This window comes from Acartia tonsa, chromosome 5 (assembly GCF_053477335.1).
Source record: "Acartia tonsa isolate MP-2025a chromosome 5, ASM5347733v1, whole genome shotgun sequence".
NCBI lineage: Eukaryota > Metazoa > Arthropoda > Copepoda > Calanoida > Acartiidae > Acartia > Acartia tonsa.
In genome coordinates, this window is record NC_137264.1 from 51240063 (window position 1) to 51349440 (window position 109378).

A 109378-nucleotide genomic window follows, 5' to 3' on the forward strand; every position below is an offset into this window, starting at 1 on the left:
GTAGCTGACTTCATGGCAGTCCTGGAATACACAGTTGAGAACCAACAATTGACTTGACAAGACCTTCCTCACTCGTTCCCCCATTTGTTCCAACAGCATCTCAAAATAGTTTAAAATGCCTAATTAGTATATTTAAAATGTCTTAGTAAAAATAAAAGGAAATTTAGCTAAAAATAGCTCTTTAACATATTTTTTTATGGTAATTTTTATTTTGCGTCTTAGTTGTTGATGAGTAGGTAGTAGGATGTTTGATTAGTAGCTAAAGATTTCTCTCAAAAATAATATCAATATGCCTTGGGTTTCAAAGATTTGTAAGTAACAGGATGTTTGACTAGTAACTAAAGATCTCTATCAAAAATAACATCAATATGCCTTGGATGTCAAAGATTTTCCACAACAAGAAATTAAGGTTTATTCATTCTGGTGAGAGATACACTAACCAGTGTATAGGATGAATAATAACCCAGAAATAGCCGTAGGATCTTAGGTGAGAGTGTCTGGAGGTAGCAGACAAGGATCTTATGAAGCAACTCCTCTCCTCCATTCATCCAACGGGGCTGGCCTCCCACAGGCGGTGATGGTCGTCACCCTTCTCACCTGGCAGGCTGGTGCCCTGGTGGTGACGGGCGTCACCCCTTGCTTCTGGGCTGTTGGCCTCTCCTTGGTGATGGTGGTCACCCTCTCCCTTGGCTCATCCGGCAAGTTGGGTCTCTCTGCGTCGGTGACGGGTGTCGTCTCTTTCCTCAGCATAGCTGGGGGGTCCGGCAGTTCTCGAATGGTGACGGATGTCACCTCTTCTCTCTCGCTGGCAGTGACAGATGTCACCTCTCCCACCTCCCCTTGGCACATCCGGCTGGGCTGGCAGGTTGGAGACCATCATGTTCAACCTGGAGGCTTGTAGGGATAGAGGTTCCTGGAGACACACTCAGTGCAGCTGTTGGGGTGCCATCTGATTCAGACCAAACCCAAACCAAGTGGCAAGCTCCTGGGCGCCACTCATCATGCTAATCTGGGCTGGGATGGTTCTAAACTGCGGCATGGAGTCAGCTGTGGGCGCAGCACCGAGGGAAGCAGTTGACTGGGTTAGTTGTTGGACCCCTCCTTCAAGGTAGGCGTAGCTGGCCCAAACCTTAACTCCTACAGATGCTTCTCCACATGGGGGATCCTGCCTCCACTCAATCCAGATAGTTGGCTGCGTAGGTCGTTGGTGGTGCCAGCTTAGTGGCTGGCCATGGTTGGCATGTAGTCTGGGTACTTTCTGTGCTTCTGGATGGTGCTCCCAAGGGTAGACTACAGTCCTCCTGATAGCCAGAATCTGGTGGTGTTGGCTGATGCTGGTCCTTTGGTTACAACTGGCCAGGGCATGTTGTGGCGGTACAGTGGCTGGCAGCTGCTCAGGGCTGGTCTGGTGGTCTGGTGGCCTCTGGACGGTCTTGGGGGTCTGGTACCTCTGCCATAGGCCACCCAATCTCTGGTACGGGGTTGAACCCCCTGAGCCTTAGTCAGAGGATTCTTCATGTTTCTGGGGTGAAGTCGGATATGGCACTGGGCTTGATGCACACACTATGCCGCTTTGCCATGTACGGTATCCAGTCGCTTAGGGTGCTGAATTTCTGATCCTAGTGAACACTCCCAAGACTGCTGGGCAGTGTAGGGGTGAGAGACTGGTACAGTTACTCAATATTAATGAGATGATGACCGGTAGCCAGGCAGTTGTCATTGGTGCCAGGTTGTTGAAGGTTCCAAACTTGCTGTCCCTAGAATCCTGCTGCACAGTGAGCAGTCTCCCTTGTTCAGGGTTGGTGGTAAGCCAGGCCAGGTGACCAGGCGGTTGTGACTGATCCTCTTGGGACAACCCCATGGTACTGGGTTGATGGCTCATAGAGCTCCCCAGCCGGGCCAAAATGAGGGTTGAGAGTGGCTTCCTCCCCAGGCCTTGATCCTGTGGGGGCCTGGACTCTCCTCAGGGGGACCGGTTCCCCCTTTCTCCAGGTTCGTGGTGGTGGCTCATCCTTGCAGCCATGGACTGTATCTTGCTGGAGCTTCCATCCTCCCGGGTTGAAGGGGTAGCTGTAGTCCTGGTGTTGCCCTGGAGTGCCCAGTTGCTGTTCTGTAGGCGCCTGAATGCTTGACTGGAAGGGGTGTCCTGGTGACACCCTTCTGGTGTCCCTGGAATCCGCTGTGGCTCCTGGTGCTTGTTGTCTGGGGTCACTAACTGTCTAATCTTCCCAGTCCTCCCCAGGGGGAGGTTTACCTCCATGGGGTGGAGGTATGGGCTATCCACGGAGCCCTTGGTGCTGAGAGCTTTGAAGGAGACTTCAGGGATGTATGCGGGCTCTCCCGTACAGGACGTTCACAAGCGATATTCCTGACTGGGTGGCACGCTGCGCAGGGGAATAAACTCCCCTTGCACCACCAGGCAGGGCGCCTGCATGTAGGAACACAGATGGGTGCCAAATTTAAGCAGACAGGTTGCACGCCACCGTGATATGATGGAGGTGAAGAATGAGGGTATCGCTTACAGCCATGTAGAGATGGCGCAGCTTGCTGATAACCTGGAGTGGCTAGCCTTCCTTGTTGGTGGTCACTTTGTGTGTGCTGGTGGGGATCAGTAGGTCCTGCATGCCCAAAGCCACCAGAAGGGATTCAGAAATGACTGCAGACCCGGGCACACCATTGCCTGAGTCCACCAGAGCATCTACTTCAAGATGCTCTTCAGGGTTGCGGGTGGGGAACCTTACCCGCATGTGACAGGGAAAGTGGAGATCCTGTCCAGCGGACAGGGGCGGATCCCGTTCTGCTTGCGTTTGGCGGAATTGTGGCAGCAGACGGGTCACAGCTAGCGTGCCTTCACAGACCATGGTGGCAGCAGCTAGCAGTTCCCAGGTAGTATGGACGTCTGGGAGGGGATTCAAGCAGGGAACAGCGTCCTGCGGAATGCTAAAGTGGACTCCCGGCAAAGAGCGGCATTCCGCGGGAGGTACGGCGGTTTTCCGGCAGCGGTGGAAAGAACAGGCAGTTCATCTGGCAGGGAAAATGCGTCCTGCGGATACTCAGGTACTACTAGCGTGGCTACTCGGTATAAAGTTGGTCCGTCAGGATACCACACATACATTCAGTCAGAACAACTATGGTTTCCACTACTAACAAATAAGAATTAATAATGTTTAATTGATGGGTAAAAAAGTATTGGAAACATTAACCCTAAACGGCATGGTGCCCCCAAGATTTGATGGCAAATCCCCCCCAACCCCCTCCTTCCTTTATAGAAACGTTATTAAGAAGAGTAGAGCCAAATCTTTAGCTTTAGATGGACAGACAGACAGATAGACGGACAGACATACATCGTTCTACTTTGTATTTTTTATAGATGACACAACTTAATTTTCAAAGAAGGTGTATCAACTTTTTTTTTATGGCTAGCCGGTTCTTTTAGTAAGTAGTAGAATATAATATACAATCTGTACTTTCAAACTAATCACCATTAGACACAAGGGACACACACTAGGTTTGGAGTAGCTTCGCACTATTTTACAGTAAGCTGAATTTATAATTTGGTCTGATTAGATATCTAGTCCCCAAAGTCATTTAATAGATTTTGATTGGTTTGTTTATTAAGTTGAGTGCTCAAGCGTTTCAACTACTAATTGCAATCTACAGAATGGGTAATTTTGTGTATTAACATTGGGAATGTGCATCAATTTATCGGCCATTGTGTTATCCCTTTAGATCCCTGGTTTTATCTCGTATTATTGGATACGTGTAAAGCAGTAGTAACCATTTATTATAAGAGTATTATAAAAAGAAAATTGTATACTATGTTCGATTTTCTAACTTAAATTTGTAGATTCAATTATTATATTCGGATAGGCAAAGGCTTATGATTAATAGTATTTTTATAAAGTTTGGACACTGCGTGTTTTAACCAATCAGGTATAGTCCCTTTCATGGCAACGCTCCTTAAGGGGCTTTTCTTCGTTTTTTTTCACAGTAGCTTTTCTCCTATTTCTAGCCCCTGCGGAGAGCTCTAACCCTGCGGGGCCAATTGCCTAACCCTGTGGGGCAATCACCTAACCCAATATAAACTAACCAAACCTTAAAATAACCTATCAAAAGCGATTTTAAACATACGACGAATCACCCCTTAAGGGGCGTTGCCACGAAAGGGATTGTTCCCAACCAATCTAATAAAAGTACCCAAAGTTTTAAAACCAACAATTGGGAATAAGTATTTTACTAATAAGATTATTTTTATAATATCTGCAATAATTAGATCCCATAAAAATTTGTTGTTAAAAAAGTAAAAAAATCAAAATTCATTAGCTTTGAGATTAAAACGCATTTGCAGTGATAATTTAGATTTTGTAAAACAATTAGATACTTTAAAAGAATTACTTTTGACCCGTGGATACAAACCAAATTACATTTTAAAAGCTTTTGAACGTGTTTCTGTAATTGATAGGTCAACTGCTTTGAAAAAAGTAGAGAAAAAAATTGTAAACCGCCCAATTCTTAGTTTACAATATGATCCACGGTTGCCACATATTTCAAATATTTTGTTTAAATTCTGGAAGGTCATGACACAAAATCCTTTATTAAAAAAGATTTTTCCAGATCCACCGATGGTGTGCTGGACAAAACCAAAAAATTTGAGAGAATTTCTCATAAGAGCAAAGTTGCCAAAAAGTTTAGTTCCTAAAAGACCTTCCAGAAATAAGATAGGTTTTAAACATTGTGGTAATGATTGTATGTTATGTAAATTTTCACCTAAATTTGTTAACAACATTGTATCTTCTGTAACAAAAGAAACTATTCCCATTTTATCTAATTTGACTTGTAATTCGGAAAATATTATATATTGTATAACTTGTACTAAAGATAATGGAACTTGTAAATCTCATCCACAATATATTGGACAAACAGGACGTAAAGCAGTGGATAGATTCAGAGAACACAAAAATTCAATTGAACCAAATTCTGTAAAAACTGTAGGACAACATTTTTCACAAAATGGCCACAACCCTTGTCATTTACAATTTGTTCCTTTTGAGCAACTTAAAAGTAATAATCCTTGGATAAGATTAGCCCGTGAAAAATTTTATATTAGAAAATTTGAACCATTGTTAAATCGTAGAACTTGATTCAAAATGCAGTTGCAATTGTTTTTAAAAAAATATTTTTTTCAAACTATATACCCTTCCCTTTCTCTCTCTTATTACACAGCCAGTTTGACCGCTTCTCCTTCATTTGTTATTTGGTTGTGTTATAGTAAAGATCTAAACAGTAGCTGTGAATTTAAAATTTTATTTTTTATGATATATTTTAACATTTTGACTATTTTTGTATAATTCTTAATGCTTTTTTTTTCATTTATTTATGTTGTTGTTTTCTATTACAGATGCGATTGATAATGAAGATTTTTTTCTTTGAAATATATTTCGTTATGAAGCAGCAGTAGTTACTAATTTATAAATGTTATGGTTGAGATAGATTTATAACTGTTAAAGTAAAAAAATCAACATGTTTAAAATGGACTTACGGACATTCTGGAAACCATTATAGAGTTGCTACGCTTTCTAAATCGTACCTAACTACTACAGGAATCATCATGCAAAGTTTGAAATAAATAGGACATTCCTAACGTGCCTAAATTAACGAAAAAAAGCTATCCGTTCCGGACGGACTGACCGACCCTAATTATAGAAAAGCTTCGCTTTTAAAAATAGGGTTCAGATCCAAGTCATAGAGCATAATTTGAATTACATAGGTTAAATGTGAATATTTTTATAGGGGGAGGGGGGGAGTTATGACACTTTTGTGTAAACAGTGATTGATTTTCTTTGGAGTGAGAGGATAGATTATTATACAAAAAAAGTTTCCTTTTGGGATGTAGTTTTCCTATTTAAAAAATTTGGGATTTGGGCTCCAGGTTCAGGTACTGCAGGCCTCCAAGTGGATTCTGGACAGGTAAAAAAAATTCAAGTCAGAACAAAACTTATTCAACAATATAATAGCAACCAGAAAATCCGCAGAAACCAAATTCACGAGATCCAAAAAAGTTTTATTTAAAACAACCTTACACCAAAAATAACAAACAATAATTATAACGACGATTTAGTTTCTTTTTCCTGTTTAATACGAATATTGAAACTAATTTTCAGGCATGCATGTTTGTTGGTATATTACTTTTTTTAGAAACCAAAATACAGACATATTTAAAACTACGAAATTGTATATTAGTTACTAGAAAGATTATATTTTTTTTTCTTGCTTTAAAACAACTTTTTGTATATAAAAACGCGTAATGTCTTCATTATTGACACAAACATGCATGCTGTATAGTTTTAAAAAATGTAGTCAAATAAAATACCTGATTAGAATACAAAGCAAGAAATAAAGGTTATCAACTCCCTATGAGCTTTTTGTGTTAAATAGAATTATTAATAAGAATAAAAGAGTTTCAAAAAATAGTAAAATAACAAAATATTAGGTGAATTGTTAATATTAAATCAATCAAAAAATGTTTTACATTCTTATAATCAATTTCAATAAAACATATATATGCTCAATAAAGGTTATTTATAATTATGAATTCTACCAGACTGAAATATAAAAGGGGAAATAGTTTATGAAGACGACACAAAATGATTTTAAAAATTACTTATTTTTATCTTTTTTTTAATCTTTAACAATTTTAATGTTTTTATTATGTAAATATATAAAGTATTATTCAAACTTACAGGATTTAATTTTTTTCTTTGTAATTTATATGTCTAAACAGTGTAAACATGAAGTTCTTAATTACGAATTTTCAAATCATTAGATTTTAATACAGTTTATTATAGAAATAAAGAACAATTTCAACAAAAAAAAATGCTACAAATAGGCTTACTGTATTATTAAACTGACTTAATTGTATAATTACAATAATTTTGTTTATTTACCTTGAAAAATGAGTGTTTAAGTGCTGCATTGGTTAAAATCAAACCTAAAAGTGCTCTTTATATAGTGACAGAGTGAAAAAAAATATATACCTTGTTTTATAGTTTTTGATCTCTTTTTTTATATATTTTTATCTGATATGTATATCAAAATTTAAAAGTATCTATTTCATTAGATTTTCATACTTTGCTAAAACGTCTTGGTTACTTTTTGCACTATATTTGCTCTAAAAAGGATTCTTTATCTGACTTTCACATTTAAAATGAAAGATTTTATGCCAATTATTGTGTTGACTGTAGAAAAAAATAATTATTTTGTTTATATGCAATTTTCTATAATAAAATGTGAGAAATGCCTTTTTTCACATGTAGGGCGAAAAAAGTAACACTGAAAATATTTTTTACGTCTTAAGCATGTCCTAAACTCATAGATAATAAACTTTCATAAAAGATTTATTTCAGAATATGTCATTTAGGGCATAAAATTGATTTTGCAAATTAACATTGCAAATGTTTGCCAATAACTTTTAAAAATGATTTCTGCGGATTTTCTAATTTACATGGATGTTTTCTACACATTTTCCCCTTTCTAAAAATACCTTCCTCATAAAGATTGGCATCCGGAAAGTATATACTTTCCGAACATGAAATGTGCATCTATTCAATATTTATCTACATATTGATGTTTATGAGTATCCATCCATACTTGCAGAGAGAGAGGGGACAATGGGCTGGTATTACACTTGTCCCCTAAGTTTTATAATCACGTTTTCTTATTCGTTGGCTTAATAACTTTGGGGACTTTATTGAATTTTGATTGGTTGGATTATTAAGTTGATTGTCCAAACATTTCAACTAATTTTAATCTACATAAAAGGTAATCTATGTATCATCATTGGGGATGTATATCAATTTATCGGTCATTGTCTTATCACTTTATATCACTGCCTACATGTATATTTATCTTCACAGATTCTTTTTTCTAATCTTTTTATGTATACGGCTACAACAGATAAATAAGAAATTCATGAGTAGCAGCGTTGTTGAGTCGGCGCCGGGAGCCATGGAGTCGCCATATTTTGCTGGAGCCGGAGAGCCGTTATTTTCATTAAAAGACGGCTCCGGCTCTGGGTTAGCTAAAATAAGAAATTTTTAAAATGATTATAATTTTGTAACTCTGTTCTGTCGTGTGTAAATGCCCCTTTTAAGTTTTTAAAGAACATTTTTATCAAAAATTTAACTTTTAAAACCTTCAAAAGTCAAAAATTGACTTGGCAAAAAAAATATTACGAGTTTTTCTTGATTTAGGTCGGAGCCGCACCAAAATCAAACGGCTTCGCAACTCTGCTAAGTAGTATTCTTCTTAAAATTATATATGATTAAATTCATTTCGCATAAAAATCCATGTTTTTTTCTAGTCTCACTCAAATCATAAAGTTAATACCAATTGATGACTATATACATGTATACTATATACATCATACTATGTATTGATGATGATGGTGAACCAAATGTTATCTAAATACATGACCATTACAACAACTTGTCTATCAACCTATGTACCATTTTTTGTAGTCATAGAAATCTCCAATGAGCCTCCAGAAAAAAATCTTCTAAAAAATTGGACTATAGTTCAATATATAAGAAGTTGTCATCATGGTCATGCACTTTGATAACATATGGCTCACCATCACTACCCGTAGGAGCATCTGTAAGGTCATCATCCTCAAAATCAAGATTTTAAAATGTTTTTTTTAAAGCATTTTTGTATACTTTTGGGAGTAATTTTTATCTTTATCATGTATTTAGCTTCATCCATAGGACTGGGGGAAAGCAGCTGTCCTCTAAAGTGATAGATTTGCCTATTTTTTTGGTTCGCAGTTTACATATGAAAAGACAGACAGAATGATGGACGAACTGGCATACAAATGAACAGACATAACGAGGACTGGGTGCAGATGTGGATAGTGTCCTATATTTTTATTAAACTTTGTTAGACGATCTAAAAACTTCTAGCTATACTTTTGTCTAAGTTAGAGTTAGTTTGATACACAGACAAACATAAAGGGTGTGCAAAAAAAATTCGGACTTTTTTAAAATTAAAATTGCGCGGCTTGTGTTAATAGTAGAAAAATGTTATGCATATCGTTAGAACCGCTATGAACTCTATTTTTTGGAAATATAAGAACGGATTCTGTGCTACGTATAGTTAGGGAGCTACGTGTTAAAATGTCCCAACTGATGTAAAACTTGACTTGCGAATAAATTCTAAAATATAACTAAAAATTAGAGAAGATATTTTGCAAAAAGAGATGTCTACATTTTTAATTTCAAATTGCGCGGCTTGCGTTAATAGTAGAAAAATGTTACGCATACCGTTAGAACCGCTATGGACTGTATTTTTTGGAAATATAAGAACGGTTCCTGTGCTACAAATAACCTAGGAGCCAGATGGTAAAATGTCCCAAAATTTACTCGCAAGTCAAGTTTTAAGTCAGTTGAGACATTTTAACACGTAGCTCCTAAACTATGCGTAGCACAGAAATTGTTTTTTTATATTTCCTAAAGATAGACTTCTTAGCGGTTATAACGCTATGCGTAGTATTTTTCTACTATGAACACAATCCGCGCAATTTTAATTTTAAAAAAGTCCGCATTTTTTTTTGCACACCCTTTATAAACAAACTTTTTTGAGACTTGTGTTTTGGAGGTCCCAAGGGGTATACAAGTGATGAGAAAGTATTAAAAAATTTCATTTGATGGAAGAAATAAAAAAAAATTATTTAAGGACATTAAAAGCAGAAATTTTTCAGGTGTGTATTTCTATCAGGAGCCAATTTAAATGTTTCTTTAAAGAAAAACAAATTACAAACAAAGGATGTTAAATTAAAGTGAGAAGGAAGAACTTTCCTCATCTACCCCTTTCTCTATTGTAAAAGGTCTGGAAAAATCTTTAAAATTACAATATTGCTGCGCTACTAATGGATTCAAATATCATGGTTAAAATTAGTGCAGTAATATGTTATTGCACTACTAAAGGCTTTACTTATCCTTGTTAAAATCAGTATAGTATGATTATTGTTGCGCTCTTTATGGATATTACTCTCCTTGTTAGAATACCTGTAGTATAATGTTTCTGCGCTACTAAATGATATACTGGTTCTTCTTCAACTTACTAAATTATTACTAAACTTAACAAAATATTTTGTGTGACAATAATGGAATATATGTGGAAATTTTGACAGGGGAAAGTTTTTCGTCAATTTAGGTTGCTATTTTCCCTGTCATTTATTGGTTAGTTCATTCACACATAGGAGGGAAGGGGATGGTGTAATTGTGGGAAATAGGAAATTGTTGTTTTAGCCAACTGCGTGTTTCACTTTAAAAGAGAACATGAACATCTGATGTAATATCGAAGTAATAATATATCCAGTGTAGTTAAACAATCAATCCAGCAGTAACAGAGATTATAAAATATTTGTCAATTTTTAATAGAATGTGTGGTATCACTTCTGGAATTTTTTTTTCAGAATCGAAGATCATCGCCATGACACAAACTGACTCTTCCCCTTTTATCATTCAAAAGCCCCTCAAGTATATTTGATATTGTGCTATTTAGTGAATATGATACAGTTTATATACATATATGACAATATGCGGAGAAGAAAGCCCACCATAACTGATACTTAATGCAACTAATTAAACTTATAAAAAGCTAAATTTTAATATTTTATCCAATCATACACAAGTTTCGTTCAAACTTAACTTTGATGTCAAAAAAATACTATTAATGTAAATTGTGATGAGTTGAGTAAGGCAAGGAAAAGACAATGAACAAAATAAATTTCACGCAAAAGTTTTAAGAACCAAAAATTGTCTTTTGTAGATTATAAATATTTGTTGAAATATTTAAGTGCTTTCATACAAAGTGCTAGTTGAGCACTGATAAATCCCCCACCCCCTTAGTTTTGTATTCAAATATTAAATAATGCCAAATGTTTATTAACCCTGCGGGGCATATACCTACACTAACAGTATGGCTACTAGACCTTTTCATGAAAATACCCTTTTTCGAATTTCATTCTTCAGCTAACATAAAAAGTTACTGTAGGGGCCTAGAAATACATGTTCAAAATTTCAGCTCTTTATCTCTACTGGCGACCTAGCGCCAGGCATGAAAATAATCAACAGATAATGGTAGCACGGCGGTTTTAACAACATCTCAGTAATGTGCAGGTTTTAAGCTCTTCTGCATATTTCAATTTAAACACATAAGGCCAAAGATATTATATCCAAAAAATCTTTTGTTAAAGTCTACTCTACACCTAGCGCCAGTCAGTTTTCTAAAATCATGCATTTTATACCTGAAAAATGAAATCGCCAGCGCTAGGTGTAGAGTAGACTTTGACAAAAGATTTTTGGGATATCATATCTTAGGCCTTTTAAGTTGAAATATGCAGAACACCTAAATTCACCTTCCAAGGCATTCTCTAAGCATTTTAAATTATTTTTTATGAAATAACGGGATTTCAAAACTGCCTTTTGATAAGGCATAAAAAAATATCTTTTTTTGTCCCTTTTTTCACTGTTTATAGTTACAACTTATAAAGATATTATTCTCAGTTAAAAAAAAAATGGCGCTTACAGCACCAAAACAGGCAAAAACCGGCAGTTAAACTGCTGTACTCCTACTTAACCTCCTAACAGACCCCCCCTCTATCTCGGCTCCTGTTACAGATAGAGTCTAGAGACGTAAAACCGAACAATTTTTAAGCTAAGAAAACTAAATTTTAAGACGAACTATTATTTTTCATAACAAAAAAAAATACTTTTTCTGACCATCGCCAAAAAAACGATAAATAACGGCGGTAAAACAGTTGGCGGCGCTACACCAATCCCAGTAAGGGAGGGAGGGTTTCAGTGTTAAACAAGGTACTCCGAGTGAAAGCGCCAATAGTACTTATAATTATAATTTTGTGCCTTGGTTTTATCGATTGTATTATCCCAGTTTTTACTTCAGACTACATTTTCGACTTTTGTAGGAATTTTAAGGAATAAGCCAATGGACAATAAATTAATGAAATTCCCCAATAACGATAAAATATTAAAAACATAATTATGTCTATATATGTATGTGTATGTAAAAGATAAGAAAAGGATAGAATTAATATCAGAGAAAACATTGATAATCCATTGTCCAATCCCTGGAATTATAATTTCTAGAATCTTTTTAAAATTGGAACTCTTTTATAATTATTAAAAGCCAAGCTTTTCTATAATTAGGTCTGTAGGTCCGTCCGTACCTAATTATTAAAATAGGCATGTTAGAATTGTCCTATAAATTTCAAACTTCGGGTGATGATTCCTGTAACAACAAGATAAGACTTAGAAAGCGTAGCAACTCCTAAATATCCTATTTGTCTGATTTTTGGAACAATAAACAGTATTTAAGGCAAAGCATCTCTACAATCAAGTACTAAAAATGAACAAAATCATGAATTTACTCAATTTTTTAACAAGTTAATTAAAAATTTTATTGTACTTTAACATTAATATTCTGCTTATTAAGTTTTGACACTTTACAAGAGATGGGTTTAATTTCAGTGGTACCCAAAGTTTTAAAAACATTGGTTTGCATAAAAAATATTGTAAATTATCTTATATCCTTCAGATCATGAGCAAAATAAAAATGCATTTTAACGACCAATGAACAAGGAATATGCTGTTTCACATTTGAACCTCATTGGTATAGGAAACTTTTACAAAAACAAATTAGCCATCTATCCATAATAGCAGCTAAGAAAATCAAATTAAATTACAGGCTGAATGCCGGACAGGCAGATAAATTGTAGATGAGCTTTGTTACTAAAAAGGGGAAACGAACTCTCTTCAGTGGTTTAGTGTTTATATTTATTGGCTTTGCTTTTGTGGATTGTTTTATCCCTGATTTTTTTTTCAATACAACATAATTTTTTGTTCTTACAAAGATTAATCTATGTGCTATACAAACACATTATATAGGCTAAGCTAACGTGAACTTTAACTGGATGGTGAGAACAATGGAAGATTAATTATTATACCTTTTTCTATAAAAATTATGACACTTTTGATTGGATAGTTGTTTTAAAGGTTAATTAATAAAGGATTTTAAAACATTGCAATATAACACAATTATATCCAAATCACAAATGAATAAATTTAAAAATGTTGATAGATTATTTAGAAAAAAATGCTGTTTTAGCTTTGAAATATGATTTACCTATACATTTTTTTTCTCACTATTTCACAAAGATGCTATAACTCTCGCTAATACCTCGGATAGGTAAACGTTAACTGACCAAGTCTAAACCCAGGTGGTCCTTTGTATACGTGGATCCTTTTTTTAGTATACATTTTTGTTTACAATAGTATACATGGCCTTACTTTAAAATTGTATCAATTTTGTTATACTATAGTATAGAAAATTTGTGGGATCTACGATAGCATACCATCGTTATGCAAGAATTCTTACGAGGGTACGAGAAATTTTGTTAGTACGAGAGACATATATTATATACTAAAACCATTTTTCGGCCGTGATTCTGTAGGTTAGAAAATTAGTATGAGTCATTAAAAATTAATACCAATTAAAATTAGTACGAGAAGCAAAAAATGTATACTACAAATTTTAAAAATTCCCAGGTAATACATAGTAAAAGTAGAATTTTTTTTTGTATTATGAAAATCATACAAAAGTACAAATGTGGTTCTTTAAGGGTTAGAAAACTTATATTTTCTCAAAAAAATATTAAGAGTTAAGGGAGATATTTCCATGATTTAAACTATTCATGATGATAAGAGTACATGAGATATTCTCATTTTTTACTTCTATAATGGAAGCTCAGTGAAGAGATTCTCATGTTTTAACTCTTATCATGGCTAGGCTATGATCTTTTCCATGCTATACTGAAGTTGATTAGGTTTGGTATACTGGTGTCTATAGTTTAGATTTTGTAATTATTTAAAATGAAATATTTTAAAATACTGAAAAAAAACAATGAAATGAGAAACCAATTTGAATAAGATTTACTTATTTGATTTTTAAACAACCATATATATATTGGAAACCCCAAAAAAAAACAAAGTTTTTCTAACAAGTGAGAGACACCTAGCAGCAAAAATTTGAACTATATCAGGTAGAATTATTTTTGTATTATGAAAATTATACAAAAGTACTATTGTATTATTTTTTTGTAATTTTGTACAGTCCCTTATTTTTTTCTTGTACATGTTGTATCATTTTTGTCTACAATAGTACTTTTATGGTTTTTTTCATTAAGTAACATATTAAGTCCCAAAATTTTTTACTTAAAAAAAGATTTTGTACTTATAAATAAAATCAAAATTGTAGAATTAGACAATTTTTTTGTCAAATTCTAAAATTTCTTTTTGATATTCAAAAAATGTTTTTCAAAATATTTCCTACGTCCTCAGTTTTGGAACTCATCTAAATTTATGTTATGGTATATTTTTCATTGTTTGATTGTATACATTCTTAAGATTTTGTTAGAGTCTACAAAATTGGAACTTTAAAAACATTTTTGAAATGAATAATATTACACAAAAAAAATATACAATAAATGCTATGTTCATTTTTAAGCAAAGTCCAAAAATTTGAAATGAATACTATCACACAAAAAAAAGTGTACTATAAATACTATGTTCATTTTTAGGCAAAGTTCTAAAATTTGGACTTAACCAAATTTCCTAAACTTTGTACTATTGTATATAAAAAGAAATACAATAAGCATGAAACAAAAAACTCTTTTAAATCCACAAATATTGAAATATTCAGTAAAGTAAAAAATGTTTGGACTCTGCCAAATTTTTGAAATTAATACTATTGTACAAAATAATAATACAAGATATACAATCAGGAAAATGGTATTAGTACAAAAATAAAAAAAAAGTGTACAACATATACAAAAAAAATATACTAATAAATAAAAAAAACACAAAAGTACTATTGTATACAAAATTGATACAACATGTATGAGGGGACTTTGCCAAAAAAAATTTACTGTACAAAATTTTTAAAAAAATTATACAATAGTACTTTTGTATGTTTTGTATAATTTTTACAATACAAAAAAAAAATTCTACCTATACTAGGAACAACCTGGGAATGACCGGAATTTATCGTCAAACACACAAACACTCGACGTATGACAAATTATTTCAATATAAAACTGCTTGCCAGATATTGGAATCCAAAGGTTCGATTTGAAATCTGACGAATCCGATCATAAATACATAAATGGGATATATCATAAAATCAAAATATTAATCAATTTTATTTCATTTAAGTTTAATTTAATTGAAATTTAATCGTGCCTAAATTTAATGATGATTTGATACAAATGTATCTTCTTAAAAGACAGTTCATTGAACGTGGACATTTAAAACAAAATTAAAAGAAAACGAGGACACATTTGTTTTCCAAGTTTAAATTCATTCATTCCATCATTCATTCATTGGAATTTATCATGCATAAATTTAATTATGATTTTCTAATGTTTCTTAAGATATTTTATTCAACGTGGACTTTTAATAAAAAATTTTAAAAAACGAATGAACATTTCAGACAGCGGCGTGCATAAGGGATGGTTTCCACTCCTTGACATAATAAAAGGTGTTGGAGGGTTTCATCTTGCATGATAATTTCCGTATTGGTAATCACAATGGATCTCTTAATGAAGCGTAAAAATAAAGGGTTTTAGCTTTACTTTAGCAAAGGGAGTATAGGTTAGCCTTAAATTTATCAATCTCAAGCTTAAGTAAATATTTCGATTGGCATACTTTAGCCTTACATAACATGTCATATTAATAAAAGGCTAGCATTAACTTATCTTTGTCAAGATTAAGCAATAAGTATGCAGAATAAGCCTATTTATACAAAACCTTTCTTATTAAATCAGCCTACAAGAAAAAGAATAGGAATATTTGAAAATCTTTTTTAGCTTATTTTTTATTTATATTTATTTGTAAAATGACGTGGATTTAATGAATAGTATTTCATAAAATAATATTTGTATAATACATAAGAATAGTTATTAAACGCATTGTATTAATTAATGTACACCTTTCCGCGGATCTTAAAATTAAAAATTATAAGATTAAACCCAAGCTCATGGGCGAACAAAACTAGTATTTTTTTATTCGAAGTAAATTGTTTATAAAATGACAAATGATTTTTCAGTATGACCTGTTCTTATCCAGCAGATATGAATCAGTTCCAAACTAACAACTAACAAATGCCCTTATAAAATCGGTCGACCTAAAGCTTCTTTAGACCAACCTAAAATTTCCAGAGGTTGACCTATGTCTTTTGTGAACTAGGCTAAGGTGTCAAATTAAAAATCTTACTATTTTTGTTTATGATGTCAATTTTCTTCTTTTTTGTTGCGTTTTAGTACCTTAAAACAAAGGTATTTTTTTAAAACCTAAATTACTTAAAAAATAAGAGATCTACAAAAAAAAACAATTGCATATCTAATTCTATGGATCATTTTACATCTACTTCTTACTAAAATCTCAGACTAGCTATTTGAAGAAGAAAAAATCACAAAAAAATAGCACACATTCTTTGCATTGTTTTACCTAGCAATATAGCTTGGTAAGCATCTAATTAACTATGACAAAGATTGGATGCCGCTAATGTTTATAAAAAAAACTGATTACATAATTGTGAAACGTGGCAGTGTGAATTTATCTTATAGAAAAAAACACTTGTGTTACCTTTAAAAGCATATCAAAATTTTGTGTTGAGTTAAGTCTCTGGCTGCCTTTAGTTCATCATGGCACTCAAGCCAATTCTTATGGTAAGTTTTCGTTTATTTGTAGAATAGACTATTAAGTTAAACATCTAGACCAGAGACGTGCTGAAGGTGGTGCCAGGTGGAAACATCCTCAGAAGTGTCCGCCCCCCTAATACAGACAAGGGGAGTGGCAAGGCAAAAAATTTTAATAAAATTGCTCGCTTTTGAGTGGGTGTATCCAACCCCTTACAACTAAAAATTACACCCCTCTGCTGTCTGTTATATACGCACTAAAGCTCAAAACCCTTCGATTTGGTTTCAGGAGGTGTAAAAATATTTGATACAGTTTGCGCACCCTCCTAGTAAAACCGTTGATCCAGTAGAGACAGGATAAGTTTTTTTCTCAGTTGATTTATGATTTTAAAAATTGTATGTACAATACTTAAGGTTTGTGTAATGATATTTTTCACAACTTTTAATAATACAAATGCAAGTGTCAGTGAGGATGACTGTAGTAAAAAAAATACCAGATTTAGCAGGTAATTTCTTTTTTGTCTCTCATAATGACATAAATTATCAATAATAAGAAAATAATAGTTTTATGTTCTAAAAGTGACAGTTTATGATAGGTAAATACATAATATTAATTTTTTAATAAATGATTTTTTTAAGGAAAAAATATTTTTAGTACGTAAATTATTAGATTGCTGCAATCAAAAGATGGGGACATTTTAAAGCAAATTGAGGAAACATTAGAAATAATGCAACTTGATATTGAGCAAAATCAACATCTGATATCCACACTCAAAACGTTATCTGATGAACAAAAGGTATCATTTATAAGCTATAATTTAATCAGCCTTGGCTTATCTTTTATCAATAAATTGTAAAAAGAAGGTGTATCAACTATTTTTTTTATAGCTAGCCGGTTCTTTTAGTAAGTAGTAGATGTAAAATTTTTCATAGAATTCAGATATGCAATCGGTTTTTTTGTAGACCTCTTATTTTTTAAGTAATTTAAGTTTAAAAAAAAAAAAATTAAGTCGATTTTAAGGTACTAAAATGCAACAAAAAAAAGAAAGAAAATGGTCATTATGAACAAAAATAGTAAGATCTTTAATTTGACACCTTACTTTTTCAATTCTGTCAGGTAATTATTGAAAAAATCGATTTTTTTAAACCCACAAGAATAAAAACTTTGAACTTAATTTTATTATTTCACAAATAAAAAAATATGGGTTCATATATACCATTAGAATCAGAAAAATATTACGAATCCATTGTAAGCAAAATTGAAAAAAAAAGTTTACAATATAGTATATAAACTACAATAAAAGGAATTATATGAAAATATCATATTATGTTGTACAGGCAACGTCTTAATTCTTCAATTGAGTATAAAAATGGGAAGGGGGTAAAGAGGGGGTAAAGAGGGGGTAAAAAAGGGAAAACAATAGTGTTGTCTGAACAAAAAAAATAATTGGCCATTTCTGTAATTTTTTAATTTTTTAATTTTTTTCAATTTTGCTTACAATGGATTCGTAATATTTTTCTGATTCTAATGGTATATATGAACCCATGTTTTTTATGTCTGTTTGAGAAAATATTTAGGTCTAAAGTTTTTATTATACCGAGGTTAAAAAAATAGATTTTTTCAATAATTACTCAACAGAATTTTAAAAGTAAGGTGTCAAATTAAAGATCTTACTATTTTTGTTCTTACTGACCATTTTCTTCTTTTATTTTGTTGCGTTTTAGTACCTTAAAACCGACTTAATTATTTTTTTAAAAAACTTAAATTACTTAAAAAATAAGAGGTCTACAAAAAAACCGATTGCATATTTGAATTCTATGAAAAATTTTACATCTACTACTTACTAAAAGAACCGGCTAGCTATAAAAAAAAAAAGTTGATACAACTTCTTTTCAATAAAAGAATTTATATGTTAATTCACTATCATTTTTTTACTGCTTCTTTGATAGAATTGCATGTGAAAAAATTGTAAGTGTGTTATTGTTTTAGACACTGAATGCAGAATATGTTGCCCGACTTGACGATCAAACTGCTACATTAAGTTCCCATGAGACTTCTTTAACACAAGCAACCATTAAAATATCACAAGCTGAGAGTAATATTAGAGCCATAGATATATCTATGACACCCATTGGAGGTAAATCATATATACATGTGTATTTTGTATAATTCAAATATTTTAACAAAGGCATATATTATATTTATAGACAATTAATTATATTTTAAGGTATTGTTGCTTGGAGTGGATATAACATTTCTGGCGGTTCTCTTCCTGAAGTATTATACTTAAAAACTATAAATGATAAAACTTTATAAATTAAAATTAGATTAATGTACTATACTTTATAGGCAATACACAATAAAAAGTTGTCATACTTGACAACCTCACTGCATATCAAATTGGTAAATTTTTTTTGATGCTATGATATTTATTAATTTGTCAAGGGCTGGCAGTTGTGTGATGGATCACGGATCGATTCAGGGCCTATGGTGAACAAGTATACACCAAATCTGAATGGCGGAAGATACTTTCTAAGGTAAAATTGTATTATACATATATTATTGGTACATTCATTCCTCAATCTAAACTTTATCATTTAAATTATTGATTAATCTCACAAATATTACTTAAAGAATTGAAACAAATGGATTTGTGAAAACTAACATATTGAGACCGTTAATTTGCAAATTTGATGTATATATAAAAATAGAGATATTTTTTTTATCAGGGATGGTAAAATGGTATCTTATTTTGGTAGGGTATTTACAACCCCCGCCCCCCCCCCCCCCCCCAAGAAGAATAAAATTGAAATTAAAATCATATTCAATAATTTTTAGAGGAACTAGTTCCATCATTTCTTCTTGGAAGTATGAAAGTCAGGTAAAGTTTTCTGACACTTTCGTTTTTCTCTCTATTTCTATTTCATCAGATTCAAGGATTATTTGTTTAATGGTAAGGAGAAAAGGAAGATACTATAATGCAAATAACATTTGAATATAACTATCATCATAATCTGTCTATTTTAGATGATGGGCGATCATACCCACGCTTTTAGTGATCCAGGTCACATACATTCTGATGCTGGACATACACATGATTACATGGATTTTGGAGGTACCAAAAACAAGAAGCATATTGACAAATCTTAAAAATCATGTAACCTTATCATTATGCAAAATATTTTTATGTCTAGCACGATATGATGGGTATGGAGATGATGCAAAAGACAGAAGACACCCTAACATGTGGGGGACTCTGAAAACTACAGGAAATATTTGTTAAGAATAAGTAAAATATTGCAAGTATTAGTTGCAATGGTGTATTCAGTCGCCCCCTACTCCTTATCTAATGAGTTGTTAATATTAGGCCTGTTATTAATGATTGAATTTTAGATTTATTTATTAAGCAGAGAAGATTTACCATCTAAAAAGGCTTATTCTTAGCTGGGTCATTATTTTCTTGAACTGTAATTCTTCATCACCTAATACACATAACTATGTTCCCATATATAAAGCATAACTAGATTTATTACTCATTAACAATATGACAGAGTTGGGGTATGCACAAATACAATCTGCTAAAACTGGAATATCTGTTGGCTATGTTGATGACAGCACGAGTGGCTCTGTTGAGGTTGGGAGTGAAGTCAGACCCATCAATATGCATGTTCATTATATCATTAGAATTTATTAAGCCGAGATTCTAGATGGAATGGAAATATATATGGTTGAAATGAATTTGTTGCACCAGATTTCACTAATACTATTGTAAATTTAATTGCACATTTTGTTTTATTGATATTGTAATGTCTTGAATTTTATATTGTCTTTTTTTTTAATAAAGTTAAGGGAATATTTTCTTTTTTAATCTAATTGAGATAAATTAGTATACAATTTTGTGAAAATTAAAAGTGTAGGGACCTAACCCACCAGGGCATAAACCTATACCTGCAAAGCTACACAGTATCTAATAAAACCTAACCTACCTACCGTAAAACACTCCTACTTAAAATGCAAGAAAATTGTAGGGGGGTCAAAATTGATAGAAGCGTCCAATTGGTAGTATGCCACTGGGGAGGTTTATTTTGACATTGGGCGGGGGTTCCTAAAGTACAAAAGTTTCCACAATTTAATTGTTTTGCTTTTAGAGTCTATCACTTATCCTTATCCACCTTCTCTTTCATTGATTTAAAAACTTTCATTAAATCTTGGTTAGTTTGTTTAAACTTTCTGTTTTTCAACAGACCTTTTGTATAGAAGGGCAATTTGTTTATCATCCAATAAATGTTTAAGTATAGATGGATATTCCAGAAACTTATGAGTTTATTATAATTACAGAAACTTGATACTTTACTTTACAATTTGATTACCAATACCTAGAGACAGAGAATTTGCAAAGTACCAATACAAAATCAACACAGGGTCCTTGCATTTGAAGAAAACTTAAATTTTGCTTTTTTCACCCTATTATTTTACTTAAATAAGAGGCCCTGTTAAAAACGATTCGATTCTTAAACTGTTTTTAACCTATTTTTAAAACATATATCAAAAATTTACTATGACACCAGTAGAATCAAACTGCAGAGCCTAAATTTGAATTAAGTCCCCAATAAACTTTTTTGAGGGAATTTAAAAATTAATTTTTACTGTTGCTGTGGTCCTTTTTGATCAGAGCAAAAGGTCTTTTTTTATTTGGGTAAAATTCGTAGCTTTTAGAGTGTTTTGCTTCATAAATATAGTATTCTGGTATAGAGTAAAGTTAGGCCTTTTGATTTCATCTAAATTAATTCATTAAAAACTTAATTCTTTACAATATATCAATGAATTGACATTATCGTGCTTGTTTTCTATCACTTATTTAAAACACATAAAAATTGGCTGTAAAGGGTTAAATAGTGTAAGATGGGTGAACTGAAATTAGTTTCCGAATGTGAACACATTTTCCTAGGTGTTTCCCAATCCTATCTCAATATTTGCTACTAGCTAAAAAACCTTCAAACTTCCAAAAAAAAAATCAAAATTTGAAAAATTAAAACTTTGAATGTATAATGTATAAATCGTTAATACATTCAAATTTAGATTTTTTTTTGAAGTTTGAAGGTTTTTTAGCTAGTAGCAAATATTAAGATAGGATTGGGATACACCTAGGAAAATGTGTTCACATTCGGAAACTAATTTCAGTTCATCGTAAGATGACAACAAACGTTTATGCAATACAACAAATTTATTTTTGTCACATATACAAATATGATAAAATATAAGATTATTAAAACTTATTTTTTAAAATATTTTTAAAAAGTATGTATCTTTTATGTGTATGGTTTTCATTCTTTTCATTTTAATTAAATGAAAATTATTTAACTACATTGGAAATAAGTCACTTTGTGAAAACACTCTTTTTTGAATTGTAAAGAACTGAAATGAAACAAGACTTCTAATTGGTTCAGACTTCATGATTATATGTTTTATTTTAATGTTAGATTTTTCAATAAAATTAATTGTTTTAGAAAAAAAATATTTCCAATGAACATAGTAAGGTTTTTTTTATTATATCAATATAAAGTGAATTATATAAATTGGTCTAAAAGCCACAATATAACCCCGTGTAAAAAAGACCTTTTGCTCTGGTCAAAATGATGGGAGCAACAGTAAAAATTAATTTTTAATTCCCCCAAAAAAAGTTTATTGGGGACTTAATTTAAATTTGGGCTCTGCAGTCTGATTCTACTGGTGTCATAGTATATTTTTGATACATGATATAAAAATAGGTTAAAAACAGTTTAATAATTTATTTCATTTAAACACAAATAACATGAAACAAACTATAATATTTTTGGATTTTAATGTTAAAGTACAGAAAATTATTCAATATTACACAAACAGTTATGTTTTTTAAGTTCAATTGATGTTTGATGTTTTTAAAATGATATTTATTTTACGTAAAAATCATTCATAAAATAAGTAAATAAACAAACATTTAACTAATGAGTACAAGTTATTATTATCAGGGAGTAAGGGAGGGGACAATGGGCAATTAATTCAATATAAGAGTTATCAAAGAAAGGGCATGAAATCCAGTTTAATCCAATAAATTTGTAGGAAATTATAAAGGGATTGTTAATTGAATAATAGATTTCCATAGCGTCATGTAAAGTGAAATCACAACTTGTTTTTGATGAAATATATTGAGGTTTTTTGGTGTGATTTTTATATTAAATGATTATTGGACCCGGCCAGCTCCTAGCAAGAATATGACTGCCCCTTTTTATTCTGTTTATTTCCCTTGCCCCTTTCCCCCCACCTCCCTTCTCCCTTCTCCCCGTCTGCTACATTCCAAACTAACACAACGAGTGTTTATTTCCCTTCCCCCCACTTCCCTTATCCCGTCTACCCGTCTGCAATTTTCAAAACATACATAACAAGTAGCGGCATTCTATGCGCAAGTCCCCAAACTCAGTCAGAAACTGCTAAATTCTTGCACATTCCCTTTAAGCCAGTCCCCAAAGTCTGAGACTCCTAAAAATTGAATATTCGATCCATTGTCCCCTCCCTTACTCCCTGTATTATTATAGTTATAACACAATGGGACAAAATCACTAAAAGTTAGAAGGGTTTAAAATGATTAATGTTTATGAGATTATCAGCAACACAATGTTACAACATAATTAGAGATAGGCAAACTATAATTGTGAGTTTGATCTTGTTTAACATAATATGATAATTAATAGATGATAAAAGTTGATATTTTTTGCACTTAAATATATATCCTTATTTAGTTTTGTCCAGAAAGATAAATTTAACTATTGTCACTTTTTACACTTTATACATGATCCACATTGACAAATATCAATGCTTCTCTCTTTGCTGATTTCTTCCGCAGGATACCATGACTTGAAAGTGTCAAGGATGACCACAAATCCTCGACAGCAAGACGAAAAAGTTTCAATATAAAAAACCCATCATAATGGCTGATGCCTGGTATGGATAAGACCATGAGGAGGTTCATACTGAAAAATCAGGAGTTATGTCAAGAACAAAATAGTAATCTCCAAGCTAATTTGTTTTAAAGTTCCAAGATTTACCCATGGTGTTTGTAGATTTTGTGGGGGTGCAGTAGTGCATGATATCATATGGCAAGCTAACTAACGGTCATCTTTAACTTGGTGGAGTTGTCTCTGGTAAAGGGAAGGTGGGGGTGATGGATATGGGGGTAGAGAGAACAAATAATTCCCCCATCATCTTTAAAGGATTTGGAGAACATATACAATATACACAAAAAATTCTATATAAAAATTAATGCTAGCTTTCACTGAAAGATTGTAATATGTCGAAATTTCTTCTTGGTGGTTTTGATTGTTTTCACTACTTGTTCAATGGGTTCTTACACATTATTTCAACCTACATTAGTTATAAGTTGACTTAATAAGAGAGACTGAAAAAATTCAGTCCCTAACGGGAACTATATTGGGGAGACGTCCACACAGCGTCAGAGTTGCGACATAACTGGTCCCTGTTAAAAACAACCTTTAACTATGGATAAGTTGCTAATAAATTCTTTGTTAAAGCTAAAGTTACAAAAAAAACTAGTGTAATAAACAGCCTAATGTCAAAAATACAAAAAAAAAATATTTTATAAAAGTTTTATTAAGTTTAGTCGAGTAAAGAAAAGCAAGCTAAATTTTGACAAGAATAGCAGAGCCTGCCAAAAATAGAGTATATTTTCTAACGTTCTACCAATTTTTCTTACTAATGAACATCTGCTTTATAACTTAATGTGTTTGTTTTTAGTGCTTCACTACTTATGATGTTGCCATCCTAATTTATAGTGCAGCTACAAAAACTCAAAAGTTGATTGCTTATTAGCGGATTATAAAACTTGAATTGAATTAGAATATTTTTTTTTGTGATTTATTAAAAATGCCTGCTAAATGTTAATATTCAGTGTACTCTAATCAAAATTATATAATCAAATCTATTTTGTCTTTTATATCTGTATATCCCTTTACTGTTTATTTCATTACATACCAACAGGTTAGCTTGTTATTTCTGACATAATTGTCCATGTTTTTAGTAGGTAAGCCACTCTACAGTTCACTTTGTCAATACGTCAGTTCGTAACAGATTGAAAGCTAAAATTTGAATAAAGATTCCTATTACATACGCGAATCTAATATATACAATGTTTTGTCCGCCTGACCATGGTCATGCTTTAAAAGACATGAAACTTATTCTATAAAAGTTTTTTTATATTCTCTCTCTCTCTTGTTGTAATAACTGAACATCTGCTTCATAGTTCACTTTGTTTATTCCATGATTGTTTCGCTACTTAAGCACCATTGTTATAAAGGGTGTTTAAAAAAAACCAATCGCTTCACTTTTTTCAATATAAACCTTACAGTTTTGGTCCAAAACTAATAAAAATAATACAATTCATGCCCAAGCAATGCCAATAATAAAACAATATTGAATTTTAAATCTACTCACCCTTCCAGAGCACTAGAGCTCAAAACCTAGCCATTGCAGAGAAATTTGCCCTACGCCGAAAGTGCATATTTTATAATAAAATTAGGACAAATTTGTCTCTTTAAAAAAAGAACAAACCGTCTTAAGTACTTGAAATCTTGTAGATAGACCCCATAATGTTTGAGGTTTTTGATGGGGCATGTAAAGGCCTTTCTCTAGACACCTTAACAAGGTTTCTAACATAATCCTAACCAATTTGGCATCAAAAAGAAATACCTGACAAACATCAAGAACTAGATTTAAACAGAGCCGCCATGTTTCAATGTTGGATGGGTCTGTCTTTTTTATCCCAAATTGGCTAGGATTGAGGTAGAAACCTGTTTAAGGTGTCTAAAGAAAGGTTTTTACATGCCCCATCAAAAACTCAATACATTATGGGGTCTATCTCCAAGATTTAAAGTACTTATGGTGGTTCAAATTGTGAGCGATTGTTTTTTTTAAACACCCTTTAAATGTAAGTTAATGAAAATGAAAGCTGTTAGAAAAAATTTAACCGCTATAATTTTTTTCACTTTGGATTCTTAGTTGCGTTTCAACTTTCATTTGTGATATATACATTATATATTATTAAGTAAAGGATGTTCGTCCATCTTTTTGTAGAAATAAAAATTTGGTGGAAATATGTAGTTTGTGAACTTCATTCCATGAGAATTTCATCAATTTATCTTAAATACACGAAAACTTTAAAATATAGGAATCGATCTAGCATCACAATTGATAAAGAAATCTTGATGAAACTTGGTTGAAATATGTAGAATGTGAACTTATTTAATCCTTAAATATTTCAGCTGTCTATCTTGAATAGGAACCGAGAAAACCATGTTTCCCCCATAGCGTTAAGCAGTAAGGACCAACTTTTGGATGCACAGATAAAGTGAATAACAGAGTAGGTGCGCTATTAAATATATAGATAAAAGTGGATTGAGCCTAGTAATACGGAGTGACAGACATTGTTCTACTCTGAATTATTCTAGTGGCTACGCCCTTATCATCTAGAAGAAAGAGGAAAAGGGCTGAATTTGAAATTTTTTTCTCGTATTCATTCGAATCCGGTGGATAGGAACCGGTTCTCGTCCATACGAAAAAACTATGTCTAGCATCGTATTATATCCAGCTTTCTACAAATATAAAAATGTACAATCATAAGATTAAAACCAGTTTTTTTAGTCGGTGCCTTCGGCACCTCGGGGCTAAAAAAACTGGTTTAAATCTTATAATTGTACATTCTATATCCGCGGAAAGCCGTTTATAATACAATGCGAGAAATAACTATTACTACTTTTTATAATAGGATAAATCATAGGTCCTGGGAAGGTTTATAACTATTTTGGAGGAGGGTATCACAACCATACTGAGAGAAATCACCCCTAAAACATTTCTTTGAAAATAAAACTAAAATTAAAAGCTGGGGGGGGGGGGAGGGGGGAGATGACGACTAACCCCCGCCTCAAGTGCCCCTAGAGGCTACAAGGGGCGTAACCGTCAGTTATAGTATATGTAGAATTTAGATAAATAAAATGGATTGGAATGAACTATTTACTGAACTAGCTGGTACGGGCAGGTCATCCTGTAGAACAGAAAGCAATGCTCTGGAATCAACTTTGGGAATGGTTTCTTCTACAGTCTTGACGGCACAGGTATAAACTTTTTTACGGGTTGGTGTTTAGGGGTGGGGGGGGGGGGGGGGGGTTATAAAAACAAACTTAAATAAAAACTACCTTACATACATACCTTACCTAGTTAGGGCGGGATTCTCCTTTGAATTTTTAAGTGATCATCTAGAGAATCCAGAGTATCATCATACCCAACTCTAAGGATATTATGTTTAGTAACATCCATCAGACAACCAACCCTTTGATTGCTCTTCTTTTGTCTGAGAAGTCCTAACTGTGCATGGTAATGGTTTTGGGCCAGGGCAATCCCTCTATTTTAACTTTTAATGCTCGGCACCTGACGTAGTAGCAGTAAAAACCCTTTTTAAAGTCTTCAGTTATTACGCGGTGCCGGGACAAGATTCGAACCTATCACCTTCCCGACGACGAGCGGATGCACTAAGTGTTGAGCCACGGTCGCGGGTTAAAAAAACTAGCTTACATACCAAAGAGACCAAAGAAAAGAGATAGAACAATAGAAAATTGTAGTGATTTCTACATAATTATTTTTTAGTTGCTGATCAATATAATCAACAGTATGAATAATAATAATTATTTTACAGTTGCTGATCAATATAATCAACAGTATGAATAATAACAACAACAATAACAATGACAGAAACAACAACAATAATAATAATAACCTCAACGATAACTCAATGGTAAGATCAATATTTAGAATTTATATAAAGGGTGTGCAAAAAAAATGCGGACTTTTTTTAAATTGAAATTGCGCGGCTTGTGTTAATAGTAGAAAAATGTTATGCATATCGTCAGAACCGCTATGAACTCTATTTTTTGGAAATATAAGAATGGATCCTGTGCTACGTATAGTTTGGGAGCTACGGGTTAAAATGTCCTAACTGACGTAAAACTTGACTTGCGAGTAAATTTTAGGGGGTAAAATGTCCCAAAATTTACTCGCAAGTCAAATTTTAAGTCAGTTGGGGCATTTTAACATATAGCTCCTAAACTATACGTAGCAGAGGAACCGTTCTTATATTTCTAAAAAATAGACTTCTTAACGGTTCTAACGATATGCATAATATTTTCTACTATTAACACAAGCCGCGCAATTTCAATTTTAAAAAAGTCCGCATTTTTTTGCACACCCTTTAATTGTGTATGTTCTTCTGTAATATTGCTCTCTGTTCGGTTCTCTCTACTCTTATTTTCCTTCCCCTTTTCACTATATCTCTATTTCTTCCTATTGCCTTATTTTCTTTCACCTTCTTTCTATCACCATCTCCTATCTCTTAATTGGTATCCCCTTTTAATCAAAGTTATCATTTCAAACAATCCTCCTATGTTATCTTAACTTGTATTCTATCTAGTATTTTGTTTGGTTTCTTTTAAATGCAAGAAAAGTCTAAAGACAATAGTCGTCTCATTTATTGCTTCATATACCAGTTTTTCTTGCAACCTTATTAGAGTAAAAAACTAGAGAAAGATAGGGTTAAATAACTTTATCTCCCCATAGCAACCTTTCTATTGGGTCATTGAAATTCAACCAATGGTGTCGCTTATATTAACACAGCCAAGTAGCAGAATATAATTTAGAAGCAGACGAGAAAGGTCTTTGAAAACGGAAGGGAGGTAGTTGTCTGTATATACATCTATACTATAGATCTGTTGTTCAAGGGTTCCTCTGACTTATAGGATAAACAAGTTTTCAAGTAAAATAGTGTGGGTTTAGGAGCAGTTTTAAGTTCCATAGATCATACCTGAAACTTAAAACAGATAGGAACAACTTGTTGTTTTCCAGTTTTTTGTTTGTTTAACTAACTCTAGGTTAAAAAGTACAATAGACGTGCAAGGGGAGGGGGAAGGGATGTTTACCCTCATTTTGTCTCCTTAATCTTTTTTTTAGATACGCTAGATTACCCCCATCAAACCTTTGATTCCCCTAATCTTACCCTTCACAAAAAAAAACTTGGACGTCCTAGCATTAGAAACTAGTTCTAAATATGAAAATATTAAATTTAAATTGCAACAATTGATTTTAGATAGAAGTTGATGCTAGTACAAATACCAACATCAATATGGCTCTTCCCGGTATAGGCAGACAATTTGGTGGGAAAAATTACGCGGCAAAATGCGCGTCGGCCAAGCTGAAGGAACAACTGACCACGTGTGCCAGAAGATTGCTTTGTCCAGGTATTAAGGATAGGGTTAAACTTAAAAGACGTATAAAGAAAAAGTTTAACTGCAAATATTAGTTAGTCTATATAATGTTTTTTTTGTTAAATTTAGACTAGAAGAAAGCATTTGAATAGGGCCCAGGATAGTTTTAATGTATTTCAAAAAATGTTAGGGGTATATACAGCTACTAAATACTATTATCTATGTTGAACATATAATAGAAGTACAAATACTTAATTGTACATTGATGGATAAACGTAATTTGCGCATTTTATAAAGATAAATTAATATTTCTTTAGAAAAAGAAGACGTGCTTAGAAGCTACAAAAATTCGTTGGCAACCCAAATTATTATTTCTGCAAAACTCAATGCGGGTAAGTTTTACTGTTTAAAGAGCGAAAATAACTCTAATAACCTCATTTTCAAGTGATCATCTAGAGAAGCCTTAGCATTATCAACTTGTATAACTTGCATGGGATACGATATTCTAACGCCTACTAGGTAAAGTAACAACTGTCTCTTTGATTGTACGACCTTTGTCTGGAAGTCTGGGATATAAATAAGTCTCTTTTAGGGCCAAGGCATTCCCTTTACTCTCACCATTATTGTGATGTCCCGAACATTTTCAGACGTCTAATGATTTTACATATAAAATGCGTTGTTACTCTAAATATAATTAGTATTCGTACGTGAAGTCTGACCGTCTTCCGTTTTAACTTTTATGGATGTTGCCAGTTTAAAGAGTCCCTGGAGGCAACAGCTAATACTTATATAAAAGTAATAAAATACCGGTCTGTAAATTCTAAATCTCTCCAGGCCTAGCTATTGTGACAATCAATTCTACAAAAACTCACAAAACCTTTGGAAGTTAGCTGGGGATATATCTTGTTTTTTTTCCCTATTACTGAAGAGGGGTGGGTAAGAAGGGAAGGAAAAGGGGAAGGGAGTTGTGGGGGAAATTTCCATTTAGAATTGTTTGTCAGAATATCATTCCCTTTTCCTTGGAATCTCTCCAACCACTGAACCAATATGGTATTCTTTTACAGTGAAGCTTTTCATTGAGTGAGGTGTATCACCGGGGTGCTGCCACTTTTACCACTAGCAAAAATACAACCACTGTGTTTTTAACAAAAAGTGGGTGTGTTTTTGTCAATTTCGTTTTTAGCTGTATTTTTGGCAATATTTTTTTATCCACTGTCAAAATTACACCTTTACTATGTCATAAACACAGTTTTACTGTCATTTTCACACCCATCAAATTCAATGAGGCTGTCAAATTCACAGTTTTGATGACAAAAATACACCTTAATATTTCACCATTCACCAACCACTATTCCATGAGAAACAGCCACTAGAACAAATGAACCCCTCCCCCCCTAAGCCACTAGAACAAAATAAAGGAGCACTTTAATTAATTTCAGGTAAACTTGTTGCTGGCAGATGTAATGAACCTTTGGAAGCTATGTGTCCAGCCATTCTGATTGAAGACTTGTAGTAAATTTTCCAGTATGGCTTCTAAACCGATTAAAATCCGCTGGATTAGAATCGTTTCTAAGCCATACTGAAAAATCATGTATAGAATCGTATAACCAAAAATTTTCCACGAATATTTAAAGAAAAATCATAACATTAAAACCAGTTTTGTTAGCACAAGCCTTCGCCTCCTCGGGTAATAATGTATGAATACTTGTTATTTGCTGTTTAAATAAATCATAAGAGACGTCTAGGGGGATGATAAAGTTTTTTTTATAAATATGGTAAATTTTACACCCAAAATGTGGGGTTTGACCCACCCCCCTGTCAATCTTTTTGATACGCTCTTAATGGATATAAATTATAAATATTGTTCCTTTATGAAATTGAAAAAAAGTTTTATTTTCATTCTATTTTTATAGGTAGCTAATTTTCTTTATTAAAGAGAACTAAATAAATATTTAAATATATTATAATATTAGTACAACTTTCATTAAGATTTAAATTTTAAAGCGAATATGTATATAGATTAAACAATAATAAATTCTTAATTCATGGTTTAACAGACTTTTTGTGCTTTACCTCAAAGTGCATAGTGACCACAGAATCCCCCCATCTATTTTTGAAATTAACAGAAATATGGGGGGTGGGTTAATGTTCAACTCTATCCCTGCAAAACTACCCTGTACAGCAGCGTTTCGGAGCCGGGAGCCGCAATATTTTTGGTGGAGCCGTATTTTTCGTTAAAAACGGAATCAACTCCAGATTAGCTAAAATGATTTTTAAAAAGTAATATTATAATTTGGCAACGGTCTATTTCTATATAATAAACTGAAAAACTATTGTTACTTAACAAATAGACACACATCCTTCTACTTTTATATAGCTTCAATTAAATAAAAGCAAAATATATTATATTATTTATTTTATTTTATCAAATTTAATAATGAACAAAAATTGATAAATTAATTTAAAGGTAGGAGCCGGAGCCGCATCAAAATTAAACGGCTCCGACACGCTGCTGTACAGTGTACACAATATAACCTAACCTAACCTTACCAAAGATAAAACAACACAAGAAAATCTAGCTTAGAGGGGGTTTCTGTGCTCGCTAAGCCCTCTGAGGGAAACCGATAACTTTAAAATATATCTACCACATCGTCTTATAAACAGTTGTCCGCGAATAGGAAAATTTAGGCAAAAATACAAACAGTAAAAAATGTTTTTATTTTTCTTTTCTTTTCTAGTGGACAATTGTTTATAATACGACATACATGACTTTACAGTATGGATGAGAACCGGTTTTAATCCAGTGGAAATAAATACGAAACAAAGCCATACTGGAAATATATTTAAAGATGTTTTAAATTTTTTTAATGGGTTAATATTAATGAAATGACAAAAACTACAATACGGATAAAATGCAACTAACTATGGAATAAGATCTTTAAAATATAAGAAGATTAAAAAATTCTAAAAAGATCTTTATTGTATGACTAGTTAAATTGTCGAGGATTAGAAATGTTAAAAATTGTCATTAAATTTTTAAATAAAATACTTAATACATAATATGAGAATTAAATGTAAATAAAAGATTTAAGTAAAAATTCTGATAATATTTAAAAGGCAGAACTCGACGTCGACAGCCTCCCAAAAATCCAGAAACGAATAAATAAGTGAGAAAAAAACGCAACTGGCACTTTCTTTAAAAATTTGATGTAACAGCCGCTGCTATTTAAAAGCAGCCGAAGGCAAGCCGTTATTAAATATCCCACTGCCGAGCCCTGCAGGTAAATAGTATACTTTGATAGAAATATTTAAAGATTTGTCAAAATGGAAAAGTCTAAAGAGGATTAGATTCATTTAATACTTTATTTTATTCGAACAATATTATCAATTTGAATATTTCATGGTTACAACAAGTTATTTGACTTTAAAACTATGGGGAAAGTTATCTTAAATTAATCTTTACTTAAAAAAATTGAAGTTTAAAACATGAATTAATTTAAAGGAATTCAGTGCCGAAGCCGAAGGAAAGTCCTGGTTTTGCTACACCCTGTTTCAGGGGGATGTTGTAGTTCAGCTCAAACCTTCCAAGATCTAAACAAAACAAATATTAGTTTGTATGTAGCCCTGATTCTCTGAAATAAGGATTCAGATACACACATAGATTGGAAGTGAGAATCCTGTGGTCAATCTTATACTGGTATGCTTCGTGCACAGCTGAGTCTATTCCATGTTATGTTACAAGCTGACTCTCATATAAAAAGTGAAAGAGTGTCCAAAGAATTTTTAAAAAAGGATGAAAACATCCATAAAAGCGAAGCACTGAAACGGTAGGACAAACGGACATTAACACTAAGTGTCTGAACTGAATAATCAGAATATAAAAGTACTAGAGTTGGCTCAATATAACTAAATCGCTAATGGCTAGTTTTCTATAAGTACATATCTATTTATCTATTTCTCAATAAATCAATTTTCCTCCCCCGTCATTACTATCTAAAAGAAAGAAGTAAATATTTATTAATTTAAATGATTTTAAAAAGATTTTTTAAATTTTTTTTTCTCACATTATCATCATAAAAGGGTTAAAATGATTAAAATTTTAGTTTTAATATTTTAACACAAACGAAGTGTCGCCACAATCGAATTCTTTTAAAATACAGTTTTCTTAGATTTACTCTATTATGAACGTATATTTTTTATTTATGAAAAAAGGATTAAATACTCCAATGTAATTCAAATATCAACATGAAGTGAAAAACTTAATTCATTCCATAAACAAATAGGATAAAGGTCTTATCGCTTTGTTCAATGAGAGTTTAATGAGGATTATTGGAGCACTATGAGTTTTAAACACTTTACCATTGGAAGACTCGAGCTCATTTCTAGACGTTTATTTCCTATATAGATCTGTCATGGATCTTGATGCAATAAAGCAGGCTGTTTTGTAAATGTTAAAAATTGGAAGATTTCATTCAATAAAAGTAATCGCAAATATACTTGGTAAATAACAGTCGAAGCAAAATTGTAAGTAAATTTGTTGAAAAACTGCTTGATACAGGATAATGTTTATGGACATACTTACATTTTTAGGACTTGATTATAGATTTGCTTCGCTTATAATATTGTTCTTTGTTGTCACAGGAATCAATATACAAAAAAAATCAAACGGATAATTAGATCACATAAAAATTTGTTAAAAAAGTAGAAAAATCAACATGTTTAAAATGGACGTACGGACATTCTGGTAATGCTTATAGAGTTGCTACGCTTTCTAAATCGTACCTAACTACTATAGGAATCACCATACAAAGTTTGAAATCGATAGGACAATTCTAAATAAATTAACGAAAAGAGCTATCTCTCTGTGATGGACGGACGTACGGACGAACCGACCCTAATTATAGAAAAGCTTCGCTTTTAAAAATTTGGATCTTTGGAAAATAGCTGACCTGAAATAGTGCCGACCAGACCGATGCCAAAGTAATGAGTAAATCCAGACAGGCTTCGGTTCCACTGCGCACTTTGCTCTCTGCAATAGGTATATAAAATTCAATATGTCCAATATGTCAAAAATCAGCCCCCTCCCCCCAATTTTTTCTTCTTTCAAAATCTAAATTAAAAAAAAAATTGGGTTATAGAATTCAACTTCCCCCCCTTTCGCAAGTGCCACTAGAGACCTCTAGGGGGCGTAACTGCTGCTTACCTGAAATATTGGCCAGTGAGGTAAGTATGGAATCTTGTAAATTTACACAGCATTGAGTTAGCTTGCAGCAGAGGTAACTAAAATAAACAAAATTTGCCCCACTAATCGCTTAATGGGGCAAAATTGTTTTCGTGAAAAATCCACCAAAATCACATTAAAAATCTACAAAAATTAAACAAAATCATAGAAGGGTTATTAACATAAGATTTTATTTAATTTTTGTAGATTCTTTATGTCATTTTGGAGGATTTTTCACGAAAACAATTTTGTTCCACTAAGCAATTAGTGGGGCAATTTTTTTAAAAGAATCCACCTCAGAACCCTTCCCCCCTCCATTATTTTTCAGTAAATTAAAATTAAGGTTTAAGGTAATTTCATTTTTGTTTAGGTTAGGTTAAATTGGATACATTGCAGCCCCTTATGGATAGAACACGCAGTGGTTAGGCAGAAAATAAAAAATGCCTCTCCTCTAATATTCCATTCATTAAAAAGGAGGTTTAATGCTCGCTAGGCAGTCTTTGGGAAAGTATATTGTAAATTCATTACCTATTAAACACTAAAATTAACGCACGCCTAGCCCAGAAAAGAATGCGGTAAAAAAACCCGGATTCGAATCCTTATTAGGTAAAACAACCTATTCCATCTAATTTTTTATTATGACCAGAAAAATACCCGGATTCGAATACTTATTAAGTAAAACAACCTATTTCATCAAATTTTTATTATGCAAAGGAAAATATTTCAAAAACAAGAACTTGTATGTTCGGACGTCATTACGGTAGAGTGAAGACAATTAACTGCAAGTTATCAGAGGGATTACTAAATTTAGGATAGGTCCGTCCGTCCGCAACTGATAGTCTTATCATTAATATAGTCATTAATGTTATAATTGTAGTAATGATTTTAAGCTTATCATAATGATTCCTGTAAAAATTAGGCACAATTTAGAAATCGTATCAATTCTATAATCGTTACGTAAAAGTCTGTATGTCCCTTTTTATCATTATGATTTTTACCTTTTCTGAAATATACTATGCCCTTAATTGTTAAAATATAATTTTCTTAGACGATTAGGTACAATGTTAAAACTTAAAGGCAAAGCAGCTCTATTATAATCAAGTCTTAAAATGTAGGTATGTCCACAATAAGCAAGGGGGGGGGGGGAGTTTGTACAGTTATAGGAAATGAAATATCAGTATCAAATTTTGCCCTGGCCGTTTGGGCTTGTTTTTATAGTTATCAATCTAATTCTTTTTGTAGACTCTTATATGATTGGATCTTCCTGTAAAACTTTAAAAAAATGAATTTTGGGACTTTCCTTCTAGGGGCTAGTGGAGCAAAAGACCCCCCCCCCCCCAAACAAAGCTTTTATTACATAAGAGAGTTGATTAGCCATCCCATATTTCATTTTTGTACTTTACTTATAGGGGTTTGTAAGCTCAAAACTTATAAATTTTGTATTTGGGGGGAGGGGGGTTGTTTTACCCCAAAAGCCCCTAGAAGTAAAGTGCAAAAATGAAATATGGGGTGACTAATCAACTTATTTATGTAATAAAAGGTTCCATTTAAAAAATCAGCTCGATATCTTAAAAAATGAGCTCATAACTTAAAATTTTAGTGTTTGGAGGGGTCTTTTGCTCCACTAGCCCCTAGAAGGAAAGTCTCAAAATTCAATTTTTAAAATTTTACAGGTAGATCCAGTCATATAAGAGAGTCTACAAAAAGAATTAAGTTGATAACTATAAAAACAAGCCCAAACGGCCAGGGCAAAATTTGATACTGAATTTTTATTTCTTATAACTGTACAAACTCCCCCCCCCCCCCTCCTTAAAAAGCCAATGTTTGTATGTCTGAACGCCTGATTTGTTTATATTGGCTTTTATGGATGTTGTCATTCTTGTTTTTTTTTTTCAAATTGAGAAAAATTACCTTTGACGTTATAGAAAACTTGTACAAGATAGATGTAAGATCTCCTAGAATTAATATTCGTAAATTGTGGGTTTTTGAAACCATAGTACGGAAAAGCCTTCAATTATATTTTGTTTAATCTGATGTAAAAAAAGGAAAAATACAGAAACTTTAGAGTCATATATAAAAAAAACCTTTCAAGTCCTAAATGATTGAACTATTAAGAAACAAGACTGGGACGACAACAAAATGATTAAAAGAGGTTAAATTTGAAACACGAGACTTAGAGACAGAATAGTTAAAAAGTAAATAACATATTTATTATCATGATCCGAATATGTTAGGTTTCTGTTGGATAAAACCAGTTCTAAATATGTACATAACAGGGGCTACGCCTGTTTACTGTTCACTGTAATGGAGAACCATATTGGCTAAGCAAATAAAGTTATCCTTTGCTACTCACATTCGCACACAGAAACACAAACATCCTGTTACTATTATCTAAAAAGGATACTAACCTGAGTAATTATTAAGAGTTTGGGAGCCTTGTCGAGTAAAGAGTCCACCTCTAGTATCAGATATCATGTGTACTGGAACCTATAATTATTAAGAATTTGGGAGCCTTGTCTAGTAAAGAGTCCACCTCTAGTATCAGATATCATGTGTACTGGAACCTATAATTATTAAGAATTTGGGAGCCTTGTCGAGTAAAGAGTCCACCTCTAGTATCAGATATCATGTGTACTGGAACCTATAATTATTAAGAGTTTGGGAGCCTTGTCGAGTAAAGAGTCCACCTCTAGTATCAGATATCATGTGTACTGGAACCTATAATTATTAAGAATTTGGGAGCCTTGTCTAGTAAAGAGTCCACCTCTAGTATCAGATATCATGTGTACTGGAACCTATAATTATTAAGAATTTGGGAGCCTTGTCTAGTAAAGAGTCCACCTCTAGTATCAGATATCATGTGTACTGGAACCTATAATTATTAAGAATTTGGGAGCCTTGTCTAGTAAAGAGTCCACCTCTAGTATCAGATATCATGTGTACTGGAACCTAAAATTATTAAGAGCTTGAGAGCCTTGTCTAGTAAAGAGTCCACCTCTAGTATCAGATATCATGTGTACTGGAACCTTTAATTATTAGGAGTCCTAGAGCCTTGTCTAGTGAAGAGTCCACCTCTAGTATCAGATATGATGTGTACTGGAACCTGAGTAATTATTAAGAGTTCTAGAGCCTTGTCTAGTGAAGAGTCCACCTCTAGTATTAGATACCATGTGTACTGGAACCTGAGTAATTATTAAGAGCTTGGGAGCCTTGTCTAGTAAAGAGTCCACCTCTAGTATCAGATATCATGTGTACTGGAACCTAAAATTATTAAGAGCTTGAGAGCCTTGTCTAGTAAAGAGTCCACCTCTAGTATCATATATCATGTGTACTGGAACCTAAAATTATTAAGAGCTTGAGAGCCTTGTCTAGTAAAGAGTCCACCTCTAGTATCATATATCATGTGTACTGAAACCTAAAATTATTAAGAGTTTGGGAGCCTTGTCTAGTAAAGAGTCCACCTCTAGTATCAGATATCACGTGTACTGGAACCTATAATTATCAAGAGCTTGGGAGCCTTGTCTATTAAAGAGTCCACCTCTAGTATCAGATATCATGTGTACTGGAACCTATAATTATTAAGAGCTTGAGAGCCTTGTCGAGTAAAGAGTCCACCTCTAGTATCAGATATTATGTGTACTGGAACCTGAGTAATTATTAAGAGTTTGGGAGCCTTGTCTAGTGAAGTGCTCTTTTCGCAATTAATTAAAAAGCTAGAAAAACGTTACCTGAGATGAACTACTGTTCGAGGGGAAGGTGTGTGAGACCATAGCAGCGAAGCCACCAGACACATATTTACCAAATGGATAATATGCTGAGATTCCACTTTTAATCTTAATTAACAAGAAATTATCAACAATAATGTAAACTAAGAGATGTAAAATTTTCGTCAGATTGTCTGTCTGCTTTTTAAGTAAATAGGTTATAGAAATTTTTTGGTCATTTTATTTTTTTTAAGGTGAATCATATAATTTTTTCTAATTATATCAACTGTTGGTTAAAGCTAGGCTGTTAAAGCTATTCCTGTTTACCTTAGGAAAATAGAGGCTAACTAGAATTTTATTTTTTTAAAGCGAAGCTTTTCTATAATTAGGGTCGGTCCGTCCGTCCGTCCTTAACGGATAGCTTTTTTCGCTAATTTAGGCATGTTAGAATTGTCCTATCAATTTTGCATGGTGATTCCTTTAGTAATTAGGTACGATTTAGAAAGCGTAGCAACTCTATGATCATTGCCAAAATGTCCGTACGTCCATTTTAAACATGTTGTCTTTTTTACTTTTTTTAACAACAAATTTGTATGTGATCTAATCATCCGATTGATCTGATTTTTGGTATATTGATTCCTGGGACAACAAAGTATAATGTTATTAGTGAAGCAACTCTATAATCAAGTCCTAAAAATATAAGTAAGTCCATAAATATAATCCTGTATAAAGCAGTTTTTTAACAAATTTACTTACAACTTTGCTTCGACTCTTATACATTTATATTCTGATTATTCAGTTCTGACACTATATAAGTGTTAATGCCCGTTTGTCCTTCTGTATCAGGGCTTCGCTTTTATAGATGTTGTCATCCTTGTTTTATAAATTATCTATAAATACCTGTTGAAAGTTAACATCACCAGTCCATGGGATCATAGCCAGTAAATGAGTCAGATAAAACCTTAAACAATATAAATTTTAATCCTTATGATACAGTAAAGGGATCTCTATGTGTACCGAAGGATCTCGCTAACCACTGAACCTATATGGTTCTCCTTTAGATCAGGGTAGATTTCTATAGGTCCTGGAAAGATTTATAACTATTTTTGGGAAGGGTACCATAACCCTCCTAAGAGAAATCGCCCCTAAATTCTTAATGTCTTTTATTCTGACGAGGTTTAGAGGGGGGGGGGGGCGAAAGTGACACTTTCTGAAACCAAAACTTAAAGTCAAAGGAACTCAACTAAAAAAAGAGTTACAGGTCTGAGATTTTGCATGGCAGTTGCTTTATAGGGGTACAATATGGAACTGTGAAGAAACGGCGGCGCAACCGCCGAAAACCGCCGATAAAAGGCAAAAAAAAATTCGGCGGGAAACGGCGGTTTTTTGGCGGTTGCGCCGCCGTTTCTTCACAGTTCCATATTGTACCCCTATAAAGCAACTGCCATGCAAAATCTCAGACCTGTAACTCTTATTTTTAGTTGAGTTCCTTTGTTGACTTTTAGTTTTGGTTTCAAAAAGTGTCACTTTCGCCCCCCCCCCCTTAAAAGTTTTATTCTTACTTGATGCCATGAGTTGGTAGTAACTGTGAGTCAAGCATGTTCAGGGAGAAACCGGTTTTCAAGCTTGGCATCAGCTGATAACCTGCATTTTCCATAACTGGACTCCATCTGAAAAAAAACCGGTTTTCGAACTTAACATTATCCATTACAAAAACTAGTTTTTGGACTTCGATATGGAATATATCCTACACTTCCACAAAACAACTTCTTACAAGATGTTCTTCCCAAGTTACTTTCTAGTTTTTTTTTAAACCGGACAGCAAAAATATAAAATTTTAGATTTCAAATTTGCTTTAGTTGAAATTCTCAGAGAGGTCTGTTAAATACACAAGTCATTTAATAATAAAGTTTTCATCTATACAAGGCGAAACACACCACGTTTTTAACCAAACACCTAAAGGGATAGTTCTATGAAGTGTATTTAAAGAGTTAAGGTACTTAGAGTAGTGAACTTTTATATGTCTTAGTAGAATATATTAGGCATTGGATAGATATGATTATATGTTAAAGAATTTTTAACATTGACCAGACCAAACTTTTTTTATTTGACAATATCGAAAAAAGTTAAAGAGATTTGCCACATAAATTACATGAGAATGGTCTATTTTTTTCCAAATATGTATAGCCAAAACACCAATTTTAGATAATCTTTTTCCACATATTTCACAAGAGTTATAAAAAAATTTAACAGGGGTTCCCCTTGGGACAAGTTACTTAAAAAACATAAAAAATACCGTCCGGTTCACTATAGGACAGGTTTTCTATAGATTATTATTAAAAAAATAAAGAAAACCATCCGGTTTCCTTACAATATACACATTATCTCAAGCGGAAATACCAACTAACCATACAACATATATATATATATATAAAAAGACCATTCTCATGTAATTTATGTTGCAAATCACTAACTCTTTTAGATATTGTCAAATAAAAAAAGTTTGGTCAGGTCAATGTTAAAATTCTTTATCACAATCATTTCTATCAAATAACACGCAACGAAGTTGAAAATAAAAATGAAAAACTCATTTTTTAAGGAAAATCCCTGGTAAAATCTCCTAATTTTAATCAATAACTTTATATTATGCACTACTACGTTATTTAAAATAGAAAAAACTTACAGTTCACTATTTTTTTTTAAATGCACTTCGTGAAACTATCCCTTTACTTTTCTATTAGGGTTGGCAATCCGTATCCCAATCCGGGATCCGGAATCAGCCCAATTTTTGGTCAATTTTGGAATCCGAATCCATATCCGGAATCCGTTTTTAATAGCGGATTCGGATTGAAGGCAAAGATTATCATCATTATATATAAAATCTTTTAAAATCTGGTTCGATTCTCGGAAGTGAATTATAGAGAACACCAAGAACATTAGTTTTTAGGACATGTAGCACTTAATTTTTTAAATTCAAAAAAAGCCTTTTAAAATATTGAAAGAATCCGGAATCCGCCATTTTTTTGACGGATTCTTGTAAGAATCCGAATCCGGTCCAAAATTTTAACGGATTGCCATCCTTATTTTCTATATCAACAAAACATGGGTTAAAACTTGGCAATAGTGAACTTCAAATAAAATCTGACAGTATAAATTCCTAAATAGATTTTTAAAATTATATTTTATGGATTTTTGCTATAAAGAGGTTAATCAATGATAGATAATCATATTTGAAATCTTCAATTTAAAAAGGTTTTAAAAAGATTATACCATGTTAATTGATATATCATATTAATGTACTACTAAACTTGATTTCAATTTATAAATCAAGAAGCCAAACTAATTTGGAATTATCAGATTTATTTAATAATCTCAAGATGAAAGGAAAATTTCAATCTGGGCTATAAATTTTATTTAATCTCTGTAGACGAATTAGTTCATTTGAAAAATTACAGCTTTTATTGTTATTCCTGTTTTGTGATTTAAAACAGCCAATTACTTGAAAGCAACAAAATATGGATATATAGGTGTGTAATGTAATTAACATGGAGTTGGGTTTGTAACAATTTTTCAAAATTTGACTAGTTTCCCTGTACTGAACCTGTGTGCCCCCTTGAGGTGGTCAGTGTTCCTGTACTGTACCTGTGTGCCCCCTTGAGGTGGTCAGTGTCCCTGTACTGTACCTGTGTGCCCCCTTGAGGGTGGCCAGTGTCCCTGTACTGTACCTGTGTGCCCCCTGGAGGGTGGTCAGTGTCCCTGTACTGTACCTGTGTGCCCCCTGGAGGGTCGCCAGTGTCCCTGTACTGTACCTGTGTGCTCCCTGGAGGGTGGCAAGCCTTGACCAGTTGACAATAGACTTTGCCAGATCCAGTCCAAGCTTGCAGGACAAGGTGACACTCCCATTTCTCACTTCAGAGCCCAGAGATAAACTTCGGTTTCCCTAATAATTATATCCTTATATAAAAAAGGAGGCCTGCATGTTTGTCTGAACTTAAATATAATGTTATTTATAGTCATTTTATATATTAAGTATTACACCAAAAAAAAATTAACTTTAAAAACAATACCTTAGAAGAATTGACTTGCTGACAGACGTACAGAGTGAGTGAGAGGAAACTAACAGGGAGGGAGGTGACATTGGGCTGTTGATTACACTAGTCCCAAAAATTTTTAATAAACTTTTCTAATTTGTTGGACTTTTGGGACTTTCATTAAATTTTGATTGGTTTGATCATCAAGTTGAGTTACCAGCATGTCGACCACAAATTGTAATCTATAGAAGGGTTAAATTTGTGTATCATCGTTGTGGATATTCATCAATTCAATGACCATTGTCTTATCCCTTTAGATTCCTCTGTAAGTAAAAAGTATACCTGAACCAATGGAATATTGAATGGTAGGTTGTACTGTTGGTTAGATATACTCACATAAAATTTGCTTCCTAAAAATTAATTTTAATGTTAATAAAAAAATCAGTCTTAGGTCTGATAGTCTTCTGAATTTATTTTTATCAATTTAACTTTTCATGTATAATGGCATAACTGTTTTAAAAACTTATACAGGCCTGACTAGAGATAGAGATGTGTCCCTAGTAGAGTTGATACCTCTAGTATACTCTACTAGGTACTAGGTATACCTGTTTGTAATCCTTTAATAGGTCTTACTAAAGATAGAGATGTCTCCCTAGTAGAGTTGATACCTCTAGTATACTCTACTAGGTACTAGGTATACCTGTTTGTAATCCTTTAATAGGTCTGACTAGAGATAGGGATGTCTCCCTAGTAGAGTTGACTCCTCTAGTATACTCTACTAGGTACTAGGTATACCTGTTTGTAATCCTTTAATAGGTCTGACTAGAGATAGGGATGTTTCCCTAGTAGAGTTGACTCCTCTAGTAATCTCTACTTGAACTCTGTCCCCACGTCCTGTAGCAATAATAACATCCAGATAAACATTTTGGGAATAAGCCCTTTCGTGGCAACGCACCTTAAGGGGCAATTCGTCGTATTTTTAAAATGGCTTTTGATAGGTTATCTTAGGTTAGGTTACATTGGGTTAGGTGATTGCCCCAGAGGGTTAGGCAATTGGCCCCGCAGGGTTAGAGCCCACCGCATGGGGTAGAAATTGGAGAAAAGCTACTGTGAAAATACGAAGAATCGCCCCTTAAGAAGCGTTGCCACGAAAGCGACTATACCCAACATTTTAAACAAAAAGACAACAACAATTGTTTTCACCCAAAGTGACTAGTCGAGCATAGAAACTCCAAGGAAAATAAAGGAGGGGGGGGGAGGTTGCTTATTAATTTAGGTCAGGAAATTACACACGTTTGTACCAGGGATCTAAAATAATACAATGGCTGATAATTGATGTACAATAAGTACATCCCTAATGATTTTTCACAATATTACTTCTTCTAAAAGAAAACATTATTATTAAACTTTTGGGACTACTTCAATAAACAGCCCAATGTTCCCTCCCTCTCTACGTTTGTCCAGTCATTGTTTCTATCCATGCGGGTATTTCCAAGCCCATATTTGACCTAACCTAACCAAAAAACAAAAATGTCATCTTTTAGGTTTGTCTTTAGTCTACTTTCAGTTTTAAGAAAATTTTCTACATTTTATATAACTCATCATTAAATTAAGATTAATTAGAGAAAATTCCATTCTGAATAATTTTACTGTAGAGTGGCAGGTCTAATAAATAATATCTGAAATGTATTTCCTGTAACATTGCATAGACCAGTTCTAACGACTAAGCCAACTTCATTTTCCTAAAAAGAAGGAAAATTAAATCAAAATTGTATCAGACATTAGGTGCCTAATTTGAATTAAGAGGTAATTTTTTTAGCGTATTTTCCGCAAAGTTGTGTGTTACCGTTTAGTCATTTACGCTTGTTAAGTCAAACTGTTCTTAATTATGACCATTTCATCTATAATACAAAGTAGAACGATGTTTGTTTGTCTGTCTGTTTGTTTGTAGCGAAGGATCTCGCTAACCGCTGAACCGATCGGGTTCTCCTTTACAGGGTAGCTTCTCATAGGTCCCGGGAAGGTTTATAACTATTTTTTTAGGGGGTGGGACACCCCTAACCCCCCAAAAAATGAAAAATACCCCCCCCCTAAAAAAAAAATCTTAAATTTAAAAAAAAAAAACCTAAAACACGAAAAATTAGATTGATAAAATACTCTTGGGGCAAAGCCCCTAGAGGCTAGGGGCGAAGCCGCTAGTATCTATACATTTGGCCATAGTTAAGAACATTTTGACTTAATAAGTGTACTTGACTAAACAGTAACTTTAGAAAAAAAAGAACACGCAAAAAGCTAAAAACGAGGTGCTTTTTTCGATAATGCGACTTTTTCCAACGTCAAAATTCCCCTGAAATGAAAAAAAGGCCTTAATATAGTGCTTTCTTTAAGTGTATTTCAATATTATTCAACTCTAAATTCATTAAAGAAAACTATTAATTTCCGTAAATAGAGGTCCATTTGCCTAAGCTTTTAATACACATAGTTCTTTGGTCTTTGAATAGGTAAAAGGAGACGATTTCTTTAAGACTTATCTCAAATGGTAAAAAATTGAGAGGAGACTAGGCATGGCAACAAAAAAATACTTTAAAAATTACTAGCGGATACGCCCCTAGAGGCCTTTAGTGGCACTTTAAATGTTTTTGTTTGTTAAAGTCTCTACGATAATTCTTTATGTTACGGATACCTCTTTATGTTACGTTGAAGTCTCCCAGATCTTAAAAAAATTTCAATTTTTTTGTCATTTCTCTTGGGAGGTTGGTGGTATCCTCCCCCAAAATAGTTATAAACCTTCCCGGGATCCATGAGAATCTACCCTGTTAAGGAGAACCCGATCGGTTCAGCGGTTAGCGAGATCCTTCGGTACAGACACACAGACAAACAAACATCCTGTTACTTTAGTATAAGGATATTCAAAAGCTTACCTCATAACAATTGGTGAGCCCAACGTTCATGTAGGTCAAGCCAAGTTCCGTAACTTTAATGTTCACCTAAAAAATTTTATAACACGGATTACAACATCCATAAATGTTTTAAATGTACCTTCGGACATTCTGATAATTATTATAGAGTTGCTGCACTTTCTAAATCGTACATAACTACTATAGGAATCACCATGCCAAGTTTCAAATGGATAGGACAATTCTAACATGTCCAAATTAGCTAACACTTAAGGACGACAGATTCTAATTATAGAAAAGCTTCGATATAAAAAATAAAAAAAATAAGAAATCAAATGCTTTGTTAAGTTCTAAAGTACGCTATTTATTTATTTTTTTTGTCTAAAATATTCAGTTAGAAAAACCATGAACTTTCTATCTTAGTCCTTTTAGTTTTATATAATCTTTATAAAAAAAAAAAACTTATATTTGGTTAGAGTTTGTTACTGTTTTGAGTTTGCCAAACTTAACTACTAAACTTTGAAGCGATTTCTCCATTTTAGGAAAGCTTCAAATAAGTCACGGGGTTGCTTTCAGGCTATTTTATTTTTACCAATCAAAATTTAATCAAAGTCCCCCAGGTTGGTAAGCCACAAATAAGGAAACGCAATTATAAGACTTTAGGGACTAGTTTAATAAACAGTCCAATGTCTCCCCCCTCCCTGAATAGAACTCCTACCTCGTAGAGTTGCTCACCATCATCAGATTCAACTGTGTCCACAACTATATTCACTGTTCTAAAGCATCCCAGCTCCTTCAGGTCTCTTTGCACTCTCTGGACATTTCATTACACATTTTAGAATTGAGCTGGATCTTTAAATCATTTTAGTGGTGAGCCAGATCGGGGTGAGCCAACTTTCCACCAATGAGAGCACAGCATTTTATGAAAAGCCGCGCTGTGATTGTCTAAAATTCGGCGCACCCGATCTGGCTCGCCACTAGAATGATTAAAAATCAAGCAGCCTTGGATTGTTTTAAAGCGAGCAGAAATGGGGCTGGGATCTAAAGGGATAAGACAATGGTCGATAAATTGATGTACATCCCCAATGATGATACACAAATTACTCCTTCTGTTGAAACATTGGGACACTCAACTTTATGAACCAACCAATCAAAATCAAATAACGTCCCCAAAGTTGTTAAGCTTACTAATAAGAAAATGTTATTATAAAACTTTGGGGAATAGTGGAAAATAAAAATGGAATAGTGGTTGTTTCCAATCTAGTAATGTTTGAACTTTTCAACCAATAAACAAAATCTATAGAAAAGACAAATTTGTTTAGCATAATTGAATGTATATTGTACATTAATTTAACTTTGATTGCCTTGTTATAAAGTATACCTATTTAGAGTGTTTTTCCTATAGTTTAAAAGTCCCTAATTAAACCTACTTATCATTACACAAAAAGAAACTTTTCCTTTGAGTATTAAGAAAAAGAAAACCCTAATGGAAAAATAAGTTATTAATAGACATAATATTACATAACAATTAAAAATGAAAAGAGAAGTCCCAAGTCAAAGTTATTTAGTTGACGCAGTTATAGTTCTGATAATTATGTAAATCTTTAGAGTAAAATTATTTTCATAGATAAACTGGCAAGGCCAAGTTTGTTCGAAAGACGTGTAAAATGTATTTTAGTAATAAAAATATCCTTTGAGTTGATCCTAATGTACATACATATCCCTATATTAATAAAGTAACGGGATCACTATCTGTTTGTCTAGTTGAACGATATGGTTCTCCTTTATCGGTTCTGGGAAGGTTTATAGCTATTTTATGAGAGCGTATCACAAAAAAAAACGCTGCAAAAAACATAACTAACCCCATCTAGCGGCGAAAAAAACATTTTATAGTAAACAGTTAATCTTAACATAGTTTGAAAAGAAAACATTTACGTGCCCCTAGAGGCCTCTTGGGGGGGGGTGTAGTCGCCAGTATAACATATAGCATCATAAAATAGCTATTTTCGCATCGTATTATAGACAGCTTTCCATGGATAGTAAAATAAAAAATTATCAGATTAATATCAGTGTTGTTGGCCCGGAGGGGTCGAAGGCATGGGCCCACAAAACAAAAATGTTCTACCTTATGTTTTAGCAATTTTTAAAAAAATTATCAAAATCGTTTAAGATAGGTATGTAAAAGTAGCACGACAATTTTGAAAAGTAAGACAGAAACACAAAAACAAAGTTTTTAGAGTCATACAAAAAAATACATTAAATAGTAGTGAAAGAAGTCTTAAGGGATGCTTCATTTACCCATAACTTTGTAAACATTTCCAATCATGATAAACAAAATCACATATTCTATAGACTAAAATTATTAGTGTTTGCACATTACAAGTTTGCACAACCCAATCAAAATTGAATAAAAGTCTTGAAAGTTTGTAGGACAATAAATGAGAGAACGTGTTAGTAAAACCAGTATAATTAACAATCCAATGTTCCCTCCCTCACGCATCCATAAACATATATCATACAAAGTAGAACGATGTCTGCCTGTTTGTTTGTAGCGAAGGATCTCGCTAACCGCTGAACCGATTGGGTTCTCCTTTACAGGGTAGCTTCTCATATGTCCCAGGAAAGTTTACAACTATTTTCTTGGGGGGTGGGACACCCCCAACCCCCCTAAAAAATGAAAAATACCCCCACCCAAAAAAATTTTCTTTTTCTTTTTAGAACTAAAATTAAAATAGTGAACGGACTACCCCCCCCCCCCCACCCCCACAAAAAAAGTTCCCCCTCCCAAGTTATTTTTTTTGTACATTTTTATTTTAAATCTAAAATAAGAAAATTTGGTTTTATCAACATCTTGGGGCCCAAGCCCCTAGAGGCGAAGCCGCTAGTATATCATAAAATGACTTATAATATCTATAATAAAAAGTAGAACGATGTCTGTCTGTCTGTCTGTCCGTCTGAAGCTTAGGATCTCAGTAACCGCTGAACCGATTTGGCTCTACTTTTCAGGGATTTTACCTACTGGTCCTGTGATGGTTTTAAGCTATTTACTTGGGGGGTTGGACACCCCCAACCCCCCCTCCAAAAAATGAAAACACCCCCCCCCCAAAAAAAAAATATTTCTTATTAAAACTAAAATTAAAATAGTGGGATCGACTACCCCCCCCCCCAAAAAAAAATTAAAAAATTGCCCCCCCCCAAATTTTTTTTTAAATTTTTCTTTTAAATCTAAAATACGAAAAATTGGTTTGATTAAAGCTCTTCGGGCAAAGCCCCTAGAGGCTAGGGGCGAAGCTGCTAGTTAATAATACAAAGTAGAACGATGTCTTTCTGTCTGTGTGTGTCTGTACCGAAGGATCTCGCTAACCGCTGAACCGAGCGGGTTCTCTTTAACAGGGTAGATTCTCATAGGTCGCGGGAAGGTTTATAACTATTTTGTGGGAGGGTACCACCACCATCCCAAGAGAAATCACAACAAAATCGAAAATTTTAAAAATATTTGAGAGACTTGAACGTAAAAAAAGGAGGTATCGTAGAGACTTGAACAAAAAACATTTAAAGTGCCACTAGAGGCCTCTAGGGGGCGTAGTCGCTAGTGACTAATAATATAGTAGCTACGTTTAATCTATTTTGATAGATAAGGTTTCTTTTCGTGTTATTTTTCCTTTTACTTCTAATATGCAAAACATATATTTTTCGGCTTATGTTCCCATGCCCAAAATATTTCAATTCTAAACATGTTTCCTTGGTTGTTTCAATGATGTCTTGGAAAGATTGAACGTGGAACAGTGGCTTCAGTCTGTCTGTAACTAAACAAACAAGTTCAGGTTCAATAGTAGCATAGCTTTTGAAACAATTTTCGTATTGCATTACAGAGGTGGATTCTTAAAAAAATTTGCCCCACTAATCGCTTAGTGGGGCAAAATTGTTTTCGTGAAAAATGAATCCTCCAAAATCACATAAAAAAATCTACAAAAATGAAATAAAATATTATGTTAATAACCCTTCTATGATTTTGTTTACCTAATTTTTTTTGTAGATTTTTAATATGATTTTGGTGGATTTTTTACGAAAACAATTTTGCCCCACTAAGCGATTAGAGGGGCAATTTTTTTTTAAAGAATCCACCTCTGCATACAGTTGTTCGTGAGAGAGTAAACTTTACCCTCCTAATTATCCTAGGAATCAGCATTTCAATTAGGATAATTACATCAAATCATTTATTTCTTCAAATAAGCCAAATTGTTTCTTACTGTCAGAGGAATAATTATGCTAAGTTTGAAATCGATAGGACAATTCAACATTCCTAAATCAACGGAAAGACCTATCCGTTTCGGACGTACTGATAAAAGGATTCCACAATATAAGAAAGTGTAAAATAAAACGATTTAAAAACAAAGAGAACTATGCACGAACGAGAGCAAGTGATTCTAAGCACCTTCCAGCAGTGATTCCAATTGTTTTTTTGGTGTGAATATACAAGGGTTATGTTTAATATTGTTATATCGATTTGTTATAACATTAAGTTTCACCATAGTTTTACATGAAAAAACTTTGAATTATTAAGCATTTTTTACTAAATTTTATCAAATGTTTTGTTTCGTTCAAACTGCTGGGACATATTATAAACCCTTATTTATGAAAAATTTTGACAAAGAGATGGTAACTTGTAATATTGTTTACTGTTTTATTAGTGTACTTTCCTAATTTACAGCATTTCATTATGTTATGGTGTATTATTTTATTAGCACTCTTGAACTTAACAAAACATTTGATGTTATTTCGTCAGAAAATGCTTAAGTTTTATTCATAACTTAATTTATTTAGTTGGTACCTATGACTATATCAATAAATATTTAATTTCCATAATCTACCTCTTTATATTGTAAGCAGTTCATGTTCGATATTGTAAATACCCATCAATAAACAAGGGGGGGGGGGGGGGTAAGTTTTGCCACTTTCGCGTAAACAGTGTTCTGTGGACCAGGTATTGATTTTAGATTATAGGTTATTTAGGATAAAAGTTTACTTTTGGGTATTAGTTCACGTATATTTAATCATTTTTTGAATAAATCTCCAGGTTCAGGTGCTGCATGCTGGAAGGTCGTTTCTGGACAGGTAAAAAAATTAATTTTTTTTGTTTGAAGAGTTAGAGAGCAACTTATAAAACAAAATATGCTTCTTTTTGAATGTTATTAACATATCTGCAGAAAAAATTTAATTCGGCCTCCAGGTTCAGGTGCTGCAGGCCTCCAGGTCCACTCTGGAGAGGTAAAAATTAAAAATATTTATTTGAAGAAATAGAAGTACACTTATTTAGTAAACTTTTATCCTAAATAACCTATAATCTAAAATCAATACCTAGTCCACAGAACACTGTTTACGCGAAAGTGGCAAAACTTACCCCCCCCCCCTTAAACGAACGTACACTAATTATAGATTAATTGCACAACAAAAAATGTAAAAAATAACTTACTTAAGTAATCTTTGGTTTTCTCTAGCCCGTCAATATTCACTTTGCTAATCTTCGCCTTCATGTCTTTCATTTGCTTTCTTAATAAAACAAGGATGACAACATACATAAAAGCAAAGCTCTGAAACCGTAGGACAAACGAACGTTAACACTTGTAGACTGTTTCAGAAATAAATAATCAGAATGTTAAAGTATTTAAAGTCGAAACAACATTGCAAGTGAATTTGTAGAAAAACTGCATAAATACAAGACATACTTAAATTTTTAGAACTTGACTATTGATATGCCTCGCTTATTGTCTAAGGAATCAGTGTTCCAAATTTCAGATAAATCGGATAATTATGACATAAAATTTTTTTGCGAAAAAAGTTCAAATCAAAATGATTAAAATGGACGTACGGACTTTCTGGTAACAATTATAGAGTTGCTACACTTCCTAAATCGAACCTAGCTTCTACAGGGAATCACCATGCAAAGTTAGAAATCGATAGGACTATTCTAACATGCATAAATTAACGAAAAAAGCTATCAGTTCAAGACGTACGGATTGACGTACCGAATTGATTCATTTTAGAATTAAGTTGAGTGTTCAAACGTTTCAACCACTAAATTTAATCTACACAATTTTAGTATTTTGTGTGTCATTATTTAGGCGGGGGGGGGGGGGGGAGTACATCAATTTATCGGCCATTGTCTTATCCCTTTAGATACCTGGCTAATATAGAATAAAGAATAACTTACCTGAACTTTAGGTCACGATATTCACGAAGATCTCTAGAGGTCCCATCAGTTTATTTTATTTTATAGCAATTTTGAAGTTTTTGGGCAAATGTATATCCTCTAGAGGACGGAATACACTAGCTTATTACACGTATAGGTTTATTTTGTGTATTTTGCTAGTAAAGTGCATGATTTCTTGGCTAAACGGCCCACAGACACCCAACCCTTTAACTACATGACTTTTTCTAGAAGTCCTAAAGTTCTGGCATTCCACCCTTATTAACCTCTAAGTTCACGCCAACAACTTAGCAATAAGAGGATTAGGTTTGGGCCGGATACTTTTTTTTGCCGGATACCAGATATCCGGCTGATTTATAATGCCGGATATCCGGTTTTGGCCGGATATCTGTACAACGATGCGTACAATCATGAACTAGTCAATAAGCTTGTCACTTGGAATAATAATACACAAAGTTGTGCAATAAAAAAAGGTTGGTGTCTGAAGGATACTCAGTCAACCATCCTTTCATTAAGCATTATCTCTTTTCTGTGTAGACTGTAAGCTAAATGTTATTTAAGTTTAAAAAGACAAATATAGAGCTACAAAATATGTATATTTTTTCCATATTTTTGTTCAGCTATATAAAGTTGTATTTCGTATTTTTTTGGAAATTATTTTGCCTGAACATTTTGTTTTTGTTGTTGCTTGTTTTAGGAGATTGAATCATATTGACTAGAAATGTAATTAAAGATCTTTAACGGCTAGAAATTCCGGGTGTAGTCCCTTTCGTAACATAGCACCTTATAAGAAGATTCTTCGTATTTTTCACAGTAGCTTTTTTCCTATTTCTAGCCCCTGCGGGTGGCTCTAACCATGCGGGGCCAATTATCTAACCCGGTGGGGCAATCACCTAAACCAATATAACCTAAAATAACCTATAAAAAGTCATTTTAAAAATACGACGAATCGCCCCTTATGGGGCGATGTTACGAAAGGGACTATACCCAAAATTCCTTTTAAGTTGGACGGATCATCTAATTCTAGGGTCACAAGTGATTAAACGAGGGTTCCAAAACAAACGAAGGAGTAACAAACGTCGGAGAGGATATACACAGGAGTGTCTAAAATATTAGGTCAATTGAGTATTTCCATACAAGTATGTACATTGTACATATTATATAAATTAGGGTTGGCAATCCGAATTAGGAATCCGTTTTTTAATAGCAAGGCTAAAATTAGCGTCTTGAGTTTTTTAGTCCGAATATATATTATAATTTTTAACAGTCATTTTGGACGCTGAAAAATCGCAGCTTTAGATTCTGCTCAATACCCGGTAAAATTGAATCCCTTAATTTATTTTTTTAAAAAGGCCTTTTAAAATATTGCTAAAATCCTGAATCCGGAATCCGCGGAGAATCCGTTTTATTTTTGGACGGATTCTTGTAAGAATCCGAATCCGGTCCAAAAATTAGACGGATTGCCATCCCCAATACAAATAAGCCCCCTCACTCAGTGGTTAAGCTTTTAAAAAACCTAGAACATGATTTGAAATAGGTTGGGGATTAAGCGTCAACTCCGACGTTTGTCACTACTGCGTTTGTTCTAGGACCGTAAACTAAGAATAAAGGGGGGGGGGGGCGAAAGTGACACTTTTTGTAACCAAAACTAAAAGTCAACAAAAAACTCAACTAAAAAAAGAGTTACAGGTCTGACATTTTGCATGGCAGTTGCTTTATAGGGGTACAATATGGAACTGTGAAAAAACGGCGGCGCAACCGCCCGAAAACCGCCGAGAAAAGGCAAAAAAATATTCGGCGGGCAACGGCGGTTGCGTCGCCGTTTTTTCACAGTTCCATATTGTACCCCTATAAAGCAACTGCCATGCAAAATGTCAGACCTGTAACTATTTTTTTAGTTGAGTTCCTTTGACTTTTAGTTTTGGTTTCAAAAAGTGTCACTTTCGCCCCCCCCCCCCCCCTTTCTTTTTTTGGTAGGTTTATAAAAAGGTGAAAATTAAACTGATTCCTTTTAATGCGCTTCACTTTCAATTTTCCCTCGCGGATTTCTTTTTCAATGAGTTTTCTCTCCGCAGATTTTTGTTTGTCCTCTCGCAGCTGAAAATACGCGGCCACATTTTGCCACATTCTACAATATACATCTGCAAAAAAAATAATTTTCTTAGTTTAAAAAAAATGAAATATCACATCGTTAAAGCTAAAAAATACAGTATTTATTTAAAATGCGTTGTTAAAATGTTTCATAAAAATCACGATTAAACTGATAAAATACATTGAATTTTTTCACAGGTCCATGTTATAAGATAAGGCCACTTTTTTCTGTTAAACTCATACGGCTTTACGGGATTGTTTTTTACTTCATATAATTTAAATTCACCACATTCAAAGTTACTTTCTACATTAAAATATTTATTTGTCAAATTAAAAAAAAACATGCTTTAATTAATAACATTCTATATGATATAATGCCAATTCTTTTTGTCATTAAAACTGAAATTAAAATAATTTGGGCAGAGCAAACAAAATGTACATCTTATGGATCTTAAAATAAATTTGAAATAGGTTTTTATGGCAGAAAATTGAATTGTTTTACACAAATTTTACTCCATTTAAACGTTAAATCTTTGTATTGTTTGGAGGTCCTCAATATGAACTCTTTGTATTCTAGAGGTTATTAATGTGAATCTTCGTATAATTTGTACTCTAGAGAATGCCATGAATGTGACTCTTTGTATCATTTGTTCTCTAGATCATGTCATCAATATGTAATCTTTGTATTCTAGACGAGATCATTAATGTGACTCTTTGTATAATTTTTACTCTACAGAAGGACCTCGATGTATGCTTTTGACTCATTTGTACTCTAGAGAAGATCCTCAATATCACCCTCCTCCTCATTATCTTGTTGATTATCAGCATTTGTATCATTAGCATCCTCAAAGAGTTGGTCGGCCTCAGTATCAACCACTCCACTATCTACCTCGGATTTTCTTATCAACCCTAAATTATAATAAAGAAAAGCTCTTTTAAAATCAAATGATCAAATTAATAGAAGTATCCACATATAAAGTATCAGAGTGTTTGTCTGGCTGTGTGTCTTTATGTAGCCTAAGATCTCACTAACCGCTAAACCAATATTTTGGGACTCCAACCTCCCTCAAGGGCCTCTAAAGACCTCTAGGGGCATTGCACCCACGACACATTGTTATAGATAGAGTATATTTTCAAAGCAACTAGTAATATACATAACAAACCTGTTTCAGTTTGATGCTCTTTAATATTAGACCAAAGTCGTTCTCCTGCTTTACTTTTTACCAATCTAAAAACAAGAAAAAAATATTTAATATTCGTAGCAAATTGTCTATAATGCATGATCTTTCAGTATAGCAGAGAACCGGTTCTAATGTAGAGGAAATAAATTGGTTTCTAAGAAGCCATAATGGAAATTCATTTATTTTCTATGATAATGTAACACTATTAAACCACCAAATTAAATACCTAAAAATGTGCATTACCTGATAAAATTATTGTACAAATCAGCCCTATCTCGGGTCTTACAAGCATCCCTGAAAATATACAAATTAGTTTGTAATATTACCTTAATATAACACAGCTAGAGCTGTCTCGATATGAAAATAGGGCTATGCTTTTGGTTATCACACAGGCTTATATTAAGGGAGGGAGGAATTATCTTCTATCGGCCATTGTCCCTTCCCTGAATCTCTGCTCTGCTCTGTTTGGATTTGGCCTCCAGGATGTCTTTGGACAGGTGAAAATGAAAAAAAAAGTGTTAGAGTTCAACTTATGGAACAAAATATGCATGTTTTATCTTCAAATATGTAAATAACATTCAAAAAGATGCATATTTTGTTTTATAAGTTTTTTTTTATCATTTTTACCTGTCCTGAAAAAACCTGAAGGCCTGCAGCACCAAATTTTTTTTTAAATAAAGGGAAACTATATCTCAAAAGGAAACTTTTTAGTGATATAAATAACCTAAAAATATAATACTAAGAAGACATTTCATTGAGAATTAAAATCTGGAAAAATATTTTGTATGATGTAATTCTGGCGAACTGTGATTTTTATGGTATTCAAAAAGGATTCCTACCTGTAAGCTTTCAAGCATTCAATAATCTTGTTATTAAGATCTGTACCAAAGGCACTGGCCAAGAATCTTTCAATAATCTCTTCCATTTGACTTCCTACAAATAAAATTATGGTGTTATCTACAGGGATAAGACAATGGCCGATAAATTGATGTACATCCCCAATGATGATAAACCCTTTTGTAGATAACAATTAGTGGTTAAAACGTTTGAACCAGCGTTGCGGAGCCGTTTGATTTTATTGCGGCTCCGGCTCCGACCTAAAATAAAAAAAAACTCAACATATTTTTTTTGTTAAGTCTATTTTTGACTTTTAATTAAGTTTTGAAGTTTTAAAAAGATAAATTTTTGATAAAAATGGACTTAAAAGGAGCATTTGCATACGACCAAACAGAGTTACCAAATTATCATTAATAAAAAATCTCTTGTTTTAGCTAACCCGGAGCCGTTTTTTAACGAAAATAAGGGCTCCAGCTCCGGCAAAATATAGCGGCTCCCGGCTCTGGCTCCACAACACTGGTTTGAACAATCAACTTTATGAAACAACCAATCAAAATTCACTTAAGTCTTAAGTTGTAAATCCAACGAATAAGAAAACTTAATCATATAACTTTGGCGACTAATGTAATAAACAGGGTGTTATCACACAAACCGAGGGTGGAACATTAACCAGAACGAGAAGGGACATTGGACCTAAAATTACACAAGTAACCAAAGTATTATAACCACGCTATCTTATTCGATATGACCATATGTTAGTTATATGAATTTTGATTGGTTGGTTTCAAACTAGTAGTAACCCAAGTAATCTAATCTTTGGAAGTGTTAATTTTGTTTGTCCTCTGTCTCTCTGCAACAATACCTGCGGACTGAATGTCAGCTCCAGTGGTTTGTGGATGTGTGAGCAGGTACTGGAAGTCCTGAACAGGACGAACAGACCCAACTGTTAAGATTATTCGCTCCTCTTCTTCGGAGCCATTTTCTAGTGTTTTATCTATCATTAGAGGCCTCTAGGGACACTTGAGGACTGGGGGAAGTTGAATTCGAAGACCCAATTTTAAGTTTTAGATTTTAAAAAGAACAAATAAAATAAATTTTGAGCGGAGGGATTTTTTAGGGGGAGGAGACTGACCCCCCTTCTTTTCAATTATAAATTTAAAAAATAAAAATTTCTTTTTTTCCCAGGAACCACGAGAAGCTACCCTGTAAAGAAAAACCACATCGGTTCAGAGGTTAGAGGGATCTTTCGGTGCAAACGGGCAGACAGAAAAAAACCTGTTACTTTAGTATAAGGATTAAGAACTTATTGACAAGAGAGGTCAGCAAAATAGCTAAAACCCATCCCAAGATATTTACAAAGCATCCCTGAAAATTACAAACAAGAAGTAGTAATAATAGATTTTTTCCTATTGAATTAGAATCTCCATTTGTTTTCTGTCTCTTTGAATCAGGCTCTTCAGTATCTTCCTTAAAATTAATAAATTTACAACACAATAAAAACCTGTTATACTGCCAAAATTATATATTAAGACTGAAAGCTTTAAAATTGTTCCCACTGTTGCTATGTAAGACGTGTGAGAATAATAGTTACGGATAGAGATAAACTATAAATACTAGGGATTAACTTATTACATCATACAGTTGGAACCAAATAAAATTAAGGTTTAACCCATTAGTGCCGAGCGCCACTTTTATGGGCCGATCGAGCTGTAAGTTTCAGGGAAGCTTTATAATGGTCAAAACGGAATTCGTATTTTTTTGTTTTGCTCTAGTGGCGTGCACAGGAAAGTTGCAAAAAAAACCGGTTCGGCTTGGCCATAAATACCAACCAGGCATTAACACCCGTTTTTGGTGCTTTCCCCCAGTTTTAAAACCCGGTTGACCTGTATAAACCCGGTTATTTTGACCAAAAATCGAAAAATGTAATTTTTGAACGCCAAAAGTGAGATGAACACTTTTTAGAACTTTGATACGATCCGTAATTGAAAACTACACAACCTCATGTAATCTAAAGAGCTACAAGTATAATACGAAGCGATTTATTTCAAATTTCGTGTTTAGCCGGCGATTTCGGGTAAAAAAACCCTGTTTTGTTGTTGTTGTCAAAAAAGATCTATTAGTGAAACCGGGTGATAAAAATTTCAGACTCAAAATGGAAATGCCGAACCGGGCCTATATAGGGCGTAAAAAAACGATAAAAAAATCATATAAAAAATAATAATTTAAATAAAACGAATTCACAAATAGATGTACTTGTAAATAAACTTTAGATTTAACGAAAAAAATCAGCGACTTTACTATAAAAACAAAAAAGTTAGATGGGGTATTTTGAATTTTCATGATTTTCAAACTTTGTTGATCTATACCGGCAAACGGAAGTAAGCAAAACTACCTGCTCCAGGGGGAAATGAAAGCCAGGGTAGTAGAGGGGGGATTCATACTGAGAATGATGCAATTATGAAGCCGAAACCCGGTTTTTTTTACCGGTTTTAAAACCCGGTTCGGCACTAATGGGTTAATAGAGCGACGTACACAGCAATTTATCATGGGGGTATGAAACCATTTAGAGAAGAAAAAGGGGGAGGTGAGCATCCAAAATTTCAATTTGTAGGGATTTGTTGACACCCCCTATCTCTCTGGTTTAAAAGAAAGGTTTGTTTACTTACTGGATCATCACCACCAAAAACTTTGTCAGCTGTTCTCTTTCCTTTTACTTCAACCTGAGCAGTTAACAATATTGTACTATTTATTTTTCACATTGTATTATAATCAGTTTTCCGCGTATATTGATAGCCCCGATGAGGCCGAAGGCCCAGGTTACAAATCTGGTATTAATCTTATTATTTTCATTTTAATATTCGTGGTAAATTGTCTGTAATACGATGCTATACATAATTTTTCAGTATGGCTAAGAACCGGTTCTAATCCTCCGGTTATTTAATCTATCGGTTTTGAGGCGATACTGAAAATATTATTACAATAATACCTACTTTAAAAATTGTTCAATGTTATTCCGAGATTGTTCAAAATAATAAAAATGATGATAGGTATAGTTTAAAGAACTGTTGTTTAGTTCTGCAAAAAGTTAAAAGAAATAGTTTTATGGCTATTGATGCCTAGAAATATTTTCACGCCAAATTTATGGTTACCTGTTCTGTAGGAAAAAGTTGTCGTATTTGTTGCATTATTGGTTCAGCTGTATCTAGTAGGTGCTGTTCAGGTAACAGATTATTCTAGAAATAATATTATTATAGGTTCCGCTGTAGCTAGTAGGTGCTGTTCAGGTAACAGATTATTCTAGAAATAATATTATTATTGGTTCAGCTGTAGCTAGTAGGTGCTGTTCAGGTAACAGATTATTCTAGAAATAATATTATTATTGGTTCAGCTGTAGCCAGTAGGTGCTGTTCAGGTAACAGATTATTCTAGAAATAATTTTATTATTGGTTCAACTGTAGCCAGTAGGTGCTGTTCAGGTAACAGTTTATTCTAGAAATAATATTATTATTGGTTCAGCTGTAGCTAGTAGGTGCTGTTCAGGTAACAGATTATTCTAGAAATAATATTATTATTGGTTGAGCTGTAGCCAGTAGGTGCTGTTCAGGTAACAGATTATTCTAGAAATAATATTATTATTGGTTCAGCTGTAGCCAGTAGGTGCTGTTCAGGTAACAGATTATTCTAGAAATAATATTATTATTGGTTCAGCTGTAGCTAGTAGGTGCTGTTCAGGTAACAGATTATTCTAGAAATAATATTATTATTGGTTCAACTGTAGCCAGTAGGTGCTGTTCAGGTAACAGTTTATTCTAGAAATAATATTATTATTGGTTCAGCTGTAGCTAGTAGGTGCTGTTCAGGTAACAGATTATTCTAGAAATAATATTATTATTGGTTCAGCTGTAGCCAGTAGGTGCTGTTCAGGTAACAGATTATTCTAGAAATAATATTATTATTGGTTCAGCTGTAGCCAGTAGGTGCTGTTCAGGTAACAGATTATTCTAGAAATAATATTATTATTGGTTCAGCTGTAGCTAGTAGGTGCTGTTCAGGTAACAGATTATTCTAGAAATAATATTATTATTGGTTCAGCTGTAGCTAGTAGGTGCTGTTCAGGTAACAGATTATTCTAGAAATAATATTATTATTGGTTCAGCTGTAGCTAGTATGTAGGTGCTCTTCATGTAAAAGATTATTCTAGAAATAATATCATTGACAATGGTTATCATTAAAGTTGCAAAAATTATTTGAATCACTACAAAGTTATTAAATAACTTACCAATATTCTTTGAGGGACTTGAGGTAAACATTCACTGCCGGTTGAACTTGTGGCCCTAAACGATAAAGAAATTCTGATTTATGTCAATATGTTATAACTTCAAATAATTTCAAAAGTTACACATAAACAAATATTTTAATTGCTTTATGTAAAAAGAGGTCTCGAGGGGCACTTAAGGGAAGTAGGGGAGGGTTTGTAAGTCGATCCTACACTTCCAAGTTTAGTTTAAAACAGAAAAAGTTTTTAACAATTATTTTATGTGTGGCTATTGATTTCTAGGGGAGAGTTATCTTGGAAGGGTGAAGGTACCAATTGCCCAACCATCAAAAATGTATAAAAAACGTCTCTAAACATATAAGAAGTTATACAATAAAGGTGAACCATATCAGCTAAGCATTTATCGAGAATTTTCGAAGCAGACAAAGATCATGTTACGTGAATACTTGAGAGAGGGGACAATGAACTGTTTATTACATTAGTCCCCCAAAGCAGTGTTTCGGAGCCGGTAACTCTGTTTAGTCATGTGCAAATGCCCTTTCTAAGTTTTTAAAGTCCATTTTTATCAAAAATTGAACTGTTAAAACCTTCAAAAGTAAAAAATATGTCGAGTTTTTCTTGATTTTAGGTCGGAGCTGGAGCCGGATCCGCACCAAAATCAAACGGCTCCGCAACGCCGACCCAAAGTTTTATGATAACGTTTTCATATTGGTTTGCTTAACAAATTTGGGGACTTTCGATTTGTTGGTTTATTGAGTTGAGTGTTCAAACGCTCCAACCACTAAATTTACGCTACTGAAGAGAAATTTTGTGTATCATTATTGGGGATGTACATCAATTTATCGGTCATTGTTTTATCCGGGTCATGGAAAGAAAACGAAGTTGCGGGTTTCATCGTATTTTCACAGTGGTTAGGTTAGGTTATGTAAATGTTAATGATTGCCCCCAAGTTTAGAAAATATGCCCCGCAGGGCTAAAGCACCCCGCTGGTGCTAGAAATAGGAGAAAGGCTACTGTGAAAATACGACGAAACCCGCAACTTCGTTTTCTTTCCATGATCCTTTTGTCCCTTTAGATTCCTGCTCATTACAATATAACAAATAAAATTATACACACACACACACACCTGTGAATAAGAGATTGAAACAAGTATTGATATTGGGGGTTAAGTTCGTTTTCTGGCTCAAAATCACTCTAAAATAGATATTTTATCAATCCTGTTATATAAAGCTGCGGATTTCAATAGCTACTAATCCGATCGAGTTTTACATTTTAGGGAAGCATCAGAAAGGCCTGAGTAAGGTTTTAGGTTAATTTATTTTCAGAATATATTCTTTGGTTTTAGAGAGTTGTTCAATTAAAAGTTCACAACAAATCTTATTTAACTGGAACAAATTGAAAATAGTTTTAGCTTATTTTTTTTGCAGTTATGAATTTATTGAATTTTTTGTTAGAAACAAAAGATCTGGGAAATAGATTTTCCTAACATTTTTAACTTTTAGGAAATCCTTATACGATTTTAGGCTGATTTCTTTTCAATGTAGAGCCCCAAGAGACTAGGGTCATATCCTCTAGTGAAATTATAAAGTAGTTGCACTAAGGGGGGGGGGGGGGGGGGAGTTTTGACACATTTGCGTAAACAGTGAGTATAGGCTTTATCTTTGGACTGAGAGGATAGGTTATTAGGAATAAAATCATTCTTATATGATGAATTTTCCCAAGTTTTAAGATTTTTGTGATAGGCCTCCAAGTTCAGGAGCTGCAGGCCTCCAGGTCCTCTCTGTACAGGTAAAAATTAAAAAAATAATTTTTTTTTGAAGAGTTAGAAGTCAACCTATGAAACATAATAACCATATTTTTGAATGTTATTCACATATTTGAAGAAAAAATGCATATTTTGTTTCATACGTTGACTTCTAACTCTTCAAAAAAAATTTTTTTTTTAATTTTTACCTGTACAGAGAGGACCTGGAGGCCCGCAGCTCCTGAACTTGGAGGCCTATCCAAAAAATCTTTAAACTTGGGAAAATCCATCATAAAAGAATGATTTTATCCCTAATAACCTATCCTCTCAGTCCAAAGATAAAGCCTATACTCACTGTTTACGCAAATGTGTCAAAACTCCCCCCCCCCCCTTAAACTAAATGAAACCTACCATGACATCAAGATCCATGGCTTGGATGAGGTGATCAATGGCTCCAGTTTGCTCTTCTGTATAGTCTTTCCTGAAATAAACAGAAATAGCTCAACTTAGTTTTGTACATTTTTGCCACCCAAATTTTTATATTTTCTTAAGATTTTTAATGCAAGAAAGTCCTTCTTAACGCTTACCCTACCTAACTATTATATGGAAACATCTTATTTAGCTAAAATTCGGTGTGCAGATAAAATGTGCGCGGCATTCGTGCCAATTGGATTGGGAGACCGCCGTGTCGGCGACGATGTGGCAGCCGTGACAGATAATCTGCCAGAAAGGTCAGATTATCAATAGAAAAATATTATTAGTTGTAAAATTACATTTCTGATGAATATGTTTTGAAAATCTAAATGCATGAAAAACATATTTAATGTAATTTTCAAAAAAATACTATGAAACCTTTGTAAAGTAAATATCTTTCCAGTATGGCTTCGAAACAGTTTGATATCCGTGGATTAGAACTGGTTCTCAGCCACACTGAAAAATCGTGTATGGCGTCGTATTTCAGACCAGTTTTGTTACCTCGTGCCTTCGGCCTATTGGGTCTAATCACACAATTTTAATCTAATGATATTTCATGTTAATATCCGTGGAAAGCTGTCTTTAATACGATGCGAGCTAAGATAAATAACTGTACTTTACTTGTATATGGATGGAAATTGGAGCTCTCTTCTCTCCTCAGAAAATGGTAACTCAGAATAAACTAAAACAAATAATATTTTAATATTAGTTATAATAGCAGTAAGGTTGTCTATCTGTCTTCCTGAGTGTTTGTTTATGTCAAAAGATGTCGAAAACTGCTAGACAAAAAAGCTCTTTTCTGTCACTATAATATGTGTTTATGTGATTACTTGCAAATGCAATTGAACAAAAAAAGAAAATTGAGTATTTTTATATAAAAGCAACAGGTTTTAAAGATTATACTGACTGCTAAACCGATATGATTTTACACTGGAACGTCTTATACATCCAGGAAAAATGTATAACTATTTTGGAGACATATCCCCCCTCCCCTCCCCCATTATCTAAAATGCATCAAAGGCGCGTCGCCTCTAGTGCTTGGTAGATTATTTATCAAAGGACAAACGGACATGCTCTAATTAAATAGTAGCAACGCTGGAACAAAACGACCTACCAAGGTAAAGTTGGCCGTCTTCATCAAATTCTGGAGCCAACACTCCAAGGTGGGGACTTGAACCCAAGCGGTACACCCGTCTAAAAAGTTTTTTTTTTTATTGAAGATTACGAAGGGTAGGAGGGAAAATTTGACTCTAAACTACACAAGTACCCAAGGCATATAATGTTATTTGCTGGCATATAAATTCGGGTATTTTATTGAATATTGATTGGATGGTTCAAACTTTTCAACCAATACTTTAAATTCAGTCATTTGGGATTTATATGATCAATCTTTTGGTCGTTGTCTTATTTCTTTTTTCCTACTTCCTTATACTTTGCTAAATCTAATGTACGTAGTCTCTATGGTTCAAGTAGCAAGATGTTTTATTGTCCTATGTGATCGCAAAGACGGTTTTTAATTTTTTTTTTAGGGAATTCAGCATATTATAGGCTCTTTAACTAAAAGAAGGGGAGAAAGACACCCCAATGTCCTACTTCAAATAATCCCTCCAACAATTTTCTTCTATAGAATTTTGGTAAGTTCAGAGAGAGAAATAGGGGGCAATGGGCTGTATATTACACAAGACCCAAAAGTTTTCATGATAACGTTTTCTTATTCGTTGGCTTCACAACTTTGGAGACTTAAGTGAATTTTGATTGTTTGCTTCATTAGTTGGGTGTTCGAACGTTTCAACCACTAATTTCTATCTACAGAAGGCGTAATTTTGTGTATTATCCTTGGGGATATAGATCAATTTATTGGCCATCGTCTTATTCCTGTAGATACCTGGGTAAACTTGCCTGACAATCGCCACAACCTCTTCAGCCAGCATGGCCTCGGTGAGGACTGAGAGAGCTCTCTCGCTGTTCTCATCTTCTTCAGAGGGTAGGAACACCAAGCTTCCATTTCCCATCAAGTCACTAATCTGAATTTCATTCCTGAATAAAGTTACCAATTATAGCAGGGATGTTATCCCCAATAATGATACACAAAATCACCCTCTCATTATATTACCATTAATGGTCGAAACGTTTGAAACACTCAACTTAATGAACCAATCAATTAAAATTCAATAAAAGTCCGCAAAATTGTTAAGCCACCGAGTAAGAAAACGTTATTATAAAACTTTGGGAACTAGTGTAATAAACAGCCCAATGTCCTGCCAAATTGATATATCCTATCATATAAGCAGTAGTATAAGCTTTTTTGTTTGTAGCGAAGGATTTCGCTAACCACTAAACCGATATGGTTCTCCTTTAGAGGGAAGCTTAGTATAAGCCCTGAGATGGTTTTATGATATTTTATTTTTATAAATAAGTCTGGGTAGGTATGGTTTTAAGCCATTTTCTGCCCTTCAAATATAGAGCCCCTAGATGCTAGAGGCGCAGCCGCTAGTCCTATTATATAAAAACAGTAAGCCTTTTTTTCTGTAGCGAAGGATCTCGATAACCAATAAACCAATATGGTTCTCCTCTATAGTGAAGCTTCTTATAGGTTCTAAGATGGTTTTAGGCTATTAAATTTTTATAAATAAGTCTAGTAATGGTTTAAGACTATTTATATGCCTTTCGTATTCCTTCGAATATAGAACCCTAGATGCTAGGGGCGTAGCCGCTAGTTTATTTAGATTAATAAGATGTCTTTTGTACCAAAGGAACTTGCTAACCACTGAACCGATATGGTTCTCCTTTACAGTGTAGTTTCTCATATGTCCTGGGAAGGTTTATACCTATTTTGAAGAAGAGAGTCAACTTTTAACCTCTTCTCCTCAACTTTGAAGGAAGTTTATACCTGTTAATGAACCCAAACAAGGACATAGATTTAGGTCCAGTGGGTAACTTCATGGTAGCCTCATCAGCCTCGTCTATTTTAACCATCTCATTTCCATACCTATAAAAATATAAACATCCGGGAATCTAAAGGGATAAGACAATGACCGATAAATTGATGCACATTCTCAATGTTAATACACAAAATTACCCCTTCTGAAGATTACAATTAGTGGCTGAAACGTTTGAACACTCAACTTAATAAAGCAACCAATCAACATAAATTAAAGTTCCCAAAGTTGTTAAGCCATCGAGAAGTAAAACTTTATTAAAAAACTTTGCTGACTAGTGTAATAAATACATCAGGTGTTATGATCGAATCTCGGTCAAAACCGCGTCACTATTAAAGATGCTAATCATTGTACCGACTGATGTTATTTCAGATGTTCGTTATTTGTAAATCAGGGGAAATGTATTGCTTAAAAACAGGTGAAACTCATCGAAACACAAAAACATTTCCAATTTTAAAGTAGCTTCTTAATTTAAAATCTGGTGCTTTCAACACTTTTCAAGCTCAGAACCATCAACCCCTTATTTAATTAACAAATTGAAAATAAATGGGGGGGGGGGGGGGGGTATTTCTTTCTCATTGTGTCTACCTACTGCGCGGGTACCTAACCATGCAGGGCTCTCCTTTACCTTATACAGTGTTTTTTTTATGAGAACTTTTTTGAAAGCAATTTTAACCCACTTATAGTTATCAGAATTTAATGATTAACGCCAACGGCTCATTTTCTTCTTTTTTTATAACCATTTATAGAACATCAAAAAAATATTTCAGTTTTTTTTTTAAAAGTACAATAAAATCAAAAATTCAAAACTTAGGTGTCCAACATATATAAATGGTTTTAGCGCATTTATCTTAAGCTCAAATCTTCTACCCTTTGCAAGAAAAAAATTGGATTTTCAGTAGTCGACTTTGGGGGGCCAGTACTCCCTCCCTGGTTGAGATATGACCTTCAAACTTTGATATGTTCTAGTACATGTCCCCAAATGTATCTGTATCACAACTTTAAAGCGTTTTGCAGCCATTCTTCCAAAGGGTAGAAGATTTGAGCATGAGAAAAATGCGCTAAAACCATTTTTAGATGTTGACACCTAGGTTTTGAATTTTTGATTTTACTGTACTTTTTTTTATAAAAAACTGAAATATTTTTTTGATGTTCTATAAATGGTTATAAAAAACGAAGAAAATAAGCCATTAATCATTAAATTCTGTTAACTATAAGTGAGGTAAAATTGCTTTCAAAAAAGTTCTCATAAAAAAACACACTGTATAACCGCTAAAACTTTCACCTGTAAGATAAATAAGTATTCTCTATGTCGACAACTTCTTGATCTTCGTTATTTCTGACCAATGTTGTTACAGGTCTCAACTAAAATTAATGACGACATTTAAACAAGCCAAACTTGAAAAATCACTCCAGAGGACAAACGAACATTAACACATATCAATAACTATGATTTTGCATTTAAAAATTAAAAGGTACCGACTTGTAGTTTTTATTGAATTGCAACGCTTTCAAGCAATCCTTAATATTACAGAAATCCTTGGCAAAGTTAGAAAATTACAGGACGACTCTAACATGCATGTCATAACAAGGGGGGGGGGGGGGATGACACATTTGCGTAAACCTGGAACCTAGGCTTTATCTTTGAACTGAGAGGATAGGTTATTAAAGATAAAATTATTCTTATATGATGAATTTCACGAAGTTTTAAGATTTTTTGGATAGACCTCCAGGTTCCGGAGCTGCAGGCCTCCAGGTGGTCTCTGTACAGGTAAAAATAAAATAAAAATTTAAGTTACAAATCAACTTATAAAACTAAAATTGAATCTTTTTTACTTCAAAAAATATGTGAATAATATTAAAAAATATGCATATTTTGTTTTATAAGTTGACATTTAACTTAATTTTTTTTTTCATTTTTACCTATACATATACCACCTGGAGGCCTGCAGCTCCGGAACCTGGAGGTCTATCCAAAAAATCTTAAAACTTCGTGAAATTCATCATATAAGAATAATTTTATCTTTAATAAACAATCCTCTCAGTCCAAAGATAAAGCCTAGGTGCCAGATTTACGTAAATGTGTCAAAACTCCCCCCCCCCCCCCTAAGATTTATCTGTTACTAAGGACAAACAAACCAACAGTTTAATATTGATTACTTTTGTGATATAACGGACAAACAGTTACATAACCTATTTATAGAGTAGATGCGTTTCTAAAAAAATATTAACGAAAAATTGTAGAGATTTAAGGGATAAGACAATGGCAGAAACAAATTATGTACTTCCCAATGATGATACACAAAGTTACCCTTTCTGTAGATTAAAATTATTGTTAGAAACGTTTGAACACCCAACTTAATAAACTAACCAAACAAAATTCACCAAAAGTCCCCAAAGTTGTCAAGCCAACGAATAAGAAAATGTTATACGACTATGGGAATAGTGTAATAAACAGCCCATTGTTCCCGCTCTGTCTAAAAATTGTACCTCTTGAAGTTGTTGTCCAGAGGTTCCAGGTACAGGTTGAGAGTCCTGACCGCCACCAGAGCTGGATCCTGTGGCCAGGCACGTCCTCCAACTTTTGGGCTGTTCCCTTCGCATCTAGAAATGAGGATAACAAGATTTACCCTTTTGTATATTAAAATTTTAAAAAAATAAATCGAAAAAAGGAGAAGGGATGCCGTCTTTTTAAAAAAAAAACCAGTACCCAATTTAACCCAATCTCGCCTTAACTAATAAAGTGATAAACAAACAAAGAAAAAATACGCCTCCATCCCCCCTTATTTTTAATTTATTTCAAAACAAGGATGACAACATCCATAAGGTGCGAAGCTCAAAAATCATGGAAGAACATCCAGAATGAACTATAGAGTATTTAAATACAAAATAAAAATTTATATAAAATCACGAAACCTTTCATGATTTATAATGTGGAAATCTAGGAATCGATCTAGCACCACAACCAATAAGTAAATCTTAATGAAACTTTGTGGATTCTGGAATTATGTAAACTTATTCAATCACTGAAAATTTTAGACTTCTATCTTTAATAGGAATCGAGAAAATCATGAAAACTTAAAAATCTAGGAATCGATCTAGCACCCCAATTAATCGTCATATCTCAATGAAACTTGGTGAAAATATGAAGAATGCTAATTTTTAAATCCCTAAAAATTTCAGCTGTCTATCTTTTATAGGAGCCGAGTAAATCACGTTTCCCCCCAAACGTTTCAGACATACATACAGACGGACATTTCAAATTATAGAGTAGCTTCGCTACTAACAAGGATGAGGAGGTTGGGGGTTCTTTGCTAGACTATAAACTTTTAGGGAAACCGCCGAATATATTACCTTGATATATCCAGAAGTGCTGATCTTGATATCAGGTCCTATCTCAAACACAACCTAAATTAAAACAAGATTAGTTTTCTTTAAAACTTACGCCTTTCCAATTAATAAAAGAATTTCGCTAAAACCTATTTACAATTAGTGGTTAAAACATTTGCACATATAACTAAATGAACCAACCAATTAAAATTCAATTAACGTACCCAAAGTTGTAAAGCCAACGAATACGAAAACGTTATTTTAAGACTTTGGGGACTGGGGTAAAAAACGGCGTTGCTACAAAATACCAACTCTACAAAAGACCAACACTACAAAAGACCAAGAAGTCGGTTCTACAAAAGACCAACACCTACAAAAGACCAACGCTACAAAAAACCAACACTTACAAAAAATCGTAATGCTAGAAGGTCTATAGCTGCAAATGGTCTATCATTATATCTGTATTTATCAAATTAATAAAATGAATGCTTTAAATAGATTATAAACGACACAATTACGAAAATAGACAAAAAAGTATTTTTTTTGTAACAATATGTAATAAAATAATTGCATAAAAATCTTCTAAATTTTAAAGAAAAAATCTTCCAATTCTAATGGTATTCAATATTCAGTATAAAAACACAAGAACAAAATTCAAAACCGAAATTTCTTTCTTGAATAACTTCATGGGCTATATTTTAAAATTCCGTCCGACAGTTTGTCCAAAGTGTGTTGGCTACGTAACGGAATAGTTTCGAACCCGATACAACCTTGCATTTAAAAAATCGACCCTTTTGTAGTTGTTGGTCTTTTGTAGTGTTGGTCTTTTGTAGTGTTGGTCTTTTGTAGAGTTGGTCTTTTGTAGGTGTAGGTCTTTTGTAGCAACGCCTAAAAAACAGCCTAATGTCCCATCCCTCCCTGATTTTTGAATCAATAAAACATAGTCCATAAGCACAGTTATGGAATCTCGACCACAAAGATTTTTTTATCCAATCTTGACAAGTGAGGTATTTTTGGAAAGAGGAATATACATAGAAAACGCCTATGTAAATTAGAAAATCCGCAGAAATCAAATTTGCAAGTTATTTGCAAAAATATGCAATGTTAATTCACAAAATCAATTTCTTGCCTTAAATGACAGATTTATAAATAAATCTTTTATGAAATATGTTTATCTAAAAGTTTAGAACATACTTAAGGCAAAAAAATTTTCTTTAGTGTTACTTTTTTCACCCTATATATGAAAAAAGCAGTTTCTCACAATTTATGATAAAAAAAGGTATAGGAACAAAAAATATGTTTTTCTTGATGTAAACACAATAATTGGCATAAAATCTATCATCCTAAACGTAAAAATCAGATATAGAATCCTTTTTAGAAGAAATATAGTGCAAAAAGTAACCAAGACATTTTTGCAAAGTATGAAAAGCTAAAGAAAATAGTTCTTTTTGATTTTGATATACATATCAGATAAATGTATATAAAATTAGTGATCAAAATCTATAAAACAAGTTATAACTTTTTTCAACCCTATCATTGATTAAAATGCACTTTTAGGTTTACTAATTACCAAAGTTGCACATAAAAACTCTTTTTATTAAGTTATTAAACAAAATAAATTAACAATTAACAATTAGGCGTTTTTTATAATGCAGTAGACCATTATGTAGTTGGTTTTTGACATTTATTTTGTTTAATTACTTCATAAAAAGAGTTTTTATGCACTACTTTGGTAATTCTTAAACCTAAAAGTGCAACTCAATCAATGACAGTGTTGAAAAAACTTATAACATGTTTTATAGTTTTTGATCACTAATTTTACATACATTTATATGATATGTATATCAAAAGCAAAAAAAACTATTTTCTTTAGATTTTCATACTTTGCAAAAATGTCTTAGTTACTTTTTGCACCATATTTCCTCTAAAAAGGATTCTATATCTGATTTTTACATTTAGGATGAAAGATTTTATGCCAATTATTGTGTTTACATCAAGAAAAAACATATTTTTTGTTCCTATACCTTTTCTTATCATAAAATGTGAGAAACTGCTTTTTTCATATATAGGGTGAAAAAAGTAACACTCATGAAAATTGTTTTGCCTTAATTATGTTCTAAACTTATAGATAAACACGTTTCATAAAAAGATTTTTTCTAAATCTGTCATTTAAGGCATGAAATTAATTTTGCAAATTAACATTGCAGATTTTTGCAAATAACTTGCAAATTTGATTTCTGCGGATTTTCTAATTTACATAGGGTCAAGCGGGGCATTAACCGGTAAGGGGCATTACAGGTAATTTTTTACCCACCTTCAGAAAATGACATTTTTCTCCATGTTCTAATCGACTGACAGAAAAAAACATAAAAGCAAATTTGTTCCTTATTAAATTGCCTACAAAAAAGTATAAAATGAAATTTTTGTGAGATAAATTTTAAGGGTACTTTTGGGGTCTCAAAGTCGGACGAAAAAATTTTTTTTTCAAAATTTTTTTCACCTATGTGTATAAAGATCGACCTACACAAAAATTGGTAAGACCTAGAACTGATCCGTAAAAACCTTTTGAACTAAGAATTGCCCGCTCTTTCCAAATCCGTTGAGAGCTTAAATGTAGAGTTAATATTTTTTTCAAAAATGACCAAAGTTCGCGCGGGGTATTTTTCGGTAACGTCGAAAAAAAAATTCAAATTCGATTTTTAATATCAATTTTCAGGTTTTCTTTGGTAAAATCTAAAATTCAATATGGGCTTTTTAAGAATTAGGCCAAAAAGTGAATAGAACAGATTTTTTTATATAAAAAAATTCAAATTTTATTTTGAAAGAAAATTTTTGTGAAAAAAAAATCGAAATTTCTCGTCCTTTAAAAATAAATGATTTTTGACATAGAAGGAATAGTCCGATCTTTATGAAAATTTTTGTGGATAATCCCTATAACCTATACTAATTATGATTATTTATGTTTGACTGGCCGTTTGGCCGTTTTTCATCGATTTTTTTTAGGTTGAAAAGACGTTACCCACAATGCCCCACCATGGGGCATTTATCGGTAATTTCTTTGAGTCCAATTATGACAAACTTCTAAAAGTCCTAGGATAACGTCCTATTAGGACCTGATAGTCCTTTCCGTAAGCTTTCTAATGGTCTTGGTCCCATTTAAAAATATTAATATTTACCCCATTTTTTTTTCAAAAAACCGAAAAAATTACCGGTAATGCCCCGCCTCACCCTAGGCGTTTTCTATATACATTCCTCTTTCTAAAAATACCTCACTTGTCAAGATTGGATAAAAAAAACTTTGTGGTCAAGATTCCATAACTGTGTAAGGAAAAAACTTATTTCTTTGGGTTATAACTCTGCGGGGTATAATCCTTACGGGAAAAAGTAAAAACAATACGCCACAAATTCAAAAGGCGTAAAAAGCAATATTGAATTAAAATTGTCAAATCTGTAATATATAGATTTTTTATTAGATAATGAAAAATAAAGCAATATTGGTCATGAATTAATAAAAAGAAAACCAATAATTGGATAAATTTTAAAATATCGAATATTTATTAGATAAGCCTATGATATAAAGTAAAAAGTTTTTTGTCTGTCTGCTAATATCTAAAAACTATACCAATTTAATTCACAATTTTAAGGAAGCTTAATATTGGTCGCGGGCAGGTTTTTTCTTTCTCTATTTTAAAAATGATTTTCAATATTGTAAATAATATAAAAAAATAACTGTTTGATAAAGTTAGGTTATGCTAACCCCAAGGGTTAGTTTATGTTTATAACAGTCGGGTTATAACAATGACAACAAAAAAGATTTAAAAAGCTTTTTATCAATATATATATATACTAGCGGCTTCGCCCCTAGCCTCTAGGGGCTTTGCCCCAAGAGGTTTGATCAAACCAATTTTCGTATTTTAGATTTAAAATAAAAAAGAAAAAAAAATTTGTTTGGGGGGGGACTATTTTAATTTTAGTTTTAAAAAGAAAATAGTTATAAACCTTCCCGGGACCTATGAGAAGCTACCCTGTAAAGGATAACCCGATCGGTTAGCGAGATCCTTCGCTACAAACAGACAAACAAACACACAAACAATCAGACAGACATCGTTCTTATTTGTATTATAGATATATATATATATATATATTCAATTATTTGGTTAGCCAAGCTATAAATGAAATTTTCCTGGTAACCCAGGGATGGAGGAGCCATTGGACTTCAAATTGAGACAGTCACCCAAAGTTTTATAAACACGCCTCTTATTCTTTGCCTTTAAAACTTTGGGTACTTTGAATAAATCTTGATTGTCTGCCAAATTTGAAGTGTCCAAACTTTAAACCAATAATTTCATTTAATTGAAGGGCTAACTTTGTTTTTCAAAACAGCATTAGGGTTCAACATCAATTTATTATCAATTGTCTTATCCCTAAGATCCCTGCTTGCAACCCCACCACCAGGACATGTGAATAATAATTGGTTACGAAAAAAAAAACTTTCTTAGAGAAACCAGTTTGGTATTATTCAAAACAATCCTTTGAATATTCAACGTGTTTTTAATACTGGGGCCAATAACCTTCATCAATGCATAGTTGAGGTCCCACAGAATTAGGCCAGGTCCTAGCACAGAAAACTCAAATTTTCGAAATTGAAAAAAAAAATTCTAAGAGGCTATTACCCAAATTTTTTGTTTTATGTTTTAATATAATATGGTCAAAATCAAGGCTCTTAAAAACCATTGAAGTTTATCTAATCATTTTGGAAAGTACTTATCAGGAGGTATAATTTTAACTTTGGAACTATACAAAACATTGATATTTTAGGGTCAGGTTTGTTTACTCAAACATGAAAAAAACCTTAGGTCCTCTAATAGGTTTTCTAAAAGTAGAGAAGCTTTTTAGTGAATTAAACGTTTTATAACTGGCATTTTTACAAAAGATTACGATTTCCTTCTGTCTAAGGATAAATAATCTCCCTCCCCCCCCCCCTCCCTTTCCCCAATAATGAAGACTCGTTTGGTAATTAAACTTATTGGAGGCAATAATCTTTATTTTTTTATAATTTCAAGTAATTTTTTTGCGTGGGTAAAGATTAATATATAGAAAGAAACTAATATGAAAAATATGTAAAGTGCGCCGAAATTTTTTCTTCCAAATGTAAAACTAAAATAATAAAAAACTTCACCCTTTTGGAGGTTATCAAACTTTTTGGAGCATTGTATTACTCTCTTTATCCCCCTTTATAAATGCTGATAAAATTTGTGCGTCAAGTTGTCGATTAAAATGTTGAATTTGCACTTAAAAACATGCTTTCAATTGTAGAGATTCTACGCTCAAAAGCACGCTTTAATTTTTCCATAGTGAAATACGTGTTTAGGGAAGACCATTACGTTAACGTGATACGGGTTCCGCAGTTGTTATAGACCATGTTTTACATTAAGGTTTCATGATTAACATTACTGTTTTATTACTCGATAATCCAACCATGGAAACCAGCTTATTTGGTGAACATTTGGGGACGCTCTCCAAAAATAGGGAGGGCAAATGATAAGAAAATAGAAACCCATGATTAAAGCGCATTCATAACCTTAATCTATGGGAGAACAAGGATGACAACATCCATAAAAGCGAAGCACTGAAACGGTAGGACAAACGGACATTAACACTTGTATAGTGTCAGAACTGAATAATCAGAATATAAAAGTATAAGAGTCGAAGCAAAATTGTAAGTAAATTTGTAGAAAAACTGCTTTATACAGAATAATGTTTAAGGATATACTTACATTTTTAGGACTTGATTATAGAGTTGCTTCGCTTTAACATCATACTTTGTTGTCCCAGGAATCAATATACCAAAAATCAGATCAATCGAATGATTATATCACATAAAAATTTGTTGTTAAAAAAGTAGAAAAATCAACATGTTTAAAATGGACATACGGACATTCTGGTAATGATTGTAGAGTTTCTAAATCGTACCTAACTACTACAGGAATCATCACGCAAAGTTTGAAATCAATAGGACAATTCTAACATGCCTAAATTAACGAATAAAAGCTATCTATCTCGGACGGACAGACGGACCGACCCTAATTATAGAAAAACTTCGCTTTAAATAGGGAGAGGAGGAACATAGGAATATAAATTATATTGGTCCCCAAAGTTTTATCTCATTCCTTGGTTTTAAAACCAATAGAAATATTAGATCTTTTAAAGTTGGTCCAAATGTTTCTAAAAATAATTTTAATCTAGAAATGAGGTAATTTTGATCATAATTGGGTATGTAAGATTTATCGTCTATTGTCTTACCCATTAAGATCTGTAGGTAATTGAAAAAGAATTAAAATTAAAGCTTTTGCAAGAAAATTTCCATAATTAATTTTGATGAACAATTGTTTATAGAGGAGCTACGCTGAGTGTACAGTGTTCAGTTTTTGAAACATCAACTTTCTGATCTGAGATGGGTTCTTAAAAAAGAATGCCACGTTTTTTCGACATTTTTTAGACATTGATTGATTGAACGAAGACGATTTCGTTATACAGAGTATACAACTTAAGAATTCAAAATTTTAAAATTATTATTTCAGCCATTTGTATAATGTCTAATACAACTTAGATCCATTTTCGTTGCATATTTATTAATGCATCTCTAAAAAAAATACATTCATAAATATGCAGCAAAAATGGATTGAAGATCATTTATTTTTCTTCTATGAAGGCTGTACCAACAAAAGCGAAATAATTAAATAAATAGTTGTATACTCTGCTTAGTCAATCAATCCATCAAGAAACGCGGCATTCATCTTTCAAAAACCCATCTCTGATGCGTTTATTTTCCACAAACTTTTTGGTCAATAATTTTAACTGGCAGATAGGGTAATTTTGTTTATCGTAAATGAGGGTGTACATTGATAACTTGCTTATATGTCCTATTTTAGTTACATACAGTTTAGAAACGTTGTAAACCTGTTTAAGGAATCCAGAATGCTTTTACAAGTAGTGCCATTAATCTTTCAGTAATAATGATGGTGGAGAAGGGTAGGGCGGTGCTACCCTCCCCTAAAATATATATTAATAAACTTTCCTAGGACTTATGATGGTTAGACACACATTCACAGATCCTGTTACTTTTATATAAAGATTTATTTAATGCTGCCTTAAGTAACAGGATGTTTGTCTGAGTGTGTGCTGCTTATGAGCTTGCTGACCTGTGAACTGACAAGGTTCCCCTTACTCTGAAACCAGGACAGTTTATATTTATTTTGGGGTAGTGTCACACCACCCTTTTTAAATTTCCCCCCCTTCCTTCTCTCGAGTGCCCCTAGAGGCCCCTGGGGGGCGTAGCGGCTAGTAATAAATATATCTATAATAACAATATTGTTCAGGATGTACAAAGTAGCAGCCCTACTACTACTACTGGCCTCCTCAGGCTATGGTCTGAATGATGTGAGTGACAAGATCATGACCAAGCTGCACCACTTCAACCTGTGCTCTGCCTGCTGGGGAGAGGAGTATGCTGATGAGTATATTAGGAATATTTATGAGGCCTCAGCTAAGTGCTACAAGTCACCATCAGCTATGCCAATGGCGGATTCTGTCTTGGGTTTCCCTGCTACTCTTATTTCAGGTAAAGGAAAAATATATATAATTCACAACAAAGTTGTGATTTCATCAAAATAAAATATTTTTAGAGTATATTAATGGAGTTTAAAATCAAACAAACTATAATACTAAAAATAAGTAGCAATAAATAGAAATTTAAAATCTCCTAAAATATTAAGAAAACCAATTAGGATAGAGTTGCTAATTGCAAATTGAATGTTAAAAAAATATCTCTTTAGTCTAAGAGAGTTTAATCAAAAATAAATATTTTGTTTTATATGCATTTCAAATTACTTAACATCTTGAGGAATACCCCACCCTTTGATTACTGAGACACATAGCTCCATTAAAAATTACTTTATTTGAAAATGAAATGATTTCTTGCACCTACTGATGTTTATTTTTTATAACTGATTTATTTACCAATTACAGCACCCTTCGAATTAATTATGATGAAATCAACTAAAAGTTGTATCTAATCTAGGTTATGAGGATGTTGATGCCAATGATATTGCTGAATTTGGCAACTCACAGCTCACCATGGTCAACAACTTTACCTGTGTCATGAAGCACCTTGGTTTCCTCACTGAGGCTGGAGAAATCAACTCAGATCTGTTTGCTCATACCGAAGAAATTGAGCTTATTGATCTTGATACTGAGAATCGTTTTGCCAGTGGCAGCAGAGCTGGAGCTGATCCAGTCTTTGTTAAGAAGCTGTATAAGGAGATTGCTGAGTGTAATGATCTCGCAGAGAACTGGCCCACCAAGTCCCTGGAGAAGAGTCCATTCCTGAAGAAGTTTGGAAAGATGGCTGTTTACTTCAACTGTATCAAGAAGGTGGAGAGACAGAGCTGTGCCAAGTACCTCATCTATAATGATTTGCTTAGACATGGTGTCAAGATTGATGCTACAGGTTTGAACACTTTAATATGCAGAGATCTAAAGGAAAGGCCAATGGCTGATATATTGATGTACATCCTCAAGGACGATGCACAAATTTACCCTTTCTGTAGATTAAAATTAATGGTTGCAATGTTTGAACACTCAACTTAATGAATAAGAAAACGTTATTATAAAACTTTAAAGACTAGTGCAATAAAAAGCCAATCGTCCCACTTCTCTCCCTCTGTTAATTTCATTCTTTTTGGAGTTTCAAAATCCAGAAGCCAACTACTGGTATGGGCAAATAGGTTTATTTTCATAAAGCTTAGTTTCACTCACTCTGTATTCCTGTATGTAGTTATGTCTGTAACACTTAACTTTCTTTTCCAATCATCATAATTCTAGGTGGTGTACATTAGATATCAACATATCTACATCTTGTAGTCAGCTACAACTTTAACTATCAGCAAAAGATGGTCCCTTGACCATTTAAATTTCTGCCATATCTTTTTTAAGTTTGGTTAAAAACCAAACAATTATAATATGAAGATTTAACATTTTATCAAATCAGATACAAACTCAATTTAATTAAAAAAACAGAATTTTTAATGATATCATTTACAGGTTTGAATGACAAGTATGATGCTGCCGCAATGGCTGTTAGAGTTTTGGAGAGAGTTGGATCCGAGGAGGAGAAACATATTGATGAATATTTCTGGGGAGATCTAGAGGCTTAGTAACATCATCCACTTATACAAAATTTGTGTTTCAATGCAATGAATATTCATTCATGTCAGTTTAATAACTACAAATAAATTTTTAAACCAATAAAATTATTGATAAACAATAGGTTAACGTTTTTTTTTATAAAACAATAAAAGTTGTGAATACTTCATAATCTCATAGGGAAAATTCAAAATGTACATACCGTACCTAGTCAACCAATAATATAAAAAAACAGAAAAGGGGAGGGGGGAGGGAGGATAATGAACAACAAATGAAACAACCTTCCAAACTGTATATATACTTGTTTCTGCCTCTAGTAGCTTAAAAAATGGTTACCTTCCATGCAAATGGTTTTTTTCCCCGCTTGTTCTTGTAGAAAAACTGGGCAACCGCCTCATCTTAGTACAAAAAAAACACATTTATGCTTGTGGTTGAAAATGAGCATTTAAAATATCATAAAAAGGGGAGGGGGGTTGATATCATACCATAATTTTTAATCTAAAATGTTAAATATAATGAGGATGAAGGGGAGGAGGGTAGTGCTTTTTTCCAGTAGCGATTAAGCTTGCCAAACCTTCCCAGGACCTACAATTAGCCAAGTTAAGACAGACACACATTTAATATTTCTACATCTTTTAGGTATATACGTATAATAAATAAAAATAACATGATGTTTTAAAAGTTAAGTTTTTTTTTAATTAAAAAGTCCAAATTAATCATCAAAGTATCAAATTTAATAATCTATGTTTATGTTTATAATTTCTATTCACCGTGTAAAATAAGTATTTGCTACTTTTGAAAGTAATCGTTCTTGTTTATGGAAAATTATCTGTTTAAAATTCTTACCAATACTACATTCCGTGCCATCAGTAGTTGCAATAAGCTCCGATATCTTGGCATAATTTTCTTCTTGTGCTTTGGTCAATGGTTTCCTTGCTGATGTATGGTGACTTCTTTTCTTTGGGGTTTGTCTAGGTAAAATTTATGATAAATAAAAAAAATTGGAAACCCTATAACAGAAAAAATAGAAAAAACATTTTGAATGATAATAAATCTAATAAAATTAAATTTAAAAAAATCTAATTAGGAAACACTTTACTATGCACGAACGAGATCTAGTGATTTTAAGCACCTTTCAGCTTTTTATTGTTGTTTAGTAGTATACTAGTTTTCTTCTTATTAAGGTTTAATAAACGGAAAAAAATAAGTTTTTCCACTCCACAGTCTTCGATTCGTCGTATTTTCAAAATGGCTTTTGATAGAGTATTTTAGGTTAGGTCAGATTATATTGGGTTAGGCAAATGGCCCTTGGCCTGCAGGGATAGAGCCCTCCTCTGGAGCTAGAAATAGGAGAAAAGCTACTGTGAAAATACGAAGAAACGCACCTTAAGGGGCGTTGCCACGAAAGGGACTATACTCTAAAAAAGTTATTACTACAGTTTAGATGATCAAATGGTTAAATACAAAATCAAAATTTAGTAATATTCGTCAAATATATACTTATCAAAAGGGATGATAATTTGTACCTACTAATTATATAACAGTGTGATTACCCTTTTATATCTAACTTTCATAGCTTTCGATAATATTTTAAAATAACAATAGCTGTCTGCCTTTTAGATAGCAAATTTAAAAGATTCCAAAATGTACCTGGAAGGTCCAGGCTTCGGTCCATCCTGTTCATCTCCAGAATCATTCCCCTCTTCTTTCACTTGTTCGTCATGGTTGTTGTCTTCTTCTGTCAAAATTAGGTCATCTGGTCCTAAATGAATAAAAAAATATCTAAGCAGCATCAACAGCCGTAGCAGTGCCTATTTTTCCCTCATCCCCCTCTCCCAATAAATTGAAATTAAATGTGGGGTCACTGGAGGTATATTTTTCCTCGTGCCTAACACATGTGGGGGGCCACTAACCCTCGGGGGAATATATGCCTGACCTAAGCTAACCTGACATAAAATAATGATATTTTTAATGTATTCAAAAGAGGGAACTTGGTTTCTGTGCTCGATTTGCCTCTTTGAGGGAATCCGCCGCCGCAGCCATATTGATAAAGTTGGAGGTTAGAAATGAATAGTAAAGCTGCAGTCGCGACTAACTGTTGAAGCCACTGACTTGTTTTTTTGTTCACCAGCTGCCACTAGTAGGCCGACAAACCTTGGATAAAATTGAGCTGTCCCTTTTATAACACTAGCGGCTGCTCCTATCATCTAGAGGAGGGGTAGTGTAGCAATAAAATAGCCCTAACCAACTATCCAAAGATTAATATTTAAATAAATAGCTTAAAACCATCCTATGCTCTAAGTGAACCATTCCTAAAAAAAGAGACTTTAATTGATTTAGTGTTAACTGACAAACAATAAAACATAGGTACTACTCGCTGTTGGGAGGCCAGATGAAAAAAGTTTATTTTAGTGTTAGGCAAAAATGACTCTGCAATTGTATCAGTAAGTAGGTCTAATAACACCCTTCGCTACAGTGTGTCTTTTTATGAAAACTTTTTTGAAAGCAATTTTACCCCACTTATAGTTATCAGAATTTAATGATTAATGGCCTATTTTCTTCGTTTTTTAATGAAATTAATAGAACATTAAAAAATATTATAGGTTTTGTTTAAAAAGTACAGTAAAATGTAAATTTAAAACTTAGGTGTCAACATCTAAAAATGTTTTTTTTTTGCATTTTTCTTATGTTCAAATATTCTACCTTTTGCAAGAATGGCTGCAAAACGCTTCAAAGTTAAGATCTAGAGCTAAAAACTAGTACAGATACTATTGGAGACATGTACTAGAATATATCAAAGTTTGCAGGTCATATCTCAATCAGGGAGGGAGTACTGGCCCCCCCAAAGTACACAACTGAAAATCCAATTTTTTTTTCTTGCAAAGGGTAGAACATTTGAGCATAAAAAAATGCGCTAAAACCATTTTGATGTTGTCACCAGTTTTGAATTTTAGATTTTAGTGTACTTTTTAATTAAAAAATTAAATATTTTTTTACTGTTCTATTAATTGCATTAAAAAACGAAGAAAATAAGTCATTAACCAATAAATTCTGATAACTATAAGAGGGGTAAAATTGCTTTCAAAAAAGTTCTCATAAAAAAAACACACTGTAATTTTAAAATCCAACTAAATATAATTTTTGAAAAAGTTGAGTTAGAAAATTTTAAGTTCAACTTTCATCCCCTAGGAGTTGCCGAATAATCATGACAAGAAAAGCAAAGATTATTAATTTAAAATTTTGAACAAATTTGCTTTTTATAAAGTTCTTCATGAAACCACTCCAGAAGGGAGTTAATACATGGCCATTTTTATCAGTTGCTTTGCTAAGGTCACGAAAATTAAGCCTTAAATAAATCATAATAGAGTGTTTTTATGTTTTTATACATACATGAAAGACTTCATAAAAGCAAAGTTGTAAAGAATTGAAAAGTATGAATATTTGTTTTTATTATCATGGATGAGTGTAAGCTCTTAGGGGCTGAAATTTGAACTTAAAATTTTTAAACTTAAATTTTTCAAAAATTAGATTTAGTTGGATTTTTAAATTAGCCAAGGGTGTTATTAGACCTACTTACTGATACAATTGCAAAGTCACTTTTGCCTAACACTAAAATAAACTTTTTTCATCTAGCCTCCCAACAGTGTACTTTATATAGCAAGTCAAACAGACCGACGGACAAACAAAAGTATAAGTAACAGATGCTCAAAGTTATTTAATGTTAATATTAAGGGAAATGTTTACAAGATTTCCCAGGCATCTATCTCAAACGGCAGCCGAGTAAATAAACAGACATACAAAGGAAATATTAAATAGCAAAGCTGCTCAAGAGAATCTTGACAAAAAAAGGTTAACTGTATTACCTATGAATGTAAAATCGACATTGTCTAGTAATCTCATTGCTTTGATCACATGATCCAGGTCAGATAAGTTGGAGTCGCCACCAAGATCACTGAAATAAAATAAGGGATATAAAGGGATAGGACAATCGCCGATTAATTGATGTACATTCCCAAGGATTAAACACAAAATTATCCCTTTTGAAGATTACAATTAGTGGTTGAAACGTTTGAACACTCAACTAACTTAATAAACCAACTAATCAAAATTGACTAACAGTCCCCAAAGTTGTTGAACTAACAAATAAGAAAATATTGATGTAAGACTTTGGGGACTAGTGTAATAAACAGCTCATTGTCCCCCCTCTCTCTGAAATAAAATATCATGAAGAGCAGCTACTCGATAACTTGTGAATGGCCGTATGTCTGTCTGTTACTATCTCATCATCATTATCAATTAAATTAGAGATATTTGCAATTCTTATTGCTAGTTTTAGCTTACAACTAATATAAGTGTCTTATTGACCATACAAGCAAAAAATTAAAACCTTTCTAAAATTAATAAGTTTAAATATTATCATAAAATTATTAAATTAAAAGGGGGGAGGCGGATGTGCCACTTTTTGAAACCAAAACCAAAAGTCAACAAAGGAACTCATCTAAAAAAAGAGTTACAGGTCTGAGATTTTGCATGGCAGTTGCTTTATAGGGGTACAATATGGAACTGTGAAGAAACGGCGGCGCAACCGCCGAAAACCGGCGTATCCCGCCGAATTTTTTTTTGCCTTTTCTCGGCGGTTTTCGGCTGTTGCGCCGCCGTTTCTTTACAGTTCCATATTGTACCCCTATTAAGCAACTGCCATGCAAAATCTCAGACCTGCAACTCTTTTTTTAGTTGAGTTCCTTTGACTTTTAGTTTTGGTTTCAAAAAGTGGCACATCCGCCTCCCCCCTTTGGTGTTAGATAGTACCTATATGATGAGCTACTTATGGTTGGAAATAATTATCCTCGTTGTCCATTACAAAAAAAAATAAGTAGGTAGATTTGTTTCTCAAGCACTGAAAGACCCCTTCCTTATTTTTAAAATAAATTAAACATAAGAGGGAGTTAATTTTTTTCCTAGGCCTAGCCCCTAGCTACCGTAACCTAGCACCCAATATTACATAACTTTAAGCAATAAACAATCAAACGAAAAATTATCCCTCCCCCTCTCATTTCAATTTATGCAAAATAAGGGAACTGAGGGGTGGTCTGTGCTTGATTAGGAACTTTCAGGGAAACCGCCTTATATATTGTTTACCTGAAAAGCACCAGTTTCAAGGCTTCAAACTTTCCTCCGTCGGTGGCAGTTTTGATGGCATCCAGTGCAACTATCATGGCACTCAACCAATCAGATTCGATATCCGTACCATGCACATGTTCTCTAAAATTGTTTTTTTTTAATGGGAGGGTTTTAGTCAATTTGATAAAGAACAACCCATGATTAGTTTAAGAAATTTAGGGCACCCTTCAGGGCAAAAATCTTAAAATGCATATTTTTTTCTTACTTTTATCCTCGCAAAAAACCTTGCAAAATTTCAAAGGTAACTCTATAACCGTAGGGAAGGGGGGGGGGTTATATAACTACTTCATTTTTTAAAATGTTCTAGATCAACCAAAAAATCAACCCTGCTCTATTAATTAACATGTAAGTGCCCTTTAATGCCCTAATTGTTTGATAATTGGCGGCCCTAAGCTGCCAAGTTTAAACTGTCCGGTAAAAAATCATTAATAAGCCGAACCATCTCTGATTTTAGTACAAAGATAAACTGCGTAAATTGATTACAAATAAGAATAAAAATGGTAAAATGAAGACAATAATATTTTTGATAAAATAGAATAAAGACTAGTTAAAACACAGTTTTGTTTACCTAACTAATTCGAAGAATGTTGGCCTTTGTCAAAGAAATTTTGTAAAAAATAATTGACCATAATTAAAGTATATAGTTAGTGATAGTAACTAAACAATACATTTATTGATCGCTTAATAAAATTTAAAACGGGTATGAACAACATAATACCTACTAGTAATGTAATAGGTAACTTAGTTTTCACAGTAAAACTTATCAAATATGATTAATTTTAAATAGAGTAAAACCTTTTAACAGAATATATGTCACAACGTAACTCTGTTTAAAGTCAGTTATAAAAATGTTTTCGCTTGTCATTGCTGCGCTAATTATTGATATAATTGTCCTTGTTTTTAAGTAAATCAACCTTAGATAGGAAATGAGCTCCCAATCAGCCTGGCAAAATCCTCGATCCAAAACCTTCAAATACATTATATAAAAATAAGCGAAATACATCTAAAATTATATTTGGGGGGGGGGGGGGAGATAAAAAGGTCGTCAATTCTACTTCAAGTGTTTGTTGCACCCCAACGACAGCTGAAAATAACGTTCAGGTTTCGCGAATTAAAAAAAAATAATTTCGTTGTTGGTATAAGCTGTGTAAAAACGAAGTCAATCTATTATGCTTTTAACTTTTCAGCCCGTCAATACGTTGAAATTCCTTTTCGATGTCAATTTTTTCTTTGTTGGTAACAATAATAACAAACACTTAACTAACATTTAGGTATTTAACTTTTTCGTCCTAAATATGATCATAATTGACTGCCAATGAATTATGCCACCGGCTACGCCCCTAGAGGCCTCCAGGAGCACATAAGGAGGGAGTCGACCCCGCACCTCTCCCCCCTTCATTCATTTTTAGTTTTAAAAGGAAAAAAAATTAGATGGGTTATTTTTTTCCAGAGGCGATTTCTCTTGAAATGTGGAGGTAACCTCCTCCAAAATAGTTATAAACCTTCCTACTACCAGAAACTGTCCAACCCCCTCTTTTCATGCCCAAATAATCCCACAAATTTTACTCCTTAGGACCTTTGGCAAAATCCCTCCCAAGTAGCCGCCTTTCTATCCACTCACCTAGTTTCACTAGCCTTCCTCTTCTCCAACGCCCCCTCCATAAGCCACCCCCACCCAACCGAATAGAAGAAGACCAGAGGTGGATTCTCAAAAAAACTAATCGCTTAGTGGGGCAAAATTGTTTTCGTGAAAAATCCTCCAAGATCACATAAAAAATCAACAAAAATTAAACAAAATCTTATGTTAATAACCCTTCTATGATTTTGTTTAATTTTTGTAGATTTTTAATGTGATTTTGGTGGATTTTTACGAAAACAATTTTGCCCCACTAAGCGATTATTGGGGCAAATTTTTTTAAATAATCCACCTCTGGACTGGAAACAGACAAAGAACAGCCAACACAACAACAGGACCCATGAAAAGCTCCAATGTAAAGGAGAACCATATTGGTCCAGTGGTTAGCGAGATCCTTCAATACAGAAAGACAGACAATCAAACAGAAATCCTGATAAAGAAGGTGTATTAACTTTTTTACTTTTTATTTAAGATAGCTAGCCGGTTCTTTTAGTAAGTAGTAGATGTAAAATTTTTCATAGAATTCAGATATGCAATCGGTTTTTTTTTGTAGACTTCTTATTTTTTAAGTAATTTAAGTTTAAAAAAAAATTAAGTCGATTTTAAGGTACTAAAACGCAACAAAAAAAAAGAAAGAAAATGGCCATTATGAACAAAAATAGTAAGATTAAAAACTTAAATTACTTAAAAAATAAGAGGTCTACAAAAAAAACGATTGCATATCTGAATTCTATGAAAAAAATTACATCTACTACTTACTAAAAGAATCGGCTAGCTATCTCAAATAAAAAGTAAAAAAGTTAATACACCTTCTTTATAAAAAAAGATAAAATAGCTTCGAACCTTTATATTTTCATAATCCAGGGGATTTTGAGTGTCTGTAGTGCCAAACTGTACCAAGCCAAGAATATCCTAAATTAAACAGAAACAATTATGATCAAAAGTAGCGCAGTAACAACTAGCTGACAACAGTTTTAGTGAAATGATATGTAAATTTTAGAAAGAAGAGACTTTAAAACTTTAAAAGGGAATGTGATTCTGACAAACAATACTAAATGAAAATTTCCCTTCCCCCCCTCCCTTCTTGCCCACTTCCCTCCGGTTACATAAAAAACAAGTTATACGCCAACATTACCCCCAACAAAAAATTAAATTTTGCGGCAATTTCAATTGGAATTAATTGGCTGAATAGCAGCCCCTGATAAACCTTTTCTACATATTTTTAAAAATAAACTTGTACATAGGTATATGACAAGGAATTCTGCACTTTATTATCCCATCTTTAATAGTTTTGTAACCAAAGGGAGAGGTAGGCTTTGGGTAAAATCCGTAAAGGTTATGTGTTACTAGAGGCAGCGTTCTAAAATTATCCCGCTATTAGCTAGATTGAATATTAATCTTTTTCTTCCACTGTCCTATCCCTGTTTAAAGTATTGAAGTATTTATAATTTTGCCTCTCTATTTTTAAAATATTTTATGATCCTAAAATTTTTTTATTTCAAATTATCGTCCTGAAAGGGTTAAAATGTTTAGTTAACTGTTAAATTTTAGTTCAATATCTGACCACATTACGCACGTATCGCTAGTATCAAATTAGTTTGAAACTAAGCTTTCTTTTATTTACTATGCTATTAATTTAAATTTTCTGTTTTATGAATATAAATCTAATAGCAACATCGAATAAAAAAAAGAATTTATTCTTCATACAGTAAAATATTGGTCATATCATTCTGGTCAATGAGAGTTTATTGTGGATTATTGGAGCACTATGGGTTTTAAACACTTAATATTTGGAAAACTTGAGCTCATTTACAGACATTTATTTCCTAAATAGATCTGTAATGGATCTTGATGCAATATAGCAGGCCGTTTTGTACATGTTAAAAATTGGAAGATTTCATTTAATAAAACTTCCCGCAAATATAAGTATTAAATAAGTTAAAAACAGTAGTAAAACGATAAAAATTTATGTTAACTTTTTAAAAATATTTTGCCTATAGGTAGTTCTTTTCAATAATAAATACACATATTTAGTGAATATTATCGTTCTACTACTATTTTTAAGCCTTAAAACACACACCTTTACGGATTTTACCCGAAACCTACCTCTCCCTTTTTTTTAAAAAAAACCTTGTTTTTAAAATAGAATTTAGATTTTGTTTGATGAAGAGTACTATAATATATTCAAAACAAGTATTTGAGTACCGAATTTTCTCTATAACCAAAAATATCTGTCAGTCCGTAACGCTTTTGCATAATAAAATGAAATTCATTATGCTGTTATTCAAGAAAGACAGTTCATTTTTAAAAGAAAATCAATTTCACCAACGTTTCCATAATTTACCTATTCCGTCAGTCTAATAGTGGCAATGGAATTTGCATCGTCTATTTTCTGTCTAATTGGCATCTCTTCTTAAATTTAACTTTCTGTCTGTCTGTCAAAAAAATAACGATATGGGAGAACTGTAAAGTAAGACCTGCTTTATGAAATATGCATCTGATATTTCTCGTGAAGATTCACCTTTATCCTACAATTCATTATTAAATTGATCAATACCTCTTAATACCCAGGGTTCTGAAGGGAAAAGCCAATGGCCGATAAATTAATGTACATCCCCAATGATAATACACAAAATTACACATTCTGTAGATTAAAATTAGTGGATAGAACGTTTGAACACTCAAATTCATGAATCAACCAATCCAAACTAACTTAAGTCTCCAAAGTTGTTAAACCAACGAATAAGAAAACGTTATTATATAACTTTGGGGACTAGTGTAATAAAGCCCACTGTCCCCTCTATCTCTGCTAAATAACTATAGATGGTATCATTCTTGTTAACGCATGAATTTCTACAATAATCTTCTGCACTTAAAAATAAATCTTTAGTTAAATATTTACTTTATACTTACTTTCGTTTCTTTAAATAATTTTCTTTCTACAAAGAGCGATGCACATTCTAAAATTGAAATATTTTTATTTTTGATTTTTTTAAAGAATATTTGAACTAAAATACCATTGTAATTTTTATTTAAAGCTTTTGAAAATAGACTAAAAAGGTTTTAAAACCTTTTTTTTATATAAAAAAAAATAAAAATATTTTCCTAAAGAAACTTGTAGAAAGGATTTGGAGTTCTCCTGTGCGTTGCCATTTTGAAGCCCGTTCTGGCCGCCATTTTGAATTGGTAGTTGGCGGGAAGCAGACGCACCCACGTCGATAACCAAACAGATAGCCTCCGCCATTTTGTTTTGTTTAAGCCTGCATATCTGAAACTGATTTTTAGTTGTAACAAACTTTGTCTTTGTGTCTGTGTTTCTTTGTGTGAAAATACTCCTTAAGTGATTGTATTTCTGTGTTGATAAAATATAAACATCATGTGCTATAATAATATAAAAATCTATACTCCGTACAAAATGTCATGTACAAAAGTAGTATTCAAATATTTTTTTCGTCTAATTTTTATTACAAAACTGGCTTACTCTAAATTAAAAGCATTCTTGTTTGTATTTCCAGCTTAAAGCGCAGCATATTTGCTTTTAATGTATCTTAATTGCGTTTAAAATTAACAGAATATATTATTTCCAAACGAAATACTGTTTTGTAAAATACAATTGTAAGTATTATAATCACCGAGTAAAATTATGAAAGCATCAAAACACACAAATCAAAAGTGGGTTATAGAGTCGTTCAGTCACTTGTTTAAAGTTCTACTGTATTACGGTTCTAGGCTAGAAAGAGCCTCACAAAGACGGAAGGATTAATTAAGTCATTACTTTTAGGGTCTATTCATTAGTGTATGTTAAATTAGGAAACCTGCCATACCCAAAACATCTACTGCGAGTCTACTTTATTTTATTCTTTTGATTTTAAAACATTTCGTTCTTGTAATTTATTTTGAGAAGTTGGTTCCATAACAGTTCCCAAACTTTTCAACCAATAATTTTATTCTACAGAAGGGGTTATTTTGTTTATTTATCGTCAACTGTCTTATTTATAAAATATTATTCTGATATCAGGACGTAGAATACAAGAGAATATTCCTTAGGATCTTACACATCTCTGTGCAGTCCAATCTAACGGCTGTCCATTTTTAGGTCGAGCCAGAACAGAAGGTTGCTTTCAGTCTACTGCGGCAGATATTATAAATAATCGGTCTGTTCTTTCTTTTTTCCAATTATTCAAAATCAAAACTTTTTTCAGACCGTCTATCTATAATGTCTGCCGGCTCTTAAGAGAAATCTAGGCTGGCACTATCCAATATACAGGTAGAGCTGCCATTTCTCTTTATATTGTACCCTAACCCATATTGTATCTAAATTACAGGGAGGGAAAACTAAGGTTGGTAGCTAGGATAAAGCTTTAGGTTTCAAATGTTGATTCACATATTAATATTTATTAATTTCAGCAAACCAACATCAACCTGCCCCCTACTACCACGACCTTCATATTTCCAGAAACATATGCCCAGACAACCACAGTGGTAACCCGGGATACTGGAGGACCAGAGGCTGGAAAGAACAGGAAGCAGATTTGAAGAACACACTGTATAAATAGCAGGTACAAAATTTATTCCAGCAAAGTACCTCGAAGTCTTTGTGTCTGTCTGTTAACATTATCTATCTTAGCCAACAATTTGACTTTGACAATCTCCTTCCACTTCATGAGATTACTTATTAAAACAAGAGAACTGTGACAGAACGAGTCTAAAACCCACCGAAATTGATGAAAATGATGAATAAGGGGTATAACTATAAAGGTCCATAAACAAATTCATGCAACTCTAATTATCCATATAAAGGGGACTATGCACGAACGAGAGCAAGTGATTTTAAGCTCCTTCCAGCAGTGAACCCAGGTATTTTTTTAGTGAATAAGTGTTTAAATTATTTTAGTCGATATACCTATTGTAAACATAAACCTAGTAGATTTACCAAGCAACCACTCAGATTCACTGCTGTAAGGTGCTTAAAAACACTCTCTCTAGTTCGTGCATTCCCCTTCGGGTTTTGAGAGTAAAGTAAAATAATTTGTTTATGAAAAAATTGAGGGTTTAAAATGGTTAAAATAAAGTATGTTAGTAACAAATGTAATAAAGGCTTTGGTTAGTTATCTTTGGTATAATTAGGCTTTTGTATAAAGGGTAGGGGTTAACTCAAAGAAAAGTGGCAAAGGTACCTTTTTCTGATACTATTACAAAGAAACTCAGCCTACGAAAGATGTACAGAGCTATGGCATATGCTTTAATGCAGTCCAATGTGGAATTAGGAAGAAATGACCGCCGCTGTTTCTTTGACCGAATTCCTTTGAGTTATATTAACAGAATGGCACTTTAGCCCAATCTTTTATTAAATCAAGGCTTTAAAACCTATAGAAGGTATAGTTGCTATTCCATTTTAACTTTCAATCTCCTTCAGTTACATAATCAATATCTTTTACTTTTTTTCAAAAGTTGTATAAAAAGGAGGGGATTTTTTATACAGATCTCGTAATTATATCATCTATATTAATTTCAATTGGTTTTTTCTAAAAACTGTTGTCTGGAAACCATGTATGTGTTTATTTCCTAATGAAACATATACTTGTGACACGAGATATCTATTATAATCCCAACCCTCTCTTTACTTTTTACAAAATTAATCTTATTATTAACATTAAGCTATTCTATTTTTAGGCAATTACGTTCATTTCTATATTATCAATATAATATAATTTATCAATTATCATATTTTTCAATATTTTTTAACCATTTGATACAAATGTTAAAAGATTTCCTCCTCAAAAAAAAAGCAGATTTCTATTCATTTCTTTGTAATTTTGATTAAGAGTATAAAAACAAATGTTTTATAAAAGGCGGAAAATTATTTTTCAGTTTGAGGATTGATTTACTCCAGAAATAAGAATTTACTTTCCGATGCAGGCTTTTGACGGTAAAAAACCGCAGCCTCCCCCCCCCTCCATAATCCTTTTAAAGTGTTAAGTATACCAACCCTTTTAAAACATATTTTAAATTATTAGACTAGAACAAAAAATAATATCACAAATGGGTCGAAACAAATAATATACAAAAGATAAAGGTTAAAATTTTAACAATTTTTAAACATAAGTACTTTGGTAAATATAAACAATAATAAAGAACACATTTGTTAGTAAAGAATTATAATACATATTATTAAAGAATAAAGTTGGGTTGAATAGAGCCGCACACCATAAATTTTTGTTACTATTAAATCTTCAATTATGGAAAAAAGGTATTTTGACAGATTTGGGTAAAAAAATTTTTTACCAAAATTATTTTAAATTAATTTTAGTGTGCGGTTACGCTATAGTAAAGGAGACTATGCACAAACGAGATCAAGTGATTCTAAGCACCTTTAAGCATTGAACCTGAGTATTTTTTAGGTGAATATACTAAGTTTATGATTAATATAGGTTTTTCGACTAAAAAGTTAGGTTTCACCATGGTTTTATATGGAAAAAACTTTGAAATGTAAATCATTTTTTAGTTTCACCTTGGTTTTATATGAAGAATTTTTTTTTTAAATGTTAAGCATTTTTAGGGCAATGTTATCAAATGTTTTGTTGAGTTCAAAAGACCAAATAAAATAAAATGGCGAACAATCATCATATGCTGTAATTTCAAAGTTTCTTTTTCATATAAAACCTTGTTGAAACTTTTTTGTTAGTTGATATAACTGTAATAAACATAAATCTACCACATTCATAAAAAAATACTCAGGTTCAATACTGGAAGGTGCTTAGAATCGTCCATATTCATCTTTTTAAAGAATTAAAAAAAAATAATTGTATATAAAATCAATAAAATATCTATTTTTTTTTACAATTATGACAATGCTTAAATGATGAGCATCTAATTTAAGTTAATGACAATCAAATATCAAACAGTTTGTTAAGAGTATTTTGGTTTTTAATTTTGTTTCAGTTTACAAATAATACCTAGTTCACAATATATTTCTCATGTATGTACTAAGCTATTCTATTTCTTTCATTTTTATAGAAAGGGAAGTTCCCAGAAGAGCATTTTTCAAATGTTTACTGTTTGTAATCTTAATAGAAGAATTTTCAGTCTGAAGGTAGTGGTGTTTTAACAAAGGCAATAGTAGCTTTAACAACATTCCGTAAAGTTGTGAGTAAGATTCCAGTCAAATGCGCTTATTAGGCCAAACTGTTTTTAATATGCATTTAATTATACTATGCGTTTGGTCAACATTAAGAACAGATAGACTTAATAAGCGCATTTGACTGGAAGCTTGCTCACAATTTTAAGGAATATTGCGAAAGCAGTCCATATTCTGAATGGGTAAAAAACTAAAAAGTATTTTCAATAAGAGGGGGGTTTTTAATTTTCCCTAAATAGAACAAAAAAGTTGAAAAAGTAACGGCTAACGGTTCAGCCGTTTAGCCGTTTTTTGGCTATTTTTAGGGCAAATCTGTCATAAATTACGTAGGAATCAACTTTTTGAAACATATTTTTGCTTTAAATCATGTGAAATGATACAAAAACAACATTTTTAGATTTCTAGTACCAGCAACTACCGGCTATAACCGTTTGAAAACATTTTGGAGCAGAAAATAGTATTATGTGGAGATAGGTTTCGTGATGATTTGCATTGAAAATAGCCCAAAAAATGGCTAAACTACTGAGCCGCCAGCTGTTAGCCGTTATTTTTCCAACTTTTTGTTCGATTTAGGGAAAATAGACCTACTAAAGATTACTCATGCAAAATTTCAGATCGAAATTCGAATTCTAAGTGCCATTTATACATTGATTACGAGATGGTTGCATTAAACCCCCCCCCCCCCCTTAGTCTATAATAAACTTATTCTTTAAAACCAATTAAAGATAAATGTTTTAAGAATAACTGAACTGATAAAATGCTCTTTTTGAAACAATCCCTTTACTTAGTAACATCATATATTGCTTAAAGCCCTTTTTTTCTTAGTGAAATCCAACATAATTTGAGTTTGTCTTTTATTGCTTTGTTAGTAAAAGAATATTCCAAGTTACAGGTTAAGATAATGATGTTCAAATTAATACTCCACCGAGCTCATATGTATGAAATTCTGCCTTTGATAGGTTGTATAAATTAGAGGGAAGATTGGGGTGAAGAACATTGATTTGTCATTGTTCTCTCCCAACCCTCTCCCAATATATTTTTAAGCTTTATATTGAGGTAAGATTAGTTTATCATCCTTGATTAATCAAAAATTTTAATTTTCATGAGAAATAAGTATTATTACAATTTTTCAGTAAATTTTAATGCCAAAGTAATATTTAACATATGACTAAAAAATTTCAAATGTTAGGAATTAGGACAATAATTTTGTTTTATGTCTTAAAACTAATAATAACATTTTTAAGAAGTTTTCCCTAAAATGTAATAAACTTGTTTTATTGTCTCAATTTTGTAGGTATTTAATTTGTTTAGTAGAAAAGTAACCAAGCTAGCTGTATTCTTTATAAGCTCACAAGTGATTTTAATCGTTTTACTTCATTTAATTTGATTAAAACTGCTTAATTTATTTTCCTAACCTTAATTTATTATCTAAAAAATTTTAATATATTATAAGCTTTCTTGCAGTATCAAATGGTTTCAAAAATTTATAATTGACTACCTAATCCTAAGTTTAGAGATAAAAGGCAATTAGGCATCTAATTAAAATTTTGAAATACTTTTAAAAGTTTGAATCATTTGGGTAAAATATCTAATGTAAAAATATGTAATCGGAGTCCGTCAAACGCCTTTATTAAGTCCAAAAGACAGAAATTCTACTTAAAATCACAAAAATTCTTTTCAATTACTTTTTCTCAGACGGAAAAAGTAGAATTTTAAGTGTGAAAACTCTTTTTAAACGGCCATTTCTAAACTAGATGCCTTATTACTTTTTATCCCTAAGATACATTAATTTTAGCAATAAGGCTTTATCTATATATATATATATTTTGTAGGGTTGGGCCGGATATCCGGTGTGGCCGGATATCCGGCCGGATACCGGATATTGAAACTATCCGGCCGGATATCCGGCTCTATAATCTTTTATACTTTACACCAAAAATCTCTGCTTTTTAAAATCTTAAATGGCTATAATTTTCTGAACATTTTTTCTGAATAAGTTTAACTTTATGTAAATTTATATAAGATTTCTGAAGAAATTTTTTTTTACTACTTTAATATCTGGTAATTTGGCCGGTTATCCGGCCGGATATCCGGTAATTTGGCCGGATATCCGGCCCAACCCTAATATTTTGTCTAGCTGACTAGCGTTACTAGTATTGACTACATGATTACATATAGAAACTTTGGTTCTACTGCACATATGCCCAGAAATATTTTATACATAAATCAGATCAAGTCGGAAATACAAAAAAAAATATTTTTTTCCCCAGTAAATTAAAAATTTTTAAGCTACTAACGGCCAAACGGTCGGTCGTATAGAACATTATATTATATCCACCAAAACGGGGTCCTACAAATAATAGCCTATAACATTACCCTAAAATTTGCGAAACACCTAAACTTCTTTCAATGTACTCTTTACGCGTGTTTTCTCTAGCCGTGCAATTCATTTGCATTTTTGGGTCTAAATATATCTTTTTTGGTATTTCCGGTTTGATCCTATATATCTACTTTAAAAACCTCCTGACAAAACGAGGAGAAGCATCTCTTGACTACTTTATTCATATGATTAGTTGAGGGGATGGGACAATGGCCTGTAAATAAATCTTATCCCTAATTGTAATGAAAATATTTCATTTTTGTTAGTTTAAAATATTGTGAAAAAAATAAGATAATTTGGGTTGTATTGTATTCTTACTTTTACCTCGACATTTTTAAGCACAAACATTTGGGGGTATGATTTATTTTAGGTCTATTACCCCCTTCCTTTCTAGATTGGTTGACATATTGTTATTGTTGTATTGCTATAACGCAATGGTGTGTACCTAATCAGCTGGGTAATTATGGATCTTGAACACGTCCTGACAGTTGGAGTTAGAATTAATTTCCTTCAGTTTTTCTGTGCTTAGCTGGGTTCGCCAGTGGTTTGGTGAAAATGTATTCTTGTCCCTAAATAAAAGCAATTTGTTGCTTTCCCTCAATGTGCATATCGTGCAATGAACCCCCCTCTCTCTCTTTAAAAATAAATTAGGGGGGTTTCCCTATGTCCAACTAATACAGGGTCCCCTAGCCCTGCGGGGACTATAATCTGAGTTGCCTACACGGCCACAGCACCCAGTATAACATAACTAAACCCGACCTAAAGTAATAAACAAACTTACCAAAAACTAACCCTCCTCTCAATTTCAAAATAAAAAAGGTCCAGGTGTTGCAGGCCTCCAGGTTGTCTCTGGACAGGTAAAGATGAAAAAAAATTTTTTAAAGAGTTAGAATTAACAAAATATGCATCTTTTATCTTAAAATATGTAAATAACATTCAAAAAGATGCATATTTCATTGTTTTATAATTTGACTTCTAACTCTTCAAAAAAAATTGTTTTTTATTTTCAACTGTCCAGAGACAACCTGGAGGCCTGCAGCGCCTAAACCTGGAGGCTAAATCCAAATATTTTTTTTAAAATAGGAAAACTACATCCCAAAAGGAAACTTTTTTGTGAAATAATCTATCCTCTCACTCCAATGACAAAGCCTATAATCACTGTTTACGCATAATTGTCAGAACTTACCCCCCCCCCCCCTTTATGAAGTACAAACCTACCAACAAACAAGATTTATAATTAGTTTTACTACTTGGAACCAAATTATACATGATTAAAAATAAATAATTTTAGTTGACTTAATTACTGTACTAAATGTATGAAAATGAATTGAAGTTTTGTTATTGATCAGTGATTAATGAAGTAGAGGTTAATCAATCATATATTTCTTATTAAAAATGATATTGATGTATGTTGTATGTATATGTATACACAGAACAAGGATGATAACATCCATATAAGCGACGCTCAAAAACGGAAAACGAACAGTTAATTGTAAAAGTCTAAACAAAATTGTAAGAAAGTTTGTTGCAAAACTGCTTAAACAAAGGATACTGTTTAAGGGCTTTTGGAGGATCCTGTGTGTTTTAAAATGACATGTCAGTGCTGAAATAATGTATTTGTTGAAAATTAACCAGTAAGTGCTGAAATAGTTATCTCCAAAATAAGGTCCAGATAAATACATAAAGACAGACAGATTTACAAGGTGAGTGATCCCATGTAGACAGACAGACAGACAAACATCGTGAGGGACCCCTCCTATGAATTTTAAAATTAACCTGTAAGTGCTGAAATAGTTATCCCTTCCATCCTTATCAGGACCAGACTTGGACGTGCTCTTCTTGAGGCTACTGACACCCTTGGTTCCGATGCTACGCTTAGATCTGTCCTTGTTGGCTTTGTCTTCTAACTCCTAAAGTATTCATTTTTGTTAACCTAAACTAATGTTTACCAGGGAGGGTGGGGACATTGGGCTGATTATTACACGGGTCCCCAAAGTCTTTTTAAAAACAACCTTGGGGAAATTTGATTGAATTTTGATTGACTGTTTAAACGTTTCAACCACTAATTGTAATCTACAGAAGGGGTAATTATTATTTTTAATTTTATGTATCATAATTGGGGATGTGTACATCAATTTATCAGCCATTGTTTCATTTTTAATTGTGCCCTATAATTATGGGAATATAGGCAAGAAGTTTCAGACGTCTATCTTGAATAAAAGCCGAGAATATCACGTTTCCTCTATTCCGTTTCTTGCTTACAGAAAGCAGAGACGGGGAGGTCATCTGGAATTATCGAATAGCTTTGCTTCTAAAATTTTTGCCTTGTTAAATTGTTAATTCCCCTCCTTCTCTGGTATAATAGCATATTTGTAGGTAAAGAGTATACCTAACCCATCCGAGATATTTTGTCATATTGCGTCAATATACAACCTTCTACACATAAATTAACGAGATAATCGGCAATTTCACTTAAACTTCTCAGTGGACAACTAATCACTATTTTGAAAAACTAGCGGCTACGCCACTAGAGGCCTCTAGGGGCACTTGAGGAGGGGAGAGTCGAATTTGATAACCCAATTTCTTATTTTAGATTTTAAAAGAAAAAGTAAACAAATTTTTTTTTGGTGGGGGGTTGGGGGTGTCCCACCCCCCAAGAAAATAGTTATAAACCTTCCCGGGACCTATGAGAAGCTACCCTGTAAAGGAGAACCCGATCGGTTTAGCGGTTACAAACAGCGAGATCCTTCGTTACAAACAAACACACAGACATCCTGTTACTTTAGTATAAGGATATATTTTTGTTTAAGTTTAGGTTATAAGAGCCCCAGAGGAGAACTAAACAGTTAACACTCTCTTTTTAATGTTAATAAAAGGAGAAGGGTAATCTGTAATCTCGTATTCAGTTCAATTACATAATTATTAAGGATGGCAATCCCGTCAAATTTTTGGACCGGATTAGGGCTCTTACAAGAATCCGTCTAAAAAAAAGACGGATTCCCGCTGGTTAATCTTATTAATCATGGATTAGGACAATTGACAATACAAATAATGATTCCTTTAACATTTGGTAAAAAAAAGAAAGCATAGCAACTCTATAAACCATCATAACCAGAAATTTATTTCTACTCTATTTTTGTCTACATTTATTTGTCTGACCATCTGATTTGTTGAGCTTCGCTTTCATGGATGTTTAATGTTCATCCTTGTTTAATCAAAAAATAAGTTAACCTGATATTTCGCACTGCTGCTGTGACTGGCTTGATCATCCTTGTTGAACAACTTTCCCTCGGCCACATATTTCAACAGCTTCGTTTCTTTGGGCCCTGACTTGGTTTTGGGCGGCAGGCCAAATTGATGAGTCTGTTCAAAGAACACTCAATTGTCTTACTTTTATTAGTGAGCAGTTTTTGAGATTATGCTGAAAACCCTCCATTGGTACTTGAGGTGGAGGGTGGAATTTAACCACTCCCATTTTTAATTTTAGTTTTAAAAAGAATTTTTTTCTTAAAAGTAGGGGGGGGGGTGTATTCTTTTTGTAATAGCAATTTCTCTTGTGAGGGTGTTGGACCCTGATACCCTTCAAAAAATAGTTATAGCCTTCTCAGGACCTACATTATAAAGGAGAACCATATAAGTTAAACAGTATGAGAGATCCTTCGGTAAGGACAGACAAACATACGCAACGCAAGGATAGAAAAAAACAAGAAAGATACAAGTATGATTAATTTACATCTAAAGTATTAAAAGGAACACTATAAGTTAAGCTTTTTCTTCATGCGCATTACAGACCAACAATCCAACTTACCAACACTTCTTTAATGCATTTTTAAGACTAGTTGAGTGTTCCTGAATGGTTTTATCAGCTCCGTTGGGAGGTATCCTGATGGCTGAATGCTTCTGGACAAAATACCTGGATTCTCTTGGCACAGACTGGTTCATGGCACCAAATATCTGCAACATTTTTCAACTTTTCCATAATGTTTTCTCCATGAAAAGGATATTTTAATTAAATGTATCTAAAGAAACAAGGATGACAACATTAACACTTGTATAGTGTCTAAACTGAATAATCAGAATATAAAAGTATAAGAGTCGAAACAAAATTGTAAGTAAATTTGTTGAAAAACTGTTTGATACAGGATAATGTTTATAAACATACTTACATTTTTAGGACTTGATTATAGAATTGCTTCGCTTATAATATTGTTCTTTGTTGTCCCAGGAATCAATATACCAAAAATCAGATCAAACGGATAATTACATCACAAAAAAAATTTGTTTTTAAAAAAGTAGAAAAATTAACATGTTTAAAATGGACGTACGGACTTTCTGGTAATGATTATAGAGTTACTACGCTTTCTAAATCTTACCTAACTATTAAAGGAATCACCATGCAAAATTTGAACGTACGGAACTACTACAGGAATCCTCATGAAAAGTTTGAAATCGATAGGACAATTCTAATATGCCTAAATTAATGAATAAAAGCTATCTACCTCGTCTCGGACGTACGGACGGACCGACCTTTATTATAGAAAAGCTTCGCTTTTAAAAACACTTAGAATTGTAGATAATGCTTGAAATAGGGAGATTGGGAGGGGGGGGGGGTGCCATATTTGTTATCAGACCTAAACTTATTATAGGTATATGACTGACCTTAGGTACAAAAATATGTACACATTTTGTAAATATTATTGCCAGACTCGTATTACACCATGCTCTTATTGGTCCAATTTACTGATTATGGATCTAGGTCTAGTATATATATTGGAAGAATAGCTATTTATCGCATCGTATTATAGACGACTTTCCGCAGATGTTAAAATGAAAAATAATAAGATTAAAACCATTTTTGTTCACCCGGAGGGGCCGAAGGCCCGGGCTACAAAACAGGTAATAATTTTATAATATTCGTTGAACATTGTCTGTATTACGATGTTATACATGATTTTTTAGTATAACTGAGAACCGGTTCCAATCCACCGGATTCTAATCGGTTTCGAAGCCATGATACTGGTTGGTTGGTTAGCCACTGCGGGATAGAGCCGTTCCATTATTAATAATAATCATCAGAAATTAAGTAATTCCATTGTCTTGTAAGTTTAAAAATTCTGAGGCCAGAATAGGCTGCGTCCATAGCCATACTGGAAAGTTGTATTCCTGAACAAGTGTGAACCAGGGTGAGGAGGCAATATCTTCGTACCTCACTGTAGTCAGGTATGCCAGATTCTCCTGCAGGACAACCAACAGATTAAGCGATGTTAAAACTGTGTTTATGACAGTAGTAAAAATGTAATTTTGACAGTGGATAAAAAATTATTGCCAAAAATACAGCTAAAAACGAAATTGACAAAAACACCTACTTTTTGTCAAAAACACAGTGGGTTTTTTTTGCTAGTGGTAAAAGTGGCAGCACCCCGTTTTGACAGGGATTTTAAGGGATAAGCTAATGATGAATCGATGCTAAATAAAATTACCTTTTCTGTAGGTATATTAAAATTGTTGGTAGAAATTACACGCCAATTACCCAAAGTTTATGAGCCAGAGAAAAACGAAGTTATAAAACTTTGGGTACTAATATTATTTGTATTCAAAAATGTCTTCTCCTTCCCTGGGTTATAAAATGAAAGGGAGCAGTCTTCTTTCCTGTCCAAACTACTACCTAAGGTATCAGGTAAATTAACGCATAAGAGACAATTAACTCTTTGATAACATGGTCCTTGCCTGAAAGTCCTAAGGGGGGGGGGGGGGGGTTAAATGCAACCAGCTCGTAATCAATGTATAAATGACACTTAGAATTCGAAATTTGATCTGAAATTTTGCATGAGTAATCCTTGGTAGGTCTATTATCCCTAAATCGAACAAAAAGTTGAAAAAGTAACGGCTAACGGCTCAGCCGTTTAGCCGTTTTTGGCTATTTTTAGGGCAAATCTGTCATAAATTACGTAGGACGGTAGGAATCAACTTTTTGAAACATATTTTTGCTTTAAATCATGTGAAATGATACATACAAAAATTTTTTTTTTTAGATTTCTAGTACCAGCAACTACCAGCTAGAACCGTTTGAAAACGTTTTGGAGCGGAAAAGAGTATTATGTAAAGATAGGTTTCGTGATGGATTTAAGTGAAAAATAGTCAAAAAATAACTAAACGGCTGAGCCGCCAGCCGTTAGCCGCTACTTTTCTAACTTTTTGTTCGATTTAGGGAAAATAGACCTACCAAGGATTACTCATGCAAAATTTCAGATCAAAATTTGAATTCTAAGTGCCATTTTTACATTGATTACGAGATAGTTGCATTAAACCTCCCCCCCCCCCCTTATTCATGGTAATGAGTTTCGCCTGTTTATGGGCCAAAGCACTACCCCTACTGTTACTATTGATGACACGCGCCTGACATAAATAACGCGGTGTGGTCTAGACTCGAACCAGACACCTTGCATCAACCACAATTTATCACTTTAATCTTTCCTTCAGAATGGTGGACTCATTCAAGATTCTTGTACACACATAATCTGGGTTCTTAAACTTTGCTGGCCACTCGCTGTCACGATTCTGTAATAACACAAAAACAGTTTTGTGGATAGGTAGCGCAGAAATAATAAAGATACAGCAAATATTACTACATTAGCAATTAGTTTTTTAAAAAGTTAAGAAAAAAAAGGACACCTTAAATGCTCATTTGTCAGAAGATTCTTTACACAAAATTTTAGAAGCCTATCTAAAATAGTAGGAAAGAAAATCATATTCTCGTTATAGAAATAAAATTTCCTTCGCGGCATTATGGAAGGGCTTTTAGACAGGGGAATTGGCAGTTTCTCTCAGAGTGCCTTGTTGAGCACAGAAACTGCTCTGAATTAATTTTAATATAGTAAATAGGATGGGGGTTCGGCGGAGTTTTTTGTTTGCTTGTTTTTTTTACTTTAGGTCAGGTTAGGTTGGGTAGTGTAGATATATGACCCGCAGGGGTTAGACTTAGGAAGAGAAAAAAAACCAACTTATCTTTAATTCATATACAGGGAGACCACTCCAAAACAAAAAAAATATAGTATTTTTATAGTAAATTTTTAAAATCCATATAGTATATATAGTATGTTTTTTTAAACTCATATAGTATGATATAGTATCGGACTTAAAATTATTAAGTAATACATAGTATATACATCATCAATTATAACTCAAAGCATAGCTGTTATCAAAGCAATTTCAAATATAAGGGGCTTACTCTGTGATTATTAGGCTAGGTATTAATGTGAGACTATAGGTTATTTAGGATAAAAGTTTACTTTTGGTTAGTATTTCACATATATTTAATCATTTTATTTTTTTGGATAGGTCTCAGGTTCAGGTGCTGCAGGCTATCTGGAAGGTGGTTTCTGGACAAGTAAAAAAAATTTAATTTCTGTTTGAAGAGTTAGAGATCAACTTATAAAACAAAATATGCATCTTTTTGGATGTTATTAACAGAAATGAAGAAAAAAATTAAAATAGGCCTCCAAGTCCTGGTCTTGCAGGCCTTCAGGTCCACTCTGTACAGGTTATAGATATTTTTTTTATTTGAAGAGTTAGAGGCCAACTAATAAAACAGAATATGCACCTTTTTTAATGCTATTAACATATCCGAAGAAAAAATTTTAATCGGCCTACAAGTTCTGGTCCTCCATGTCCACTCTGGACAGGTAAAAAATTCAAATTTATTATTTGAAGAGTTAGAGGTCAACTTATAAAAAAGAATATGCATTTTTTTGGATTAACATAACATAACTGAAAAAAAATTAAAATGACCTCTAAGTTCTGGTCCTGCAGACTCTGGACAGGTAAAAATCAAACCTCTCTCAATTGAACAGTTAATGGTATATTTGTTAAACAAAATGAGCTTATATTTGGATGTTCTTTATCTATTTGAAGGAAAAAATTAAATTGGCCTTCAGGTTTAGGAGCTGCAGGCCTCCAGGTGGACTCTGTACACAAATAAAATAGAAAATTTAAATTTAAGGAGTTAGAGATTTATTAAACAACATAAGCATCTTTATAGATGCTATTTATATGTTTAAAGAAAAAATGACAACCGACCTCCAGGTTTTGATGCTGCAGGTCTCAAGGTGGACTCTGGATAGGTAAAAATCAAAATTTCTTATTTGTGTAGTTAGAGGTTAGTTTATAAAACACCATAAGCATCTTTTTCGATGTTATTTACATATCTAAAGAAAAAATACAATTGACCTCCAGGTCCAGGTGCTGCAGGCTTCCATGTAGACTCTGTCTAGAGAAAACCTGGAGGCCTGAACTTGAACTCTACGAATAAGAAATTTGAGTCTTTTACCTGTCCTGAATGAACCTGAACTTGGATTCCGATATGTTAATATTATCCAAGTAAATGCATTTTCTGTTATATAAATAGACCTCTAACTCTTCATATAAGAAATTTTATTGTTTACCTGTTCAGAGTGGATCTAAAGGCCTGCAGGACCTGAACTTGGAGGCCGATTTATATATTTTCTTCAGATATGTTAATAAGATCCAAAAAAAAATACATATTCTGTTTTATAAGTTGACCTCTAACTCTAAGAATAAGAAATTTGATTTTTTACCTGTCCAGAGTGGACCTGGAGGCCTGCAGGGCTTGACCCTGGGGGCTAATTTTCAATTTTTTTCAGGTATGTTATTAACATCCAAAAAGATGCATATTCTGTTTTGTAGGTTGACCTCTAACTCTTCAAACAAAAAATTTCAATTTTTACCAGTCCAGAGAGGACCTGGTGGCCTGCAGGACCAGAACTTGGAGGCCAATTTTAATTTTTTTTCTTCAGATTTGTTAATAACATCCTGAAAAAAGGAATTTCTGTTTAATAAGTTGATCTATAAATTTTACAATTTTTTTTACCTGTCCAGAAACCACCTTTTAGCCTGCAGCACCTGAACCTGGAAACTTATCCAAAAAAATTATTAAATATAAGTGAACTACTACTTAAAAGAAAACTTTTATCCCAAATAACCTGTAGTCTCACATTAATACCTAGCCTAATAATCACGGAGTAAGCAAAAGCGGTAAAACTTCCCTCTCACCCTTAAGTTCATTCTAAGAAAAAAAACTGATATTTATATCATAATCACAAACAAAAATATATTTCAAAGGATTTTCTTCATCTCTTTTTTACTGTACCTAGAGCTTTATGCATTTTTGTCGTATCACAGTATCTTTTGAGCTCCCCGCAGGGGCTAGAAATAGGATAAGACCTACTGTGAAAATAAGACAAAACGCTCCTTGAGAGGCGTTGACACAAAACTGAAAATATTCGTTTTTTGTTATATAAATGTAATATCATATAGTATATATATTATATAGTAAATTTTGGTCAAGTAAAGGTAATAAAATATAGTATATATAGTAAATTTTAGTCATATAGTATGATATAGTATCCAAATTCATCCTATATAGTATAAATAGTATATATAGTATGTAGTGGTCGCCCTGCATATACTCTAAAAATAAGGTAAGAGCGTTTCTTTGATCAAAGAGCACTTTGAGGAAAAGCACCGGGTAATCTTGTTTACCTGTATAGAATTAATGACGCCTCTAGGATCTCTGACCAGGTAGATGAGATGTGTATTCTGCCTGGTTAGGCTGCTCCCCTTGGCTGGAAGGGTTTCTATAAAGTCTGCTACCTCTTGCACAGTCATTCTGATACAAAATAATTCGTTATCCGTATAATAAAATAACAGGATGTCTGTCTGTCTATACCAAAGGATCTCGCCGCTGAACCGATCAGGTTCTCCTTTGCAGCATAGCTTCTCATAGGCCCTGTGAAGGTTTAAAACTATTTTCAGGTAGGGTACAACCACCCTCCCAAGAAAAATTACACCCCCCCCCCCAAAAAAAAAACATCTGTTAGAAAAGGTATGGGGAAAACAGGAATATAAATCCCTGAAATATTCATTATTCAGTTTACAGAAGTGTGTGGGGGAGTAGGAAGGTATGGCATTTTTCTTGGAAAGAAAACGTATCCCACCCCCCAAGAATACAGTAGTATATATCAAGGAGAGACATTCTCTGAAAAGCAGAGCCTAATCGGAACAGAGATATTTTAATGCAACAAACAAACAAAAAAGTCAATTCTTTATTTAACAGGATATGGTCAATTTCTTAAATATTTCAAAGAATTTTAAATTAAACTAGCCCTAGGTAAAGTACTAATATGGACATTTTTTTTAAAAGTTAGATTGAAAATATTTTGAGTTTCTCTCAAAAATATCATGTATTAATAAGGTTTCAAAAATTGGAAGATTTATATTCAATTTAAGTAACTTTTAGAATAAAATACCAAATCTAGTCTCAAATAATTTAAAATTCTGGTGAAAATTTGCTTGGGGGGGGTAATTACCCCCCCTGAAATCTGTTGGCAGGGGTAAAATTTGTTTACCCCCCCCCAAAATTTACCCCCGGGGTAAAATTTTGGGGGGGGGGGTAATTTAAATTTTCTAAAAAATTTAGTATTAAAAATGCGCGCGAAGCGCGTAAAAATTTTTTTTGTTAGAGATTTTCTATTTTGGGGGGAGTATTTACCCCCCCAAAATGGTTTGGGGGGGTAAATACCACCCCCAAAATCGTTGGGGGTGCCGGGCACCCCCAAGGTAGGGGTAATTTTTTTGGGGGGGGGGTATTGTTCACAAAATTTTGGGGGTGCCGTCGGCACCCCCAAAATCGTTTGGGGGTGCCAAATGGCCCATTACCCCCCCCTTGGACGCCTATGTCTACCCCTCTCCCATTTTTTTTAAAAATAGGATACGGATCTACTGCAGTTCACGGTAAAATATTGCTGGTAACGAATATTGCCAAAAATCTATGAATTTTTAAGGCTGCTAGCTGTCAAACGGCTGAACCTACAGATTATGCCCGCACACTGTTTTTAGCGGCATAAGAAGGCTTACAAATAGTCTGGAATAGCCATAAATCAATAATGCATAATTATCTCGCAGTGCAGAGAAATGCGCGAAAAAGGCCTATTTTACGCGTTTTTTCTTTAGTGCATCATTGGATCTTGCCTATTCCAGATTATTTGTAGGCCTTCTTATACCGCTTAAAATGGTGTGCGGGTATGATCTGTACGTTCAGCCGTTTGGCAGCTAGCAGCCTTTAAAATTAATAGAATTTTGGAAATATTCGTTACCAGCAATATTTTACCGTGAACTGCAGTAGATCCTAGGATACTTAGCAAAAAAATTTAAAATAAGGGGGAGTGTTTTAATGCAACCATCTTGTAAACAATGCGCAAATGGCAATTAGAATCCGAATTTCGTCATGAAACTTGACATGTGTAATCCTTGGTAGGTCTATTTTTCCTAAATTGAACAAAAAGTTTGAAAAGCAGCTTGCCGTTCAACCGTTTTTCGGCTATTTTCCTATAGAAATGTCACAAGCCCTATCAACACATAATACTTGTGCCCTCTCCCAGCCGCTTACAGCCGGTTGTAGCCGGTAGCGACTGAGCCTAGAAATTGAAAAAAATGATAAACCAAAAATATATATGAAAAAGTGTAATAAATGATGTATTTGCCCTGGAAATAGCAACAAAAAAACACGCTAAACAACTAAGCCGCCAGTCATTACTTTTCTAACTTTTAGTTCAATTTAGGGAAAATAGACCTAGCAAGGATTACACATGCCAAGTTTCATAACGAAATTCGGATTCTAAGTGCCATTTGTGCATTGATTACGAGGTGGTTGTAATACCCCCCCCCCCCCCCCCTCCCCCCTCTTTATTACCTGAAAGTTTTAATAACCCTAAGTCTTGTTCTTCTACACTTTGCCTCCATCTTGTGGATGTAGCTCAAGTGAACTCCAACCCTAGCATTTAATATTGATCATTCGTGTTAATAAAAGCGAAGCTTTTTTTATTCAGGGGCGGTCAATCCGAGTTTCACGTTTAGCTGTAGTCGTTTATTAAGGCAATTTAGAATCATTCTTTGATCGTACCTAAAAAGAACGTGCGTATATTTAAAACTTTATGGATTTTATGACACTGGAGGCTGCGCTCCTAATATCTAGAGATTTGCATTTTGGAAGAACAGAAGTAGCCTAAAACCAACCCGAGATTTTGATTTTATAAATAATACAGCCTCGAACAATCCCAGGAACAATGGGATCCTTTATTAGGTAATGTGGAAAACTTTATTAGTTCTGTAGTTATCGATATCTTAAGCTACAGACAAAAAACCTTACCTATACTTTATGTAATAGGATAAGTATTAAAGCAAGGTTATAAAAAAAAATACGATAGTTCTAAACTGGGTCTCTTTTAAAAAATAATGTGATTAAATGATCAAAAATTCCTTGATAAAAGGCTGAATCTTTTAATATCAGTTAAGGACGGCTTTCTGAAGACAAAGCTTGATCGCTTGTTGGAAAATAAAATATTTTTGACGGTGGTGTCTCTTATATTGCAGCGCAGTAAATTTTTCAACAGAGATTCCTGTAACAACAGTGTATATTTTTTTTGTAACTTATCAAATGTTAATTCCAACTTAAAGTTTGTTATATTTTCTATAGTCTGATTGCAAGCAAAAGTTACAATATTATCTAACAAATAATTTTGTATTACAATAAATGGAAATCAATTAGGCACAACCAAAATAGTCATCATGCTCTTTTTGTGAAAACAGGAAAGCCATAGAATTTGCATATATCCAAAAAATATTATTTTTAAGTCTTTATATTTTGAAAATAACGTGGTAAAAATTGAAATTCTTTTTAATATGTTCTACAAATGTAGTTTCAATTATTGAACAGAAATAAATATGCAGTTCACTATATTCAAGTTTAAATGCACTTCGTGCAACTACCCCTTTGATAAAAAAAAACTTATCACTGTTCCTTCATATATTGCGTGGGTTCAATTTTCGCGTCGATGAAATACCAGAGCGGCTCGAAAAAGTAGGACGCGTAGTTGGCCGAGGATATCATCTCCCCAGTGAAGGAGGAGCCGCTCCTCGGCGTTGAGGACACGATTATCACATTTGTAACTTGGGCAGGATACTTGGTGTACAAACTCTGCTGGATGAATCTCACATCGGGCTTTGTAAATTTTGTAAAGTAAAATATCTGAATTTTTAAATTGTATTTAAGATTATATTCTTGAATTATGCAATTCATTCATTGAGTCGGTACAATTGAAAGAATGGTGACTTGAAAGCATTGAAAAGGACGGTTTTACACAGATAATGCTCAATGTTATCCAATTGCTATCAGCGATTTTGGATTCCCGCAAAAAAAAACTATAAAAAAGATAAAATAAATTTTATTTATACGCTTACTCAGACGAAAGTCAGATGAAATGATCTATTTTTAAAGAAGCTGCACCAATAAAATTAAATGTTTTAAAAGGGGGTGGGGGGGTAAATGCAACTATCTCGCAATCAATGATTAAATGGCACTTAGAATTCGAATTTCGATCTGAAATTTTTCATGAATAATCCTTGGTAGGTCTATTATCCCTAAATCGAACAAAAAGTTGGAAAAGTAACGATTGGCGGCTCAGCCGTTTAGCCGGTTTTTTTTGCATATTTTCAGGGCAAATTTATCATTAATTACGTAGGAATCAACTTTTTAAAACACCTATTTTTGGTTTAATTCATGTTAAAATATTGCAATAGCCATTCTTAAAATTTCCAGTACCAACAGCTACCGGCTAGAACCGTTAGATAAGGTTTTTGAGCGACAAAAAGTATTATGTGGAGATAGGTTTCGTTACTAATTTGCTCTTAAAATGGCCAAAATATGGCAAAACGGCTGAGCCGCCAACCGTTAGCCGTTACTTTTCCAACTTTTTGTTTGATTTAGGGAAAATAAACCTACCAAGGATTATTCATGCAAAATTTCAGATCGAAATTAATTCGAATTTTAAGTTCCATTTAATCATTGATTACGAGATGGTTGCATTAAACCCCCCCCCCCCCCCACCCTTTTTCTTGATACAGAATCTTTAATACATTCCTGTAACGCAACAGAACCAAGTATAATACTAACAATAACTGTTCTACAACAGCTAGCGGATGAGCCGGTCATTGTGCAGGCAGCTGCTACTTTCTCTCATAGCCGTTTAGCCGCCCCAGGTACATGGAGTTGTCAAATCCATTGCCTATTCTCTCTAAAATATTTAAAATTGTATGTTATATGTTGTTGTGTTAGTATAGTTTATTTTTACTTACGAAAAGAGCCTAAAACCACCCCACCACCTTTATTCCATATAAAGCACAGCCCAATTCAACTGTAAATCCTTTTCCGAGATCCTAAGGTTCAGAAATGAAACCTTGATTAGGTACTTAATACATATAGATAAGGTTATATCCAAAGAAAGAAAAAGTCTTAATAATGCATAGAACTATCCAATTTAAGCTATCAAACATGAATAAAAATTAAAAGGATACTAAGTATACTAGTTTTATTGTCAACTATCATCATTAATCACATTATTTACGTATTCTCCCGCGACATTAATTATGTCTTTTTATATACAGGGTCATTCAAGAGAAATGATTTTTTTTAAAAACTTAATTATGCATACCTAGAAAATAAAACAATTATGTAAAATCCTTTATATATTTGGAAAACCTATTGAAGGACATTTATGTTTCAAATATTCAAAAATGATTATTTTAACAAATTATGCCCTAAAAACTGGTTTTTCCAAAGGCCTTTTTTTCGAAGATTTTCTAATTTAAAGGGTGTGAAAAAAATACACACATCTTTAAAATTTAAATTGCGCGGCTTGTGTTAATTGTAGAAAAATGTTGCGCATACCGTTAGATTCGTCATAATCTCAAGTTTTTAAAAATATAAGTACCATTTTTGTGCTATTTGTAGTTTAGGAGCTACGATGAAAAATGTGAGAAAAAGGTTTAAAAGTTTTAATTGATTGGAACATTTTATCACGTAGCTCCTATACCATATATACGTAGCACAGGGGTTTTATATATTAAAAAACTTAGAGGTTATGACGATTCTAACGATATGCATAACATTTTTCTTCTATTAACACAAGCTGCGCAATTTGAATTTCAATAGGTGTGCATTTTTTTACAACTTTTAAATTAGAAAATCTTCGGAAAAAAGGCCTTTGGAAATACCGGTTTTTTATGGCATAATTTGTTGAAATAATCATTTTTAAATATTTGAAAAATAAATGTCCCATAATAGGTTTTCCAAAAATATACCTAAAGGATTTTACATAATTGTTTAATTTTCTATGCATAATTAAGTTTTTAAACAAATCATTTCTCTTGAATGACCCTGTACAATGAAGTTAACCAACGTATTTTTGGATTTAAACATGTCAAAAATAACATTATGTTTAATAAAATGAATACAGAAACATTTCGAAGTGTAGGGTAGCTTCGCTACTAATAAATTAATATTTTACTTCATAGTTCTAAATTATATAGAATACAAGCAACAGAAACTAATGATTTTATCCGACTATGTAAACAAAACAAAAAATATCTATATTTATTCTACAATTTACGCACTCTTAATCACCTAAATTATTCAAAACCAACATGAATTAATAATTTTTCACAAATAATTATGAAATTGTCATTTTTGTGTCTGTTATTGGCAAACTGTAGCAGACAGACATTGGTTGGTAAATCAATAATAGAGCCCAATACTTAAACTTTGGCCATCCAAAAATTCAATCTTTTCGTTAACATTGTAAATAGGATAATTTGAAATAATTTATTTGAAAATAAAATAAAATGTAAGTCAAAGTGAGGCTATTTAAAAAAAATAATGTAGAAAATTATCATCTATGGAGACTTCAAAATATTTTAAAACTTT

General features: G+C 33.0%; 6 protein-coding genes across 11 annotated transcripts; 3 read left to right on the plus strand and 3 right to left on the minus strand.

Annotated features, from left to right (window-relative positions):
- The first annotated feature begins 16692 nt into the window (after positions 1-16692).
- Positions 16693-20627, plus strand: LOC145320379 (uncharacterized). The gene is made up of 10 exons (XM_080162790.1): positions 16693-16801; positions 17186-17277; positions 17442-17568; positions 18762-18909; positions 19000-19049; positions 19218-19309; positions 19611-19653; positions 19800-19887; positions 19967-20037; positions 20320-20627. Exons 1-10 carry the CDS (start codon positions 16778-16780, stop codon positions 20464-20466), a joined length of 882 nt encoding a protein of 293 aa, XP_080018916.1. The 5' UTR covers positions 16693-16777; the 3' UTR covers positions 20467-20627.
- A 6173-nt stretch (positions 20628-26800) lies between these two features.
- On the plus strand, positions 26801-30834 carry LOC145319782 (uncharacterized). Of its 2 annotated transcripts, XM_080162138.1 has the most exons (5): positions 26801-26932; positions 27511-27609; positions 28954-29104; positions 29389-29463; positions 30511-30833. In XM_080162138.1, the coding sequence occupies exons 1-5, from the start codon at positions 26813-26815 to the stop codon at positions 30582-30584; spliced, it is 519 nt and encodes a 172-aa protein (XP_080018264.1). In that variant the 5' UTR covers positions 26801-26812; the 3' UTR covers positions 30585-30833. The 2 variants fall into 2 exon arrangements, with proteins under 2 accessions (XP_080018264.1, XP_080018265.1); XM_080162139.1 differs by lacking the exon at positions 27511-27609 and having other exon boundaries at positions 30511-30834.
- Positions 30835-31470: 636 nt separating this feature from the next.
- On the minus strand, positions 31471-53269 carry LOC145319781 (sorting and assembly machinery component 50 homolog A-like). Of its 5 annotated transcripts, none has more exons than XM_080162133.1 (18): positions 53141-53269; positions 51136-51168; positions 50398-50474; positions 48666-48730; positions 45643-45738; positions 44949-45014; positions 43719-43769; positions 42823-42919; positions 42370-42437; positions 41806-41936; positions 39559-39666; positions 38897-38957; positions 38021-38125; positions 36701-36779; positions 36204-36247; positions 34275-34351; positions 34021-34100; positions 31471-32662 (listed from the first exon to the last, which is right to left on the minus strand). In XM_080162133.1, the coding sequence occupies exons 1-18, from the start codon at positions 53257-53259 to the stop codon at positions 32568-32570; spliced, it is 1452 nt and encodes a 483-aa protein (XP_080018259.1). In that variant the 5' UTR covers positions 53260-53269; the 3' UTR covers positions 31471-32567. The 5 variants fall into 5 exon arrangements, with proteins under 5 accessions (XP_080018259.1, XP_080018260.1, XP_080018262.1 ...); XM_080162134.1 differs by lacking the exon at positions 36701-36779 and adding an exon at positions 37475-37553; XM_080162135.1 differs by lacking the exons at positions 31471-32662; positions 34021-34100; positions 34275-34351; positions 36204-36247; positions 36701-36779 and adding exons at positions 37677-37753; positions 37831-37861.
- A 14-nt stretch (positions 53270-53283) lies between these two features.
- On the minus strand, positions 53284-86984 carry Ku80 (X-ray repair cross-complementing protein 5 Ku80). The gene is made up of 26 exons (XM_080162132.1): positions 86939-86984; positions 84869-84937; positions 83304-83356; positions 82348-82470; positions 81072-81160; positions 78859-78970; positions 78055-78179; positions 77545-77606; positions 68029-68082; positions 67165-67278; positions 65960-66039; positions 64626-64724; positions 63635-63772; positions 62850-62929; positions 62357-62417; positions 61673-61742; positions 60644-60711; positions 59521-59575; positions 58391-58474; positions 57908-57961; positions 56648-56708; positions 56104-56223; positions 55244-55337; positions 54648-54698; positions 54387-54451; positions 53284-54132 (listed from the first exon to the last, which is right to left on the minus strand). The coding sequence occupies exons 4-26, from the start codon at positions 82422-82424 to the stop codon at positions 53996-53998; spliced, it is 1950 nt and encodes a 649-aa protein (XP_080018258.1). The 5' UTR covers positions 82425-82470; positions 83304-83356; positions 84869-84937; positions 86939-86984; the 3' UTR covers positions 53284-53995.
- Positions 75348-77304, plus strand: LOC145320380 (uncharacterized). The gene is made up of 3 exons (XM_080162791.1): positions 75348-75625; positions 76085-76513; positions 77107-77304. Exons 1-3 carry the CDS (start codon positions 75385-75387, stop codon positions 77217-77219), a joined length of 783 nt encoding a protein of 260 aa, XP_080018917.1. The 5' UTR covers positions 75348-75384; the 3' UTR covers positions 77220-77304.
- Positions 86985-93867: 6883 nt separating the features above from the next.
- On the minus strand, positions 93868-107608 carry LOC145320195 (carbohydrate sulfotransferase 1-like). The gene is made up of 11 exons (XM_080162634.1): positions 107570-107608; positions 106415-106645; positions 105876-106013; positions 105311-105390; positions 103102-103228; positions 100016-100101; positions 98707-98776; positions 97393-97497; positions 96775-96906; positions 95320-95453; positions 93868-94112 (listed from the first exon to the last, which is right to left on the minus strand). The coding sequence occupies exons 1-11, from the start codon at positions 107606-107608 to the stop codon at positions 93989-93991; spliced, it is 1266 nt and encodes a 421-aa protein (XP_080018760.1). The 3' UTR covers positions 93868-93988.
- Between the last annotated feature and the right edge of the window lie 1770 nt (positions 107609-109378).

Coding starts and splice junctions, on each gene's coding strand:
- LOC145320379 (XM_080162790.1), top strand. CDS start 16,778: ATGGCACTCAAGCCAATTCTTATG. Junction 19,310..19,610: donor GGCGGAAGATACTTTCTAAG/GTAAAATTGTAT, acceptor AATAATTTTTAG/AGGAACTAGTTCCATCATTT. Junction 20,038..20,319: donor TGTGGGGGACTCTGAAAACT/ACAGGAAATATT, acceptor ATTAACAATATG/ACAGAGTTGGGGTATGCACA.
- LOC145319782 (XM_080162138.1), top strand. CDS start 26,813: ATGGATTGGAATGAACTATTTACTGAACTAGCTGGTACGGGCAGGTCA. Junction 27,610..28,953: donor ACCTCAACGATAACTCAATG/GTAAGATCAATA, acceptor AATTGATTTTAG/ATAGAAGTTGATGCTAGTAC. Junction 29,105..29,388: donor CAGAAGATTGCTTTGTCCAG/GTATTAAGGATA, acceptor ATATTTCTTTAG/AAAAAGAAGACGTGCTTAGA.
- LOC145319781 (XM_080162133.1), bottom strand. CDS start 53,259: ATGTGGCAAAATGTGGCCGCGTATTTTCAGCTGCGAGAGGACAAACAA. Junction 43,770..44,948: donor GGCTCACCAATTGTTATGAG/GTAAGCTTTTGA, acceptor CCTTCTTTTTAG/GAAAATGAAGTTGGCTTAGT. Junction 42,920..43,718: donor GTCTATGCAATGTTACAGGA/AATACATTTCAG, acceptor ATTGCTACAGGA/CGTGGGGACAGAGTTCAAGT.
- LOC145320380 (XM_080162791.1), top strand. CDS start 75,385: ATGTACAAAGTAGCAGCCCTACTACTACTACTGGCCTCCTCAGGCTAT. Junction 75,626..76,084: donor CCCTGCTACTCTTATTTCAG/GTAAAGGAAAAA, acceptor TATCTAATCTAG/GTTATGAGGATGTTGATGCC. Junction 76,514..77,106: donor TGTCAAGATTGATGCTACAG/GTTTGAACACTT, acceptor TATCATTTACAG/GTTTGAATGACAAGTATGAT.
- Ku80 (XM_080162132.1), bottom strand. CDS start 82,424: ATGATAGTTGCACTGGATGCCATCAAAACTGCCACCGACGGAGGAAAG. Junction 81,161..82,347: donor TTGAAACTGGTGCTTTTCAG/GTAAACAATATA, acceptor ATTTTATTTCAG/TGATCTTGGTGGCGACTCCA. Junction 55,338..56,103: donor AGCTGACATTCAGTCCGCAG/GTATTGTTGCAG, acceptor TTTTATTTGTAG/GAAGTCAAATGGAAGAGATT.
- LOC145320195 (XM_080162634.1), bottom strand. CDS start 107,608: ATGACCGGCTCATCCGCTAGCTGTTGTAGAACAGTTATT. Junction 106,646..107,569: donor GCTGTTGTAGAACAGTTATT/GTTAGTATTATA, acceptor TTAAAAATTCAG/ATATTTTACTTTACAAAATT. Junction 105,391..105,875: donor GATTCAGCCTTTTATCAAGG/AATTTTTGATCA, acceptor TTAAATGCTAGG/GTTGGAGTTCACTTGAGCTA.